This window comes from Pipra filicauda, unplaced genomic scaffold (assembly GCF_003945595.2).
Source record: "Pipra filicauda isolate LSUMZ 115617 unplaced genomic scaffold, ASM394559v2 scaffold44_size3831614_pilon, whole genome shotgun sequence".
Taxonomy (NCBI): domain Eukaryota; kingdom Metazoa; phylum Chordata; class Aves; order Passeriformes; family Pipridae; genus Pipra; species Pipra filicauda.
In genome coordinates, this window is record NW_024104587.1 from 1,250,279 (window position 1) to 1,394,457 (window position 144,179).

Genomic DNA, 144,179 nt, shown 5'->3' on the forward strand with positions numbered 1-144,179 from the left:
CTTTGTGAAAACAGAGCCTTAGTCAGATGAGCTCAGAATTTCGGAGGAAAATATAAGATGCATTGAGATGTTTGCCCCCCTTTCTCCTTGCTTCAGTAATTCATTTCTCCTGGTACTGGTAATGTGGGTGGCAAGGCTCATGCTGCAGGCGTTACAGCACCCAGCAAAGGTCTTCTGCTCCTGAGCAACACTGAACAGCATGGTCCATCCAGTAGGTATATGTGTTTATGTATATATCCACATATCCCATCCAAACTGTGGGCAAGGAATGCTTTCACAGACCCAACCCCTGACTTCAGCAGTGTATTCATATAAAGCCATTTTTTCTCATATTTAGGCTGTCCATTTCCCCAGACCAGAGAGCAGCCCTGTCCCTTTCCGGTGGGAGGGAATGCAGCATTGCTTGCCTCTCCCCCTTTGCCGGGTGCTCTCTCCTCCTGATTTGTTTGTGGGTCTTGGCAGTGCTACCCCTTTACAGTGCAGCATGGAGGACAGTTATTTTATTGATATCCAGATTGATTCCATATGCATTATACTCTGTCTACCAACAAGCAGGCAGCAATACCAATGATTAGACTTAATGCCTGTATAGCTCTTTGCATTGTATTCATTATCTGCACTACTAATCCTGCTTATCAGGTGTAATAGCAGGTGCCATAAAATGTTGCCTATGATTCTCCCTTCTATTAAGGTCTGATTCTGGCTTTTGTAAACTAAGTTTCATTGGTAGAACTGGTGGAGGGAGGGGAGGTAAGTGCTGTCTCTGGCTGTACGGCTGTCACCAGTGGAGAGCAGCAGCCACCAGCCTGCTATCACTGCACACCTCGGAGAGGTGGCAATGCCCAGCTCCTGCTGCCACCACCTTGCAGCCCCCAGCCTCAAAGCCTGTCAGCTCAGGGATTTTCCATGACATCCCTTGGACTTGTTTAACCCCTGCTCGACATCTAAGCTGGTTTCTCCTGGCTCCTGTTTGGACAAGGATGCCTCCAAGGCCAGGTCTGCTGAGGCTACTCATGCAGACTATGCAAGAGGGCTCAGGGCAGGACAGAGGGACACTCTCTGTGCATGTGAGTGTGCGCCCCCCTGCACATGTGTGAGTGCCTGTGTGTGGAGGGGACATGAAAACCAGCCAAAAACCTCTGCTCTGCCCTCCGTTCAGCACCCTGTGATACTGAGTGCCTGTCACAGCGAGCGCCCTGGTGAGTAAGCAATGGCTCTGGCAGAGCCATGAAATATGCATTGTTTGTGTGGTTTTAGAGTCATACATTTCTCTGATTATCTTCCTTTCACTTGACAGCCTGTGAGCCACTGGAGAAGCTGCTCCATCACCACTTAACTTCTTTTGTTTCAGTTTCCCTTGTACACCCTCCCCACAGCATGTGAGCACTCCTGAAGGAGGGAACCCTGGTGTGCCCAGATCTGCACCTCGGTGCAAGAGTCCCTGGTGTCTTGTTCATGCAAGGAGGCAAAAAAAATCCCCCTGATGCTGTAGGTGAGACAAAAAAAAGGAAAATGTTTTGATTGTGGCTGTGGGGCTCTGCTCCACCCATGTGGACTGGCCAGATCTCCCGTCCGACCCTGCTCCCCAGGAGGTCTGGGGCTGCTCAGTGAGTTACAGGATTAGATGAAGCCCTCTTTGCCTGTGGAACCACGTTGATAACGACACCTGCAGCCTTTACACAGACACCTATTTCCCTGGGATATAAGAGCTTACATAATTTTATTCATCTCCATGACAGTTCCTTATTCATTGCAGCTCTGCTTTGTTTTCCATTTACTTCTTGCAGCTCTGAAACAGTTGGATTGCTGCAGATTTCATTAATGTGCTCTTAGGAACAGAAAGATGTTATGCCTCCCCATCCTAGTGCCTTGGATGTCAGGCAGCCCGTGAGGCTCAGGTTCCCTGCCGGCACCATATGGCACTACGGAAAATGGCTCTCCCTGGCTGAGGTACCTGGATACGGGCAGCAGTGATTAACAGAGAGAAGCACAGTAGGGCACAGAGGTAATTAGAAACACTGATAAACACAATGCAGTGGTAAGGAATGCCTCCCAGATTTATTGCCTCCCTCTCTGTTCATGATGTTTAGTACAAATTTAACTGGACTAGATCTATCCTGCATGGGAAGCAGTAAGCAAAGGGGATGCAGGGATTTTTCTGGGAATTGGGAAAAGCCCAGCAGGGACACTGGGGCGCTCATTTGGCCAGCCTGCCACATCTTTCCTCACTGCCAATTTCTTCTGCCAGCAGAAGGTGACATGAGGCAGAGCAGCCTTTTTCCAACAGCAACTGGGATGAAACTGGGAGAGCATCTCCAGGAGTGCCCCAAGCCCTCTCCAGGGGAGCACAGTATGAACAGTGCTGTGCTTCCTGAGTATGACCCACACACAGATCTGAAACCTGCAAATAGAGCTCCCACGTTTAGAAGAATGTGAAGTATTAATGAGCTGGAGGACTCAGAGGAATGGTGACAGGCAAGCAAAAAGTGCTCAGTGCCACGGTGATAGACTGGCTCTTTTTAGCTTTGCCAAGGCCTTGATACTTGGCCTGTAGCATACAGGAGTGCTGGTAATAATTTGACTTCTGAAGTGCTCCCACATCAAAGCAATCACTGCATTGTACCAAACACAAAATGCAATTAAGCTAATGTATTATGTGAGGAAGAATAAAGCTGAACTTTAGATTTAAGTTCTAATTTTTAAATGAGTGGGTGTTTAAAAAAAAAAAAGAATTAATCACCTACTGCATTTTCCCTGTGGAAATGATGCCACCAGTGCAGTCACAGGAACTGTATCAGCAAGCCATCAGATAAAGAGAAAATTTACAGGCCCAATTTGGAATATTGTCAATAATTACAAGCACAAGCACACTTGAGCTGGAGATTCAGTAATTTTTATTACGTGTCAAACTGCAGCAATATGATCCATAACACCAAGATTCCATTAAAAATAATTGGTAAGAACTGGCTCCACAAGGATATTACTTGTCAGGGATGACCTCGTCTCAGGAAAAAATGGAAAAGAGTAACAAGGAGTAAGAGGGGAAACTTAGGCACTGAGTGGGAAAGTTTTTCTAGGGGTTACCTGCTGACAGACCCAGGATGGGTGTCTGGGCTTTCAGTTCCACTTCTTTGCTCAAGTACAAGGGATTCACACTGCCTTGTAAATCCATCCCCATTTACTTTCTCAGAAACCTGTGGATCCATGCTCCTCCTCAGTTTTAGGTTAGGAGAAGCAGCAGTGGAAAGCTGTCAGTGAAAATATTTATTGCTCTCATTATGGGGACTAATTTGGGCATCTCTGCATGGAGAGATGTTGCAGGGTGTGGACATGCCCCCCATATACACTGACAAGGCTTTCTTGGTTAGGAGCTGCATGTGTTGTTCTTCAGTAAGACACCTCCTCATGTTACTGGTTATCTCTTTTAATAACACAAAATTATGTGGATGGATTTCCATGGCAGACTATGTTCCATGCTGCTGTGTCCACATGGTCTCTTTCAAGCACGAAATTGCATGGACAGTAGGATATTTCCTGCTACTCTTCTGGCAAAGGACTCCCAAATTATAAACACAAGGGGATTTTAAACAGAACAGGCTTATCCCACAGTAGGATTATCCCTGAAACATGCCCCGTCCTTAGCAATCCTGGGGAGAAGGGTCTCAAATGTAGCAGTGGTCTAATATATAAAGTGGAGAGACGAAGGATGCCCAGTCATGCTGGGATTCTCCTCTGCTTAAAGCTAGAAACATTCCTGTATGTCAGCAATTAGAAAAAGAAATAAAAATACCCTCATGTAATAAAGAACTCTGCTAGAGAGTTGCAACATTTAGACCCTGGGTTGGATTTCATTACCGTGATGAAATTACACAAGCATTGCCTCTCTCTCTGCCTGCTGTGCAGCTCCTCGCTCTCTCCCCTTCCCTTCGGCAGCCTCCGCACGCTCCCTCCGCGTTCGCTCCGCAGCCGGGCTGGGGGCGGCGTGGATTTAGGTAGGACGCGGAGCCCTGGGCTCCCTCCCAGCGCTGGGGTTCCTGGGCAGGGATCCCCTGGGCCGCATCATTGGCATGCGGCTCCTGGTAGGACTGCATCACTGCTAGAGGAGATGCGCGCAGAGCCGCGCTGCGCCGCTCGCCGCGCTGCGCCGCCCCGGCAGCCGCTCCGCCGACAACTTGGGGTGCCCGAGGTAAGAGCCCGTCGCTCCCCTCTGCTTTGCGGAAAAAGGGGTGAGAGCTGGCAGCCCGTGGGGGCTCGGTGCCTGGGAGGCAGCTCGGGGGGAGGGGGGGGGGGGGGGGGGGGGGGCAGGGGAAAGCTCTCTGCAGAAAACTAAAACAAAAGGTGCCACCGAAAGCAAAGATGCTTAAGGGCGCAGAGTCGGTGTCGGAGTTGGGATGGATCGGTGGGAACTGTAGGGACTCCCCTTAACTTAATGAGGTTGGAGGGGTCAGAGCAGTCGAGGGCGAGTAATTTAAACCAGCCCCGTTACGCTGCCCTCGCTTTCTGCCAGGAGCTGCTGCGCTGTAGAGTTTTAACTTGGGCTGAAGCAATCTTTAGGAGTGCTCCCGGTGTGTGCTCAGTTTGCGGTGGACTCGGGGGGAGGAGGAGAAGGTGTTTGCTTGGGGGCCGGGACTGTCGTGTCCGGATGGAGCCGTGTGGGACTGTGTGGGTGGTGGCACCCCAGGGCTGTGTGTGGGTGTGCCGGTGCCGCACCCACTGTAATTGTCCTCCCTTCGTCATCCTCCCCAGACTCCAGGAGAGCTTATCTGCAGCTAAAGCTAAAAACTGCAGTTCGTTTTCTCCGACTTCCTCTGTTAGGAAGGGTTAAATGAAGCCACAGAGAGAAAGCAGCGATTTGGGAGCTGTCGCGGGATGCGGGTTCTGTGGCGAGAAGTTCCCGTGCATGTGTGTGTATGCTCACTGCACATCCTGTAACACATCCAGGCACACATCTCTGCAGGACTATTTTTCTTGTAGAGGGCAAGTGTTGTTCAAGGGAAATTTTTATTACATGTGTCAAACTGCAGCAATATGATCCATAACACCAAGATTCCATTAAAAATAATTGGTAAGAACTGGCTCCACAAGGATATTACTTGTCAGGGATGACCTCGTCTCAGGAAAAAATGGAAAAGAGTAACAGTCTGATGATAATAATGTGTAGGTGAGGAGCGTGCAGTGCTTTGTGTGTGCCAAGGGGATCCCTCACTGTGTTTAGGTCAGGCACTTCTAAGCACATACTAGAGCTTAAAGGGGTCTCCTGCCATTGGGAGTCAGAGTAGAAATTCCTGATAGGATGAGATTAAATCTTGTGTCTGACATGACATGAAAATTGCTGTTTCGTGTCTCCTGTGTATCCCTGGTGTTATCATTTGGGGAAAGGGAGAGGAAAAGGGTTAATTCTGTGTCTTACTTAACCAGATATTGAATGTACAGTAGTGCCGCACTGATCGTCCCAGGCATCCAGCCGGATGTTCTGCTGTGCATTTGGAAATACACCTTGGTGCCTCTGCTTTAAATAACATGGGACCCAAGCACTTTCATGCAGTGGGATGTCCATGGTCAGGATAACCTGGAGGAAGGAGTGGGAACAGAGGCAGCATCCAAGTCTTTTTCTAGTTCTTCACGATGGTAAAGCTCTCGTCCACCCTCCAGCAGAAAGAGAAGGGGAACATCTCCCTTCACTGCAAAAGAGCTACCACAGGTAGCAGCACCTACAGGGAGACCCTGGGTCTCAAGAGATCCATGAGGCCCTTATTACCTCCCAGTGTTTCCCCTCTTCATGGCTTTGTTGTGAAAGGCATGTCCACCATGATTAGATGGACTCAGCTGGAGATCAGGTCTGCAATGATACCTTAGGTTTTCCTAACCCAGTTTTGCAAATGCATGATGTGAGTGCTGGGGGAACCCTTCTGGAGCATTAAAGATAGACACAGAACACAGCAAACAGGAGACATCTTTCCGCTTCAGCTTGCCCAGTTCTGAGAGGTCTGTCCCATGAAGTAGCTATTTGAACCCATTTGTGTTCTGTAACATCTTTAAATGAAAGTCTCTGGTACCTGACAGGTTCTGATTGAACGAGCTGAGCTGGATGTGAAAGCCCACTCCGGTTCTGATGCAGCCCTGAAGCTGCAAGTGCACAGCTGGGTGCTTCCCAAAAGTCAGCCTTGCACCTGCAGATGATTTCTGAAAATCTGACTGCATGTCTGCAGGAAGGGTGTGGGCCCCAGCTTCTGACAGCACAGTCAAAAACGGTGCGAAAAATCCCACAAGGAGAAGAGCACAGAGGCTGGTGCTTGGTACAGAGGGTGCAGGAGTTTTGTTTCAAAACAGGAATTGATCAGCTTGTACCTGCAGGGAAAAGGCAGAATGATGAAAACACATCCCTTTCTTGCTCTGAGCTGGGAGCATTACTTTTGGTAAAATGAAGTGTGAGAGATGAAAAAGGCAGGAAAATCCACCATGATTCATGGTGATGTTGTCCCACCTGTACAGCACACATTTGGGCAAAACTTGGTGAGGTAGGTCTGGGGTTTGAGGCTCATCCTGGAATTGGTGCAGCATGAGTCCAGTTCTTTTCCTTGCCTGAGCCAAATGAGAGCCTTCGGGTCCTCCCTCCTCCCCTCAGAGCTGTTGTGGGTGGCCCCTTCCTGGCCACCAAGTCCCAGAGATGATAACAGTCCTTCTGAGGAAGCCAAAGCCAGCCTTGAAAATCCTCTTCCTGCATTGCCAAACCAGCAAATTGATTTTCCAGATCATGAGCTGAACCTCTGAAATTGTTCTCTTCTGAAGAGATTATGGAATTACTCCTGTGCTAATGAATGCTTTAATGTTACGGTGACTAAAGTCCCATAAGGACTTTAACAGCCAAAAAAAAGAAAGACACTCTAGGAAAGATGAACCTGTGGTGGCTGTGTCAGACCTCACTTCACCATCTGGGGCAGAGAGGAGAAGAAAAATGAGAGGAGGGTGAAGATGGACTCATGGTCTCCCAGGAAGCTGCTGAATTCATCAGGAATATCTTCTGCAGCTCCCAGCTTTATCCCTCTGTCTTTGAGTGCAAGCAAGGAAACTATCCTAATGTTAACTATTGCTTTCCCTGTTCACCAGCTCTCTGGTAAATACCTGTCCCCTCCCTCAGTGGGAATAATCCAGCTCCTGGTGACCTGCTGGGAGAGCCCCAGGGTGGGCAGCAGAGCCAGGTCCTGTGCCAGGCTGCTGTAACCTGCCACGGGATTATCTGAGTTTAGCATTTCCCTTCTATCCTCCCAATACTTTACTGTCAGGCTCTGTAGTTTGGGATCATGGCACTGGTTTCCAAATATACAGTAAGACAATATATTCCCTGACACCCCCCCAAAGGAGTTTGGCATTTATCAGGGAGAAAATATGCTTGTGGGGATGAGTCTGCATTGATCCTGCTGGTGTTCAAAGAGCACTGCTTTACTAACCCTGGTTTTATGGCACTGTAACTCCACAGGTTAGAAGCAGGTCGTCCCAGTTTTGAGCAAGAGCAAAGTTAACCCCTAAGCAGTGCAGGGAAAACGTCTCCATGCCACAGGAGCTGCAATGCAAGGGGAAGGCTGGTCTATATTTAGGTTACGGTCTCTGCACAGAATGGGTAATCCTCTTTCCATGAATTATCCAGGGGATTAGACAGCTTTAAACTCCCCAGGCCTCCCTGGCTGCAGCCAGGCTCGGTGGGAGCCAGGGGAGCAATGGCCAGAGGGAGGTAGGTGCAGGCAGGTTGCTGATGACTCATTTGGCTGCTGCCAGCCTTGCCAAGCACTTCAAGAGGTCACCAGAGGCCCAGGCGCAGAGTGACACAGGAGTGACGTGCAAGGCAAAAGGGAACATCCCGATTAGGAAAGAACACAGAGCTCTATAAATAATTGCAGAGACGAGGGAGTTGGCAGCAGGTAGGAGGAGGGACAGAAGACCCGAAGCAGCAGCTTTCCGAAGTGTAATATCCTCGCTAGACTTTTCCAAGCTGTTTCTCAAACCAGAAAAAGGGATGCTTTTGGAACTGCAGCCGATACATCCGAGGAGATGCTCCAAACCCACCTGCTTGGGCTGGCTCTGCAAACGCAGTTCCGGGGATGCAAGTCAGGTTCATCTGTTTGGAGTGCGAATGGATCACTGTCAATACTCCATTAAAATGTTGAAGGGAGGCCAACAACACAGCTCAGGGACGGTGAGGGGTTGGGGAGGAATGGGATACAGGGAGGGAGGCAGGCTGGATTGCGCCAAAACCCAAATATTCCACTCAGTTATGGGGCAAGTGCCCACAACAGATTTCTGCCCTTTACTTATGCACAACTGCTAGAAAAAAAAGGAGTCCTGTCACTGGGGGCCTGTACATGCCATAGAAGAGACATTCTTGTCACCCCTGCATGTGGGTCTTGGGACAAAGCTTTGTTGGGGAGATGAATGAGAAAGGCTCAGCTGTGCAGGCTGGGCTGTAGTTGACAACCACTTGTGGTGTAGGATGCCAAGGGGGCTCTTTCTCTGGTGCCTTTGGCAGTGGAAAAACCAGGGAAGAGACCATGCCTGTGAAGCAGGAAGAGAGTCCTTGTGTGGGAGACTGAGCTAGCTGCCACTTCTGGTTTTCTATCTATGGGCTTGTGGTGCAGCCACTCTTTTCCTCCATTAGTCTCTAGAAGCTGGGATCTAGCTCAAAGCTCAAAACTTCACTCAGTTTTCCAGGCTGTAACTAAAATCGGTGCAGGGGTTTGATTTCCCCGATTCCCTTTGCCTTTTGTTGCTGCCTGGACATCTTGCCACCTTGTCCTGAAGTTACATTCCCCTGGATACTAACCCTGTGGACCCCCATAATACAACTGCCATCCCCCAGCCTCACTCTTTTTCTGGACTGCAGGAAAGTCAGGTTTATTCATGGGGAAGTTAAGTGCACCAAGGCACTTTATTATCCCTGCATTTAAATCAATTTATTCTACTTTCTGCCGCTTATGCTACATACTCTAAGTCAGGATTTTGACCCTATTTTATTTTCCCCTGCCCAGAACTGGGACAAATTGAAAGCCTCACCCTGCTGTTCATCATTCCCTCTTTTACTCACATCATCTGGAGGATGCCATTTAAGTAATGTCAGGGGAGCTTGAGTTGAAGAGGGAATAAATGAGCAGTCTCCCAGCTCACTGCTAGGATGGGAAATTCTGTGGCTGGCCCTGCAGCTCCTGCCTTGCCCAGGCACTCGAGCAGAGTCAGTGTCAACCCTGGCTTGTTTCTGCCTGTGAGGGTAGGGCTAGAAATTACCAGAGAAAGCCTGGAGGGAAGAAGGAAAGCAAAGAAGGGAAAGACCAGGGAAAGTCTTTGCCTTTAACGTGAGCTAATGTCTTTCCTCCCTGCGTCGAACATCCTCAATTTCCTGTTTAACTTAAAGTCAACACATCTGTCACGTTCGCCCGCTGCCTGGTTCCCCCAAGCCACCCCCCTCCCATCTGCTCTCCCTGCTGCCTCCAGCCTCCCTCCACTCCTATTGCTTTGTGGCTGGGGGTGTGTGCCTGCGATTGTGTTTTCTGCTGGCTGATGGACTTTTCCATTGCTCATGATTCAGTACCTGGATGTGGTCGCAGTGGGATGATCTGCTTGGCTTGCAGAGCATTTACTTCTAATCTCCGGCTTGTGACATCCTAGCAAAAAGGGGTGACCCTTCCAGGAGCAGCTCCACAGGCTAGAAAGAGGGGAAATGGCTGGTGAATGGCTGTGATGAAATATTTCCTAGTTCTGGTAAGCGATGATGCTTTTCTCTTTGGTCTCTTTCTGGACTATCAGTCCTGCTGCAATAGTAATATGGCTTAATGGGTTAAAAGCAAAGGGAGGGGAGCAGAAAAAGAGACAGAAAAAACAGTGAAGCTCATTTGGTTTGTATTGAAGCTTTTCCAGGGGTCAGTGCTCATCAAAGCAGTTTAATTACTGTTGGTGAGAGTCTGGGAACCAAGCGGATCAATGTGTGTGCTTGGGCAGTCGGACCAGCTCTCGCTCACATGCAGTTCCATTGCTCAGCCTGCATATTTTTTTCCTACTGGATTTCCAGCTTGGTCTGATGCTTTCCATGGGGTAGTCCTAGGTGAGCTGCTACCTGAGTGCTGCTTTTTCTACCCTGCACTTGTTACTGCAGGAGTTATGGGAAGTCATTCATAAATTCCTGCCCCTAAAACCTCTCAACCTTTCTAGCTAATAGACTGTCTCTGTCATTAAGTCTAAGCGAATTTTTCACTGAAACCAGTCCCCTAGGTTCTGCCAGTATGTGTTATATAGAGAGGTGCAGATAAAGATGTTTGGGAGGAAGAGGGTCTCACTGGACTACACTCTGCTGGGACCATGAGCTATCTGGTGTCCTGGGCACTGGCTTACTCTAAGTGAGAGGTTTGCCAGTCAATATATCTCACAGGACTCTCAAAATGGGCGTCCTGCTTCTTAGTCCAGTGACAGCAGAGCTCTTACACTAGGGATGAATTTAGGGCCCTTGTTTAAAGAGGATCAGGGAAATAATAAACCTAAGAGCAGCCTTTGCAATCTGGCTGTACTGAATCTGCAAAGGTCTGTACATAACAAAAAACCCAAACAAACAAAAAAAAAACCCCACACACAAAAAAACCACAAAAAAAACCACAAACAAAGGAAAAATACAGCGGTGAAGCTTTGGCAGTTTTTCTGACAGGTACAAAGCCATGACCTTCCTGGCAGACCTGTGTTTCACCCAAAAACTGACACAAAATATGGTTTGGGGATACCAAAACAATTTTTTTTTCCTGGATTTCTTTATGACAGGCAGAGTTAAAAACTACTCCTGGAGAACATTGTTGATATAACTTGTTTATAAAAATATTCCTCTCACGATGTATTCATACAGAAACCTCCACTTGCTAAAAACTCACACATTTCCTACCCTTTGTTGTTTAGATATTGTGACACTGAGAGTGAGGCACTCTGGGTTTTGTGCTTACTCTAAAGAAACTTCGAAGTTTCAAGCACCAGTTACATTAAATATAAAGATTCTCCTCTCTTGAGCAGCAAGTTTTGACTTGGGATTTTGTTTCACATGTGTTTCAGGGTGACAATCTTTTGTGCCAAATCTGTGTCTGGCAAACAGTGGGTGAAGAGGGAAGTGGAAGGGGCTTTGCGTGATTGAATCCCAGCACTGTGCAAGAAGGAGAGAGTGCAGGAGTTGCCCAATTTGTTGTCTTTGGGGGGTTGATGATTGTATCTGTGAGGAAATCCTCTTAGGACAGCTTTTGTGTCCTTTAACCAAAACACCATGGCTTTTTTCAAAAGGCTGAAAATCCTTCATTCCCTGTTTCCTGGAATATTATTTCTGAGTGCCAGAAATTTTTATAAATTGTTTTTCTTGTTAGATTATCTTCTAAAACCTACAGTAATGTTGATGCCAGAGTATCTTTGCTGTCAATTTGGTGTTTGTGCACTTGACTTTTCTCCCACATTCAGTCTGGGATGTTGGCCAGCGGTGACTGTGCTTTCCTGATCCCTGCTGCAGTGCTGCCTGGAAGGGTTAATTTCCTACATTTAATTAATGACTCTGTAATATTTATAAAGAGAAAATCATCATACCCATCTGTGATAATTTTGGTACTTCTGCCAAGATGAAATCCTAGGGCCAAATAAGTATTACAATATGCTGGATGTAGAGACTTCTATAATGTCCTGCAGTTATTTCCTGAGAGAGCCTGATTTAATGTTGGGGAAGTGAAGGACAGATACTGAAGTCTTTGTCTCTGGGTAGAAACAGAATTGAATGTGTTACAGGATTAATGAATGTTATTCCTTTTAACTTAACTTTAGTCTTTTCTCAGGGACATTTGGGTTATAAAGGATGGATTTCCCTTGTGAAAAAAATCCATTTGGTGAGGGCAGGGAGTCATAGGGGATCCTAAGTGAAGAATACTCCAGATCATTCCTGTGATGGCGCTTGGCATCAGTGTCATCATCTCTTCAGGGCAAGGTAATCAAGGAGATGGAAGATGAAACCTTTCCTTGCCAGGGAGACTTCCACATTATTTGATTGAAATTGGAATCCAGTCACCTCATGCTTGTCTCTCCAGATTTTTCTTACCACATCTGCTAAATTACCACCAGCTATTTGCGTTTTAAATGAGGGCTTCCTCCCGCACAACCCATCTGCTCAGCCTGTTTGTTCTTCCCGTGCAGTCACGACTTAGTGATGACGTTTATGTCAGAGGAAACACACTGGTGTTGGGGGTAGAAGAAAGAGGGGATCAGGGTGGCCCTGAAGATTCCCTTGGCTATGTTGAGTTTGAAAGAGGAGCTGGGTTAAAATTGGGGGAAGAACCTCTTATGAAAGAGAATTAAGCCAGATCAAGGGAGCTGGGAAGCTTAGGCCACTTTGAGGACAATTCTTGTTTTCTAGTACTATCCCAGGGAATCTTTACAATTGGACATCATAGACTCTCCCACATCTAAGGTGACATAGCTCACCTGGTTATGTTCTTGACTGCCCTAATGCCAGAGAGGTAGGAGAAGTTAAGGCCTTTTTTGCTTGGAGGTGGTTGAAATGTGTAAGTGTTTTAAGGTATTCTCATCTGCCTTATTAAAATGGAGGGACTACAGGTCTTCAGAGATGCTTTCTGCTCACCTTGATGTGACAAACCTGAAGATATGACTACAGATATAGAGGGATGTGATAGAGATCTACAAAGCTGTGAGTGACATGGAGAGAGTCAGTAGGGCTGTTGACTATCTCTTCCAGTCCAAGACCCAGGCAACATCAGAACAGATTAAGAGAAGCCTGGTACAGTTCCAGGATACCTCATTGTGTGGGGACTGGAGCAAGCCTGATGCTGGGCAGGTTCCTACAGGAGATGCTGCAGGACTGTGCGGCAGCTGGTTCTCCATGATTCAGTGTTTCCAGTTAAACTTGGTGTTTTGCTGTGATTCACAACAGCTCTTGTGGAAGATAGGTTTGCAGGAAGCTGGAATTCATCCGCTCCTGACTAGGTGATGGATGGATTTGTTCAAGCTCTGGTTCTCTCCGTGCTGCCAGCACAGTGGATGCCTCCTTGGCCCCCTATACTCCCAGGCTGGCAGTGAGTGAGAAGAGTGGTGTCCTCTGAGCACTACTGAAACACAGAGACTTTCCCAGTCCTGGCCTGAGGATAATGCCTGTGGCATGTTCTGTAAAATGTGAGAGGGTGAGTAAAATCCCTGCAGAAGATTTTTGACCACGGGGAAAGTACAATGGGAGCCAGTCTACTCCTGGATGTGATATGCTTTACACCCATCCTACTCTCAAGGACTGAGATCTGGTACTGCAGTGGTAAACTGAGGACAGGTCCTCTGTCAGGACACAAGTGGTCACAGCCTGTCTCAGGGATTGGCACTCATACTAATGGACAAAAGTTCTTTTAGATTTACAAGCTATCCTGAATGGCTGGATCCTGATATTAGTCTCAGGGCTGTAAATCTAGTAAAATAAATAAAATTGCTCTGGGATTTTGCTCCTCATAATGTCATAAACACAGAAAGTGATCATTCTGCTCTGTACACAAAGTCCAAGGGTCTCTCTGCCCTGATAGAGGGGAGGGAGCAGAAGCAGGGGTGATTTGGGCTGATGGCTGCTTGGGGCCACAAGAGGTGTGGGCTTTTCGCAAGTGGCAACTGGTTCTGAAATGCTTTCAGCCCACTTCAAAGGAGGAAATCTGACCTAAATTCCTTTCATCTGCTTCTACTGAAGCTGAGAGTGGGCACCAGTGAGATCAGCCATTTCTTGGTATGGGGGGGGGTGTACATTTGTCCTTCTGCATTCCCACATCACATGCACTTGCTGCCCAAATTCACAGATGTTTTATCAGGACTGTCTCATTTCAGGGATCTAGTGTGCATTAATTATGAGCATGTGTAAATGAGGTGTTAAATGATTTATACGCAGACCCAGATTGAGAAATCCCAGTGGTTTCTTCTCTGGATGTGTAGCCACAGTTGAAAAAGTCAGACTTCCTCACGTTCAGGAGGAGCTGAGGAGCCTTTTCACTTGTGATACAGACCCAAAACTGCTAGTCTTGGTGGAGGTTGAGCCTCCCTGGTGAGCCAAGGCTCACCAGTGGGGCCGGCACATGCATGAGGAATCCTGCCATCACCAGTGCAATTCACTGGCCCTCTGGGGACTGTGGCGTTGCTCTGATGTCAGGCCACCCTTGGGAAGATGGGGAATGCCTTTTGCATTCTCGGAGCCAGAGGATGGGAATTCAGAGCAGCAAAATTTTAATTAATCTTGTATTTATTTTTTATCACTAATTGAATATGCTTTTGGTGCTTTTTTTCTTCTTTTAGATAAGGGGGTTTAGGGTTGTTTATTAGTATCTATTTTATAATTGTAGCAAGAGAGGATCATTTGTTCTTAGTAGCTCAGACACTGCAAACCATCAGAGATGCTGCCTGTGCTGTGGCCATGCCTGGATTGGTGCCCAGGGGTGCTGGGCAGGATTGGTGCCCAGGGGTGCTGGGCAGCACAGGCACCTCCAGCCCAGGGTGCCCAGCAGCAGGAGGGCGAGAAGCCAGAGCCTTGTTGGGCTGCTGGGGACTGCTGGGGACTGGGAAGTTTGCAGGGCTGGGGGTCTCTGGCAGGGAACACTCATAGACCATTTCTGACCAGAAGGCATTTGGTGTTTTGACATGTTTTTGAAAAGCCAAGTGTGACCACTGACTAAAGTGAGTCACTGGGTACTCCTTCTCAGGGTTTTATTTTCAAGCAACTCTGCTTAAGCATGGTGGCCACCAACAGAGTCTGCCCTGAATGCTGCAGAGCCAGCCCACAGAAGACTGATGTCCTTTCAGCTCCTGTAATCCCCCTGACACACGAAGGACAGGCATGAAGGGAATGAGGAAAGATTAGGAAAAGCTAATTTTCCACGTACACACACCCCCCTGCAAGTTCTTCAAAGCCTTGTCTGTACCCAAGGCTTACACCCTGACTGCTTTAAAACCAGAAAGAAGTGGGAGAAAGCTCAAGTCCTGCTGACTCACAGTTACAGGGCGCTGAGCACAGCAACTTCCCAGCCATCAGCAGGAAAGAAAGATTTACACCTGAAAAGCAGCTGAGAATTTGGAAAAGAGGAATGAAAAATAAGGTGCTTCAAAGCCATGCTGTTTGAAAGCTGTTGGAGCTAAAGCAGCAGGCTGAAACAGGGCTCCTGCTTGGCTTTCTCCACAGCAAATTTGTAAAGGAGGCAAGTTCTCAGGATGGAGAGATGCTTGGTGAGGGTGGGAGCACTCACCCCCACTCGCCTGCTCTGCACCAGGCAGCTGCTGCTGGTCTCTGCTTTTCCAGGCCATGCAGATGATTAAATATTGAAAGGGTTTGGTTGCTGTTGCTTGAAAAGCTTCTGTCTGGATGAAAATGAAGTTATGTGAGGACAAGTTTGTGCTGGTGCAATTAGTCTCTGTTTAAATACATCTGATCATAAACAGACCAAAAATAGCTTTGTGGGTTTAAACGTAAAGGCACCCTCGGGACGTGGGTTTGGGTTACTCCTTCTTGGAGCTATGTGGGAGAGCTCAGGGAGGGGGGTATTGCAGATGGAGGTCAGGCTGAGTTATCAGCAACCCTGTGGCGTTCAGAGGTTGTTGCAGATGCTGAAAGGCTGGTTGTGATGGGAACCAGCACCTGAGGTTTGCGTGTTCACACAAACCCTACTCCAGGCTCGCCTCCCACACACCCCCCAACACCCTGGGAGAGGGGGGGTGATGGATTGTGATGCAGGCAGAGGGAGGGGAGGGAGAAGGGATTTGTGATGAGTTATAGGATTAGGCAGAGGCAGGAGGGAAACTGGGGTTAAGGTAGAGGCCAAAATGTGCAGAGGATGAGATTGAGAGAGTTGACAATTCTGGGAGGCTGTTCTTAAACTTCCACAGAGTTCTTCAGGAGCACTCTGTGGAAAATCACCCACCTAAGCAGTGGGAACAGGAAGCCAAGTGTGGAGGAAGAAGGTCCTGTACTGACTAGTGGCCCAGCCAAATCTTAAATATAGACAAGGAAAAGTTATGTTCAGGTGGAAGTAGAAAAAGCAACCATTTTTCTGCTCTCCATCCAGGCCCCTGTTGCACTTTAATTTCCTGAGAGGACATCGAGGGCATTTTCCAGCTTCTTAGCTGTGCACAGGTAGGAGCCTCCTAAACTATATGTCTTGGTACCTTCCTGATAGAGCACCAAAGGGACAGGCCTTCACAGTCCTCATCGGCGGTGGGTCCTAAAGATTTCCAGTCACCCCTGCTGAGCTTTTGGATAATCTGGGTATTGGATTCACCCATGGAGGTCCCAAAATCACTGGTAACACCCATGTGTGCTTTCATGGGTTTATATGAAGTTGTTTCTTTCCTGTGTGCAGCCTCAGTGAGGATGCAGGGGATCTCTGCAGGCTGTGACCACAGGGAATGGCACAGTGGGCACAGGAGCAAGGCTTGGCCTGAGACATTTAATCACTTTCAGCTGTCAAGAAAACACATTTGAGCTGGAAAAGAAAGCTCCCTTCATTGTCTGGGTGTCCAAAACAGATGTGCAAGTCTGTTCTGTGACCAAGGGAAACTTTGAGAAAATGTTTATCTCGTTAGGATAAATATAAACAGAGAAAAGGTACCAACTTGATTTAAATGCTGCTATAATCTGCAGAGATTCTGAATAATCTATCCTAAAAGCACCTGGCCACCCAGCAGGCAGAGAGGCCATCCAGCCTGGGGGAACGGGACAGACTGGTTAAAGAGCTGCTGGTCCCTCTGGGTCATGTAGGGGTTCAGAGAGAGGAAGGAGAGACAGGATTTCCATCCTTCCTGCAAGGGGAATTTAGTTCTTGCATTGAACTGCATAGGTTTCAATAGACAATAATCACTGAAAATTGGTTTCTAATTGTTCTTATCTATAAGTTAAATCAAATTTGCAATAATTTTAATAAATATTTCTTGAGTTTGATGGTAGCATCCAATGGGAGAGAAGTCTGTAGAAACACCTGTGACTAAACAGACAAGCAAAGCTTTGCTTTCTTGGAGTCTGAGTGAACTGGACAGTATTTGCTAAACCAAACAGGAAATTTAGCAGCTTATTTTTTTTTAAAATGGTAAGGAAAAAGGGATCATATTTATCTTTTTTTTTGCTCAGAATAAGATGGTATGTCTGGAGCAGAATTTGCAGTTCACATTTTCATTATTCTTTAGACCTAATTGAAACTTGATTTCAAAAATTACATGAATCAGCTCAGTTTATGGTAGTCATTGATCAGTTCCTAAGCATTTTTTAATGGTGTTTCATGATAATTGTTAATTGCACTTCATTAGAAGTACATAGTCACAGTAGGGCTGATGGATGGATTCTCAGCTGAGCAAATCTGGATTAATTTACAGTCCTGAGGTTGTGATCCATAACATGTTTGAAATCAAATTAAAAATCCAGACTGTTATGAGACTAGGATGTGTGTTCATGGTGAAAGTCATTTAATATAATTTTGGCATCTTTTTCATTCTTTCAGAGCATCTAGTTTAGCTGTTCAGTTTCAATTATTTTTTCTAATTGTTATAAAAAAGTTTTTGCCCTGGGAAATATTCCATCTGGAAGATTTCCAAAAGAAAATATTTCCTTTGGTATTTAAAAATCAAATCTGAAATGGATTTTTATTCCTACTAGATTTAGATAAGCAATTTGATTAAAAAAATCCAGAATTTCTGTCTCCCATAAGTGTACTGAAAAATGTAAGACCTGATTGTAATTATTTAATTAACCATTGCTGTTTTTTTTTCCCCTCATACGTACTATGAAATAATACTGTGATTTTGGCAGGCTGACAACATCTGAGCCCCTGTGGCTCAGCAGAAATGTACGGCAAGTAAGGAAGAAATGCAGCCTGTTACCTCTGTGCTACACAGGTTTTCCCTCCAGTTGGAAATAATGCCAGGTCTGACAACCCTAAAGTTGCAATTAAGCTCCCCAGGTAAACAGGTCAGCCCCTTTCAGAACAGTCCCTTCCCAAGGGTCTTGATCTCCTGTGCATCTTCCTGGCCAAGGACTAGCTGAATGAGAGGATTTTCCCCTTTTGATGCTTTGGGAAGGCAGCAGCCTGAGGGATGTGGGGTGGGGGCTCGGGGCCCTGTCAGAGGCTGAATTATAAGAGACAACCTTTGTCTTCTTCCAATTAATAAGTCTCGCTCTTGTTCAGCTTCTTCCTTTAATGCCTCCTTTCTGTCAGTGTAAGGTGCGTGGGAGGGATTCACTGTGCAGGGATCCCTCCTGGATGGAAAGGCTCTCCGGCTGCAGGAGCGGTGGTGCAGGGCTTGGGGCAAATCCACCCACAGACATCCATCTCCCTGCCGGGAAGCTGGTGGGAGCTTCAGGGGCCTTTCAACGGCAGCCAAACAAGCAGCTCCTTACCCTGCCTTTACAGCAGGTGGGAGGTGGCAGCTGGCGGATCCCTGCCCTGTGGGGGTACAGGGGATAATGGAGCTGCTTCCCTGATTAACTCTGGCAGCGGCTGCTGAGTTAATTAGTGGACAGATATAGGATACTAGGCATTACTAATTTGTTCGCAAATGCAGCTTGGAGCTGAGTGGGTTTGGGGTGAATTTCATTCTCGTTGTTTGCAAAAATAATTTTCAGGATCTGCTTCAAAATGAGCGTTTGAGCAGGAGATGCTTCAACTGTTTCCCTTGTGAGATTCCATTATGAGGTTTAATCTGTGTGAGATGTCAGTGCAGAGTCTCCTTACATGGCTTCATTTTGCATCCATCTGGTCCTGTTTGCTCATGTTTGGACTGCTTTGTTCTTGCCAGGAGTGGTCATTCTGGTTTCATCTTCCCACTAGGAAGGGGAATCTTGCTTGCTCCAAGTGAGGGGCATCCAGTTAAGCATGAGAGGCTCCTGAGAGGTGTCTAGAAATAATTTATATACTGTAGTTGCAGAAGCAGAGGCTTGTTCTGACCAGCCATGCATGGCTAAAGCACGTAAAGGCAGAGATCTCTCAGAATCCAGCTGCTAAAAAAAAGGACAGCAGGACTGACAAAACCTTTAGTAATTTCTCAGGGAGCAACCACTCAGGTTTGCATGAACTCAGAGCATCCCAGTGAGAATTCCTGTCCTTGCAGCTGGAAAAGAGTCGTTAACAAATGTTCATTACAATAGTAACCACTTAGCCATTGGCTTGTGGCCATGCCAAGATCTGTGCATCAGCAACTCTGTTTCCTGCTGGTTCAAGGTAGACAGATGTTTTCTTTGGGGGCATTACGGAGACTGTAAATGGCTTGGATCAGGATATTGAGTCTGTGCTGCGTTTGTTTTCATCAGATGCTCTTCCTATAGGACGTTGGAGATAACACACTGAGTGGGTGACAGAAAATAGGTGGAGTAAAAAGGGAGAAAGGTTGAAAATGGAGTTGCTTGTAGTTACTACTTAGTTACTCAGCACAGGAGGAGGGTTTTTCTTTCTTTTTTTTCTCAGTGATTGTTGAGTCAAGTGTGCAGATCAGACTTTACCAAACGAACCTGTTCTGCATCCTTATGCAAAGCATTTCTTGCTTGAAGATGGAGTCAATTACCGTGCATGTATTTACCCTGCTTGAGGAGCCTGTCTAGTTTCCATCTATATTTCATGAGTCTCAACACTCCCTGAGGCTTGCAGCACTCTGCTGTGCCTGCAGTGAAGGGCTCCTCCACTGCAAAAGCAACAATGACTCAAAAGAAGCACAGAAACAGATGAAGTTCCCTGGATTTACATCCCCTGGCAGCCTTGGCCTTATGCCCTTAATGCTGGGTGGCATTTGGATGCTCTTTCAGAGCCTGCCAGGAGTCAGGTACCAGCTGATGCTCAACCTACCTGCCACAGGGCTGATGTAGAGAACAAGCTGCTTCTCACACCCTGTGCAAGTTGGAAGTCAATAACAGCACTAACCCCCTCTGACAAGCTCTGGTGTCTTTTCCATCTTTAATTAATTAATTAATAATAAATTAATTAATAGAAGAGTTAAAGCAAGGTCTCTTAAATCTGCTGGCTCAGCTGTGCAGTCAGTGCAGGTTCACACAGGTAACTGCCATCAGTTTGTCTTTGATTTTCAGCAACCCCACTGGTGAGGTTTCTGTCTTTCCCCTTGAGATCCTCTCCTACAGCCCCAGAAATGTTGCTGTCAGGAAGCTCTGCCTAAACTTCAGTATCAGTTTGAATTTCAGGCTTTCACGTCTGCTGCAAATGCCCCAGCACAGCTGTATCCAGCTTTAAACTATCCAATGAAGCCAGTGGATTAATGGAGAAGAGAAGCTCACTATCCCTCTTTGGAGAACATGTTTCTTCCCTCTGGTCAAAGAATGTTCATCCAAACATTTTATTCTCAAAAGAAAAGAAATCTGTTCTGGACAAATTAGAAATGTTTGAGAAGCCAGTGTTTTCTTTTGTCCATTTTCACTCAATATGATTGAACCCACTGCAGAATTCTGAATCCTCAGAGAAAACCTGCCAAAATTTCAAGGAAAAATATTACTTATATGAAGAGAAAGTTTATTTGCATCTCTTTTTTGTATAAAGCCAGTCTATTTTTTTACTCTTTCTCCTTGCTTTGTCTGTCTGATGAAACAAACAGACAAGCAAGGAGCAGGAAACACTTCAGATTGATTTTTTTAACCTTCAAAGTTTCTAGTCAATTCCTCATTTGCTGGGCTCTTAGTCAGAATCATGTGGAAGAAACAATGTCTGTTCCTCTCAGCAGGGCTGTATTTTTAGAAGGGATGCAGAAAATAGAGGTAAGTTGGTTTTTCTTCAACTGATATATGGGCTTTCCAGTGGTGATCCCCTTTTTTATTTTTTTGATTTTACTTTAGGATTGAAATACTGTGGGTCTTGGTGGTATTTTGAACCCAATTATGCCAATGTGATTTCTTTATATTTCTTTATATTGCTTTTAGTGTGGAAAGAATAAATGACACATTAGAGTTAAATCTTCAGTTGCTGATCGTGCAGCTTGCTTTTCTTGCAGTTGGGATCAAGCCAAAGGAATAATCATGTTTGTCTAGTCAATGCATATCTCTGAAATCTCCAGCTCACATTGCCCTGGGATCCAAATGCAGGTGATTTTATGACAGCTAATAATCACTGTAATTAGGAACTTAATTAAATATACTCTGATCTTACCTTTCTCAGAGCTGATCAGCTCAGGGGCTGATTTGGATTCTCCATCTCTTTTCACACAGTCTCCTACAGCAAGTAAAGCATGGGTGATTTTTAGCATTCTTTGAAGTATAGACACTGCTCATCAGCATCCCAGAGCTTGAGGACAAATAGACCAGCAGTGTGAGCCAATGTCTCTAGTAAGTTCCTAAAAAGTGTACCAAATGTGTTAAAAAAAGAAATCACACAGCGTGACTGAGCTAGAAAGGAGCCAGGGAGGGCAGGACAGCTGGAAAGCTTTGCCACCTTTGAGTAGAGAAAGTCAGCAGTGCCTCAGCAATCTGTGGCAGCGCAGCAGGCGATTTGTCAGGTTAGTGTTGAAAGAGTGAGAAGGAGCTGATCTGTGCCTGGGAGCAGGTGCTGAGGGTGCTATACAGAAGGATCAGCAGTTTTGCCTTTACTTGGCAGCCAGGGTTACTCTACCAGAAGAAATCAGCCCTGTCCACGAGCCAAGGGAGCTCTCTGCATGATGTCATGCCGCAGGGGAACCCCTTGCTGCTGAGACCACAGGCAACGCTTCCTTTCTGCAAAGCACCGGAGATGGGAGAAATAGAAAAGTTAGGCAAAAATTCCCTGCCTATACTGGGGGCTGTGTTGGCTCAAACTGGCTGTCAGGGAGAAGTGGGTACCCTGAATAAGCAGGACAGAAGTGGCTGTCAGGCTGTAGGAACAACACTGAGGCAGCCCTGGGTTTATAGCAGGCAAATATCAGGGATGAATTTGGGTTCACAAAGCTCTCCTGTTTGCAATCCACGGTACTGAGTGGCAAATCTGTGCTGGCCACCCAAGTATGACCACAGTGGAGTTCCCCCAGAATTTGCAACAGTCAGATACAGCAGCAGATTTGGAACCCACAGGGAGAGACATTTTCTCAGTTCCCAACAAGTGATGACAGTAATTTCTAATGAATTAGGGGGAGTTATTTCCCAGAGAAAATCCTGCTCATCTCACAGTAAAATTCCAAGGTATATTGCCTGCAAACAAGAAATCTGTGCAATCTTCTCAATTCTGCATCAAACTCTGGTACCCCAAATTCAGTCACCGTGCGGCTGGTTTTGAACAGAGACCTCCTGCAGAGCCTGGATCTCCACCAGGAAGACTCTTCTGCTTTGGAAGGAGAGTCTAGATGAGGACACGTGACTAGATGGGAAGTGAGTAAAGCTGTCACCTGCATTCTATAGAGGAGGGACACAGCTTTTAGACACAAACTTTTATGAGATAAGGTCTTACTAAATACAAAAAAAAGAAAACATGATGGACCAAATGCGTCACCTGGAGGATGTTATACCTGGTTAGTTGGGAGGTGTAGTGTGGGCTTGGCCCTTTTATTGCTCTCTAATCCTGTGGAAAAAATGCTTTACCTGAATCCTACATGCTGCTGAGCAGCCTTGCAGAGCAGCATGTGGCCATGGAAAGCAGTGAGCAGTGAATATCCATGTGTCACATCCAGAGAGCTGTGGCAGGTGGCCCATGAGTGCCTCCACTGAGGGCCAGGGGAGTACACCAGCATCACAAAGGATGGACATCTGGGCAGGACCCAGCCCTGGTCATATCTAATTAGTAACTATGGAAGCTGCCACTATCCAAGGCACGTCTGACCCTCTGCCTCTCTATAGGGAATAGAGAAACATGTTTAATTTGGAAATAAAAGATCCTTTTCACAGACCAGTTTTAAACCCACCTCATCCCAATCACAGCAGCAAACCCATTTACTGTGGAATAGAGGCGGGTGGTGCTTGGCCCTCTTCCAGCACTGAGCTTAAATCATAACAGGCACGTCAATGCCTTTAGCTCTCAGCTTTGTGCCCATCACTAGATCAGTTGGTGATTTTCTGTGGTTTGTGGAACTATAGAGACTTGGAGCTGTCCTCGTTCCATATTCATTGCCTGGATTCCTCATATCTGTGCCTCACTGGAGAAAGCTGATGAGTGTATTTAGCGTTCAGGCAAAGCACCAACTCTACAGCCTTGAAAACCAACCTCCTCTACAGCACAAACACACCAGTTTTCCCAAGCAACAGCATTTTGGCTCCCCTTATCCAGCTGAAATACAACATTGTCTACCCCTGTTCCCAAGCATCTCACAGCACATCTGGAAAGTAGAAAGCATTCAATCCCATTCTCAAAATGGGAAATAGAGGCACAGACAGCAGTCACACAGAACCTTATGAAAATTCTGTTGCAGAGAAAGAACTTCCTATACAAAATGTCCAAAATTGATATGCTAATCAGAGGTCCATATTCCTCTCCTATCATCACTTGCTCCAGGGATCTCATGCAAACGAGGGGAAATGGTCATCTCTTCCCCCTTCTGCCTGGCTTGCAGTGACAGGATCTGTTCCTCCAGGCCTGGCACCATGGGCTTCAGTGGTCTGGCTGCTTATTCCTTGGTAACCAGAAAGATTTTGCAGCCACCAGCACATTTTACTTCATCATTAAAATGCCATCAGAAAGCAGCTTTTTGGCTATCCAGTCTGGGTTAGCTGAAAGGCTTGATATCCACCTGCTATCTGCTGGCCATTCCCTGGCTCCCTGTCGAGGAAGCGTGATGTTACACTTTGATAAATAACTTTTGATCATCACCTCCTTCTTGCCACTTTCTTCACCTGGGATATTTTATCCTCTTTCCCCTGAAGAGGCACTAGCATGATCTGCCTTGAAGTATTTGTTATCCCCTTGAAATTTGCCAGCTAATCCCCCCAGGCTCATCATCTAGAGGACACCTGCTCTCACACTCCATTTCTTCCTGCCTTCTCCTATATATCATGCAGGATTCCTGCTTCCAGCAAAAGTCTTGAATTTATTTTATCCTAAATTTACTCCGTGTCCAATAGGCTGTGCTTGTCCCTTCCCCCTGGGGATCAGAAGCCATTTGCTGTGATATCACTAACTTCTGGTGTCATTTCTGTGTCAGTAGTCCCAGTGTAGCTGGTTAAGGGAAAGCCATTCTATAGCCCAGGGAATCCTCTAGTTAGGGATCCCCTCTCTAACAGTTGGCACCAGCAAATGCATCCAAGAAAACATCTTGGTGGATGGTTACAGAACAGCCTACACCAGAGTGAAGCTCTCGTGATGTCTTGAAGAAGAACTTATTTCTCCCAATAGAAATAAAAGGTTGTAGAAACTCAAGTGAAACTCATGTTCTCCTCTCCCTTAAATACATCCAATCCCTGCTTTTAATGATATTAAGGCCTTGCCTTTTGTTACCAGGAGCCCCACAGGTTAGTGTGTAGGTAGAGATTTCCTTGTGCAAGATTTCTATCTCTTCCCTTTCAAATTCCCTTAATGTCCCTTTGTCTCCTATATACGGAACTGCACGCCCATCTCATTTACATTTTTAGGACAGAGACTGATTTGTTTTTCTTTTCGTCCCCATATCAAGAGATAGTTTCCATGTCCCAAAACATGCTTAGGAACAGAGCCCACACAGAGGGTGAGGAAGGCAGATACTTAGTGGAGACCCCTTCGAAGCCTGCTGCCTCATCGTGCATTCCCTTCCACCCAACATGGGGCTGAGGTGCTGATCTGGCACCCACTTGGCCACCAGAGCGATCTGCCAGTGGGTGACTTCACCCAGTCCTGACAAGGCATCTCGCAGAGAGTTGCCAGCTGACTTGGGGTTGCAGGGAGGAATGAAAACAGAGCCCTGTGCCAGCGCGCAGGACGTGATCTCTGCAGCTCGGTGGGGAGGAACAGCATCAACAGTAGGAGTTACGTGTGAACAACACATTTCAGGCTGCACTGGGCTGCAGACACTGCCAAGTTCCCCTGTGAGTCCTGGGGAAAGCAGGAGCTAGAGGAAAGCCCACGCTTTCTGATCCCACACATCTGCTCATCGGAAGCCAGGTGGAGGGACACTGCTGTGGGCAGAGTCAGCAATAGGGGGGGCACTTGAAGCCTGAATCCTGGCAGCCAGTCCTTAGCATGCATTTCAAGGATAGATTTCCATGCTCTTTGAGGCCCGTTCTGCCTGGCACTGCAGCTCTCCTGAAGTTCAAGGCTATCAAAATGACAGTCAAAATGTCCCTGAAGGAGCTTGGCGAGGTCTGATCTCAGCGTGTGGACTGGAAGCTGGGTAATAACATGCTGACAGATGAAATCCTCAGAAGGGGCCACGTGCAGCTGCCCACCAATATCCCTCAATAGTCCTGCTGACAAGAAGAGCTGTGTTCCAGCTGAGGTGTGGAGAGGCATGAGAGGGAGAGGGTGCCCCAGTACCAAATAACATTTTGCAAGCAGGCTCAGGAGAAGTGGAGGCCAGTCAACATGTAGATGAGGCAGGTCCGAGACTCTTGGCAGGAAGGAAGATGATGAAGTTCCTTACTGCTTAAATTTTACTAAAAGCCGTATTCCTCTATCAAACTCACTTCCAGGGAGATGACAGCTGGAATTTCTGCTGTACAGTCCGTTTGGCAGGCTTGAGCTGGGTCAAAGAGACTGGGCTTTGGGAGCAGGTAGAAGGATTCCCCTCATTTCAGTATCTCTGCAGGAAGGAGGACACTTAGACCAGGGACAACGAGGACAGGTCAAAATACACCTGTCCTCCCCTTCTAAATGCCAGAGCATCTCCTTTGCATAGGGATCCTAGAATTTCAGAATCTCTCTCTGTTGCCTTCTCAGTTTTAGGAAGTCTGGCGACTATTAGTGTCCTTAACACATCTTCTTTGGCTAGAGCTGAAATATGAGGAACAGAAGGAGAACTATGAAACAAGATGGAAGTATTATTGATTTCGATTAGAAACATCACATTGGAGGTCATTTACAGGAGACTCTGTCCTTGCCAGGATAATTTCAAGATCACAGTGGTCTTGGCAAGGACAATCTGATGTCCAGAAAGGTGAAATTCTGAGCTCTCCATCAGTGGTTACAAGATTCCCTTTTCAGTTAGGCATGTATTTTCCCTACACAGTCTCTGACAGGTAGAGAAAACAAGTTATTACAGGTATTTTGCAGACAACTCCTCCTAAGAGTAACTAAATGTCTTGTCTAGGGTTAATCAAGCCATTTGTGGCATTACAGAAATCTGCACAGAGTTCTTGATGTTGCCCAAGACGCTAAACCATCTTTCCTCTAACCGAACCTGTCCGAGTCCTAACTCATGTCTGCACAGGCATGTAATTTTCAGTGTGTTTTTTTTTTTTTTTTTTACCCTTTTCATATTTTACAGAAGAATTCCAGGTAAAACATAAGCAGAAGTTGCCTGAATTCAACTCTCCTGGCATAAATTACCCTGACGGCAATCTGACTTTAACTCCCATCTGTACTGTCGCGCCCCTGCCCACAAGCATGAGTCACACTGAGCAATAAATAACAGCTAAATCCTTCTTCTGCCTCGACAGGTGATTCTGAGGATTTTCTCTCTCCGTATACACGAGCTATAGTGCCATAGCCTGATGATGTATTATGGCTATTAATTTGGGGAGATGAAGCTTTTTCATCATTAATGTCCAGCCTGAACACACTAATTTATTATGCTGTTTGGGAAGGAAATTCAGAGCCTTCTCAGTACTATGAAGTGGAAAGCCTAATTGTTGGGGGTTTTTTTCCCCCTTCCTTTTACTGGCTCAAGGCAACATTAGTTTCCAAGACTGGGTACTCCAGCTACTGCTATACCTTTTCCTCTCCCTTCTTTTCTGACCTTCACTATCCCTGCCTTGTCCTGCCTCCTTTCCCGTATCTCATGCTCTGCTGTTGCTTTCTCTCATTCTTTGGCTTCTGCAGCATCTGCTCCTTGTTTCAGTGGTTTCCTCCTTTCTTTCTCTATCCAGCAGAGGTATGAGCATCATTTCAAGAGATGGTGAGGCAGTAGTTGACCCGTGGCACAGCTGAAAACCACATGACTTTGGATTGTCAAGATACTGCCCAAGCTTAAGGCTCTGTGTAAATGAGGTGCTCTTGCAAAGAGCTATCCTAAAGACTCTAGCAGGAACAAGAAAGGAATGTGGGATGCTTAGGAAAAGCCACTGCCATGTAATCCAACTTCCCATAATATTAGGGGGTCCATTACATGTGCTCAAATTAGCCACACTCCTCTTTGCAAGTGCGAAAAAACCTGCCAAGGGCTCTTTTGAGTCAAAATCCTTCATGAGTATAAAACACAAGTATAAATGTAGACTTGCTATATGCAAGGTCTTATGTTGCTGTTAAGTCTGTGCCAATATATTCCAGGCCTTATGGCAATTTTAGTTTGTGCATTTAGTCAATGAAAAAAAGGAAATTTATTTTTATGATTTTCTTCAAGATGCTGGTTTCAAAAGCAGGTTCTTCAAAGATCTGAGAATCTGAGACACTCAACATACAGCCTCCCAGCTAAGACAGACTTTGCAAATTGCCTTCTTACAGAATAAGACATCACTTTGTGGGTATGTTTTTTTTGTACTGCAGTGATATATGTGGGGCACATAGTGAATTTGATAACTAAGTAATGCAATCTGTTGAATGATCATGGTTGCTACAAGGTTCAGGTCTCCTCAGTAGTGTTTCACATTTAAAAAAAAGAGGTCAAACTAATCAAAAGGCTATGAACATGAATGAAGCAAAAGCAATTGCCAGTACTTTCCCTGCTACTTAACCTTGAAAGATGTCTCAGAGTGAACGTCTCTTTAAATTTGCTTCTGCTTTCACCTGTATTTCTCCACAGGCAAGGTGCATAATGAAGAGCACATTTGCAATTTTGCAAGCTCTTGAGGCCACAAAACAATTGTGTTGGAGGGCTTATGCAGAAAAGAAAGTGGCTGGATTTAGCTTGAGAACCACCCCTCTTATTTGATCTCAATCTCAGCACAATAATAACTGTCTTCCTCAGGCATGATGTTTGGGCAGACCCAAAGGGAAACACAGGGATCAAACCTATTAAAGAGCATGATGGAAGCATAAGGTTGGCTGTGTCCATGACAGGCTAGGGGGGATTTCTTGTAATGAGCAAGAATTCTGGCATGACCAGTGCATTCGTACACTTCACTGGAGCTGGCAAGCAACTGTCTCAAGAGACTGATCATCCTGGGCTGGGAAAGAGCTGTTCCTGATAGCAGGAGCGGTTTCCAGCATGGAGATCTCTCAGCCTATGGAAACGTCTCTGCTAGAGCTCTCTGTTAACACACTCTGATATCATGCTGGAAAACGGGAGACAAACCCTGCCAGGACTGCTGTGAGGTGCAGCAAATGATTTGTCCTTCTGTCCCAAGCAATGGGAGGGTGATCATGGACAATAACTGATGATGCTTTTCAGTACCTGAAGCACTACAGTCACTTCCCGTCTGAGATCAGAAATGATGAGATATCCTGTCCACAGCACTGTGGTAACGCTGGGCATAGGGTCATTTTGTGGCACAGCACACTGAAGACACTTTGGCTGCATGGATCCAAAGGAAAGGGGGAACTTCAGGCTTCAGCAAGGCAGAAAGGAGAGAAGGACAAGAGCAGGGAGTGAGGGGGGAAAACAGGCCCCAATGCTGTTCTGTTAGGTAGAGACAGGAGGAGGACTTAGGTATTTAATTAAGATACTTGCACAGATAAAATCCCTTCTGAAAGAAAGCAGTACTTAGAAATCACTCAGGGCTGTGTCTACTTTCATGACTCCATCACTGGAGCAAATCTATTCATCACAGGCATGTATTAATGAATTAGTTAATTAAGTGGCTCATTATTGAATAACTCAGGTTGCAAGTGTGATGAAATAAAAGTCCCGTTTGTAGCCAGAGGCACATCTTTGCCAACAAGCTAAGCAGTTTACAGTTAATAAGGGATGTTTACTGTCTGACACAGGCAGAATCTGCTGAATTGCAGGCAGTTTATTTCCAAGGTTATTGCTTACAGTCTTCTCTGGGAGCTTGTCAGGTCTTCCAAGCCCAGTAAGGTTAAACCTAATAAGCTGTCCAAGGGCAAAGACATGTAGAAATGCTTAAATTCATTAAAGGCACCAGGGCACCATCGTTTCTGAATCAACACCAAATTACCTATTGGTTTATGCTGCCAGGTGCAATCCTCATAGAGAGGTTGATTTATTAATAAACAGTAAAGTCTCAAAGATTCTGGCTTGCTGTGATATTTAAAAAGACAAGGACATAACAGAAACATGTGCTGGATATTTGGCACTGATATTGCTCCCCCAGGTGATCTTGGGAAAACTCCTTGATTTATATCTGCGCTGGGATACCTCCGAGTATTACTTGGTATCCAGGTTGGGGTTTGTGCCTCATCTCCACATAAAGGAAAAGATTTGTGAGGCAGCAAAGCTCCCATTTATTTTGGTCATCATGTCAAGGATAGCTGGGTGTGAAGGTTGAAGCAAAGCCTTCGCTTGCTGGTCCACAGTTGCCCTTGGAGAATGGGGCACAACACACAGCATTTCCTTTTCAGTTCTCAGATTAAATTATAGCCTCTCTCTGCCTCAAGTCATGATGTGCAAACCTGAGAACTTTTCCCAGCCTTTCATGGGAGCTGTGAGCACTGTAGGCTGCTTAAGTACCATGATAATGAGAGAGGAGGAGAAGAGGAAATAGATATTTAAAAGAACTTTAGAGACTATGAGTATTTTCTCAGCTAGAAGACTGTTAATCTCAATAGGATGGGCAAATTCTGGTTCAGGCATGTGCATTTCTAGTTTTCATTGGGTAAATTATCAGCTCCACAAAACTCTAGCACTTAAAACTAGACATTGCTTTCCCACCAGTCCTCCTGCTGTGATTCTCCCCCATCCTCTGTGGTTTTATTCTTTTCCCCTTCACCACCTCCCTTCTGACTAAGATCTCAGCTGTGATTTCTCCCTTCATTTGCTCCTTGAAGCAAGTTGGTTCATTATTTATTAGCTACCATACTCTTACACCATCTGTCTCAACTCATTATCCATATTCATCTTGTCAAATTGACCTTTTATGGCCTTTCTCTGGAATCCAATGTGTAGTCTGTCCCTCCATATATAGCTTTGTGTTGCTAAGCCATTGCTTTCCAACTCCTACCATTAAACATTCCTCTCTGTATCTTTCTCACAACACCCCAGCTTGCTAGTCTGCGTCCCTAACTTCAGAAAAGCTGTGTACTCTGCTTCAGTGATGCTTGTTCCTTGTTTCATCTGCTATCTGAGGCAGCTTGCTGCAGCACATACTTAGATACGACCTTTAAAGCATCTGCATCAACAGAGTATCACACTTAAAGATATAATCTCCCTCTAACAGTCTGGAGGACTTTCTGTCCCTTAGTTCATATCATAATATAGTGGATTACAAGTTGAATTCAGTCCACAGCCACTTGGCTGTGACAGTCACCACCACATAAGGCAATGGCATTTCAGTGTCCAATGTGCTGGAAAGCAGAAATCTCCCCCAGTGGGATGGGTTAGTATGAAAAAATGTAATGGCCTTGGAGCAGTGCAGCCAGATTCTTACTCAACATAAATCAGGACAGTTCAATCAAACAACTGAATTATTCCTGTTCATACCTCATCTGTCTCTGCTGCCAAATTCAGGAGCTATTGTAAATGCTTCATCTTCAAACGTGATAGTTTTTCTTCACAGAAGAATGTGTTGTGTAGCAAAGTAATGCAGGACTCTGGGGCCAAATTACACAGTGGGTATTTCGTCCTGGTGGAACAAACATACACAGAGTGCACCTGCCCAGAAATGTGTAAAACCAACCACAGATCAATAGAGGTTATCCAGGAACTGTAAGACAACTTCAGTTCAATAGATTCTGTAGCACAGAATTTTGAACTAAAATGCTTTCTCTGATAAATAATTGATCAGATCAGCTGGTAACACACTAAATTGCTCCAGCTCTGGTTTCCCTGCATCTCTCAACATACCAGGGCTGCATCAGCACCAATCTTCTTCCAATCTACAGCATGGGAAAAGTGAATAAAGGAGTCCTGTCCTAGAGACCCTGGCAGCATCTCGGAGAAAATCAATGCTTTTTACACTGAACAGAGGACTTTTTACCCTGTGTGTCCTACCTGTGCTGCAGGAGAGCAACCAGTAGGTGCCATCTGTACTGCTGAAAGTCAGTTCTTTAAACCAGATGATTTCAAGTCAATGACTTTCAAATATCTTGCTCTTCTTTACAGAATCTGTGGCACAGATAGCTTGCTTAATAAGCTCCATGGAGAGTTTTTGAACCTGTGTTACATATCTATCAAATAATTTCTTAATAATAGAATAAGTCTCAGGAGAAACTAGTTTTTATCCTCAGTCTTCACTTAATATAGTGCTCCCCTCTGAAGCTACAACAAAAGACAGCTCTTTATCCAGAGTTCAAAGCAAGCTCTTTTTAAGGTAGGCTCTGCTACAGACTTTGATTTTTAAATCTCTTGTTGCCCAGACCCAGTTACCCTCCTGTAAGTGTTTGCAGATACAGTTGATTGTTGTAGCCATTAACACAACTTTATACCTGAAAAACATATATTGACATGCCCTCACATGTAATCTTGATGTCTTTGATGGCAAAGTAGCTCCTTTTTGCTTCCAGCTATCATGTCACTGATTAAGAGAACTAGAAAACTCAGATATCTGCCTTGATTTTTTGAACAAGAGCAGAAAAGAGTCCTCAGAAATTATATCTGGGGCTGATATTCCTCCAGCTGCTAGGGGTTTTCAACCTGCAACTGTGATATAGTCCTCTCTCAAGACTGCTTGATGACCATTTTTGCTTTTGGACATTAATTGCAAGGATAAATTTTACTTCCAGTCTTATGAGATGGGAGAGAAGTCAGATGGCAACTTTTTCCTAGTGATGTATATAGTGCTCCCTTACCTGTCTAAGATCATGTATAAACTTGCATCCCAAGGGCTGACCTGTATTTCAAAAAAAAAAAAGACCAAGTTTTCAGCTGATTAAATCACTCTGATTCACTGGCCAGCGTTCAGATCTGAGAACATCCTACTGGAAATTCCCCAGGGACTCACTGCTCATCACCACCATCTGATTAGGATATCTGATGGAAAGGCAAAGTAAGGAAAGTGACTGCTGAGAACCTGCAAGAGATGTGACCTATTTTGATACAATCACCCCCTCAAATAACAGTTAATAATTGTTTGGGGTTTGGTTTAGTTTTTTGTTGGCTTGGGGGTTTTGAGGTTTTTTTTTTGAATGAGTGATGTCCTCCACAGCCAACTTCTTCTAAAAGTGTCTTGAAGTCCTGTGTTCTGAAACTTTTCTCCCTGTTATTTTGGCAGTGAAAGAGAGATGCAAAAATTCAAGCAAGAATTAATAAGGCCTAGGGCTGAGCTCTAACAGAGATGGCACAGGATGCTTTTATAATCCTTGCATATGAAGGCAAGAGCTACTGTCATTACAAAGTGGTAACTGTCATCTTTTTTCCACAGTTTTTGGAACAATAATATGTCAGAGCTTCCATCTTCCCCTGGCTATCTCTTCATTTATTCAGAGCACAGTTCGGACCATTAATCCCTGTTCTTGCTCCTTGACTTCTGATTTTACTTGGTTACTACCTCTCTGCATTTGAAGCCCCCTCATTTCCTTTTTCTAATTTTCCTCACGTATAAATTCTCTTCAGAGCCTGCTGCTTTTCCCTCTGCAGGATTCTTGCCAAGAACCCAGCGTTGCCATCTGTCCAGGAAAATGATGATACTGCTCAGCTCTCTTCTGGATGTTGAATTGTGTGGCTGCAGCAGCAATTTTAATGTTAGAAAAGAAAAAAAAAAGAAATCAGAACCCAGTGGAAGAAAAGCCCTTTTCTGCCTTACAGAGGTCAGATACTTTTAGTCCTATGCATATAAATAGCAGGATTACTTTTCCTATATTATACTTCTCTATATTGCCTTCTTAAAGATGCACCTCATAATTTTACATCCATGAGAGCAAAATCAGAGTTCCTTGTACAATTTTTGTTGATAAGAAAATGCTGTTTTTTAAAACCTGAATTATGTAGGGGAAAATATCAGTTTCAGCTAAGGTTTCTAATAAAAAATGGATCAAGCAGCTGACACTATGGCATTTCTTAAGTGAAATATTTGGTTTCAGTTTGAAACAACTCTCCATGCACCTGCTTTTCTTTTTTTTGTGCCAATGAAAAGGGCAACCTTGTACAGTTTAAGATTAAACATTTCTAATGGATCTTATCTGAAGTATTATTTTTTGTGAATTGTGGGATTGCAGACTAATTTTTTAGATTTTTAAAACATTATTATTATTTATACTCGTTGGAAAGAGGGAAAGTTTCAAAATTCTCCTGAGGGAAAATAGCAGTTTTCTTAGGGGTGAGGCTCAAGGGGGGAAAGCTCGACTGCAAGAGTTCAGTGAAAACCTGACAAAGACTCTAGACCACTTTTCCCCAATTTCTGGTTTATTTAAGGTTTTGGGGGCACAAATGCCATCTATCGATATAGCCACAGCTGCAAGGGATTTCAGCAACAGACCTGCAATTTCCAGCAGGGTATAGCTGTGCTGTCCTGATGTACAGTCCTGAGGGACACAGAGATGCCAAGAACACAAGGGACAGAGCTGAGGATGCTCAGCCTGCAACACAGTCATCAGTCACTGCTACAGTTCTCAGCCTGATAATATTGGTGTAATTGCTGGGTGCCCAAAATCCGGGATGATCTCCCCTGGGAGCTGTGATTTGTTAGGCACCTCAAAAATCTGGCACTTTGTATGTACGAATGAATCCATTAATTACATTCTCGATAAGAATCTGAGATTGGAACTTCACAGAAACCCATCTACACCATTTTCTTTCTCTTTTTAGTGAGGGACATTTCTTCTCAGGACTTTTTTTACAGTTAGCTTTGTGACTGCAGTGTCCTTATGGTCACTGCAGGATCTGGGCATCTTCACATTGCTGTCAGCAGAAAGCAGCTCTGGGGGTGAGGATGTTTTGCAAGAGGAGTCGTCCTTCAGGCAGAATATTAAACTGCTCTGCCATCTGTTTTACAGGGATTATTCTGGTGAATGCTAAAGATCCCTTGAAAGCATTTTTATAGTGTGTCCCTGTACTGCTCCTTCTCCACAGTGTTCAAATAACCTCTCCCTTCAGCTGTTGATATTGAGAGTGTTCCCTTTCTGAGCACGCAAAGGCAAAGAGAAAGGACCTGGACAGCAGCTCCCAGCCTTGGCTCTCTCCCCCCTGCACACGTATCTTGTGTGTGCAGCCACTGTTCCTTTCAGATCATGTTCCCACAAAGCAACGATCTCACTCTTTACTTTTCCAGAAACTTCACCGTGCCCCAAGGTTCAATATTTCACAAGAAATCCCCACTCTATATCTGCCCTGCTCACTGATTTGCCAGGATGTCTATTCTCTGCTAGAGCTCACCTCTCTGACAAGCCCTGGGCTCTCTTCATTTAGTGCCAGGTACCAGACACTCACCCTTCTCTGCGTCCCCTCCAAGCTCTGCTGCCCTCCAGCCCCCAGTTTATCACCTCAGCACGCCAGACCTATCTTATGTGCTCTCTCACAGAGGCAAATACAGGTGTTAATCTGCTTTTCTTAAAACATCCCTTTTCCTAGAGTAGATACTGTTTCTATTATGCGGATATCTAAGACTTTAGGTTACTATTTTAAGTCGCACATCTCAAATGACTGAATTCCTGGCTGAGTATGCAACATCTGAGCTGACTAAAGAGAGGAGTGCAAGAAAACTGCACGGTGGATAGTGTGTTTTAAAGAGCTACTGTTAAATAAATTAGAGTGTGCAAGATGCAGGGCTAAGTGAAGGATGCTTGTAGCATCATGATAACTGATGCAATGGACTGTTCAGTGGGGAAATAAGGTTGAGGTAAATGTGAAGCACAATATAGAGAAAAAGCTGCAGTGCAAAATAAGGGGAAGAAAAAGCAGGGTAATGTATTGACAAATAAATACTGTGCTATGGAGAATTACAAATGAGGAAAGAAACTAAATTCCCATGTATTCCAGGGTTTTGTGTCCAATGCTCAGTTTTATGGCCCGCTTCGGGGACACCCAGAATGAGGCTTTCCTGCCTCTGCCTTCCCTCCCCTGCAGACTCTGCCTTATGGAGCCTGACATTTGTTGTGTGTTAAAACCTCATTTACATGTCTCAGAAACTGTCAGTTTAAAATTGCCCAAGGTTGTAATAGAATCATTTAGGTTGGAAAAGACCTCTAAGGTAGTCGAGTCCAACCATTAAGCCAGCACTGCCAAGCCCACAACTAAACCACATCCCAAAGCACCACATCTACACATCTAAGTCCCTTAGGGCTGGTGACTCCACCAGTGCCCTGGGTAGCCTGTTCTTGACAACCCTTTTGGTAAAGAATTTTTTCCTAATATCCAGTCTGAACCTTCCCTGGCACAACATGGGCCATTTCCTCTTGTCCTATCGCTTGTTATCTGGGAGAAGAGACTGACACCCACCCTGCTACAATATGCTTGGTGTGGTGTGTATATTTGTCTCAAGCTCTCTCATGCATCACTGTGAAGGGTAATTATAGCAATCCAAGCCTGCCATCTCTAAGACACATCATGATTTTGCATCTAAATGCTAAATGGGGCTGTTAGTGTGAGTGAGCGAAGCTCAGCTTGAGTGAAAGGGTGTTAAAGAATCAGGTCTAGAGTGAATCAGCCTGTGCATATGTGGCAACGAAAGGAAACAAGTGGTGTGAAGTATGAAAGTGTAGTGTTCGAAAGTCTGAAGTTCCAGCCTGCCTTGGGCAATGCCCCTTCTCCTGGGGTGATCCTAGAAAATATCCATCCTACAAACTGAATGGGAACCCAGTGATTATTATTTACCACAGTCTTTTCTCTGAATTACATGTTCTTACCCACACAGGTGGCTGTCACTGGTCTATAAGGTTCATCAGCTTATGTCATTATTTCTTAGGCTACCCAAGATGTAAGTGATTCCATTCGGAAAATACCAATCTTTGTGTGTCAGTGAAAGAGCACAGATGCTTCAGTAGGTTTTTTCTAAGTTTGTGATCTTTGGTCCTGCTGTTGTGGGAAGCAAATAGCTCAACTTCCAGCCTCAGCAGCTTTTGAATAGAATAAAAAAAAAGATTTCTAGTGCTTGGTCCTTAAGAACATATTTTTACCTTCTGGGAAAGCAGGTGTAAGGTGAGGGGTAGGGTTTGTGAAGACTGAATCTGATCAGTTCTGTTATTGGTGTTATTATTGCTTCATCTCCTAAGATGAGTTTTCAATCTAGTTCTGTAGCAACCAGAAAGGGACAGATACAATGAGGTCACATGCTCCAACACTGGAGGTCACTTTGAAGCATAACTGCCAGCAGATGATATTTAAAGGCTTCCAAACTAAGGCCTAATGTTCCTTAGCACATATTGTTCTTTTATTTTTTTTTTTTTTTTTCAAATAAAAGGCTCCTTCCCCTACTTTTCAAAAGAAAATATGTCTCTGTGGAACTACATTTGACTGTCTTGGAGAACATGATGTTCAGTCATGACACAAGTCTTTGCGTAATCAAGAAAGTTGAACTTCAAGACTTGGAGGTTCTGAGACTCAAAAGTACTTTTGGATTATTTAACCATTTGAGGTGACAGTTCAGCATTGAAACAAGAGCTGTAGAACTCACTTAAGTGTTTCTGATGGCTCTCAGATGTATTAGCTCCCCTGCGCATTAATACCTCCATTGCCAATGCAAATACTTCTCTTTACTGCTGCTTGCACTGTAGACTCCTGATCTTTATAACATAATCATAATGCCTTTGGGATCTTTTTGAGCCCTGGAAGAATGCCCCACTGCCTTTCTCACTTCATGCAAAATGTATGGTGTGATTCAGCATAAAGAAAGGGAAGAGGAAACAAATTGAATGCAGTAACAAATAGCAGAGGGGCAGAGAAAAGGAAGATGCTCTGGCAGGGTCTGCAGAGGCCATGTTGTAATTAAGTGCCATAAATATATAGGCAGATAAACAGAAATGCAGAGGAAGCTTTTATGAAGTTTCTTGGAGCATCTCCCATGAACAGCACAGGCAAGGCATGGCCATTAATCCACGCAGAGAAGTCAAACCTCTGCTCCTTTCTTACTCTGAGCACTTGAGCTGCCAGAAAATCACAGCATTTGCAGCAGGAGCGATGCCCTTCTTAGCATTTTGTGAAAGTGCTACTGAATTTCTCTTCTGAAGTCATTTTAGCTGCATATAGCACTGTTATTTACAGTGTGTGCGTTTGTGTGCGCTTCTATAGGTCAACTGACTGTGTAGGTAACACCACCCACATATGGTGCCTGCCCATGTCAATCCATAGCTCATTTACACTTTATTTAGGCAAGCAGCTCAAAGCTTAAAGCAGAGTCCACGTTCTGTGCATGCCTACGCTGTGCTGGTTCCTCTAGCATGACTCCACTCTGTTTCCCACATGCGTCTCCTTTCAAACTCCATGTCTACAGCTGTGTGTGGCAACAAATGCAGGGGAACACTGGAGAGCCAGCTGGCTGGAAAACACTTGAAAAATAATGGAAATCAGGTGTCCAGAATGAGTATGTGTTTAGATGTGTCTTGGCTTCCCTTGCTTCTCCCTGCAGAGAGCAGTGATTCAGTATTAGCTTTGTTTTTTGCTCTCTGTGAAAATCATCCCCTGTTGATGGTTAGATATGGGAAGAACAGAGCTTGGTGTCACTTTTGGTGACTTTATCTTGGCAGACACTGCGTGCTAGTTCTACATCTGTCATACAGATGGAGAGACACTAGGGGAAAAAAGAAGCCAATAAATGAAATTAATTTTGGGATCTGGATGAAGAAGAAAACCGAGGTCATATTTTGTCTCATTATGATGTTAGGTAGTTGTAGGGAGCAGGGATGACTGTACTCTGAGTAGATGGATAGAAACATATTTAGCAACCTGAGAGGTCTGTTCCAGCAATTTAGCCCAGTGCTGTTCTGCTTTCTGTGGAAATCAGGACCACATGTGGGAGACAGGACTTCTAGGAACAACAGAAATTGGGACCACATTGTACTTTATATTCTACTTTATGTTCCCATTGAACTTGGTACATTTTATTGATAATTTTTTGCTGAGGCTTTGGGTTTTGATGATGCAAAAACATTTCTCTGTTGCCATATTGTTTCAATGGAAAAGCATGCATTCAAAATGTTGGGTGTTAAACTCAGTGAATGTGTGCTTGCAAGCTTACTGCTGTCTCATTGCTATTGTTTCCTCTTTCTTAGGACATGACCTTCACCACCACAATGAATCAGGAAAAACCTGTCAAGTCCTCCTAATTCCCTGGCTGTGCAATTGCTGTTCCCTTGCTGTTCCCCAGACAGCAGCTCTTGTCACCCGAAACAGAAAAGCCAGCAAGTCACAAATGACAGCTGAAAAGTGAAGCATTATCAAAAGCTGTGTGAGACTCTGTCAAAGAGAACCTTTATATAGTAATTCTCCTTCTGAGGCTGGAAAGCTGTGTATCCCATCAGTGCAAAGAACAGAGAAAAGATATGTTCGAGTAACCAACACCAGAAATTGCACAAACCTGTACATATTTTAGAGTCTCTACACACTGTCATCTACAGCATTTAGAAATCTCCATTCAGAATGGATGATGGATACAGAAACACAAACCAAGTCTCAGATGACTACAGGTACCAGGATGGTAACTATGATACTCCCAATGATGGCTACTACCGTGGCGGGGATGAGCCCGCTCAAGAAGAAGATGCCCAGAGTGATGTTACAGAAGGCCATGATGAGGATGATGAGGTCTATGAAGGGGAGTACCAAGGGATCCCACACCCTGATGACATTAAAGAGAAGCAGAAGCGAGCTCCTGCCGTGGCTGATGAGTACAGAGACCGTGCTGACCTTATGGCTGAGAGGATGGAGGACGAGGAGCAACTTGCCCACCAGTACGAGAACATCATTGAGGAGTGCGGCCACGGACGCTTCCAGTGGACCCTCTTCTTTGTTTTAGGGTTGGCACTGATGGCAGATGGGGTGGAGGTGTTTGTGGTTGGATTTGTTCTTCCCAGTGCTGAGAAGGATATGTGCTTGTCCAGTTCGAACAAAGGGATGTTAGGTAAGTGCCGCTGGCAAACAGCTCTTCTAATGCAGTAAACAGCAGCTGGAACAGCTTTTCCTAGGGATCAGCTGATTTCAGGATCTTCTGATGATTCTCCTCTTGTGTTGTATGTCATGCATAGTCATGCCTGGGTGGATCTGACTCAAGAGGGGTTTGTGCTACTGAGAAGGCAGCTACCCAAGAGCAATGCAATTGTACTGAATGTGCTGTGGGCCCAGTGCTGGTCACTGTGGGCTGGATCTGAGCAAGGCAGCTCGCAGTCTGCAGGTTCACAGGGCAAAGCTCAGAGGGGTGTTCAAGGACAAATAAGAACAGTTAAAGGTGGATCTAGTGACTCAGAATTCAAAACTTTTAGAAAGTACAGGTCTCCCTTTTCTTCAGCTCAAAGTCCCAGCTGGCAAATCATCTGTGCAGTCAGTTCCTTCTGCCTGCTAACTTCCCAGTCAGAGCAGTTTGTTCATATGTCCTGAATCAGATGTAGCCAATGGAGGTTTCTTTTTAGGTCTGTGGAATTCAATTAAAGTGCTGCATGTGGATCAAAGGCTGAGACTACTGGCAACATCCCTTTTGCATCACTATTGACATCTCCCTGTGGTCAAAATACAAAGGCTTAGTTATTGGGAGTGAGACTGGGTGGAAAGGTTTGGATGAACAATATTTTCCTTGAACAATAGGCAAGCCAAATTCCATAAGCCAAAGACAGCAAAGCCTCCCACATTTCCAAGAATCAGGAAAGTATCCAGCATGGCCTGTAGTGAGAGCCAGTCACGCAATAGTACAGTCCATCTGGAAGGAAAATAAAGTAGAAATAACTGCTTTAGGAGGAATAGAGTGTGTTTTAATGGACATCTACTGGGATTACAGGGAATCATCAGGGCCTGTTGCTCATACATTCTGGGCCAGAAGCCCTGCCTGATGTGAGGTAAATGCAGATTTGGGACCAGACCCCAGCCCTTGACTCAATTCTATTTGCATTATTTTATGTGACAAAGGCAATAGGTAATTTTCCCTATATAGACCTCTCCTCTTGGTGTTCTGAGGTTATAGACACATTTCTGTTTCTTCCTTTTACTTTGAACTTGAGGATCAGGATGTTTCTTGCTATAGTTAGCTAGGTTTGTTCTTAGTTTTAGTCTTTAAGGGTTTAATAACTATTTTTGCTTCACAAACCACTTAAAAATTCTAGCTCGAAATATCTCAGGTCAGATATCTAAAAGCAAACCACTCACAATTGGATCCTGATTTCAAAGGGACTTTGGAATTCACCAGCTCCCTGTGGGACACCAGGCTTGGTGTCTTTTCAGTGATGAGACCTTTTTTGAGAAGCAGGTCATTTATTTTGGTGACTCTATGAAAGCTGAGATCTTCTGAAACTCTGACCCCATAAATATCTATCTCTGTGGAGCTCAAGCTCTGGCAGGCACCTGAATGAGAAAACTTCAAATGTCACAAGAAAATCTATCTTTGAAGTATTTCTGGCCCAGCCACAGGTAAAAAATGAACACTAAACCTCCCCAGAGAGCTCGTTCTGCTTTTTCCAGCTCAGTATTTGCAAGGCTGAAAGTTCAGGGTGTTCTGATAAGCTCTGAATAAATAAGGAGACATTTGGGTCTGTATCCAATCCCAGCTCCAGCCTCCCGCGCACCAACCGAGCTAATCTGGGACTGCTAATGAGGGGAAGAGAACTCTTCTTGCTGCCTTTCCTGCCCACCTTTGAAGACAACTTGAGAGAACCTGATTTTGCAGAACAATTTTTCCTGTTCTCAGCTTGTTTGTTTGGGGGATCTGCTGTCAAAACTTGTATTCACATTATTTGATGGCTTCAATATGAGGGGGGGGAAAAGAATTTTCCTAAAAACAATAGGAGTTGTTTCATCTTAGATTGAGTCAGGGAGGAAAGTGGATATTTATGGTAGCACTCAGTTGTTATTGACTGGTGGTGTACACGGGGCAGATCGCTGATTCACTCCATCTTATTTGTTAAACACACTTTCTTGCCTGCTGGATATTTCTCTGCTGCTGGGTCTGAGGTTTGTGAGATGACTCTTTGTGAAAATGAATTAAGTGGTGCTTAGAAAGCCTTAGACTGCACAGAGGTGCACTGATACGCGTAATGAATGCCCAGGGCATCAAGAAGTGAGGGTGAGAGCAGGCTGGAGTGGGTGCAGGGCTGCTGGAGGGCATAAGAGGAGAACAGTAAAGATCTCTGGATGTGGGCTTTCTGCCAAACAAAGGGTGACAGCAGCAGGGGACAGAGGGTGTTGGAGGTTTGACAGGCTGCAGGACAGTGCAGGGACATGAAGTGTGAGTGCAGACCTGCCTCCAGCACAGCCTGGCATCCCAAGTACTGCCCCTGAAAGAAGGTTTTGTCCCTTTTCTGAGCAGCTGTGCCATGATAAATATCAGCTCTTGAAGGAAAAGGCTAGGGAAGCACTGTTGCTGGAGACGAGAACATAATCTTCCTCAAAATCTTTCCTGGGTTAGCATCAGCACCCATCCTCCTGCAACTAGGAAAAAGGTATCTCCCACAAAGCCCAGAGCCTTCAACACATGCTCATCTCCCTCTGTGATTCCATTCCCTCGATGGTCTGTGGCACTGCAAGTTGATCTCACTGAAACTCAGGGTCCAGTGACACTTAGGGGTTGACTTGGCAGCAAGTCAAAGAGCTCTTCACCTCAGTGTCTGCCTAATGTGCGGTGACAGTCCTGCAAGAGTGTGTCTGCACAGAATGAACAGGCGGGTGATTAGCGAAGGCACAGCTTTCCCTCAAATTATCACAGGGTTTTAGGGCATCAGGGATATTTACACATGAGCTACTGCCCCTTGCCTTATCCCCACGTACCAATAAAAGCCTACAGATAAGCTTGTGTTTATTCCCAAGCAACCATGTTTATCTCACCACGTTTTTGCTAAGGAAACATAACCAGGTTTTCCCAGGTGCAGTTAAGAGGCTTCCAGGCAGCTGCTAACATTTAAACACACGAGAAGGTCTCAGCCATAACAAGAGAGGCCAGGAGGGAAAAAATGGGAAATAAGTCAGGTGAGTAATCAAACTCCAGCAGAAACAGGAAGGGACAAATAAGAGAGATAAAGTAGATACCTCCTAAAGACCAATTTAGTGAAGTTCAGCTTCTGTTAAAAGGACATTTTGAATTAAACACTCTGCATATTGCATATTTTTCCTCCCTTGGAAAGCAACCATGGGAAAATATCAAGCAAACTATGGCCAAATTATGCAAAAATTACAAATAAACAGATGCCCACGGTGTTTCATGAAATGTGTGAAGTGGATATGACACATCTTAGAAAACGTTTACATTTTATTCTGAAAATAAACATCTCACCATCAGATGCAAATTAACAGCGATTTTCACCCTAAATATCCCTAGTGGGACAAAACATATATTTGGAATTTTTCTGTTATGAAAAACACTATTTTAAAGATGATTTCAAGGGCATTACAAAAAAAAACAAAACAAAGAAAAAAAGAAGAAACGACACTATATATATTTTAGCAGTTTGATTTAATCAACTTTTAACACTAGTTGTTAAGAATAAGTTTGGTAACATATAACAACACTATTTTTACATATTCATTTGATAAATCTGTTTTGCTTGAGCTTTACCAGCAATAGTCAGAACAATAATTAAATTCTTATTTATACTGAAAGAGAATATTCCTTGTCAGTATGATACAGCCTATCAGAAACATAATTTTTTTATTTGCTAAGGATAATCAGAAGAGTCATGAAATTTGTATTTACTTATTTGCTGAAAGGCACACTATCATTATTTGGAGGAACTTCTTATAAATATATATCTCGAAGTGCTATAAATCACCTCTCAGAGGACTAAATATTATATTTGCAAGCACAGAGCAGTAAGTACACAGCAAGTATAAAAGATGGTGAAATAGTAATGTTTTAAACTTCTTCACGTCCTGCATATAAAAAACTTGAGGCAGAGTTAAATCATCAGCCCTCCCAGATCCCAGAGCTGCAGTTGTGTCATTGTCATTTCACAGCTCAGTAAACTGAGGAAATTTTTAAGGGCCTTGCCCATAACTGTAAAACAACCACACCAAGGCTGAGAATAAAATTGCTTTTCCAGGCACACAGCTCCCTATTCCTTTTTATGATTTAATAATATTTTTTTAGGAGAATATCATCTTACAGACTCTTAACCTCACAATGTTGGATTAAAAAAAAACTAGGAAAGAAGATCCTATTAGTAATTATGCAGTTACGTAGCAATTCAAGCTTGTCTGTGTGAGTCAGGTTAAATAGGATGTGTAACAACATCCCTGCTTTTAGTTGTGTGAAGAGGATGTTTTAGTATCAGCTGAGATAAAATCTGGTCTCAGCTTCTCATTGACCTGAATTCACCTGATATGACAGTAAATCCTAATCCCCTCTGCAGAGCTCAATGGCTTTTCTCTACTTCTTCTTTTTTTTTTTTTCTTTGGCTAAGCACAGACAAGCCCAGCCCTGGCTGCCTTGCTCTGCCATGGCTAGTTGCTGCCTTTTTTGTTCCTCCACAGCCATTAACCCCAACACAGCAGCCAGCTAAAGACCCCGATGAGACCAGCCCATGTCCACATCCTGAGAATCGGGCACAGATTTCTGGCTGCAAATTCGCTTTTGGGCAGAAATACTCCTGCAGACAAGGAGCATCATCACCTATAGTGGCAGGGACATATTAGGGGAAAAAAAAAGTTGTTTTTATGATTTGGGAACACCCCACACCTTGCACAGGTCTGATGTGGGGATGGCTGTGTCGCCGTTTTCATCTGGTGAGTTCCAGGTTTTTGTTGAACAGCAAAGGATTTGTTTGGCTTCCTCAGCTGAAAACTTAGCTTCAGCAGAGGGGTTGGATGGGGAGAACCAGATGGTCCCAAGAGTATTGTGGTGATGGGCAAGTTCTGTGGGGAGACTGTGAAGCCGCTTGAGCGTAAACAGCCGCCCACGTCCTGCTGGCAGCGCGGAGCGCTGGGCCTGCATCGCCCCGCCTGTGCTGCGTCACGGAACTCGTGGGCTCACCCATCCACCTTTGGCTCCAACGTGCAGGATCCCATTCACCCGAGCAGCCAATATCCACACGCAGATCTCCGGGAATGGAAAGCTGCCTTTCCCATGGGTGATTCACTTCTCACTGTCAGAGCCATCAGCTGTAGAAGTCCCACTACTTGTACTAATCTACAAGGCAAGCGTAACGAGACAAGCCTTTCATTTGACTTCCATTTACAGGGTTAAGTTTATTCGTGGGGAAAGCACTAATAAGCCTACAAGGAAGAGCACATTAGAAATTTCAGGAAGAAAGGGAAAAAAGGTCACTCAGCCCTCATCTTGTCCTCTGTTGAGACCACCCCCTGTTCTGGCACATGCTGGCCATCATTATGGCACAAGAGAATTAGGACTATGACTTCTTTATTCCTTTCTTTCAGTTACTTACAACAATTGGATCTTGTGCCTTGTGACAGCCATGTCCCAAATTGTCCAGACCTGAGTCACAAAATTCTGTTTGTGTCCATAAGGTTCATCACTAACAGATTCTACACCACTAATACAGTGTTTGGATTTTGGTTTTATTACAGTTTGAACTGCAAGATATACAAGATCCTAATCGTTTTCTTCCCTCTTCAACAGCCTCTTTTTTCCCATAGGGCTGTACTGGTGGTGGTCTGGGATTTGTCAGCAGGTAGGAGCTTTCACTTTCCTGTGGTTACTGGCTCCCTGCAGACCAGAAATAACCCTGCACTTGGACCCAGGCAGCCTCCTCACCTTCCTGGCAGCCCCAAGGACTCTGGGACTAATTCTTCTCATTGAGCTTTTTGTTTTTTTCTGCTAAAATTTTCTATTTATTCCCCAAGTCTTTGTCCTGTCTTAAAAGGGATTATTTTCAGATGTTCCTCTTCTTTAAGAACTTTAATCCCATTAACTAACAATGAGAGAAATTCATGCTTGTTATGGAGATTTAGGTAAACCTTGAATTTTTTGTTTTCTTTCTGAAACCCTTACAAGTCTACTTTTAATTATATTGAAATAGCAAAAATACAGTTTAGCAGACACATAACTGTCTACCATATCTGCATTATATTCTTTTACATATCCCTAGAACTTCAGATCTTAAATCCACAATTCCTGTCTAACATGGAGCTCACAACTTCAGTAAAGGCTAATAAATTTCTTAGTGTGAAAATGCTGAATATGTTACTTCTTTTCTAGTGGGAATAAGCCCAGTCAGTGGTCACATATTTTCCTTATAACTTCAGCATTGGGTGAGTCATAACCCAAAATTTATTCTTAGAATTTCATCTCTTTGGTTTTCCACCACTTTTATGGGAGGGAGGCTGTTGCAGACCTTCCCGCAGGCATTCATTATACTCCAGCACTCGTGGAATAGTCTGCAAATAATGAATTATTCAGAGCTGCCTTTACCATTTCCTCTAAGCACTGTATGTGTCAGTCTGGAAGTTGAGCCCTCCTAGCACAGTGTAGGTCTGCATGGTTTGAAGCTGAGGTTAGAAGTCAAGATTCTGGTGCAGACCATTGTATTGTTGTGCCATAGAATATTTGATGGACAGAAGTAACCCAGCAGAGGAAATACAATTTCATGATCACTTTTCTTGGATTACTTCTCCTTAAAACTTGACTTTCCTTGATATGAGCTGGGTCTCTCTCAGAGGTAGCAACCATCACTGTGTTCTCCAGAAGACTGTCTCTCCTGCAAGGAGACTGTATGAGTAACTGTTCTGCTCCTCTTTGGGTCCCTGCCACCTTCTTGTTACTCCAGGACACAGCAATCTGCAAAGCAGACATTGTTCTGCACTTTGAGTCCTGAGATCCATCAGCTGACAGACTGTTTTATAGCAGCTGCCCCAAAAATTTTAATTATTTTGGCCAGAACATGCAATCTTCCCCTCCAAAAAAGACTTCTCCATTATAATGAAGTGTCCTTCTGATTTTGTTTCAACCCTGAAATACACATTCCCATAACAAGGATCCCTCCCCTCAGAACCTGGCCAAGCAGACAGTCCCTGATTGTCCCTGAGGTTTCCTTTACTACAGATTTTCATGGTTTTAAATTTCTTGGCGATCATGCATTAGTTGGTTTATCATATATGATAACTAATTAAAGCAACATCCTCTGAATGAGTTTATGACATTAACAGCTCTGCTGTGTTTTATGCTGCTCACTGTTTGATGGATGCTGTGTTGCAGAGGTGTAAACTTCCCTTCCATCACAAGTTTGGGCTCACAGTCAGAGTCTGCAGGGGTTTACCTAGAAAAGCAGCTTCACTTCACTTCTTGATGTCGAGTTTCAAGCACTGCCACATCCTATGCTAAGCCCACTCTTACCCTGGCCTGTGCCGGTCACAGCATCCAGCTGCAACAAACCACCAGCTAGAAGAGAGTAACAATCTCCTCCACCTCCTCCTGACCTGGGATGTTTTCTCTTACTAAGAGGATTTGGATGAACATCTGCCATCCAGGGATTTTCTCCGGAAAAAAAATAAAAATTAAAAAAATTAAGTTTGGCAGATCATTTTTTCTTCCTCATCAGGGTCTGGCAGTGCTGGCAGGACTCGCTGTCAGATGGGTGCCAGCGATGCACCAGAGAGGAGACACAGGGCTCATCATCACCTCTATCTGCTGGCTGCCATCAGAGCTGCTCCATTAAATGCAGCTCAGGGGCTGTGGTAAAAGCATTAAGCCATACAGCATTGCATTAAGATTCTTCTTCAGAAAGGTTTTGGACTAAAAGAGTTTTTGCTTTGGCTCACCATTGTAATTTGCACTTCAGTGAGCGAGGTGAAGGTCAAAGTTAATAGAAATAGAGATCCCAGACTTTCAGATGTGTGTGTATCTTCGCTTCAGATCAGTATCTGAAACCTTTACAGACCTTCAGATCACCTCACAAGGACAGCTCTGGTCAGGAGGGTAGGGCAGGGAGAGCGAGCATTGGTTTCACAGAGCCACGTGCTCATGGTGAAGGTACAATTGGGATGGCAAAATCCTGTGCCATGGTTCTGGTACAAAGGCTTCTAATAGGCAAGAACAGATTTTTTGCCTTTGACACACAAAATCCTGACTGCCTGACAGGCATTGTGTGGATAGAAAAGAAAGAACCACTCAGAGAGGTGACCCTACTATGGAACAGGGAGATTTCAGAATCTGAACTTTTCCACTTCTGATCAGTGTGAGACAAGTGTCCTTCAAATGCTGCAATGGATCTCTGCTGCCTAGCTTTTAATTTAGTAATGCATTTTTAAATCAAGTGCAGGCATTTGCAATCAAAAGAAAGAATCAGCTGCCAAGTAACTCTCTGCATTAGCCCTTTTGTTGGGTGGCATAGAGCAGACTTTAGCCACCAGACTGATTGTTTTGTTTAAACAATGAGTTGCAAAAATTTCATTGTCACCTTGTTTCCCAAGTGATGTGTTTGACAAAACAGGTCCTCCTGCAGACGTTGGCCTCCAGAGAAGGTAAACTTGGTTCAAGGTGAGAAATGACCCTCCAAAGGGTCAATCATGCCTGAAAAATGTTTCTTTCAGTTGTATTTGTTCAGTCAGTGAATAGGAATGTTTCCTATTAAGGCAGTGTATTTACTTGCTCAGCATCCATTGCCTTCACTAGGGCCCAGGGATGCAGGAGCACTGCTGCTTTGCTTCAGCCCCTGCTCAGCTGGGTCTTGAACCTGACATGCCCCCAGACTCCAAACATCCTCAAGCATCATTTTTTTTTTCCTTCAAGAACTCTCTGCACTGCAAGTTCTGCTTTCCAGCAAGCAGATGTTCTCCATCCTGAAATAGCTAAGTTCATCTGGATCACATCCAGCCGTGATCAGGCTCCATCAGGATCTCCACAGCAGGACTCTGCATCCTATAGGCAAAGACTATAATCCTGGGGTCTGAGATGATACAGGAGGTATTCTTGGGAGCAGACTCTTGAACCTCTGTTTTTCCCAGGAAACACAGTCGTCACCACTTTCTGCTGGACAACATCTGGAAAGTAGATAAAATAAATGAAAAAAAATTCCTTAACCTTTGAACATTACTAATTAGTGCTATTTACACTGCTGCCCTCATAAAGGAAAAGGCAATATAACCTCTGGCCTTTTTGGCAGCAGTGGCAGTAGAAGAGCCAAGGACAACTGCTACAATCTCCAGGCTAGAGTAGCAAGCACACAGTGGGATGGGTACAGAGAGACTGTTTGGAGAAGGAACCCATTCTCTCCTATTCAGCCAGGAACTAAATGAGTCATTGAGACTGTCTTTTGAGGACTGCATAGTAGAAGATCTAAGAAGTCAAGTTAAAAAGAAGAATCCATTTTTCCTAACAGTGGCAGACTGATAAATCTGTAGAGCAAACTGTCAAGACAAGTTCTACCTTCTCCTGAAATTTTCAGGTCAAGACTGCAGTCTTGAGCAAGGTGTCCTATAGTTAGATGCCAGGTCTTGGCTCAGTAACTAAGGAAGTAACTGTGCTGCACAAGGTGAGTCTGGGTAACAGACTGATCCTTTCAGATACAGCTGTGAAAGGCAGAGAGTGAAAGAGATGAAATAATGCAAAGAGATTTAGCTGTGCTTCACCAGTCCCTCTACTCTCACAGCTTTTTGAACATAAACAGCAGCCTGACAGAGCCTCTCCCTACATATCCTCCATCCTGCTGGGCTCAGGGGGGTCAGAGGAGTTAAGACATTAGACTTCTGTTGTATTGTTGGTGGCACATAGCTGGGACACGTGCATCCTAAGCTGCTTATGCCTGGCCATTGCTTACGTGCAGGGGATATGTGAGCAGTGAGGTTGGGGAGGAAAGATGTGAGTCCGGTCAAATGAGGGTATGTCCATATTGCATGTTGAGGTGCAGCAGGGAGTGATGCAAGATCATGGGCATGAGATGGGAAAATTAGGATTCACCAATGGACAGAGTTTCTGGCACCTGAGATCTGGGGAGATGGGGGTATCCTTATTGCACAGTTTGCTGGGACAACATCACCTGCTGTATGGGCATTTTAAAATCTGCTTCTACGTTTCATACTATTTCCACCCGGTTACCAAACTCACTGTCTTCTCTCCCTCTCTCACTTGCAGGCTTGATAGTCTACTTAGGAATGATGGTGGGGGCTGTCTTGCTGGGTGGCCTCGCTGATAAACTGGGAAGAAAGCAATGCCTCATCATATCACTTGCAATCAATGCTGCCTTTGCTTTCCTCTCCTCCTTCGTCCAGGGATACGGATTCTTCCTCTTCTGCCGCCTTATCTCAGGCCTCGGGTGGGTAACTGGTGAATCCATCCCATGTCCTGGAGGAGTCTCACCACAGCTGGGCAGTTTGGGAGTGTGGGGTGGGAGAAAGAAGGTTGCTCAGGAGAAACATCCCTGGTCCTGAGCCGGGATGGCACTCCTGTTTAGCACGTGTGGTTGTGTTACCACACTCTTGAACCTTATAGCACTAGTGGCAGCAAAGTTTGGTCATTGACATTCTTCTGGTACTGCCCAAATTGCACAGGAAGGTGAGTGAGACTGATAAATGCCCACCTCAATTTACAGTCCTGATTACCAAGGCCTCCAGTGAGACCCTCAGCAGTTCCAATTGCCTGCCTGTATTTTGCCTCCCTAAAATGAGTGATCACAGAATTACAAGAGAAGATGTCTAGGTGAAGAGCAGGGTATTACACTGGCTTTGTACAAACTGTACAGGAAATTCAGCTTTTAGAGCATGAGAACCCTGTTTATCTTTGATGTCTAAAGCTAGTCCAGCCAAAGAGAGATTTGCATTTTCCTTCCAAGTCTCACTTTTGAGCAGCATATCTGTGGTTGTGACCTCCCCTCTTGATATGTTCAATCCTAACTACAAAGCCATTGAAGAAGACTCTCATTCTCCCCATGTGCTGTTTTTTCTCCTCAGTATTGGGGGTACCCTCCCCATCGTGTTTGCCTATTTCTCTGAATTCCTGTCTCGTGAGAAGAGGGGGGAACACCTGAGCTGGCTTTGCATGTTCTGGATGATTGGTGGCATTTATGCTTCAGCAATGGCTTGGAGCATCATCCCACATTACGGTAATTGCTTTGAGCTTTTGACTTTCTACAACCACATTCCTGCATCTCTACACTACCCCAAGCCCCTGCACAGGTAGAGATAGTCAGTCCTTACACATCCCAGCATAAACACCACTGAAAATAACAGATATCTGAAGTGCAGGGAAAGGTCTGACAAATTGACTGCATGACTGACTGATTGATACTAGGGCTGTAAATAGGACTGATGAGGGCTATTTTCCATCAAAAGCTTCAAACACACCCCTTGAATCACATTGCCAGAGCCTGAGCTCTTAATCTATATGGGAAAAATGGACTGAGATTATATTGCAAAAATTGATCCAGTTATCAAAAATAAATTACTTTAATCAGGGAATTACTGGATACTATGAATGACAGCAATGAGGTGAGCACATATGCTTTCCCTTAGCTAAGTGTCAAACTCTCAGGGCTGTGTACCTGGTGACACATCTGCCCTGCATGGGATGGACTGAAGTCACATCTGACTTCACCTAAATGTGTTCAGGAATGGAAGAGGTTCCCTGCCCAGACCTGAAAGTGCAAATGAAAAAGTAGATGTTTGTAAACTTAAACATATTTGTGCACTGAGGGGCGAAAGTCTGCATGTCACATGGAATGCCTTGTAATTTGTAAATAACCAGGAAAATATCAGAAGCAAATATCTACTGGAAAAGATTAATTTCCTCAGTATTCAGTGACACCAGCTGTTTGTAAAATCCTTTTTGAGGAAAGTAGGACAGTCCACAAAAACCATGAAGAGAACCACTAACATTTACCTATCTATCAATCCATTTTTAGCATGCTTAAAGCACATTCAGTATAAAGAATTGTCCATGCTTTTGATTGATATGACAGAGTCTTTTGGAACAAATAGGCAAACTTAGTGCAGCAGTGTCAGGTTAGAAATAATTCTATTATCTGCAACTACGTTTGCTTTAGTAAGCCCTTATGTATTTACATTACAATTATTTTTCAGATGACTTTTTGATGTTATATTTTTATAGCTTCTCTTTTTTTTACTTCCAGTGTTCCACCTACTATTTTGGAACTTTGTAAAATTGTTAGAACACCATGACTGGCTCAGATGAGACCTCTGCACAAACCATTGCTTGATGATTTTCTTTTTATGTGACTAGAAACGTTTATAGAAAAAAAGAGTGAATTAAACATTACTTCTGAGATTTGAGCCTAGGGAAAGTAATTGGAGCAATGTAAGAATGACGCTGTACTTTCCAGTCCTTAGCAAGGGAATACCCAGCCTGGTCAGACACCAGGAAAAAAGCAGGAGAGGAGGAATCTCCAATGCAGGATTAGGATTTGGATTCTTCTAAATTTGAATCCCATCTCAAGTTTGTAGGTCAAGAAAAAAATAAACTTGCCTTCCTAGCTCATTTCCATGAAATGTTTAATACATATGTGATGCAGGAGATGGAAAGGAGCCGTATCTAACGTGCCTCTCAGATCAGACATTTAACCTCTGTAAACTTTCGGTAACATCACTGAGCAGCAATAAATTATGGCCCTGATTTCCTGTACCATTTCCCACCCTTATTTGCCTACAGCTGCACAGAGCTTTTCTAATCATTAGGTGATTTCTAAACTCAAAGATAAAAGAAGGTTTTTAAAAGGGCGGAGCCTGAGCAAGCATGTTCCAATTTTTGTAATGAACATGAACTCGCTGCTATCTCCTGAGCATGTTATTGAGCCTCCAAGAGCCATCAGCACTAAGAATAGAAAACTTTCAACCTGTCCTCATGTCATACAGAGCTGTAAAGTTCAGAGCTGCTTTAGGAGAGAAAAACTCAGAATGCCTGGTCAGTATTTTTACTTGTTGGCTCTTGCTGTTTCCAGGCTGGGGGTTCAGTATGGGAACCAAGTACCACTTCCACAGCTGGAGAGTCTTCGTACTCGTGTGCGCTCTGCCCTGTATCGCCTCCCTGGTGGCACTGAAATTCATGCCTGAAAGCCCACGTTTTTTGCTGGAGGTAAGATGATTCATCTGAACGTTGCAGTCGGACATCAGCAGAGGACAGGAGGTCCCTAATGTGTCACTGTCTGTCCTTCTTTGTCCTATCAAACACACAGAGCACAAGCTCAGAGGCAGAGCCACTCCTACATGTCTGCACTAGCTCCACAGACTGCTTAAACCCCAAAGATTATAGACTATGGGGTCAATCACTGATGGTTAGTGTGTCACTGATGGATGGAGTTCAGAAAGAAGGTGGTGAGGACTGGGAATTTTATAAGTCCAGCAAAGGCACTTTGAAAACATCTCACAGAATTTGGGCATGGAACTACAGAATCCTGGTGGAAGAGCAAAGGAAGGAGTACATTTTACTGAGTAAAATACATAAACCTCAGAAATCTTAAGCAAGTTATTCTGTATTCCCAATTCACAGATGTGAAATGTAGCAATATCTAATTCAACTTAACCCTGCAAGCCTTTAGCAGAGTTGGGGTAAGAGTCCAAGTCTCCTCATCCACCTCCTCTTTCATCTGGTTTTAAAGCTCTATTTTTGACCCCTTTTCTGCCTCAGACAGTTTTAGGACAACTCCTTTCTCCAGCACAGAGATGCTGCACTCTGTGAACACCAGCCATGCTTTCAGCACTTCACATTTAATGCAGCCAGTGCTGTCTGTGTGCTTCTCCACTGTGCTGGACCTCTAGAATTGGTTTCTCTCTGTGCTTTGATATATTAAAGAGCTGGTATCTCCAACATTTGTTTTCCTTTTCTTTGGTGTTTTCAGATTGGTAAACATGATGAAGCCTGGATGATCCTCAAGCAAGTTCACGACACCAACATGAGGGCCAAGGGCGAGCCAGAGAGGGTGTTTACGGTGAGTTTAACAAAGCCATCAGTGTGTGAAAAGAAAAGATGGACATAACCTTCTTTGGTGCAGCACAGCACCACTTTATTCCTCCTTGGGGCTCTTTCAGTGTAATCTCCTCCAGCAATCAGAAAAGGGACTCTGAGATACATTATGTATATTTAAACTTAGGTGCCAGTCTGTTTTTTCAAGAATTAATCAAGTCTGGGAATTGCACTGAGTACTTACTGTTCCTGGTGTTACTCTACATCATACAGACCAGTGATTTTCCAGTTGCACACATGTTAATTGGTCTGCTCTAAGAGACTAAAACAAAATAAGAGAGATATTAGTCACATGGGAGACCTGAGTCACTCCTTTCTCCATTCTGGCTTCTAATCAAACTCTGATTAAACTTCATGTACTTTCTAATGAGCTTTCCAAACTCCACCTGCCTCACACCCAGTCTTTAATCTCTCCAAGGGAAAGTGGGATGAGTGGCTATTACTCATTAGTCTGCTCCTTGTTGTGAAAAAGGCCACACCAGTGGATTCATTAATAGTAGAATCAGGGAACAGGTTTATGCTGGGGTTAGGTGCAAATTACTATAATTCAGTTGTAAACTCCTGGTGAGCCAGCCAGGGAAGAGCTCTTGATTTGTACTTTTAAAGGATGGAGAAAAGAAGATACAGTTGTATGTAAAACATATATTTTTGATCAAGAAGGAGAGCAAAGCTTCATGTTCAGCAGGGTTGTCAGGAAACTGGGCCCCTTGGGAATGATCCTTCAAGGAAATCAAAGTTTCATATCTGAGCATGACAATTGTGTGCAGCTTCAGGTAGGAACTTAATGAGCATGTGTTATTTTTGGCTACCAACCATTTGACTAATGCCAACTCTAATAGCAAAGGTGAGAGAGACCTTCTCTTTAAATCCATAGCTGGCTTTACTGTAATGCTGAGATGGGGGTTGAAGCTCAAATATATATAGATATATAGAATCACAAAGTAGGGCACTAGGAGACTGAGCTCAGTGGGAGAATGAAGAAGCAGCTGTACAGCACCCATTAGTGCTTGTTACTCCATCCAGCAATGTCATGAGTGCTGCAGCAAGAGCTGATCTCAGTATCACACCTCGAGGTGCAGCGCGCCGGCTGAATTGAGATGTACTGACATGCGTTGACACAGGCAGATGATCAGTGTGGCTGGTGTAGCACAAACTGTCAGATCTTGTGTTTTTCTGATAGGCCAGAAGTTGGCAGTTTGTGGTGAGTCATCTGGTACCAGGACACTTCCCAGATCTGACATTTAAACAGTGCCAGGAAGAGGAACGCAGAGACTCCACAGCTGAGCCAAGGCGCTCATTCACACCCAGAAATTTATTCAGCAAATTTTCACCTCCTTCATGTGTTTACAAACAGATTTGTTTTCCTTGAATGTATCCTTCACTTAAAGTTACTGAACAAATATCTGAGACCCATTTCTAAGGTTTCGTGACCAGTCCAGTTCAGATGTTCAGCTTTGAAAATTAAGAGTGTTTTGGTGAAGCAAACTGATTGCGTGGTGTGGGCTCACTTGATGGCAGGATGCATTTTCAGCTGCAAAGATTCCCATCTACACATTCATTTGTCATAGAAGTTCTGCCAGTGGTATTTAAAAGATGTTGATTGAGAAATATTTCACTAACCGTCTTAGAAGAGAGAGATCCTGAGGGCACAGTTTAGATAGAAGTGGCTGATCTTGGGAATCATTTTTACTATAATTGCCTACTCCTAATTTCTAGTGGGAATCTAAAGATAAGAAATAAGGTAATATACAGGCACATTAGCTAATAAATGAAAGAGTGGACATGATGCACTTAAAATATTTCATGAAAGGAGAGAGAGAAAGGATGAAAGGATGGATGAAAGGAAGAAAGGCAGGCTTATTTCTATAATAGTTTCTTACTGTAATTAAATCAATTAACTCAGTTGTTAATGCTAACTTTTAAGGAAAAGATAGTAAGGGATATCAGGTGGAAACACTGCCCAGAAGATGGTAGAATTTTAAATCCACCCAAGATCAATTCTAGAAACTTCAGTCCAATTTTTTTTTTCTTTCTTTTTTTCTTTCTTTTTTTTCTCCAGGTTTCCTATATCAAAACTCCAAAGCAAGTAGATGAATTTATTGAAATCCAGAGCTCAACAGGGACCTGGTACCAGAGGTGGCTGGTCAGAATCACGACTACTTTAAAACAGGTAAAGAGAAGAAAAAACATCACACGGGATTTTGAGCTTTGGGCTCCAGTGCCTCATTGCTTCAGGTCACTGTGCCTTAAAACACTGACTGTCACCCAAAAAAATCTGCAGGTTTTTTGCAAAGGGCTATAATCTGACTGTTCTTTCTGTGCAGATGTGTTCATCTGCAAGCTGCCACGCTGTCAGCCAGGCCCCAAAATGCCCCTCAGAGCATCATCATAGTCCAGCAGTGCAGAGCTTCCAGGACCAGCCACTGCCCCAAGCCCTTGGCTCTCCTCCTGAGCTGATAAATATTAATTCTCTCTCCCCACGCCTGGAGAAGTAAAATTACCACCTGCAGTGGATTCAGAACGTGTTTGCTCTTTGTTCCTGCTGAGACTGAGTTTCAAACAATGTCTCCTTCCCTAATTTAACCTTTCACACATGCTATGCTGCTCACCTAATACCCACGCAGGACTTTCGTTAGAACTTCTAGTCTCAAAGGACGAGCTGAATGTAAAGGAGAGTCATTATTGATTAAAGTGCTGTACTATTACTATATTTATGTGGCAAGTAAAGAGCATGAGGAGTTACATCCCCTCATGTTCCTGGCAGTATATTCTGCAATGGGCCAAGAGGAGCAGGTCTTGGTTTGCCTCTTGCTTTGCTTGGCTTCTTCCCTACCTGAATCCATCTTATCCCTCCTAAAGTGCCAGCTGTGTTTGGGTTTTTGCTCTTCAGTTAGCTTTGGAGCTTGGTCTGAAAACACTTCTGGGTCTATACATATACTTGAAAAGATCAAGTTGTCAGAAGGTCTGGGAAGGGTCTCATAACCACATTTACTGATATAACCAGAGAGAGACACAGCATCAAACCAGCCCAGACCTAGTCATACACTCCAGCACATTACAGAGGGCTCAGATCAAGAACCCTGGCATATAGCTGAACAAGTGACCTTTCTGTAAGCCATTTATCTCAATAAATATAATTTTGAACAAACACTGAATGTAAGACTATATAACATCTGACCTTCCCCCAATGAACCCATTTTTCTCACATTAGATTTATGATGCACTCAGAGATTAATCTGTTGAGTGTCTGCAAGGGCGTCCTGACAGATAATTTCTTCTTGTGGATTTGTAGGTCTGGGACAATGTGCTATATTGTTTAACAGCCCAGTACAGGATGAACACACTGATGCTGGCTGTGGTTTGGTTTACAATGGCCTTAAGGTAAGGTACTTTAACTTCTTCAGGAAACTAAAGGACCCTCAGAGTTTGAATAATTATTTACACATTTAAATAAACTATTACAAAAATAATCTTGGTCATATTTTAAAGAGTCTTTGCTTACTAAGCTTTGCTCTCCTATACTGATCCATCTAATTGCTTATATGAGATACAAGGTGCTTTGAACAAATCAGGGCTTGAGAAGTGGTCAGTAGTGCAGTAATATATTGACTTTCTCACCTCTACATCTTTCATTTGATCTTGTCCAAACAAACAAAAAAGATACAATCCTGCCTGATTCTCAGCTGTTCCTTAGTCTAGATCAAAACTATTCAGGTGAGCCTAAATCTATACTACAGGTAAATTTTGTCTAATTCTCACTTAAACCTCACACTTGCAGAAATCTGCAGTTTCTTAGTGCTCTGCTAGTCTCTTGGGCAGCAAGGATAGCACACTACTTTATTCCCCAACCAAGGGGAACTTAAATGAATTGCCCTGCTTTAAGTGAATGGGAATGGACAAACATGCTTCTGAGATTAGGGGAGTGTTTAGGGTGAAGAAACACTTTGCTCCATCCTGTGTCAGAGCTGAGCAAGAATTTGTGTCAGAAATGCATTTGCATTAGAAGTTTAACAAGTTTGCAAGTTATGAAGTAGATCATTGGAAGTATCTTGTATTCCTGATGTATTTCTCCTGTCCTGCTTTAGTTACTATGGCCTTATTGTCTGGTTCCCTGATATGATTCGTTATCTCCAAGACGAGGCATATGATTCGCGAGTGAAGATCTTCAATGAGGAAGAAGTGTCCCACTTTACCTTTAATTTCACCCTGGAAAACCAGATCCATAGAAATGGGGAATACAGGAATGACAAGTAAGTGAACAGAATTTGGTTCAATGTATTCAAACAGAAATAAATGTCTAGGAAGCTCTTTCTTTCTTTCTCATTTTCCATCGACTTGAACCTCTCTATTACTCTTCTGGACACACTGTCTAAATCTCTCAAATCCCAAACGCAGTTTTCCACAAGCCAGATATCCTTTTTAGCCTGTTTTTCCACATACTCTGCCTCAGTCACTGGCACCTCCAGACCCCAGGGGGATGCCTGTTAAGAGTCCTGTTTCCAGCAGCCCGTTGTTGGGATCAGGGCAGTGGGTGCCCACCTGGCTGGGCTGGGCAGCTCTGGATGGAGAGATGATTTCTCTTTCCTTAGCCCACACTGACATCTACTGGGCTTGGGCAGCAGAGACCATCACTGGTAATAAAACTGCTCTGCTGCTATATTTCCAAAATAGAAAGCTAGTTTCTCTTGAAGTCCTCAATATGAATTACTCCAGGCTCTATCCTGCAGCCCATTAGTGTGAGGTGTGCCATGGCCACACTGCTGTGCTTCTCCCATTCCAGCCAGTATCTCCCCACAGCTGTGTGTGTCACCTTCTCTTTTAATGCTTTGAAGTCAGTGAAGTTGCTCCAGCAGAACATCATTGCTTTCCTTCCTTTTTTCTCCTATTTGCACTGAGCTTGGTGGGTTTTCTTCTGTATCCAGCCTGGACTCCAATCACTCTGTGTCCCACAGCAATAGAAATCCTAACCATTCCATTACTACTTTTCAAAATCCCAATAAAAAGGGTGGGAAAATACCCCTGTGTAATTTCTGTGGAGATCCCATTGCCTCAGACAGACTTAAGAGGATGTTGCTCCAGCTGCCTTGCACCATGTGGGGAGTTCCCACTGTATGTTCAGTGTTACACAAAGCACTCATTGTTTTAATCGTCACAGCTGAAACCACATCTCACTGCCTAGCCAGATTGTTCCTCTTCCCTCAGAAACTATTTGTCTCCATTCCCTTGGTATATATTTGATAGACATTGGTGGGGGACCCCAATATGTGTCCTCCTGTCCTTCCAGAGACCTTCCCTGCAGTAAGGAGCTGTGCTTGGTGGTGAAAACCTAGCCCTGCAATTCCTATTCCCCAAAAGAAAGTGGTGATAAGTGGATGTTAGTCAAATGTAGGGACTGGGGACCTTTTTCTTATGCCCAGAGGAAATACTGAGCTGTCACTGACTTCATTGAGAATTAGGGATGCTCAGCACCTTACTGGACAAAGACATAAACTGTGGTGTACATCACTGTGCTCCTGCCTTGTCCCTCTCCAATTCAAAAACTCAGAACCTGATCAGGCTGCATTCCAGAAATGCCCAGAGAGTATCTCAATGTGGTTTACAGCTGTGTTTTTCCTCCAGCCCTTGGCTGTGAGCTAAAAATCCACAGATTACCAGGCCATTGCTATCTGACTCTTTTAAAGATGGATGTTAATAAAGCAAACTGCAGGAAAAACAGGCTTCTAACAGCCTTTGGGAGCAAATACATGACAGGCTATTACTGAGCAAATGCAGAACAGTTTTAAGTTTTGCTATAACCTATGAGACCTTCTACATGGAGCAAAAGACTTGAATAGTCTTCTTGTGGTATTTTGTGCATTAATAATTTCTTTTAGTAGGTTCAGTTAAGAAGCCCTGCAGTGCTCATTTAAAGGTGTAAATAGCCATCACACTACACTGTGTTGTAAGTGCTCAATTCAATTAAGCTTCTGAATATATGTTAGAAGGTTTTTGTTATTTGGTGACAGTCATGGCCTCTTTAACTAGAGCAATAATGCATGTTCTTAATAGCTCCTTACATCGTCCAAACATGCCTGTGCATTACCTAATACATCTTCTCAGTGTTCCTGCAAAATCTCACAGGTAAATCAATATTGTGTCATCCTTCAGGCAGTCAGGTCAGACATGTCAAGCTTCCCATCAGAGGAGAAATCAATCACCTGACACAGTTTATTATTTTTAGTGAAATCTGTTTTCATTACACGATAAGCAATAGACCTCGAACAGAAATGCTTGCAAGCAGAACTCAGATATCTCCCCACTCTTTCCAGAAACCCTACTGCATTTTCACTTAAAAAATCACTTTGAGTTTAAACAACTGTCAGAAACCTTTCACCAAATGGCTCAATAGGCTCCTGATAATGTCTGGTTTTATTTATGCTGGGGGAAGGGTGAGAATAAGGAAAGCAGTAGTGTCAGCTCACGAAGGAAATGCCCTGCATTGAATGAAAGTCTATTTCTTCAGATGGCCCAGAACTGAACATGAGAGGATTTTTGTCCCTTTGTCCTTAGAAGCACATTTTGTTAGATGTGATTATTTTGAGGAATAAACTGCCAAAGATCCTAAAAGGTCCGTATCTCTTAAAAAAAAACCTGTCTTCAAATCCTTCTGTCCTACTAAAACACAAAATATGTAAGCACAGAGTTGGAAGAACAGTTGTGCAGCCAAGCAACACCTCTTCTGTCAATGACCCTAGAAATTACCATTAGTGTCTGTCTCTTGAGACAGCCACTGCACACTACACAGTGTAGAAAATACCTTAAAGCACAGAGTGAAGTTCTGTTTTCTGCCCCACAGGTTTATTGGTATGAAATTCAAGGAAGTAAAATTTGAGGATTCGTTGTTTGAGGATTGCTACTTTGAAGATGTGACATCCAGTGAGACCTTCTTTGAAAACTGCACCATCATCTCTACTGTCTTTTATAATACCGGTAATGGGATTCCTGCTATGGTGTCATCTCTGTTACTAGGAACTATTTTATCAGAAAACTATTTTATCAGATAACTATTTTATCCATTTTCTGGGAAAAAGGATGATAGGGATCTGTGAGTTTGAGTGTGTGCTGGGTAATGAGAGTGATGATGGAAAAAGAAGAGGGTGATACTCCTTCAGGTTGTTCCATTAGTTGATTTTAACCACATGGCTTCCAGTGTCACTGGCTGCTGTGTGGCAAATGCAAAATTCAGCACTCAGACCTTGACAGCTTAAAGTAATGGCAAAATTCTCAGCTCTATTCAGTAAATTTGGCTTAAACTATAATTTTAACCAATTGGTGGTTGATGATTGTAAGTAGTAAAATAGTCATTAATTTATCCTAAAGAAGCTTTTCGTTTCTACTCTAATAAAGAACAAACTAAAATACCATGAAATCAAAGCCTGCATTGCCCTGTCCTTGTGTCATGGGAATACTGGTCCAGGTGACTCCAAAAATAAAAGGAGTGTGTGATCCTGCACGCACCAGGAGTCAAGGACACAGCTAGAGTTTGCCACTGAAATAGAAACTCCCTGGCCATTTGCATTTGATGAGGAGCTTTTCTTGGGTCTTTGATTTGGTTAGATCCTGGCTCCCATTGCTGCTATATGAAGGGAGTTCAGCCAAGCAGGGTCAAGACTTTGCCTCTTTCACTCACAGATCTCTACGAACACAAATTCATCAACTGCAGGCTCATAAACAGCACATTCATGAAGGAGAAGGAAGGCTGCCACATCGACTTTGAGGAGGACAATGATTTCCTGATCTACCTGGTCAGCTTTCTTGGCAGTCTGTCTGTCCTGCCAGGCAACATCATCTCTGCATTGCTCATGGACAAAATTGGGAGGATAAAGATGATTGGTGAGTGGGGACAATGGGTGATGGCACAGGCCATGGGTGGGAACACGGCCCTGTAAAAAAAGAGCTCACTGCATCTGCACACCAAGAGGGCTCTGCTGGGAATGAGTCATCCCCATATCAAAAGGAGCTGAAGCAAGTGATCTACCCCATCATGGTGTGCAAGTAACCTCCTCCCCACCTCCTCCCTCTGATTTTCTCTGTGTCTATGACATCCTACTTTTTATTTTATTTTGGCTTTTGTGTCAAATCCTTCATGTTTATCCACAGGTCAGAGCTGAAGCAGGACCTCTTAGTGCTGTTGAGTTGATGCTGAAGTCCAAAGCCTCTGTTTAAATAAATGAACACTTTGCTTGTAGCAATGAATATTCACAAATTTTATTTGATGTGGCAGCTTGACGGCCCAAGAGTTCCCTCTTTTATTTTTTCTGATTTTCAAATGATTGTACAAACAGCTTCAGGGACCATATGGTAAATTAACTGACCATGTCACAGCCAAGCAAGGTGCCACCCTTTAGCACTGTGGAATAAGTTACCGAGTTATCACCTTATCAGCTCTGTGAATACTTTGAGAATTTCTGCTGTTGATTCCTCCAGAGTTCAGACCTTTTTCTCCAGATACCATAGGAATCATGCCCAAAGGGACAGCTAAGGGATATATCTCAGGGGTAAGGGATGAATCACTCTCTTGAGCTCACCTCTCTCTCCTCTGAGAACAGAGGGAAGGTAAGTTGGTTTTTCTTCACCATCAGACAGGTTAAAGTAGAGCAAGATGACCCCATTGGTGTGTCAGGAATGTACCTTGGGGGAAATGAGCATTCATGTGGTGAATTTGGAAAAGACCCAAACAAACTAGAGGGTATGTGGGAAATAAAGGAAGCTGAATGACAATGAGATTGTCCATCCTACAAACATGTCAGCATTTTAGCATTCTCATCTGGAATTGAGATGACAGCTGGAACCCTAAATGCTTATTTCTTCTGCAAAATGAAGAGCACAGGACAAAAATTGGTAATGACACACTGAAACGTTTCACTATGGAATTTTCAATGGAAACAGCCTTCTGGCATCCCACCTGGATCACTCTGTTGAACATATTATTTTTGGTCAGCTTAACAGGAAAACTGTATTTTGCTTTTGTGTTATTTGCCTTTCTGGGACTTCAGTTCAGTTTTATTACGTCCGTCCAAACCTTCTCTTGTACAAAACAGCGGATCTGGTGCCCTCACGATGACCCTAATGCTGGTCTGTGCATTTTCAGCAGGGAGAAATATCCCACTGCACTATGGGGATGTGGTTTGGCCATGTACCATGGAGGAGAAGTGGACATGGGGTCCTGCCTGACAGCTTTTCATAAGCAGGGCACTGCAGTGGGAAGATGCAATGTAATGTCCAAAATGAAGCATTTTAGTTCCAGTTCAGCACCTGAATTATTTCAGATGGTGCCAAATTGGTTAAAAAAAAAACCAAAAAAACCAAAGAAAATTGTTTGGTTTTCAGGTAGTAAATGGAGCTATTTCAGTGATAACAGAACTTTCCAGTGAAAACAGTGTGATATTGCAAAAATTGCATCTTTCAGGTGAAAATTCTCAATGGGGTAGAAGGCAGTGATGTAGCTATTAATATTTCTAAATCTGAACTGTGCCTAACTGAGCATGAATGCTCTCACTTTCTCCCTTGGTGGTGTTCATAAAATTATGGCTCCTGTGCAAATGTGCCATGAAATCTAATGATGTTCTTATAATTAAAAGAGACCTCAAGTGCTTCATTCAAGTGACTGTAAATTATCCTAATTGGGACTAGAAATACGTCAAGTAACTTCAATATGATATGAAATGCACTAGCTTATCACTTGAAACTCAAGTTGAAAAGCCTTCACAATGATGCTTCCTCTTCATTGACTTTCATGTTTACTTACCTCTGCTCTTCCTGGGTCCCTCTGGAAGTCTGAGATGCTGGAAACCTGCCTGGAAAAGCCTGTCTTCGGAATCTTTGTAGAGTAGGACTATCAGCAAGATCATTGAGAACAGTTTCAAGCTGGTTTCCAGCATCAGAGAATGAGAGATAGGAAGGATCAAGGTATTTTTGGATTCTTACAGATTTAATTCCTATTGGGATGAAATGCCATTGCTTGAAAGCCATCTTTATCAGCAAATGTGTTTGCTCAATTGTGGACAGGGGATGCTGGTGCCAACATTTTTCTCTTGTTTTCTCCCCTGTAGGTGGCTCAATGTTGATCTCAGCAGTGTGCTGCTTCTTCCTCTTTTTTGGCAACAGTGAGTCAGCGATGATTGGCTGGCAGTGCCTCTTCTGTGGGGCCAGCATTGCTGCCTGGAACGCCCTGGATGTCATCACCGTGGAGCTCTACCCCACAGACAAAAGGTGCTCAGAATATTTCCCCTTTGAGTCTCCACATTCTGACTTTGTCCTCTTGGTTTCTGATGCAAAAAGCCACTCTAGAGACACGTAGATGGGGGAAGTGGTTATTTTATTTTATTCTATTTTGTTTATTTTATTTTCACCAGTCCTTCAGGGCTGTGTAGTCCTGGAGCTACATGGAATCAGCACAGACATCTGCAAACATAATTCTGCATGCATGGTGGGTTGTACACAGGGATCATGTGGGCCTGTGGAAATTATGGCCAGATAAATCATAGGGTCATGGAATCACAGAATGGTTTGGGTTGGAAGGGATCTTGAAATCATCTAGTTCGAAACCCCATGAAGGGACACCAAATGAAAAAAGTCCTCTGTCATTTCCATGGATGTATATGCAGGTCTGAGCTTTCAGACTGCATCCCCCAGACTCTAGTCATGGCTCATCGCTGGCAGCCTTTCCCTCCAAAACCCAGAGACAACCCTGGGCACAGAAAGATTTGGGACATGGGGCAACACAGGAAACTTCAGAAGAGTGTGCTGCAGATGAAAGCTTTCCTTACAACGTCATTATAAGTGCCTTTTTGCCCTTTTCAGGCTGTTGGGGAAGCCAGAAGGGAAGGAGAAGGACTGTGCATTGAAAGTAGTGTGCTTTTAGCTGCTGGGTGAAACAGGATTTGGAAGAGAGCTGTGGTTGCTTCTGTGGTGACTACCTACTCCAGGCAGCCCTTGGAAGAGGTTTGACAAGTTCTAGAGCAAGGCTGTGTCCTGCTGCCTTTAGGGAAGGCAAAGGCTGACATAGTGGGCCACTCTAGGGCTAGGAAGAATCTGAGATGGAAAGGAAAAAAGAGTGCACAGACATTCTTCTCATTCACACAGATGTGCAAAACAACAGCATCTATTTATCTATCTATTTATTCTGCTAAGTTTTATTTCCAACATAAGAGCATTCACAAAATTACCCATCCAGACCTTCTGTAGTTATGCCAGAACCTCTCTCCTCACCATTGCTTTCTGCATTTCCTCCCCACAGGGCAACGGCCTTTGGCATCCTCAACGGGCTTTGCAAGTTTGGTGCCATCCTGGGGAACTCCATCTTTTCCTCCTTCGTAGGGATAACCAAGGTGGTTCCCATCCTTCTGGCCTCCTCCGCTCTGGTTGGAGGTGGCCTGCTCGCTTTGCGCCTGCCAGAGACTCGAGAACAGGTCCTGATGTGAGCAACAGAGGCTCAAGGGTTCAGGGGGGGCAGACATAGAAGAAGAACAAAAAAGAGCCACGTTTGGAAAACCCAAAATGTTCATTTCTATACTGTTCTGTCAATACCTCAAAGCGAGGTGGCAGAGGAATTGAAGAGCCCGAAGGGATATAAACAAAACCCCATAGTTTCTGACCTTTTCACAGCCACGACTGGTGCATGCAGCTCCCACACACCCCTTGCAGAGCTTGGGTTCAACCTTGCCTACGCTGGGAGCCCACCCTGTCCCTCCCCATCCCACTGTAAGGACACCAGACGTAGCAGCGGCTCCGTGCATGTGTGACCCTGTGCGGGCGCCAGCGTGTCCGACAGGAGAGCAGATCCTCACCCCCTCCTGCCTTTGCCGAGCTGTGAGATACTGCCCGCCCTGCCCAGCCCTCCTTGGCAATCCATATCAGCTGTGCTCAGACACGAAGGGCATCCGAGGGGAGGCAGGTAACAAACTGCTGTAGGTGAGCTCCAGCAATAGGGGCAAGAGCTACAAATGTGGCCAGTGACCCAGTGTCTTGATTTTGGGGTTACCACCCCAACCGCCTGGAATAGTGTGAGAGTCCTGATTTCCAGAGGATTCAAGGATGGGTGCTTGGCTCTCTCAGAAGACTCAAGAGTTTCAAAGCCCTTTACTGTCTTCACTTGGGCACAGAGAATCACTAGGCACCTTCTTGGTCTGAGAGAGAAATATCTACATAATTTTATATATATATATATATGTATTTACACATACTTGCAAACATACATATACACATTGAAGTGGTCAGCTATTAAAATTTAGAATTTTTAATTTCTGTGCCCTTAAGAGGATTTTAAGAGAGACACTAAAAACTAATCCCAATAATTCAAGATTATCTGGAGTCATGACCAACTTAGTGCCACTTCATTCTTTATATCCAGACACCAAATATTTCAATGTATTGATGGCTGGGAATATATATTTCTATAATGATTAATTAGTTGTAGTTTTTTTCCTACAACTTTCACAGAGGAGAAATTGATATGCTGTTGGAGCATTCCACAAACCAAATGTGTACATATTATCCAGTGTAAATAAGGGATTTTTGCCTAATACCTAGAGTATGGTAACTGTGAATTTACCAGCATTTTAGCCATATTATTTAAAGAATATGATGCTTGACTTTCTAATATACTTGGGTCTCATTGAAACACTGTAAGCACAGTTACTTAAAGCCATTTAACTTGTTACACAGGGAATGCACACAGCAAGCTTTCACTGTACAGAACATTAAATTCTCCATTTAGTGGCACAGTTTAGTTTGATATCCTGTGAAGAACATTCTTGAAATTTGTGTGCCCTTTTTATCATACAAGTCCTGTTGCACCTAGGAGCAGAGTGAGTTGTGTATTTTAGAGTATGTTCACTTGGGAAGTCAGAATAAAATGCTTCCTGTTCAAAAACACACTAATGCTCACAATAGAGGAGATAACACTAATTAGATTCTTTCAACAAGCTCAGCAATAGACCAGAATTGATAAGAAACCATCACATAGCGCAGGGAATTTGTCCCACCAGGATATTTTGTGACATAAAAAGTTCTTTTGTACTTTTGTTCATGATCTTCCTATTTACCTTCCTTTGGATCCTCTTTGTTGCTTTTTTCCCCCTTGTTTGTTTGTTTGGGATTTTTTAAGAAAACCAAGGAAGGCTAGGCTGAAATCCTGCCTAGGACTGATGTCTCACACCTCTGCCTTTGGCTGCACAGGGACAGTCACTTGTACTCACACTGGCACCAGCCCAGCCCACGCTGCAGCTGTGGGAGTCAGTGAGGTGCTGCTGCAGAGGGCAGCTGAAGGACACACAGCAGGGTTAGATCACAAGCAGCAAATCCTTGCTGATAAGGCAAAAGCCTCTAATGAGCATCACTTTCATCATTGTGTCAATCAGGGCTAAACACTTCTGGAGTAGCGAGGCTACAATGGGCTGTTTGGGATTTTTGACATTTATTCTGAGGTTTATGAAATTGATAAAGTCACAAGCTGCTGTAATAGCAGAACTTATTATGCAGAATTTCTTCATTTTATGGGTAGCTTAGGGCCTTTTTTTTTTTATTTATCTTCAAAACAGCAAGGTTCCTTCTCTAAGGTAGGAGTGAATGTAATAATGTCCTTTGGCAGCAGTTCACAGCTTCTGTTCAGAATCCCAGCCCAGAACATGTTTTTTTTCTCTGAGAGTATCTGGTCCTTTTGCATGATAAGAAGCAGCTAAATATGTATTTTAACACAAAAGATCACCATGACTTTTAGGTTTCATCCATTTTGTTCGGCTGTGCTTGCCAATTACCATATTACAATTGGGGGACAGGAGGGGGAAATTTTGTTTCATTTGCTGGACTGTTCGTTTGTGCTGCTCTGTGGAGCAAGAACCTATTTATTTAAATATTTATTTTACATAGCACTCTCAGTTACTTATTACCCAATGCTCACAGAAAATCTATTTTTGTTCTCCATTGCCATTGTGCAGTGACCTTAATGACATAATTTATTTTGCAAAACTTCTCTATTAATTTTCAGAGAAGGAAGAAATTGAGGTCTTGAGGAGATATAAATGGCAAGATAGTATTAGGAAATATATCCAATCTTAGAAACCTTTCCTCTTTACAGAATGGCTTCCAGGCTGCTAAACTTCACTTCACAGACTAGCTGGGACAAAGTAAATAGCAATAGGATCTTGTTATCAATGTTACCTGGGCTACCCATGTGACTATAGAAACTTAGCATCCCTAAAATCCATGGGTCAGTCACTTGAGGCTAAGGGATGTTGCACGTGTGTTGGCACAAGGCTCCTATCCCTGGCTTGACCAGGGAGTTTGTGCCTAATAGTAGGAGAGAGCAAACACACACTGCAGCTGGTACAGGAGAGCCTGGGAAAAGACAACACTGAGCATAGAAGGAAGAAATGAAAAGAACTCGTATCACCTCTCTGAGACACCTACAAGTCAGGGGTCTGTGGCTGAACTCATCACTCTGGGTCCCATTATTCTCAGCTGAAAGGCAGAGGCAACACATATCACCATGCTCAGGCACCGTGCTGAGCTGAAGATGCCCTGGATAACCCTGCTTCTTCAGGAACAGAGAAATCCAGGGCAACAGCTCCAGCTCAGGCATTTGCCTTTGTGACACCCGAGCTGACACCTCCCATCCAACTTCAGTGCGAACAGGCGTAGTCAATACTCCCAAAGTGTTTATTGTCCTTGTCCTGGTGTAAATCAGCGTAGGCCTCACACTGCTGCTTTCCAGAGCGAAATGGTTGGTGGGTGCAGACCCCTCAACATTGGCTCTGGTTTGATTTGGGCTCAGTTTCAAGCCATGGGCTACCTGATAGGCTGAGCCTGAGTCCCAGAGTCCCAGAGCCCTGTTCAGGGGCAGATTTCTCATCAGGCACCTCCGCTGATGGCTCAGCTTTATTTCTTCTGTAAAATCAGCATTACACCTGCTGTGCAAGGGCCAGCATGCCTCTTCTATTGGTTCCCCTGCCCACGTTTGCCACAGTGAACAGTCTCTGTCTTGGATACACTGGACCATCCACAGAGAAAACTGCTGACCACGGGTCCCCTGGAGATCTCTGCAGAACGCTATTTCCACAGATTCATGAACTTTACTGCAACAGGGACACAGAGGACCAAGACAGAGGACTTGCCTTAAATCCCAAAGATCTCTGTTCTAGAGGACAGCTGGACCTCCTCATGGGTGCGTGGCACACCAGTACAGCCACTTATCCAGAGACATTGTGGCATAGGAAAGGTGAGTCTAGGGAACCCAAATGGACCTGCTGTGACTCAGTGTCTTCAGCTGTTCAGCCATGTAACGGGGGTCACAGGAGGAGACCTTTGCTGAGTTTCTGAGCATGCAGACACAGACATTTAGAGGGACACCAAGCATTGTTGATACTATTATAAAAGACCAGTGGTATTATAATGAGTTCTGCCTCCTTATACTCCTGTTGATTTAACAGGTTGTCGTATATTAATTTATTTACTTCAGTTGTGCAGGACAGCTCCTGTTACTGCCTTTGGCTATGCTATGTCCTAGTGATGGTGGCTGCTGCTTCTGCTGGGTGGGGTGATCCCCTTCTTGCCCATATGAACATCATTCTTTGAAATTCCTTGAAATGCTACATTGTTTATAAACAGTGGTGTATGGATCTTTTGGACTAAGAAAAGGATCATTCTTGGAGAACCCATACCCAGAGCCAGGTGTTCTGCACACTGGGAAGTGCTCAGGCATCCTGATGTCCTTCAGTGATATTGAAGAGGGGCACTGAGGGATGTTTCCCAAGCCTGGGAGTGGTCCAGCCCCAAGGTTGGATTCACAAAGGGACACAAAGTGAGGCTGCATGGAGCTGAGCTTTCTGCAGATGTGCAGGTCGGTCTCCTCCAGGTCCTGCTTTGAGACCTCCAACAGCAGAGTATACTCTGATGCTCTTAAGGAGGCCTTGGGTCCATTTATATTTACTGCTTAAAGTCCTTTGACTTTCCAAAGGGCACACAAAACCCAAGAGGATATTTTTAGGTTATGTAGATTTGAGCCCTATACATTTTATTTTCCATTAAGTTTCTCCCCGTTTCTCACCCTTGTATTAGCAAATGCTGCTTTTAGGAAGAATCACGCCTGGGAACTGTGAAGGAAACAAAATGAAATAAATTTCTTTGCTGTATGTGATGCTAGTGCTGTATAAATGTACACACACTGCAAGTCCCATTGTAAATAACACCCGGTGTCGTGCTTTAATGCAAAGTTTCATTTAGATGTTCTGTCAACTCTGTGTGTGAAATAGCCAATTCCAGTCCCTTGGTTCCTTTTCTTCATTTAAAACCTTCTTTTATTTTTTTTATTTGATCTGTGTCTGGTTGTCACTGGAAATTGCAGCTGTTCCAATGGACTTTGTTTTTGTTCTCTCTGTCACATTAAAAAGCTGGAAGAAAAAGAATGGCTCTTGTAGTGTTGGTGTTTAATGTGCACTTTGAGGATTTTTACAAGGGCTGTCATGAGTGACTTTGTATCCTGACAATGTGGGGGCTTCCTCTGATGTTTGCTACTTGTACATCCTTCCTCTCTCAAACAATCCCACCTCAATTAAGTCTCCCTTCTATCACGGTCCTTTCACACCGTGGACTTCCAAACACAATACATGAGAAAATCTTTACCCTGAAAAGTTTTCTGGTAGGAGGAAGCATGAAATATCTTTAAAGGCCGTGCAAGACCAAAAAGCTAAACTCTGCTTTGTAACAAGAATACATCCAAAAAAAACCCCACTGCTTCTTGAGGCTTGGCACACCATTTGACCACAGCATACTCCCTTATTGGATGTGTTTCTAAGGATGTGAGCTCTTGCTTTTTATTTGCAGCTCTTTGTATAAATCTAACTATCCAGCCCATGCTTTCAGAGCAATGATAGAGACAACATCAGCTGTGTGGGAAAAGAGCTCATGGCATAAGCAGTGGAGGCTGGCAGCCAGACTATGGGTTTATGTATTAATTTCCTTATGTATTCCATAAAATGCAGTGATGTCTCTTCTCCAAGACCCATTGAAGATCGGCAGGGTTTTGATTCTGAGTTAAATCTGGCTTGTTGTTAAGAAATCTAAGTGCTGAAATGTTGTCAGGTCAATCAGTGATTAGTTCTCTCTTCACGTACATTGCCCATGCAACATGCTAAAGGCAATATTCAAGTGAGAGATAAAGAGCCAGAGAGATTGAAAATTTAATAAAGGAACCATGGAGGTACCTCCATCATCAGGAGACTAAATCACCATTTTTCCTCAGCTCAGGTTCAGCTGGGTCCCACAGGATCCATCTGAACCGGGGTCCCACTGGGTGAACCAAAGCCAGCAGCAGTCTGGGGGGACTGGTAAGGACTGTTCTAGGTGGGAGCTGCCAGCTGTGAATTTTGCAGTGCTCACGTCTGACTGTGGAGTACAGAGCTATGGAGACAACATTCTGTAAGCCCCTTATGTGTGTTCTGCCTGTAGGAAAATGTGCATCAGCAAACACCATCAAAAAGCATTTTGTACGACCTGAGTTTTTAGATAAAGGTCAGAGATTTGCACTGAAAGCCTTGGAGGTGCTTTCGAGTTGTCCTTTCTCCAGGCTACTTGACATTCTGCATAGGACTGAAGTCTCAGCAAGCAGGAAAATCCCATATTTGAAGGTTCAGAGAGGGTTGCTGATAAAAACAGTGCATAAAAAACCCTGACTAATTTTAAAGTAGGGAACAGGGAATTTAAAAGCAGGATTATGTGACACAGCTGCCTGAGATCACATAGGATGGACTGGATGATAAGAAAACCTTTTCAAACCTGTGTTCTTACTTTTCCATATTGATGTTTCTACCCCAACCAGCTCATGTTCCTCACTATGTGGAGTTACTGGCACAGATTCTCAGAGTTACTAATAAATGACCCGGATTCCCTGGAAATGCAGGTTCATCCAAGCTGTCACAGAGGGTTACCTGCTGGAGGAAGAAGGCTGGAATTGACGGCATTCCCAGCAGCCACTAAATCCGGCTACAGGTCTCAGTGATGCTTCTGAATTGTGAAGTGACTTCGTACTGGGAATATGATTTGAGTTCGATTATGGTGAAAAGGCAAATCATTTTACCACTGCACCTATATTTCAGATCCTCCTATTTCTCAGACCAGGTTCCTGCAAGCAGACAAGTATAAAACAGAAAGAGGTAGCCAAAGAAGTTCCCACAGATTTTTTTTTTTTTTGCTGTTCTCAGTGGGCAAGGAGAATTAACTGCAGAACTTTCAGCCACCTTGCACCATGATAATGCAAACAGTTAGGGGTTATATATAATTTTTAACATTCTAAGTGTACATAGTTATTACTGAACTAACCCATAAAGTAGTTTGAAAAAAACTAAAAGTTATATTTAAATGTATTGCTCAGCACTTGTTTCACCTATAAAAACAAGTGTGTATATAAACATACATACGCATCTATGCATGCACATGTGTTTATATTTAAAACTAAATGATTACACCTGACCTTACTGATCCTGCCTCAGGTTTTTTGGGAGCGAAATTAGCCCCAGTAAGACCAGGAGATGGCAGCAGTTGCCCACAACATAGACCGGTTCCTGCTTATCAGTAACTGCTGGAGTCTGGGCTCAGGACCCACACCATGCACAGAAGAGGTGCTGCAGCAGTGCCATCGGGTACAGCTCATAGGGGTCTGACCCCCAGGGAAATGAGGGAAAAGTGTGTAAAAAATAATAATAATTTTTAAAAAGCAGTGATTAGAAGGTTTAGGGAAAAAACAGCCCTGGCTAGTTCCAAAGCTTTTGAAATGGGAGTTGTGCAAACCTGAAGCAAAGCAAATGTAATTATGGGGAAGAAAATAAGAATTTCTGCTTCAGTAGGCTAGTGCAATGGTTTTCAAGCTCTCTCAGCCTGCAGCTCCTGAGTGTTTTCCAGAGGAGATATAGATTCCCTGTAAAAATGTGGTGAGTTAGAAGAGAAAAGCTCTGATCTGGCCAGTGCCTTACCTGCAGAGCTGGGAACAGGCTGGCACCAGTGGTGCCTTCTGGGGCAGCCTGCTGAGGTGCTGCAGGGAATGGGGTTTGTAGACAAGGTCTACAGCCCAGATAATCATGGAGGAACGTCACCAGCATTGCCTCATGGGTTCCTTCTTCTACAGCCTCAAGCACAGGCAGAACCTTCTGCTGTTAAAATCTGAGCCATTAAAATGAGAATTCTCACCACAGAGTGGTTTCATGAACTCCTCCTACATCTCTGTATGAGGAAGGTAAGTCAAGGGACAACTCTCATGTTTCTAAGTGTTTTGCTTCTCACCTCGAAGCAACCTGGGGCCACAAACCCTCAATGCTTTCCCTACATGGGTGATTCAGATCAGAGTTCTGAGCCTGCTGAGAATTACCCAAATAACACCAGCAAGCTTTGTAGCTGTCCTGCTTACAGCTTCTAGAAACCACGGAGCCCAGCTGAGACTTGTGATCCTGCTAAGCAGGGCTTTACCCCAGCCTTTTGAACTCTCTCCCATCACAGCTGGGTACAGCTGCTGTCTGCCATGGGTTTTGTGTTGATGGTTTCTGAGAACCAGGAGTTTAGAATTCCCTGGAAAGCTTTTGCTTCACCATAGAAAATAAACAAAGGAGCTATTCAGTAAATACAAACAGAGTTAATTGCGAGGAGACCAAAGCCAGCTCTCAAGTGGCTTCATTCCTTGATTTTGTTGCCCTGGCAAAGTAAAGAGACTGACTCCAGGGAGGATGTATCTTCCCAGGGTTGTAGCCTGTCTCACAGTGGAGTGCCATGGGCAGGACAGCAGCTGGAGCGGGATCCACTCTGGCTTTCAGAAGAAGTTTGTAGGATTTCTCCAGAGGGAGCCCTTTCTCAGCCTTGAAATCTTCTGCTTCAGACTGGGAAAAGAATATTGTACCCAGCTCTTCAAAATACATATTTGAATTATAAATTCAGCTCTTTTATCCTTTCTTATTTAAGTATAAGAGCTTTGAAAACTTCCCAGCAACCCTATTCCTTCCCTTAGACCCCTGAACAACAAACTGCTCTGCAGAAACCAGCCCCATACTGAGCCCTTAGGCCTATAAATATTTCAGAACAACTATTTACAGTCCTCTTTTGACCCTATCCAAAGAGACCACAAAGAGTTCACAGCCCTGGTTCAGCCCAGCTGTGGGACCCCACTAAGTTACTTTGTCCCCTTTCACATCCCACCTGGAAGAGGACAGGAATAGTGTCACCTTTGTGTTGGTCTCTGTGGCAGATCTCTTGCTCTGTGTGGAGTCATCCCTACCTTAGGGACCCGAGAGACCTTCTTGGGCAGATTTTCCAAGGGTTTGGGGTGCCAGTTACTATTCAGTGTCCTGAAGCTCTGATATGTTGTTGACATGTACCTCTGGTATTGCAGAATGTCCCTCCTTGGTCAGTTAAAGGAGCTTCTTCTTTTAAGTGCTACATATTTAACTCCAAGTAGCCAGTTTGCCTGTTTCCTCAGGTCAAGGTTCAGTATAAAGCTTATGTGGGAGAAATGCTGGCTAAAGAGAAAAAAAAGAACTGACCCTGGATGACTGCCACATCCACCACAGAGGAGTTCAAGCCTGAAGTTAAGTGTATCCCTAAATCATGACCATGGTTACTGCAACCTTCCCATGTCTGCTGGAGATGAAATACTGCCTTAGATAGGCTTTAGAGATAGGGTTTCACAAGAAAGAGGAACTCCAAATAGAAAAATGATGCAAAGAAATGTTAGAAAGCAAACAAATAAAAAAACCCAAATTCAAACCCAAACCCTTTTCTAACCTTTCATGGTCTTAAAACAGTGTTTTACCAATTGCAGCTCTTCAGAGTCACTCCACTTTTGGCTCCAGGAGAAATTCCTGTCTGGAAATGCTGACAGCTCAACCTTCTCCTCTGCAGTGCACAGATAGCTTGAGCAGCCTAGAGATACTTGTCTCAGACTGCTCAACCAAAAGCAATGAGAAGATAAACCCCTTATACCCTCTAAGAGAGACAAGACCAAAGCTTAAATCCACTTTTGCAGGAGTAAATTATGCCACATACAAGTTGAAAGAATTTCCCAACTCACACCCTGTGTTTATAGGGGAGAATTTCTGGCTTTTTGCTGGAAATATTGTTCACGTGGCAATGGTGTTTTGAATTATAGAATCATAGAATAGTTTGGGTTGGAAGGGATCTTAAAGATCATCCACTTCCAAACCCCTGCTATGGGCAGGAACACCTTTCATTAGACCAGGTTGCTCAGAGACCCACTCAACCTTTTCCCAGTACGGGTCACAGTGCAAAGCAAAAGCAGAGGCCTCAGCCTGGATCTCTGCTGTGTGTGCAAGCCCCAGGCTAGCAGAGGTGTGGGTGGCAGGTTCTCTGAATGAAAATTAGGGTGGTGGTGTGGCTCACTGGAAAGCTGACAGTTCCTTTCTCACTTCAGAAGAAGACTTTCTGAACTAGATCTCTGAGGTGCCTCACAGCACAGCAAAATCTGGGAAAATCACCTTCTGTCTCCTTTTCTTTCTGTTTTTTCTCTTCATCTTTAGGTATGACTTCCCTAAGTATCCACCCTTGCTTGATGCAGTTGGAATCTGGTGACATGATGCAAATGAAATGCTGATTTTTAAGCAAGATTATGTAAGTCCAATGTGTTCAGTCACAGTGGTACTGGGAATCATTGAGAATGAATTCTTCCAACCTGTGAGATAGTGGCAGGGAAGGAATGAGGGCAGAGCTAATCACCAGGCATAACAGCCAGGACTTCCTCATAGATGTCGAGGAGCGAGCACGAGGTGAAATGTTTGTACCACAGAGATTTCCACTGCAGTCACCCTGCTCTCAACAGGCATCTTGTATAATAATGCACAAAGCATTAAAGCCAAAGTGGAGGACAATCTAGATCTTTGTGTTTGACACAAAGGGATCCTGATCTAGTTTGGTGTCTGCCCTTGAGCTGATTTAGGGATAAAGCACTAAAATTTTCTGTCCTGAGCTGCTTGGTGGTTGCAGCCCTGAGCTATTAGTTCTTGCGTTCCTCTTTTACTCCACAACAAGAACCTGTTGCCTGACATTACAGTTATGAATAAAGTCCTTGGGTGGTGGCCTGATTAATCTGGTTTCAAAATGAGACATGGGGAATAATGCTGCCTACTCATATTATGTCCTTACTACCTTCTTACTACCAATCTTTGCAACCACAACTCACAAGTGACTACTTTGTTTTCCTCTGGGCATGATTTAGCTTTATTTATTGACATTGTTGTTATTACTATTCATAAAAGAAATTATCAAGGTAACCTGGCTGATGGACTTTGAAGCATTGGGTAATGACTTTTGCAAATCACAAAGAAAAATGTACCCTCCAAACTGAAGGCATAAGCAAAAACAAGGCAAGGGGAGGATAAGCTTTAAAGAATAGGTGTCCTTTCAAGTCAAAGATTAATTCCAGATTGAAATTATCAGGCAGTAAATAACACACCTGAGTCTTTGTCAATAGGAAGCAAATTTACCCTGCTGCAAATATACTAATCACTAGTATAGCCACTCACATTATTAGCTGAGAATAATTATTTTCTCCAAGGAAAGTATAGACCTTCAAAGGAGATAACATCTTAAATCACAGCAAATTTTAATTTAAATTCAAACTGTAGGAATACACACAATACTACATCTCTTTCTTATCCATCCAGGATGGTGCCATTACAGTGTTTTAAAGACAGCCCCAATCATTGAACTAAATACCTGCAGCCTAACACTTTGCAATTTCATTTTCTCCTTGTCAGACTGTGTAATTGATATTTGTACTGGAGGAAACAAAACAGAAAATGCGACGGTGTTGGTAACTGTGCCATTACTGTCTCTTAAACTGCCTGAGAGATGGGGAGGACTGGGTGACAGTGAGGAACTGGTGCCTTTGTAATTGGATACAAAACCTACATGGCCTAAGACTGTAGTCAATGCCTGCTTGGATTGGGACAGGTGTGAGATCTGACACTGGATTGTCACTGGTCTTGTGTGACCACTTCTACTACCTGAAAGCCAAGTCCTGCAAAGAACCAAGCCCACTGATTTCAGCAAGATCTCATCTTACTGCAGAATATGACTGAGTACGTGGAGATTCAGCCTCTGGCACGTGGCAGAAGTTGGGGCTCTCCAATGTATCTGCAGGGACAGATGGAAGAAGCTGAAATGTTCCCTGTTGACTTTGCTGTCTATCTTCCACATTTGCACTGTCCTGAGGACTGACAGTTCCCATCTACAGTCATACCCGGGGAAGTGACCAGTTCTGTTCCCCTTGTTCCCAGCTCAAGGACAGGGTAATGGGATCTATTTCATAAGCTTTTGGCTGAGAGTGAATTCACCAGGTGAGTTACAGCGATCTTTCTGCCTCTGTGGGAGTTTGTTTTCTCCACCAAATGCCTTGGGTTCAGTAAGAGCACTTCTACAGAAAATTGCTTGGAAGTGTCAAACTATGGTGAGGGCCAAGTAACTGCAAAACTTTTCTCTGAATAAGGCTCACAGACTCCTGCCTTTCCAGGTACCACAGCAAGCTTTGCCTTGGCCATCATTGCTCTGAAGCTACGTAAAATGCCCAAAGATTTAATCTTCTCCATTGTTTTCTGATACTTTTCATGTTTTGCTTTCAAATTTCTGCAATCACAAAGTGCAATAGGGCTGATGGGTTAGAGAGACATAAATGCCCTGAAGAGGTGACCCTGAGCCTGAACCCAGAAAAAACAGGACTTTCATGTTGAAATTATCACCAAAAAAAAGAAAACACCACCCCAACACCCTTCAAATGTGAATCATTTGTTGACAGCATCTTCCGGAGTGATAGGTAATTGTATCTGTTCCACCTCCAAAGCAGCTCAAATCAGCCCAGTGACATTTGTCACAAGTGGAGGCAGTTATTAATAGGCTGCATACTTATAAAACTTCTTTACAATGCAAATTGCTTCTTTCTGCCTTTAACCCAGCTTTTAGGATGTTTTATCCATGTATTCCTGACATCTCACTCCTCAATGGTGTCTGAATATCCTTAGAGGAAAGAGGAGTGAAAGCCCAGTTGACCCTGTAGCTTGGGGCAGCTACAGGAACTCTGGAGATATTCCAGTAGGGATGTAGGACAGTGGTCCAGCAGGATTTGAGGGCACTGATGCCTCCCTTATTGTTAAAAATTTACCAGAATAAATTCCAAAATATGGCCAATCTACTTGCTCACTACTGGAGATGCTTGTACCCATTCACTTGGCAACACTGATTGAATAAGAAGTTTAATTTATTTGGATTTCAGAGATGCTTTGGCAAATGTAGAGTGGGAATCACCTTGTTTTCTTTTCAGCTTTACATAAAATGTATATTTTTTAGCACTTGAGTTCAGAACTACTTTTTCAGGAATTTCCCAGCTTAAGCCTCTTGATTGGAAAAATAATCAGGGAAACATTAAGAAAGGCTGAAGAAGTTAACAGGGCTGTGAGCTCTTACCAATGTCCCATGTTGATTACTGTTTTCATCCTCAGTGTTGGGAAAAAAAACAGGAGAAAGCAAATACAATGCAGCCTCCAAAGAGGATATGTAAATGTAAATCAGTATGTAACAGTAGCAGTGACCCAGGGGTAAGCACTTGCTGGAGAGTAGAGGCTTTCAGACTCTCAGATGAGATTTAAAATCAAAGTCCTGAGCTCTTTTTGTCAATAATGGTTTAATGAAATGAAGAGACACACTGTGCATTCTATGGGAAGATGTCAGAAAATTAAGTACTGAAATCCTGGCTGTATTTATGTGTGCAGCACAGTAAACTGAGTTGCTCTAAGAACTGAACTTTTGTTTCTCTGAAAACATGCCCCCACACTGAAAAAAATGCCCCTATACTGCATATGTACATTATATAAGCAGACTCTGGTTGCTCTTGGGGTCAGACGTGATTTAGAAATGCAGATTACTGTTATTATTAATTAATAATTATCATTAACTATGGTCATGACCAGCAGGGGTTTATAATTTAGGATATACTAGTCCTGGCAGTCTCTTACTAATGTATGTGTCCTGATCATTATCTTATAAAACAGCCAACCAAAGTGCTATACTGTGTGTAGGAAATCATTCCCTCTGCACTTCTAAGTGAGCTAAACACATAGGTACCATTAGTACTCCATTATATACTCTTCCAAGTACAGTTAAGTGCAGACAGGGTCTAAAACTGGGGCCTGTTGTTTTTCCCCTGTGCATGATGTAGGTGGAGTTGGTTTATTATGCCCATTTCAGTTCTTGTTTTTTTTTAAAAAGAAATGTTAAATGGTCTCATTAAAACCTCATAGAGGAAATGTATTCATCTTGCTGAAATATTTTTGGGCTCTTCCAAAACCAGTAATCAGCATCTGAAGACAGTCATCTGCCTTGCTAATGGACCACAGTTATATGTGTAATTGATTAATTAAGGAACGAAAATCACTGCTGAGACTAAGGGAGGAATCCACAACTTCAGCAGGCATTGAAGTGAAATAGCAGTTCCTCCTGGGCAAAGCAGCTGAGTTTGTTTCAGTTATTTTCATCCATTTTCAACTGCTCTATCTTTTCTCTACAGGTTCTTGTTTGGAATCCCAGCGCTTGCTGTGGGGTAAAAAAATAGGGAAAACGAGAAACATCCAGCCTTCCTTTTTCCAGCTGGCAGAAGGAACATAGCTTGGTAGGGTTTGAGCATGTGTGTGTTTATTCCCATGCATTTACTGGCTTTGTGTGTGTGAGCAATTGTGTACGTGTAAAAAGGCAACGGAGGGAACTCAAACAAATGAGCTTTTTGGCAGCTTTAGCTGAGCATGGTGGCACCTGCTCTTCCTTGCAAGCTTTGTTACATGATTTACCATCCTGTGGAGGTTGTGCCTCCTGCCTCACCACTGGTTTCACCAATCTGGAGCTTCACTGGTGCCTTGTAGCAATGCTTTTTTACAGAGTCCTGGCTGAGGAGAGGTTTCATACATAGGCAGAGCCAAATATAAATTCCTCAGCAGATATTTTGAACAGGGAAAGTGGTGCAGAGTCACCTCTGGTGAGCTTATGGTGATGAACTGTGCTCTACTGGGGCTCTTTCAAGGCATAAGACTTCTTCAAGAGCAGAAAGAGGTGGGACAGCAAGAGATGCTGCCTGCAGATAGCATGGCTAGTGCTGAGGTCTTGCTGCTTCTACATAATACCTGACATGAGAGATTCCTTGCACTTCGGAAGAACTTTTGGATGCTTTCAGTTATATCAGCACTAGTGGCTGCATCTAAGAAAAAATAAAAGATAGGCTTAAGTGTTTCCCATCACTAAATCTATTGTTTTTCTATGGCTCTCATTGCCTTAGCTTGATCTTGCACAAAGCTCCAGGCAGATCCAAAGATCAGAAAGATTTTTATAGCAGGTTAGAAAGAACCAGAGAGTGTTGAAAATTGATGAAAAGCCCTAAACCTATCTATAGATAAACATCTTGAGCCTTCTAATAGCTGAAGCATTGGCAGTTTAGCCAGGCAGCCCAACCAAAGCCAGTCAGAGATTGAGCTGTTCAGCTTGGTCTGTTCACCTGCTCATTAGACACCTCCCATTAGGCATTGCCACTCCAGTTGTGCACTGGTCAACTAACTTTTGGAGAACAGATGGCTCAGAAAAATTTTCTGCAGACCAGAAGCAGGCAGTTTTAGTTCTTTCATGTTCTTGGGGATATGGATACTGCAGGTACAGCTTTGGACTCCTCACTCCCAGGACTCTGGCATAGACCCTCTCATAGCCAGACCACTGCACGTCCTCCAGGAGGTTATTTCTGCTGCTGTTGATGTGCACATGAACCGTTTGTGTTAGTGATGAGTTATTTCAGTTGGCCACGATGAGTCAGGAGCATAAGTGAGATACTGAATGGTTTCCACTCAAATCATTTCATTAGATGATGATTTTCAAGTGTTGGAAATTGTAGGTAGGCAGCTACAAACCAGAATCTCTAAGTTACCTTCAGGTTTTGTAACATGTAAATTTAGCTTTTAGGCAGCTAAAATGAAATTATATGGAAGTTGTCTGGATTTTATGGCAGCTGTGAGTGATGGCTATCCTCAAAGCTTTAAAAGCAGCATTTTTGTGCATTTATTCCTCAGAGCTTATGTGAATTTTTGAGAGTAAATTGAGCCTTCTCCTCTCAGCTCCCTTGAATTTTTGCTTGTGACTGGCAAAGATCTGAAGTTTGGTACATTTCCTTAAATGCACCTTAAGGTATTTGCCCCTACCTGCTATGAACAACTGTAATAAGCAGCTTTTTGGAGGTCATTTAGGCCTGCATTGCTATCCAGTGCCACATAGAGATTTGACAAAGCACTACTCAACTGGGCTGAATTTTAAGCATGACATTAACTGTGTTTAACTCTGCTTGGTATCAGTGGGGCTTACAATGAGTTTTAAATGTTTCGCTGAATAAGGATGGATTCAAGCAGGTGCTTATTGTTCAGCATGCACAAAAGTACCTGACTGATTCAAGTCCTAAGAGAGATAAATGGAGAGAGTTACAGAGCAGCTGCTATCCCTTCCTTCCTAGCAGTGCAATTTCCATTCAGGGAGCAGGTGAAAAGGGGAAGGAATTGGAAAAGAGACAAACTAGGTTAAATTAAAGAAGGAAGGGAGAAAAACAGGTGTTGGCTGAGTTGTGGGTATGTTCAGAGTGACACACTGGCTCTGTCTGACAGATCCCTGTGTAGGGATGTGTCCTTTGTGGTTACGAATGATGGCTGAATAGAAGGATCATCAGGATAAATGCAATCTTATTCATAGTCCATAAACTAGCAGAAGAGAAGCTCCTGGTCTCCTGATTTCTGTCAGTTTTGAGACTAAGCCAGAAAACCTCTTATTATGGAACGACTTTGTATGCAAGTGCATGCACATGTGTGTCTGTGTATGCAAAATCTGTCACTGTCAGACACAATAATGGCATTTTATTGGAAAGAAATTAAACTTCTGTTTTCTTTTTGGGTTTTGATTTTGAGAGGCAAAACTGAGAGACCTGCTGCCCCCTCAGCTTCACTGGCTTATGATTGAAGCTTATTTTATTGTAGATTTTGTTTTCTTACACATTCAGATGTAACATGGTTGAAAAGGGAGAGGGCAAGAGTGACATCCAGAATTCCTGTTTTCTTAAGGATTATGTAGTCTGTCTGTTGTTTTATGTCTCTCAAACAATTTCACTTCCATCATAGATTTCTATTTTATCTATAAAATAAACACTACCTACGAGGCCCCATATAGTCACAGACTGGTTTGGGTCGGAAGGGACATTCAAAGATCAGGTAGTCCAAACCCCCTGCCGTGGGCAGGGACATCTTTCACCAGATCACTCAAAGCCCCATCCAGCCTGACTTTGAACAATTCCAATGATGGGGCAGCCACAGCTTCTCTGAGCAACCTGTTCCCATGTCATACATAAATGCAATTTTGTGGTTTTCCTGTCTCTCCAGGATTATACCAGTAGCTCTGTATTGAACTGCCATTTCCACCTTATCTGGATGGAAATCTATTTTGTGCATGCACACACAGGCAGACACACACCACTCCATGTTTTCATCTCTTGGGGATATTTAGTCTTCTCATGATACCCAACCCAATTCAAGGAAATCAATTAATTGTGACTTGTGAAGACAATACTGCAGAAGGAAAATAGATGAGTAGCGGATGTTTAGTCTAATGGATGATGAAAAGTTGAAGTGTTTTAAACACTAATTTATTACCTCTGAGACTAACTGTGGGATTTAGAGGGAGGAAGAACTGAAGCTCATGAATTAGAGGCCAAGGTTTGTACCAGCTGGTTAACATGGACAGTGTCAGTGAGGCACAGCAGATAGACTGTAGGGCAGGATGGCTACTTAAAACCAGGGGCCACATTCTACCACAATCCAAAGAGAGGACAAAGGTGTCATGAAAGTGCTTATGACAAGACTAAATCAACAGAAAATAGAATGGAGGATAAAAAAACAATGAAGTGACAGCAGCGAACATGTCAGGCAGGGACATCTGCAGAGCAACTTCAGTCGTGGTTTGCAGAGGGTATTCATGGTAAACTCCTAGTTCATCCTCATGTAATTAAGATCTGCTACCACAGATGCAGTCTATGGTTTCCCTGAAGCTGTTACAATGGTCAGAGACCACCTGGTAGCATCTCACAGGTGTTTGATCCAGCATGGGATTGTCTGAGTTTCAGGAAAAAGAGAGCATGAATCCCAGGCTGAATCTGAGAGACGAACACTTTGCTAACACAGATACAGCTGCTGCAGCTTCCCCTGGTAAACTGCACTTCCAGGAGCATGTCTCCTTCCACCTCCTCTGCAGACGTAAATGCAGAGGATCTCTGGCATCACTCTGGCTCCTGTAGAAGATTATAAAAGTGCAGTTAAGAGCAGAACCATTTTACAGCTGCAATGAAAAAGATCAGCAATGATTCTTGTGCATCCCTTCCAACCCAGGACATTCTATGATTCTATTTATTTTGTTTTATTCTTCATTTAACTCCTAAGAGAACACAGAACAGTCTACTTTGTGCCCCTGACTCTTTTTAGTGGATCTAGGGGAGAGATCCATGCAAACTCGATCTCCACAAAGGAATTTGGCAAAACAAGCAGGGACACAGATGACAAAGTTGATGACTACAATCATCATTTGATTTTTTTATTTGCTGCTGCTTAAGAAATTATGCTGTTGCAAAGGATTTGTATATTGATGATAGCCATCAAAATCAGAGAGTGTATGAAATACTTAAATTTGTAATTACTTACTGCAGTAAAATGCAGTTTAAGTGCTCATTTCCCTCTAAGCTCCTCCTCCCTTTCATATGCCTTCCTCACCATCCTGCAAAGCACAGCAAATTAGCAGCTGAAAGGGTTAGATCACAACAATATCCCAGTGAAGAAAACCCTAAAGCAGTTGGTCACATAAATGTAGATACCTGGGCTTGAGCATGGGATCTTTCCTACTGCAGATGCAATGGTCTTATACTTCCTTAACACGTGCATAATGAAGCACTAGATGACATGGTCAGCTTCACTAACTGGATTTCCTTGAATGATATCAACTTTTCCCCCTCCTCCCTTTCATTAGGTCCCTCCTGAAGTCATTATCTATAGAGAGGAATTATTATTTTTCAAGTAGGAGCCAAAGAAAAAGCCTTTTGAAGACGTCCTTGTCAAATTCATTTAACTGAGTTTTGCTTTTGTATAGAGGAGTTTGGGCTGGGAACTCCCAGTGAGGGTATGCATTTGTGTGTTCCCCTCTCCTGTGAAACGTGCAGGAGCCAATGCTGAGGGGCAGATTGGGAAAGATGGTTCCACTGAGCTGTACCACAGGCAGGGGGGCTGTTCCCCTCTGGGCTCACTCCTGCTTCTTTGAGGTGAGTGGCTTGGTTACTATGCCAAAAACCAGTCCTCAGTGATGGCTCAGGACTAAAATGCTCACATGTCATGAAATGCATTCTTCAATTTCACTTGTCAGCTTTAGGCTGGATGTCAGTGTTACTGCTGTAAAATGTGCTCTTTCTTCATACCTTTGTTTAATTGTTCTACAGTCAACTGGTCTGGAACAGCACTAGGACCATCAGGGACCACAATCACTGCTGCTACACCAAAACCAATTAAACTCTGCTGGTTTACCCCACTGGAGGCTTGGGTTGTCTTTTCCATTTGTCCCAAACCTGGCAAGTTTCTGGGTTTCTATATCAGTCCTGAATCAACATCTGACATCTGAAGTGCAGAGCTCTCAGCACCTGCAAACTGAGCCCCCAAAGAGGTATATTCATCTGACAAATATAATATTTAGTGTCTGCTAAGACAGAGACTCACTAGAACAGACCATCCACTTAGGCACAGGAAATATAAGAGATTGTGTTCAATGTACTGTATACGGGAGTCCCTTTTTCAGCATATATCCTATTAAATTAACTGGAAATGAGTTTTTATCAGTCTCTAAGGGAAAGAGCCTGAAGCCTTTTCTTTTCTCTTAACATCAGACATTCATCAGGCCTTTGATCTTACTGCTCATGACTACATTTGCTTACGGGAAAGGTCAGAAAACAGCTTTGCAAATACAAGTTGGATTTCCAAGGGCCAAATACCTTAGTCCTTAGGTGGGATTTTTTCAATAAAATAATGGTCAAATTCAATAGGTCAGTCTTGTTCTTTTTATTCGGTCAGTGCTGTTGGGGTTATATGGAGACTTCAAATTCCCCATTGCTTCTCTTCAAAAGGAGGGTGAATTCAGAATCAAGGTAAAGTTATCTCATTTTTTGCGTGCTCAAAACCTTCAGGTCTTTCTACCTATTCCTTCCCTCTTCAAGAAAATTCACACTGATGACTGCCAGATATCCTTCCAGTTTTTGGCAAAGAGCTAAGGATTTAATTTAGGGAAAATGGCTGCCCTCAGCAATTCTTTTGAATGCCTCTTCTTACTTGTGGTGGAGATTGAATATCTCCTCTGCTTTGGTGAGAAGGTTAGAGATACACCTAAAGCCATTTGCTTATAGACATGAAAATAAAGTCCAGGCTTTGTTTTGTTTTATTTAAGTGTCTCATTTTAGTGCCTCTTGTTATATAATATTCTACATAACTTCTTGGAACAAAACAGTCATAGAATTCTGCTCTGAGGAAGGTGAATCAGACGAGTGCATCTTACTTATGGTCTTCATTGTTGAATTGGGTGGCAGAGTCTCTCTGCAGAAAGCAGCCCAACTCTCCCACTTCTTCAGCTTTTATTTCTAGAATAGATTAAAAGCAAACTCCTGAACTCAGGCTCTGGAGAGAAGTTTAAAGCCTCACTTGCAATCTGCATGTCCCCACTCTGGGGAGGGAGAGCCATCAGGCAGGCTCCATGGCAGATGACATCTCCTGCAGTTATGACTCCATAAAGGGGCCCTTCCTGTGCATTGTGAAGCTTTTCCAAGTGATAAATGGTGCTTTCCTGTCTCTCCATATCCATCAAAACCCCTTAATGAATTTGATTGCACTCTGAAAGTGCACCCTTGCCATAGAAGTGAATTAATATCGAGGGGAAAAGTCAGTTTTCTGCTAATTCACATCATTTTTTCATTTGTCACATTATCTCCTCAGCTTTAAAATCCCTAATGCTCTGGGTATAAGCTACTGATTAATGACACAAACTTTCACCGCTCATCTAAGCACTTGTATAAAGCATGAAAAATGCAAGGAAAAATCAGAGCATCTACAGAGCTTCTCTGCCCTGCCCTTGATTCTCTGCGGTGACCTGCACCAGCAGATGTGTTTTGGGGGATGTCACGGGTAAGTTAACAAGTCTGAGCGATTTCAAGTGAAAATCTGTCATGAAGCTGAAGGAGGAGCACTGTACTGTCAACTCCTGCCTTCAGAGCCAGGACGATCTAGCCCAGTTTCCTTTAGCAAGCGCAGTCCTGGTGTTACAGCACAAGGAAGGTTTGCTCTAAAGACCACAGAGCCTTCAGGGCAACCTTGAAATGCTTCCAGAGCAAATCCTCTGGCAGAAGCACATTTGCATTTACTTTTGCAATGGCTTTTTCCTCTTGCTAACTTCTTGCATGCAGAAATCTGTCTAAATGTTTGTAGAAATCAATTCTAGGGGAATGCAAGCACAAAAATGAACACTTTTTCTTCCAAGGGAAGGGAGCAGAGTGTCTCAGACTCCAGCCAGGAGCAATATGTAAAAGCATCCGTAACAGCCCAGGTTTTTGCCTACCTCCTTCACGGTTAATGCACTCAGAATAACATCCAGATTTTGAGCTGCTGCAGGCCACCTTATTTCTGGGCTATACAGCTTTTATGGGAAAACTTAAAGACAGAAATACTTTGTCCCCTTATCAGATGTCTCATCACTAAACAGTTCTGTCTTGCTTAACTGCTCTAAATGATACTTCTGTTCTGTCACACTGACTAATGGGCACTGTGGCCGCTATTTTCATTTTTAAACTAGAGCCAAACTCAAGTCTCCATGGATGAATAAATGAATTAATTTATTTTATTGCAGTATTCAGTCCTCAATAAAATGTCAGAGGTAAAGTGGGGTTATTTTTTTTTATGTTCTTGGGTAGGAATATTCTGAGCACATGCTGTACACCAGCTTCCTGAGGAAATTAATTATTGTTATTTTATTATTATTACCGTTTAACACTTGTATGGAGTTTTACATCTTCAAAGCACTTTGCAAACATTTAGCTAATTAATTAAAGTGCATTTCATGCAAATCCATTTCCATCTGGATTTACAATCAGCCCTCCTTTATGGGGAAATTATGTCACATATAAACTAAACTGAAACTAAAAAGGCTGTTGTAGCTTGGAGCAGTAGCGGTGGGAGGTAGGCACTAATGATGCCTCCACAGCTGTCACTCTCAGCCAAGGTCCTGGCAGCTGTGGTACCACTCAGACCCAGAGACCCACAGCTCACAGCTCCACACACACCCAGCACAAGGTTTAGAGACAACCCAGTGGCCTTATTTCAGAGGAGAGTTTTGGAAGCGCTGACGGCTGCCTGTTGTGAGCAGCGCTCCTCCACCCTGTTCTCATCATGGGATTGACAGCAGTTATTTCAGCCTTACCCCGAGTCAGAGTGATGGCAATGACATCCTCTAAACATCCCTGTCCTGGAGATGAAGATCACATTTGTTGTAAAGACTTTTTTACCCCTGTTGGAGTTCAATGAGGCTTGAAAGACAGTGAGTGCGAGTGACTAAATGGGAACATTGCTTTTGACAATGTGGCATCAGGGAACCTGTGGCTTGTTGGTCAGCCTTCTCCAGCACCCTGTGACAGGTCTGGCTCTGCCTGCCTGTCTGTCTGCCTCCCACATCAAGCTGTTAAAAGCAAAGATGTGCTCAGCCATTTGGATGAGGAGGAAAGACGGTCCTTGTTGCACCTGGAGATGCCTTTGCTGGCTCACAAGGCATCAGTCCTGGTACCTCCAGAAGGTATTCTGCCAATGACTTTGAAATTCTCTACAGCATTTACTCAACAATCATCACAACTTCCAGAAGTACCAGATACAATTCAGTAGATGCACAATTCAGTAGGTTTAAATAGGGCCCTAAAATTGATAAGCTCCTGATGTCTCAGATAAGGCTGGAGTCACCATCCAACAGCCTCAGCTAAGGACATCTTGACTTAAATGGCAGCCAGCTGCAAGAAACTAAGCATATATAACATATATTTGTACATTATATATACACACAAAGAGGTCTGGTCAACTATTCCATTAAGAACTGTGGAGAACTGATGTGAGAATGGAAAGACAGCAGAAAAAAATTCCACAGCTGGCAGAACTCAGAAATTTTACAATATACTAGGTCCAAAAGGAGTTTTAATAATGCAAATGACGACCAGATTTGTGGGTGGTTCTGGAGAAAATACTCAAAAGAATAAATGTCAAGTTGCTAAAAAAATTCAATCCAAACACAAGATCCAAACATTTAAACAGAAAGATAAATTAAGTAGCAAAATAATTTAGTGTCACAGTTGTCCCATCTTCCATGTTCTTGAAAACAGGACTGGATGCTCTGTTGGAAGTTTGACATCAGTTGAAGAGTTTGTACACCCAGTTCAACTGCATGAAGCGTTGAGATCTCTGAAACAAGACGTTTGCTGAGAATATTAAATCTTTTGTCCTTGAACTCTGCAAATAGCAGAGTGCAGGACACCTTCACTTAGAAACTGATGTAAAAGAAAGAGTTCAGCAGGGAGGATTCTCAGGTGACAGCACAACAGATCAGCAGCATCTGGGGCTTTTCCAGGCTTGTGTTTATCTAGGGACTCTGGAACTAAACTTGCGAGGGTAAATATTTCCAGGGAAAGAGCAGAATTGGAAAGAGATGTGCTGGAGCAGTCAAGGAAGAGGAGAAAAGGAGTATAGCTTGTACCAGTGACCTGGTAAAGATAATGAAGAGGAAGAGATGAAGACTTCATCAAACATTTTAATTTTTTTTTTTTCCTCTTCTGTATGAAGCTCAAATTTTGGTACTTTGTCCAGTGTTTTCCAGCTGAAAGCTAAAAATCCATTTTTAGGACTCCAATTATTTTTTGGAACATGACAAGACTTTGAAGGAAAAAAGATACATCTTTAGAAATTTTTCCTCCAGTGAAAATGAATGTTCTCTTAAAAAAGAGGTTTTAATGAAAAACCTTGATTGCTGTAAGAATCTGTACAGTCATGGTAACATAAGAAGCATGGTAAATTGTGTCTATAATACTTTAAAGCTATTCTGCTTCTTTCCTATGTCACTGCTATTGGACTATGTGGTCATATGCACAGCTATGGCCCAAGTCCATGAAAATCCTGATCTTTCATTTAAGCAAGAGCAGAAAATATTTTTGACCACTGGTGCAGTCAAGAGAGCTGTGTTTTCCTTTACAACCTGTTAAAGACCTAAGAGGAGAGAACTAGAACTAACGAGATCTCAAAATAAGCAGAAGCTCATGGATGTGTTTGGTTTTTAATTCTAACACAGAAATTGCAACATTAAATTCTAATGCACATTTTCCTCAAAGGAAAGGGGGATCAGGTGAAAGTTAGCTCTGAATAAGCATTTTTTGCATCATGGCTGCATTCCAAAGGGAAACCTCCCCCTCCTTCTAATGATACCCTTTGGCTCTTTATTTTATATCTATCTTGGTTTTCCACTTTGATGATAATTTCTAAATTGCTTATTATTGTAATAAGTTCTTTGCAGAACGCTTCAAGCAAAATGTTTTAAAATACAATGCATAAGTACTGTTGTAACTACTACTGATTATCTCTACCATGCCTGCAAGAGCTTTCCCAGGCTGGGAAGTGAGGAAATCCCAAAGGTCCTGCAGAAGGATAAATTATCTTTTTTGAATACTTGTGAGTGCAGAAAACTCATGACCAAACTTTTATGTATTCATAGGACAAAGCAGAACTCATCATACTGGGTCCTGACCTGGCTCCAAGGACAACACAGAGCCACGGTCTTGGCTCCTGGAGAACCACAACAGCTCCAAGGTAGGTGACAGCCCTGGAAATTAAAAGCACCCTGTAGAGATGTCCAGTTTGGCTGGGGTCTCCGTGCAACATGTGGGGTGGGGGAACTATTTATCTTCCATCCATTCCCTCTTCAACCCTAGTGATAACTGAGCACCTACTCCTGGTAGGTGAAAATCTCAGTGGTTTCAAACTACCATGCACTGGCCATTGCCCTCAAGATCCCTGATGTGTGCAAATCATGCCCCAGACTGAGCTTTGTTCCCCCAAGGAGGGAAGGGCTCCGGCTCCTAGAAAAACAGCCAGCAGGACTAGTCATGAAACAAATTCCTCAGCCATAGAGTTCATACTGGGCTGCTGGGTGCTGGGCTTGCAAAGTCTGGCCTCCAGTGGCTCACTTTCCTGAGCACAGGAGGCAAAGCTATGCATGGATTATCTCTTGGCAAACACTGCCTTTAGCTAGAGGAATCAAAAGGGAAGATATTTAAGAAATTATTTTCTTTTCCCTTTATGCCTTGCTGCTTTCTTGCCTTCCTGAGACTCAATTTCTACAGCTGAGCTTCAATTTTCAGCTCTGTGTCACATCTCTGAACTAAAGATTGAATTTAATGCAATCGAATCACTAAAGAGATTGACCCGTCACATTCAGATCTTGGTCTACTTTCATGCTTCATACTGCTCCTGTGTTTTGGTTTAGCTTGATATTCGAAATGCCTGGTGAATTTTCAGATTGTCAGTGCAGTTCAAGACGCTTCTTGCTCCTTCGATCTCTTTTTCCCACTTCTCAGGTCAGAGTCCAGCTAAAGAATTTCTTCTGGGTGCTGGTTCTAATGAAGAGGCCTTCTTTCCCCAACAACATCATGTCTTCTCAATCTGATGAAATCAGCTTGCTCACCTGGAAGGATCTACTCTGGAGGCTTGAGGTTGCAGCAGGTTTGGAGGGACAGATCTGAGTAGGGCATCAACATAGTCTACTTTGTCTCCATCCCCTTGCTCCACCTGGTCTTTGCTTTATTCTTGAATGCTGAATTGAACAGTACATGTACCTTGTTCACACTGTTCTCTCTCTAAACATCTGGGGGAGGCAGTAAATGAAGATTTCAGTGGCCTACACTCTGCTTTTATGTAATGAACAGACATCACAAGGGAACAGTCTTCAGAGACTGATGCCATGTCTGGCTGGGATCAGCTGTACAGATGTACCTATCAAGGCATCCTTTGAAGAAGGGACTTCGTAAATCATTCAGTCGTCACCATCTTGATGGTGTTCACCCCTCCTGGCCACAGGCAGGAACAGAGCAGCTCAGGGGATGCAGAATGTCTTTATTCAGGGGGTTATTTTCATTTCTCTAGGCTGCCAATATCCTGTAACATTTCAACAGCCAAAGAACTATTTGTTCTTGGGCACCATTTGCTGAACAGGGAATCTGTCAAGTACATTTGCATGGTTTAATTTCAGTGACTCTTTGTTTGTTTAAGTCCTGATCCCCTCCAGGTTTTGAAAAGTCACTTTTTCTCTGCATTTGGTAAAGGCTGATTTCTTCCATCCCTCAAAAAATCCTATGAAGCTTAAAATGAACCTTCCTTTTCAGTCCAAAACAAACAAACAAAGTTTGTGTCCTTCCATACTCAGCTGCCTACCACATTCTTGGAAGTAGGTCTGTTGCTTACCTCACACTCCCAGACTGTCTGCTTTTCCTCCTACAGCACACACTGAGTGCAGGCACAGGATCTTCAGGGCTGGCACGAACAGGCTTCCTGGCAGGGCTTCTTGGTGATAGATGAGGGGAAAACAACCCACATAAATTTATGAAACCTCTTTCCTGCCATTTTGCATCTGGTATTTGGATTATCTTGGGTTTAATCGGCTGGGTTGTAACTAAATGTGAGCTGGCAGCGTGCCCAGGTGGCCAAAAAGGCCAACAGCATCCTGGCTTGTGTCAGCAACAGTGTGGCCAGTAGGACAAGAGCAGTGATTGTCTCGCTGTGCTGGGCCCTAGTGAGGCTGCACCTTGAATTCTGTGTTTGGTTTTGGGCCCCTTGCTACAAGAAGGACATTGAGGTGTTGGAGCGAGTCCAGAGCAAATGGAGCTGATGAAAGGTCTGGAGTGTAAAGAACAGCTGAGGAAACCATGAGGGGTTCAGCCTGGAGAGAAGAAAGCTCGGGGAAGACCTCCTTGCTCTCTACAACTATTTGAATGAAGGTTGTAGCCAGGTGGTGGTTGGCCTCTTACAAGCAACAGGACAAGAGGAAATAACTTCATGTTGTGCCAGGAGAGGTTTAGACTGGATATAAGGGAAAGTTTCTGCACCAAAGATTTTCAAGCACCAAAGATTTTCAAGCGGTGGAGTCATCAATCCTGGAGATATTTAAAAGATGTGGCACTTGTGGACATGGGTTAGTGATGGGCTTGACAGTGCTGCGTTAATGGTTGGACCTAATGATCTTAAAGGTCTTTTCCCAAATGATTCTATGATTTTTCTGTTGCTGGGATATTAATAACAGCTCTGGCTTATGTTGATGCTCTAGTGTCTAATAAGGAACGTGTGTTCAGCCCTAGTATTAGCCTAAACATAGGTACAGATGCTTTTCTACTTGCTGGCCTATTTCCTTCTGGGAACTTAATATCTTTCAGAGTATTCACATATCTGGTTCAAATCAGCCAGTGGACATCATGATTTTTGCAGAGGCAGAGACAGACAGTCACACAGCATGGATCACATAAACCTCATTTTCTCAGGTACACTGTCTACAGAATAATCCGTCACTGCCTTTTTCCACCACAGCTGTGGCAAGGAAGGACCTCACTTCTATTCATCTGAATCTAGATCTACCAACCCATTTTTGTCTTAAAAAGAAAAGAGTGAGAACCCCTGGCTCCCTTTTCCTTTGGTCTGTGTTTCTAATTCATTCTTAAAGCAGCAGCAAATCTCACCCTCCTCAGCCCATGGGCTCCAGAGGAGCAGAACACTGTTAATTAATTCTAATGAACATCAGACAGCCAGCTCCTCTCTCTCTGCATTGGGACAGGGGTTACTTTTATCTCCATCATTTGCCTTCCTTGATCTGATTTCCCCCCAGCTAAATTAAATCTCCATCCTCTGTTTCAATTGATTTTTCTTTTCTTGCTCTCTTTTTAACTGAAATAAGTTTACATAAATGTAAAAGCAACAAGACAAGGTCTTGGAACAGACACATCAACTGTTTAGTGTGGTCCAGGCTGTTGTAAATCAATAGTAGTGTAGTTTAATTTGTATTTTCATATCTCATTCAGTTTCCCCTCCCTTCTCCCCCACTAACCCTGAAAGCTAAATTTTATTTAAATGTCACAGGGTCCTGGGAGATTGGCTGAAGCTGCCTGACCCATTGGACCATTCATTTGATGCAAGAACCATGAAAGACTCAGAGTTATGTTGCAGAGGCAATATTTCTTGCATTAGCTATTTATGGATTTACACATCTTTTCATTTCTCAACAATAAATAAAATAAATAACAGGCACCAAAAGCCTGGCAGCTTGACAGAGACCTTTATAGGATGCAGAACAAGGACAAAATTAAGAGGGGAAAGTGTAAATAAATTTGTGGACGTGGTTTCTGACACGTGCATGGGTAATTACTGCACTCTGTGCTTTACAGTCATTATTACATCTGTATATGGTCAGAGAAGTTGGTATTCTCCAGAGAGAATGAGGCATTTGCTGTAAGAGACGAGCCTTGCATGGGATTCTGGCATGGGCAACAACCTGGGGATAAGATAGGAAATAGCTGGAGAGCTAATGGCATCTTTGGTTATGAAAGCTATTTCTTATGTTCACCTAATACACTTGGAAAGACTTGGCCAAATGTGATGGCTGCCAACAGAAAACTGGCTCAATTATCTGAAGGAAAAAAAAACAACAACATAAAATTTGGGGGGTTATGAATAATGAAGGGCAATATTTGTATCTATTTGGACAAAAACATAACTCAACAAGCTTTTTGGATTGTGGATAAAATTCAAAAGTATTTACACTGTCTGTTGGGTATAACTTGGAGATGGCCAAGGAAAACCCCACTGACCTGGGAGATTCCTTGGAGGGCACAGTGGCTCAAAGGCTGCAGGATTTGGCCCTGTTTGCCTACAGTACCAGCCATGCCTGGGAAGCTGCGATGGAGTGTGACAATTTCCACTCATTTGCCCTAGATGATCTGACTGCTCCTGGCTTTCTGACTGTCCTTGAGCTCCCAGTTTCACTAGGATAACAAGGTTCCTGTCAAGAAGCAAGTTTAAGCACGTGTTTAACTTTCACCACATTCAGCTTAACTCTGTGGCTTTAAGTTTCTGGAACTTCTGGCATTGAATTATTGGATTTAGGCCCAAACCCTGAACAGATGTGTGCACACAAACAAACATGTGTATAAAAACTATCTAACATTTGCTCTCATGGTAGCAACAGGATGTCTGTGTGCTGCTGATGCCTTGGTAACAGCATCTGTGTATGTCTCTTTGTGTATCCTGAGTTGTCATGGGATGGGGTATGGAATATAGTGAAAGAGAATAAGTTAAAAAAAAAAAGCATAGGAATAAGAAAACCTAACAAAACATCCATCTGCCAAATCATTATCCCTTTTACACATCTCCTTACAGCCTCTGCATGCAGTTCTGCTCTTTGTTATGACTAAGGAAGACTGAAGACTCTCCAGAGCATCCCTTTTTTTCTGTGCTTGTCCCCAAAGCCCCACACATAGTAGACAAAGGATTAATAAAATTTAGGGGAAAATAATTGCATTACAACAAAATGAAATGTGTACAGGAGTGAAAACTGTTTTCTTCGGTGAATCCTCTTTCCCCCTGAAGAATCAGTGTAACAGAACACCAGTAATAACACACCAGGGAGAAAAAAAGCAGTGCAAAGTCAAACATATCTACCTTGGTAAAATCGTGGTCTAGTCCAAATGTTAAGAAATACCTTTTCTCTACAGCAGCTATTAACAATTAGAAATAGTTCTGAATTCCCAATTTGCTAATATAATAGTTAACAACACAGAGCGCTGAAACAAGCATTGATACCTAACCACTGCAGTAATATTAATAAATTGTGTGCCTCCTGAACAGAAATAACTCAGGCTTCTCACACTGATATCCAGAATTCAAGGCTACATTGGTCGTTTTCTGAAAGCCATCTTGAATCAGTAGGTTCAGATGTATCCATAAGTTATCTTGAAATTAAGTAGTTCTGCAGATTTCAGAAGAAAAATCCCAAATACTGGAAAATAAATATCAAACCATTATAAAGAAGGACTACAGGACAACTGCCACTGTGTGAGGGTCATGAGAACACTGCTCATATCTTATGAAATCAAAGCTATTATTTCCATCCTATGCTATCATACCTACAAACTCAGGGATCCTTGAAATTCCCCTCCCGCATTTTTCTTGCACTGATTTAACAGATCATTCTCACTGGTTTTATTAAACTGGAAGAGTAAACGTGGCCTGACTGCCATTGCACCTCAGTCAGTAGGAAATTATATTCATCGGTGATGAAATTAATGCTTGAAAGGATACAATAAACCACAAAGGAAGAGGAAGAGAAAGACAAAATATCAGGGAAGGAAAATACTAACAAAAAACCCCCAAGAGGCAGAGTTGCATTAGGCTGTGTTTGATTGCAAATACCACTCTGATGGCAGCACTCAGCTTATTCTTCTTCTAAGTATTCATGCAATCAAAATGTGGGAAGTCTGCCTTTGGAACAGGGACAAACTCTTCTACAGGGCTGTCTTCAGCTGCAGATGAAATGGACTTTTTTTCTGTTTCAGAAAGTTTGATTAATGGTGCCTGTCTTTATATCCCTGCCTGTACCAGTGACAGTGTTTTACACTGTCAAACAGACTCATTTGCTGGTGAATTTGGCCAAGAGGTGCTGTAGACTCATGACACATGAACTGGTGAATACCCAGTGCCCAACATATCATTTCATTTACCATTCTAATTCTTGTCAAATACCAGATTCTATAGAGATGTGTGATACCAGCTCCTGGAAGCCTTTTCTAGCAGCACACAGGGCTGGGTTTAACCAAATCCTGTTAACAAAGGGCTCTGTAATGTATCCATTGAGCCTCAGAAGGCCCCATCTCTAATGTGATTGGGTATTTAAAAGAAATCTAATTTTAAAAGCAATGAACAATTATATGAGCATGAGGAAAATCTTTTAAGAATGGCTGATTTCTGCAAACTTCTTCAGCTCTTATGGAAAAATTCTACAGAAATCCATAGGAAAAAAAATAAACTTCTCTGAAGAAGTTTGGGGTGAGGAGGTTAATAGAAAAATCATATCTCTGGTGTGGAATTTATTTTTTTTCAGTGCACCTCAGTATAGCATTCTGTAGACAGCTAAAAAGGAAAAAAAAATCTATCAGAAAGTAACATTTTCTAATCTAGTTGACTACAGTTCAGCCCCGCAAAGAAATAAAGACTCTCTCATCCCAGGAATCCAGCAAGTGTGAAAAGCAGATAGGAAATAATTTGTCAATAGATTTGCAGATATCAAATGGATGCGAGAGGTTAGAGCAGGCACAAACCTCTGCACAGAGCTACAGCTTGTCTAACATTTTCTTCAGCAGCTCAGGGAAAGCAAATAGTTTTCCATGAACCTTTTCAGTGGAGGGCAATAAAGAAGCAGGCTCTCAGCAGCTGTTGCCTTTAATTGCTTTTCGGGCCTTCTCAACACTGGCACCTCTCACCTGCTGCACAGACCAAAGGCCAAAGGCAGATTTTAAGTAAGACCCCAAGGAAAAAACAGTCCCTCTAGTTCAGAAGTCTGTTGAAAACAGGATGTACTTTTTCAAAATTTGCATTTGTAAGGTAAACATTTGCATTTGTAAGGTAAACATAGGCATCAGAATGGCCAAAATAAGTCAGTGTGGGCATCTAATTCCTTTGGTCCCCTGCAAGTTCACCCCCTGGGATCAGTGATCCAACAACAAAGGGAATGCTGGGAGTTGGTCCAAGCATAGCTTTGATTTAAGCTACTATACACCAAATTACAATAAACACTCCAGTGATTTCATCTGCCATGAAAAGAAAGTCCCACACACCCTAAATGCAACAAGCATTAGCCTTCCCTGGCAGAAAGGTTTTGTGGGTTTATTTATAGCCTATTGTTGCTCATGGAAGGCAAGGAACAATAATCTAAGCCAGAGTCAGCAGCTCTGCTGCTAGTTAGAAAATATGCCATTTTAACAATCCAGCTTGCTCCTGGAGCAAATCCCCCTTTTCCTTGTCCTGCTCTCCTGCCTTCTCATCCTCATGCACTTCACACTCTCCAGCTGGACTATGGGGTCCAAGCTCAGGAGAAGGTCCAGAAGGTGATTGTTCTCTCTCAGAAATACTCTGGTACAAGTAACATTTTTTTTCCTTTCTCTTTTGGATCCAACTTTGCCTTGCAAAACCCTCAATATTTTAGGAGAAAATATTCTGTTTCTATGAGAAGGTCTAGTCTATCAAAAAAGCCTGTTGAGAGAGAACAGACAGGCTCCAAGAGATAGTCTCAGATACTATGGGTAGTACACAGTGCTGTCAAAACCCCACACCCCAGTCCCTACCTAAATAATTCCCTTTACCATGGGATGAAAGATGAGTGCAGTTGTTCTTAGTTACTAATTGAATAACTGATTTACAGGGGCACTAGAAGCCCCGGGGCTGGGTCAAATGATGCCCAGTCTGCTGTGGAGGAGCTCTTCCCTCTCTCCTCACCTTCAGAAAAGGAAGGACCCCAATTCCCATCAGTTGCTGTCCATGAGCATTAGGCAGTAAGAGTCAAGGGAGAAAGAAGTTCATTTTTGAAGTCAAGGCTCCGAGAGAGATGCCACTGTGTATTTAGAGTCGACTGCTCTGGACAGACATTTTCGCTCCTGCAGCAGAGGTTGGATGCAGTCTGTAAACCATACTAGGCTTGGCCATGAACTCCTGTCAGTGCACCAAGGGATGTTCCTAGGGATGACAGTGAAGATGACTCCAGACTGGACTGAAACCTGCTGGAGAGCTTCAAGGACAGTGGAGCAGCAGGGAAAAGCTGAGCAGCTTATACACCTGTTCAATTAAGGTTCAGAGAAATGCTATGTATATCTTTACTCATGATTTTCCAGGGATACTTAAAGGTTAAATAATATTAATGATTGTAATAGTGAAGACTTTCCTATTTCTATATCCACCTGTCCTATGTTGTATTGGATCTGAATTACCACCCTTGGCTGGCCCAGACCTGCATTACAACAGGTTGGTTAGGGCAGCAGCAGAAAAAGGAGCAAGAAGATGTGTTCCCTGTCTCCATGGACTGGAGTAAAGCTGAATGCCTGGAGCCTGTGTGCTTTTGGCTGAGAAAGGGGGACAGAGCAGCTGTACAAGGCAGATTGTGAAGGGCTGTTTGGAGAAGCTGTTGGATGAGAGCAGTGTCAAGGGCTGCAGGGTAAGTGAAAAGAGGAGTCCACTGGTGGAAGATGGGGTTTAGGATCTCATTCATGAGTGTGGCAGAAAAGGATTGACAGGAAAGGGGTGACCTGTAAGGACAATTCAGTTTAAACAAGAGTAGTCAACGTAGAGTTATTCTTTCCTAACACCCCACTTTAGCAAACTATGAGTGGAAAAACTCTTCCAAGATATAAAAGCTGTTTTAAATTCCTGCCACGCAAACCTGCTTTGAGCACATGAAGCTCCAGGCTCCTGAGACAAGGGCTTATACAAATTACCTGCTATACAGCAATGAAAGCTGCTGTAGTCATCCTGTGTTGCCAAAAGTGTTGTAGAACCGTATTCCCAGAAAAGAGTGGAGAAGTAGATATGCACTGTGCATATGCAGACCCATCACAGCAGATGGATTCATGGGACAGGGAGAGATGAGGAGCATGTGTTGGGAGGAGGGAGGAGGCCTGCAGGAAAGTAGACTTGATTGAGTATTTAAAAGGGATCATAGGCCCTGAAGTATAAACCACTGTCAACTTCAACCTCTATAAAATCTATCCCGTGCATACCTGGGCTCCAGTACAATCCCCAATAAGCAATGTCTCACTCCATGAATTACAGCAGAGGCAGAAGGACACATCACGTCCCACTTAGACTGAGCTACAGCCCAGAGGCTCAGCTGTGTGCCAGAAGACATCTATACCACATGCCAAGTCCTCTGAATTCTTGTTCTTAACCTCAAACTAACCTCTTCCCTCTCCCACTAGTGGGAATAATGTTGGGTAGTTTCTTTTCTGTACACCTGATTTTTCTTTGCTAGAAATCTCAGATTTAAATTGACCTGGAACTCAGAGATGTCTGGCAGGTTTAATCGTGAGCTATGCCACATGTGAGATGTTGAGATTGTGGAGGAATAATTCTGGAAAGGGCAGCTGGGACCCAAATTCTGGTGATCAATGTATTATCTGTGTGGCCCACAGAAGAAAATGCTTTGGATGTTCTCATTTAAGCTGCGGTGAGCAGCAGAGCATAAGGAAAGGAAATGTAAGATCTTAAATGAATCCAATTACTCATACCATTAATTTAGATTTACTTGAGTAGTTAGAGCATGCTAAATAAACAACAATTGATTAGCTAGATCATGTTCATTTGAAATTTTACCATGAGTGGATGGATATTTATTTTACGGTCCAGTGGTAAAGGTTTGCCAATATGTTTCTGTGGTATTTAAAAGAAGGTCACTCAGACTTTATCTTCTTGATTTTGCAATTATTCCAAAGACCATTTTCATCTGCAAGCCTTTTTTACTGAAGAAGTGAAAATGCTGTAGCGATGACAGGTGTAGGTGATGCTGGTTTTGCATGTTTCAATCAAACTAGACACACCTACAAAAGAGTGTGTGTGGAATGAACCCTAAGTTTTGCCTCTAGCTCATGTGACAATCAGCTATTGCCCACAGGAGCCAGCACTGATTTTTACTCTGGAGGGAAAACAGCAAAATATTACTTGAAACCTGCATCAGTTGCAGAGAGAGAATAGAGTCTGCATGGGCTTTGCAATGAAATCAAGCCAAGAAAGAGCTGGTGGAGCAAACATGCACGCTGAAGTGGCTGAAGAACAGTATTTCATATTGTCTGCATCACCTGCATTAGGAGGTGGGGGAAAAAAATGGATGTTTTTATTTGGAGACAAGAAATATTTCCCTAGCTCCCATTTCCTCTTGATAAAATCACTGTCAGCCCTGTAACTCAAACACGTCCGGAGGTGGGGCCTTTCTCTCTTCCCTCACACACAAAAAAATGGATGCAGCTTCGCCCAACGCTCCCCTGTGACGTGTTCTACCACAACCCTTTCCATATGTAAAACACAGCAAGTAGTACCTCCCCTCTGAATTTTTCTAGGTACTCAATCTCTGACAAGAAAAGAGTAAGAAATCACTTCTTCTGTGACTTAAAAATCTCAATCTGAACCCAGGTAACATGATTATAAAGTAATGTGCTTCTTAACCACATTACTATCAGCCAACATTTCCTGTCAATTAATAAGTTTCTGAGGTTGCCACACGGATGAAAATGGAATTTAAAAATAATGTATTATTTCCTTGAGTGAAAACAGAGTTTAGAAGTAGGTATATGTAAAAATAGGATAACCTCTTATGACTGGGGGAGGGTGGCTACATAATCTCGTCTCCAGAAGGTACATCTTGATTTTCATCAGACATTGGTGAATCTTTGTGGTTTTTTTTTTTTTCTCACTATCAATTCTGTATTCAGTTCCAGTCAGCCTGGTCTTTTAAGAAGGAAACACCTTGACAATATTGAGATAAAGCCCACTTCTCCCAAACTTGGAATATATGTGTAGAGAGATGAGAATATTAAAAGATTAAAATAAATAAATAAATGTATTGTGGATTGCAGTAGCATTCTGTCCATGGCTTATAGAAAAGTAAGAAAGGTTTAGATGGCAAACTAGGCTGTTCCTTTGCAGATTTTATTTGCTTATTTCTGTTTTTCAACTCAGATTTTTTTATCTTTTTTATTTTCTATGTCTTGGAGTGCTTGAGTCAGTCTTCCTCAAAGAATGTCCTTGTAAATGAAATATTATCCTCTCCAATATACTTTTAAAGAAATTAAAGTACTCTTAAGTTCATACTTCAGAAAAAAAAAATCAGATCTGTCAGCTTTGGAATATTTCAGTTGTGTCAGGTTGTATTTCAAGTAGACAGCTCTATGTGCAGTCTTCTAATTAAAATGAAAAGATATTATCAACTTATTCAATTAGCTTCCCATCTGGCAATTTTAATGTTTAAAATAAAATCTTTTCTGCTTAGAAAAAAATCTGAAACCAACATAACAAGTGCTAAACTGATCTTGATACTGTCACTGCAACAAAAGTCTTCAAAAGATGAGGGTGACATTGAGGGAATAGAAGAGTTGATAATCCTCATACAAAATCTAAAATAGAAGGTGAGGGCTTCTTGGTGGGGAAGGGAGTGACAATGATCCTGAATGTTTTACTGACTCCAGATCAGGTTTTATTGTATGAGTTTTCCCTGAAAGTCCCAGAATCCCCCTTCCATCACACTCTGCATCTCACATGAATGACTCCTGCCCCTATTCTAAATAACATGAGTATATTTAGAAATAGATTCATCTCATTAATGTATATCACATATCCGATATGCCAAAAAGGGGGGGAAGTTCAGCTCAGTAGTCTATTTATTTCACGCAAAGCCATTGTCACATCCCTCAGTTTGCTCTTGGTACCCTCTAGCACTGGCAACAGTGGCCATTTGGAAGGGGAGGTGTGGGTTCAGGCTTTCAGACCTTGGCTCAGCTCATCACCACGTGTCCCCTCCAGACAGGGAAGTCAGGAGTGTTGCTTCCTTGCAAGCTGTGGCACTATGAGCTGCCAGTACTCAGCCTGTGCTCATCCTTGCCCCTTCCAGGGCCAGCAGCAATAACACACACTCTAGACCAACCCATGTAATTCTTCTCTCCTTTATCCCAGCACGGAGGGATGTTCTGAGAGCCACATCCTGAGACCTGAGATGTCTTCAGCTGCTGAGAAACAGGCACCCTGCTAGAGTCCTGCTCCCCAGGGAGGACAGCAAGAGGAATTTCTTCTCAGCTCTTATTCCAGAGTGTCCTGACCTTCTTAAATGAAGGATAGTCTAACTTTGGAAAAACAAATGCGAAGAAAAAATTCCAAGGACACTCCAGTGCAATGTAGCTACGTGAGTTATCACTTATAAAAGCCTAAAACAAGGTTTAACTTTGAATGCTCTTTAGTTGAATTCATTCTTCTCCGTTTTGTTTGTTTGCATTCATGGGAATTTGTGCGTGCAGCTCAAAATAGCTTTTCCCTTAATTTCTTCCTACTTCTCATCTGGAAAATCAGTTCCTGATGCCTTGAAGACTCCACGGGACTGGAGGTTCATGGATTGTCAAACACTGCTCTGGCCAAACAACTTATTAAAGACCAGCTCCATAGTCATTCATACACATTCCCACTGCCAAAAGCTACACAGCAGGGAAGAAAGAGTGGATCAAATAGGGGTCTACAATCCTGAATGTTTTATGAATCAGAATTTCTGGGAAAGTAAAATCTAATAGACAGCATCTGCTGTACCTGGCAGCAGTTGCCTAGAATTGATTCAAGTTCTTGCAAGCTTATTGCCTATGACTCAAAGCCACACTCCTGAAGGTGCAGAGGCTGTAGGGTCTTGGGGAGGAGAGGACTGGAACCCAGTGCACCAGTTCTGGGAAGCAGGGTGACAGGATGCCAGCCAGGTGATGAAGACAGATCCATCATGTCAATGTTTTCCCTTTTCTTGGCTTTCCATTGCCTGGAGTCAGTAAATAAGGAAAAAAATTACAAAGGAACATCTACAGACAACCATCTGCTGGAAGAGAAGGGAATATAACAGGAAGAATTACTCAGCTTGCTCCAAGAATCACTTTTGGCCAAAGGTCCTCCCAAGCAGTCATGTTCACTTCTGAGAATGGAGATGCCTCAGCTGAGACCAGGCAGAGTGAGACGGGCAAGAGCAATCCCACCTGGATCCCATCCAGCCCTGGCACAGCCAAGGACCACTGCATTGTTCCCTGTAGTTATTCTCCTGTACTAAACTGTCAGCAAGGGCCAACAGCTCAAGCTGCACCCTCACTTGTCAACAGATTCAGGAAGATTTCTGGTTACACTGATCCTTGAGGTAACAGCTAAAACCAATGTAGTTTGCATCAGTGATAATTTATTCCATGAGGACAACCCACTGACATTTCTATGGCAGCTTAGTGGCCCTTACCTTGTCTGAGTGGCCCTTAGCAAAGCCTTCACTTTGTCAGAAGAGCTGTTGTGTTGAGGGAGGGATGACTTTACTTCAGCTTTCTGTTTCACTTACAACACACTTTTTTCCCTTTCAGTGAGTGCCTCCATCCAGTCATAAAGTGAGTGCAGACTCAGAAGAATGTGCCTCCTTCCAGTAATGGGTCTGGGATAAAGATCTCATCAGTTTGATATCCAGTTGGGATCCTGGCCTAGTAATGATGAGGTAGTAACGTTAATGTTGGATAATAAAGCAAGAAAGATTTTTAGCCCTTAAATTACTGTGTTTCGCTCCCTCCCCAACAACCCTGCCTCCACAGGAATGGAAAAAAATAAAATCAGAGAGAAGAATTCTGTTCGCAGACAAGGCAAGACATTCAATAGAGATGACATTTGCTTTGCAAAGCAATAAAATAAGCTCAATCTGTTTAACCGTTAGGTACTTTCAGGTAGGATTTAGCAGAGAACATTTTCAAAATATAGCAACGTTAAACACTCAGCCTTAGGACAGATGTGGGGTGGAGATGAGGAATCAGAGGCAGAAAAGTTGAAAGAGACACCTCGAAGATGATTTGTTGCAGAATTGCAATTAGGACTCTTGGCTTTTGGGGAGTCCCAGGAGCAGAATATGTCTGATCCTGCTTTCCTGGGTGAGGTAACCGGCATGGCAAAGAATAATCAGCATTTCAGCAGCGACTTGGGCATCTTTTAATCTGTGTTCTCCAACACAAGAGGAGTGGGATCTCAGGGGGGTGGTCCTACGTGAACCATGATGGCTCACACCTACCCAGCTGTCAGGATTCCTTGGGCCCCAGGGCCATGGAGCATCTCATGCTCCTGTCTCAGCACTACTGTGTTAATGGCTGCCAGTGTTTGCAGCCCCAACAAAGACACTCCTGCAGGTGACACCGCTGTTCCTGTCTCTTCTGCTCATTCTCCCAAGACAGAAACACCAGAAATCTGCTTTAAACAGGGAGCTCTTTTCTTACTGCAAAGGAGTGTACTGGTGTTTAGCATATCAGGGCGAGTCATCCCCACAAAAGTGCACACCTCCTTTCTCTAGAGATAAACTGAGATCACCAATTCAGGCTTGTGTCAGGAAATAATTCAAGAAATTATAATCAAAGGGCAGCAGCTCCCACTTCCCTGCATAGGCCAGTGAGATTCTCTGAAGGGCTACCAAGGAACCAGAGCAATTAGCACACGAGCACCTGATCAGTTACTGCAAAATGGCCTGAAATACAAAGGAGAATAAAGCCTTGGCACATGATATTTCTGACACAAACAAAAGATTCAATTAATATTAGAGCAGTATGCAAAATACCTATCACAGTTTCACAGATATTCAGAAACAGCAGCTGGTCTTTTCATGGATGCTTGTGGTTGAGACCTAGCAGAGGTTAAAAGTTCACTGTTCCCATTATCCTCTATCTATATGTATATATACATAGCAATTCATGGAAGTATGGTGAGGCTGAGTACCTCTATTGGCATTCTCCTCCTAGGAGGGGGGCCTGCCTGTGTTTATCTGCATGATGGAAAGATCTTGTTCATTAGCTCAGGATGCTCATATTATGTATATTCTATTAAGCACATATTGAATATGCATCTCATTTTCATTTCAATTAGGATCTGAGGGCTGAATTCATTCATGACTATTGATTCCTTCCAGGCCATTTGCATTTTATTCTGTTCATTATTATTTATAAGCTCTGTGCTCTCTGAGTAATTTAAATATCCCTCTCGTGATTGCCCCCAAGTGATGAATTATATACCGTCCTTCAAAAAACAACACAACAAGCCCTACGTTAATCCTCTGCTCTTTCTCTGTGTATTTATGGGGCTTCCAGTACTTGGGCTCTAGTGCTTTCTGTTGGGTTAGGAGCAGGTGATGCACTGCACAGTGAATTCGATTTACTGCATGACAAGCTTTTGTACCGCCTGTAGTTTTCCAGTAGAAAGGCATATTTCGCCCCCAGCTCTGGTGGGTAGTATTTCCCTGCCCTGTCAGGGCACTGGGTCTACAGGAACAGTTGACAATGTGACAGCTGAATCACAGATACCTCCTCTCTTCAGAAAATCACTCCAGACTTCTGCCCTTGATTCGTGAACCAGGACAGCCAACACTTCACTCCCAAATCCTCTCCCTCTCCAAGGACACCCTCTTGCCTGACATTTCATAGTGTCATAGGATTAATTAAATCTTCTCCCCCTGTTTTTTGTAGGAAGGCTTTGTCCTTTCAGGCAAGATACTGTGTTTTAAATTTTGTGGAGAGAGGTTTTAGTTCAGTGGTTTGCGTACACAGATATGTGTGACTGAATTTGCTGGTCCCTGAACTCCACGGGGGTGAGTGAAGAATTGGAGATTCTTCCTGACACGTGGAAGCTCCCCAATGCCTTTTGATGATTTGACAGGTACTGCCTGAGATCAAATTTGCACAATCCCTAGCTCGGAATGAACAGACAGGAAACTTCAAAAGAGCTGGAATTACAGTTTAAATTGCAAAGAAGTTGTCTTTTCGTTAGAAGAGCTATGCCACAATTAATTGCTTACTTAAATGTAGATTTACATCTGAAAAGGCTTTTGGGAGATTTAAGAAGGTCTACACATTGAATCTGATAGGAACATATGCTCCTAGATTGTTTTGATCTACCCTAACAGAGCTGGAAAGACACGAAATGCAATAGAAATAAAGTACAAATTTTTCTACATGTAAAAGAAAGTTGTTTGCTTGATTGAGTTTTGATGAAAATGGATAAAGAGAGAAGAGAAAAAAAGGAAAAGGCTATACATTTTTCTTTTAACAAATTAACCCCTCTGTCCAAAATTCAGGCTTTTATCCACCTGTCAACTAAAGCAATGGCAGTACACCATGTGTGCAGTCAGATAGGAGAAAATGAAACCCTGGTTATCAGCTCTGACACTGTTTTCCTCCACTCCCTTGGGGAACCCTGTGATATCAAGGTGTAACAGAAGACATGAAGTCCCAAGACACTTCTCCAGCACTCGTGTTAAGGAGAGATTTAAGTTGGATGGATGTTATCTAGAGATTACATTTCTGAGTCTCCAGTGACCAAGTTAACTGATTAATAATTACCATCCTGCCTGCTCCTAAGGGGGATCAACATGGAAGGAAAGAACTCACAGTGCAAGTGCAACTGAAGTGCTGAGGATTCCCATATACATCAGCTTCTCAGCCCATCAGGCATGCAGGGTAGATGGATGGGACACATAACAAACAGAGAGGAACAGTAAAGCTTTGAAAACTGTACCAGGCATGCTTAAACAGAACAGAGAGAATGAGATGTTGGCCAAACTTTTAATTTCTTGGAGCGAAAGGTACATAAAAATACATATACTTGCATTTTTCCCAATAAAATTATTTCAAGGAAGAACAGTAATACCTTTAGCAACATAATATTAAGGTTGATGACCAAAGCAAACCATTTCACACTGTTCTGTGTGTACCTAGATGGAGTTTCAGCTATTTATTTTTATCTGTAAAACCTCACCTGCCTTGTGATTTAGACACACAACTAATGTTGGATGCCCTTTCTCACCAAGCTGCTGAAATCAGCAGAACCCTCTTAGCTGAGCTTTGTTTATCTTTCTTCCTTAGAGAAGAAAGTTTAAAATCTACCCTGTATCTCACTCAAAAGGTGGCACAACCTGCACCAACTGGCCCTGCCCTGGAGTTATTTGCAACTATTGACTCTACTTCATCTGTATTTCAGAAGACTAATCTGAAGTATTCTGTCTGAAAACACAGGCAGAAAGTGAAGATTTTGGCTTTAACCAGTAGATGACAACATGAATTCAACTGCCAGAGAGGGACAGACCTGTAAAACTTCTATCCCTTAAGGGAAAATATGTCAGAAGCTGAAGGACACCCTTTGGTAAAGGTTATTTTCATGGCCAAAGATCTGTTCCATGGGTGGTTGTGGACATGCAGGTCTTGCACCAATGAGGACTCCTGATGTAAATCAGAATTGGATCCCAGCCTCTATCTCTATTCTGAGATGGAGTTCCATCCCAAACACCTGGCTATAGGGTTGTCTATAAATTAGCAATGGCATTGCCAGAGCTACTCACTTGATTTCTGTACTGCAACAGGAGTGTGTGCGATGCAGGACACACAGTGGAATAAATCCCACCCTCATGTCTCATTACCTGCTACCTGCACACCTCAAATCAATGGGAGTCAGTGCACTGAGGTGGCCAAAAACCTGTCACGAACTCAGAGCAACTCTAATTGAGGAAAAGGAGGGAGCAAGGGCTGGATAAGATGCCTTTGGAGTTTGCTCTTGCTGCATCAAGTCAAGGAGAGTTAGTTACTAGAATTCTTGTTGCCAGTTGTCAGATACATCCAGCTCTAAAACCCAAGCCAGTTTCTGGGTCATATTTTTGAAGAAATCCATCATATTATTTGGATTTTCAAGATCTTGCAAGCTGGAGCAACCAGCCTTAATTACAACCTCCTACTATAAAACTTGCTTATTCCCAAAACCTTGGGAGGGGAGGATTTATTTCCAAAGAAATTACCAACTTTGCCTGTACAAAGCTGTAGCTGAGGAGCTCACCTCTTTACTGCCAGCTTCTGGGATAGGCCCAAGGAGTCCCTGGGTAGATGCACTTCCCTATTTTATTGTAAAAGTAAAACCCCATTTATGTTAACATAGAAAAGGCCCCATTGACACCAGAGACTACTCTTGGTGGAAGTCAATTATGTTGTACATACCCTCTAAAAAAAAAAAAAAAGTTTCATGATTCTCTCTTATGTAAACTGGGTATTCCCTAATTTGTCTTGAAATAAATGCTATTAAGCAGCCTGTAATGCAGCAGGGCAGATCAAAGGGCTCTCGTCCTTGCCTCTCCACAGCAGCCACTCAAGATGCCAGAGTGGTTCACACTTCGCAAAAACCACACTGTTCAGTTATTTTACTCCTTGAGTCTAAGTTACCAGCACCCTCTACAAAGGCTGTGGGCTGTACGATGGAGATAAGACCCAGAATGAAGCACTTGCAGATGGCAGTCGCCACCGAACAGCACAAAGGATTCTTTAATTAAGTCTTCCCTTCCCCTTATTAAAATTCAGGAAAGATTACCAAGGAATTTGTACTGTATCTGGAAAACAAATCATAACAATTACAGCAGGCTGCCCCAGGCTGGCTAGATTGTAGCTTATTATTCCACAAAGGCTTGATAAATGTGTAAATTTATATAGAAGCCTTCTACATGGCATCACTGCTGTGCAAAGACTCCCTGCTTTCTGTATCCAGTTTTAGAAGGAAGACCAGCTGGCTAGAGTCCCTTGAATTATTTGCTGTTGTTGCTGAATTTTTAAAATACATATAAATTATGTCTCACATCTACAGTTTATCTACAAGCTGTCAAACGGGGACTCATTCCTGCTCTTTTTGATGCCGACTGAAAAGCCATCTAACTCAGTTAACCCTCTGGTCCCACATTCCTTAAACATCACCAAAAACAACAGCTTTCGAATTCTAAATTGCATTTTTAAATGCCACAGGCTTTCCTTTAAGCATAAAGCAAGCTTTAAAGCATAATTGTTCATACCTATGAGCTTAATTGCCTTAGAGGCATAAACCAGGATGGTTTGCATATGTGCACATCTGTAAGGACAGTCTGTGTTTCCCCCCTAAATGATTAAATGGTGGGTCAAGGAGAAGGGGGCTGGGTGAATCACTCATTCTATGCATTTCCTTTTAAAAGGGGAGCTTTGAACAAAGGTCATGGCTAGATTTGATCCTCTTCATCACATCGTTTGCATACGTGAATCCATGGTGAACACTGGAGCAACGGCCTGATTTATTGGCAAGGATTATGGGTTACAGTGCCAGAAGGGACTGTCAAGATGATCTTAACCAACTGCCCTGTACAAAACAGACCAACAAATTTCTCTGAATTAGCATCTGGATGAAGATCAGAGGCTGGAAAACATGTCCAGTCTTAATTAAAATATATCCATCACTGGATAATCCACTAACAACCCTGGGAAAATGAAGCAGGAACATCATTCTGGGACATGCACCCACCCAAGCCAACGTCCTTGCCTGATACTGTCTCTCTACTGTTACTATTCTCCTGCTTTCATACCTGAGACTTCAGGCTCCAGTGTTCTATGGGGGACTCCCTCGCTATGCTCCTGCACATATGACTGTTTTTGCAAGTTTAAAGTAATTTATATGAAACTGGTTCAGTGTGGAAGTGTGTTTGTTCTAGAAAAGAGAAAAATGTAGATTTTTGAAAGATAGTGCTTACGTGTTCTGTTTCTCAAATAAAGTGAAACAAATGTAAGGTTCTCTGTCTCCTGCCTGGCTGTGGTGACTTCACCTTTTCCTGAAAGATTTTAAATGTTCAAATACATGCAAATCCCATTTGCAAAGAAAATACCAGGCACTTCCACGGTGCCTGAGAGCTCACAGCACCATGTGAGCACTTTGCAAATATTTTAAATTCTGCTCATTTTACCAATGACACCTTGAAGCCAGAACTCCAGGGTCTCAACGCACCGAGCTGGCAGACAAGCTTAGCTAAATCAAACAAATCTGAGGTACAGCACTCCACAATCTGCAGGTAAAGGCATAGGCTGGAATGTGATGTGAACAAGGCCATAATGAGAGGTTTAGCAGAGAAAATGAGAGCCCTTCAAACTTCCCATAGACAGGAAAAGGACACAAGGGATTCTGGTTCTGTAGTGTTTTGTTGTGGGTTTTTGTTTGTTTGTTTTGTTTTGTTTTAAACTACATTTGTCATTTCATCTCTGTGTAAATAACCAAAAGGAGATATTCATCAACCTTCTCCAGGGCTAGTCCTTATTCTTGCTTTTATTCAAAAATGCTCTGGCTGGGTTTGTCCAATAAATCAAAGTCTTCAGCTGATCATTAAATTAATAAATAAGGTGACACATTTGCTCTCCGCTGCAGATGAGATTTCCCATTTCATGCTTCAGTTGCCTGAAGTAAGAATACAAGAGAGGGAGATTTTTTCCCTGCAGTGGTAAAGGAAGCTGATGAAAGATTACCTTAAAATCCCCCATAAGAGACAAACAAGTAAGAGGCATTTTTTTTCTCCCCTTAAAAAAGATAAAAGCAAAGCAATAAATAAAATAGAAGGGGGCATACTTTGTATTGATTTTCCTGATCTGCCTGCATTAAGGCATCGTTCCCACAGGGACTGCAGGGAAACACAAGCTCAAATGAGGAGATGAGCAGATGCCACTGGGGCATGGGCTGGATACCAACACCCAGGGTGGGCGCTGTGACGTTCACTGTGCTGCCCACCCACACCTCCCAGGGCTCCTGCCTGCAAGTCCTGTCCAGGCAAGCGAGCACTCACAACCCCATTCCTAAAGATGTGTTAATTTTTTAAAGAAGGGAGTAAAAAGGGAGGCTTCCAGTATTAAAATAAGGAAAAAAAAACAAACCAAAAAGATTATTGCCGGTTTGGCCAGTTTGGAGGGTTTTCTGTACACTTTTGCAACATGTGAAGGGCTAGAAGCATGTTTTGAATTTCAGCTGGAGAAAGGAGCCTCCAGTTCCTGGGCTAAAATCATTCTGTGGAGTTGTAGGGTAGCATTAAGAGACTGATACGCTTCAACAGTTCGAAAAAGAAATTCCAATCCTGACACACGTTCATGAATATACAAACACGTGACCCAGCCCTGTATTCTTTACTAAAATTATCTCATTGATAAACAGTAAGTTGAGTAAATAAATAAATAAATAAATAAATATCTCATCAAAGCAGCTATGGCTTTTTAAAAATTTTCTTTTAAGAAAAGGAGGCAGGAAGAGGTCTGCGAGTTCTGAAATATATTCTTTGCAGGGATGAAAGCAGCTGAGAAAATACAAGAGATCATTACTGTTACTTAGAAGTTGGCTTAATTATATTTTTGACTGAATGTTTGAAGTTGGATGGCGTGGTACACTCTTCAGCAGCTCATAAAAGATTGCAGCTTCTCCTTCAGCTTCATAGGTTTAGAATGTCTGTCCTATTAGTGGAAGGAGGGAAATACTTGATTATTCTGTAAAGTGTTCTTAAGGCAACAGAGAACTTCAAAAAAGAAAAGATCTCTTCCACCTCCAGGGCAAAAAAAATTACACATGGTCAGTGTTTTCTTGTTCAGAATACCAAACTGTTCATTGACACACAAATCTGTATCTCTCTGATATAATAAAAAATATTTTTTATTAAGAAATAGCATTTCCCTTTCAAAATAAATGGAAGAGGTGGATAAGATCACAGAGACCAGTAAAGTCATCTTTAAAAGAATAGATTTACATTTTCTTTGAAAAATAAGACAGGGCAGAGAGGTGTGATTTTACAGGATTTTGGTCACTAGTGGTCAAACAGTCAGAAATGGTGCTGCTGAGAGGCTGCTTCTCTGGGGATGTTATTTTTTCCTTTCTCTATGCAAAGCAAGTTAATTCTGACACACAAGCCCCCTCCCCCCATTTTTATTTGTGATTTGTATAAAAGACCTTGAATGCTTCTAAATATTAATTTGTAGATTTAAATGTACACTGAGTGCAAAAATTTTGGTAAGTCATTTCTGAAACTGAGACAACCAAAATGATTTTGAAAAATATTTCTAAGATCACTGTGATATAAATCATTATAAGAATTAAGAAAAGATGTTATTACAAATGAATTAACTAAGTTGCAAAATAAGATATCCAAAAGTATGGTGAAATAATGGCAAATGAATATGTAAATTCAATTACTCTTTTCCTAGAAGAAATAGATTTGGAAGATATTCCCAAGATTTTGTTGCTTTGTTCTGCCAGTCCAAAGAGACTGTGAGTATGAAAGGTTTAACAAAATGTTGGAAAAGATTTTATTAGTACTAGTTCTTCTTTGATTAAAAGTAATAAAGTACATCAGGTCCACATTTTGGTTTCTGTTTGAAACACTTTTACCTTTCAAATTTAATATGGTTCATTATAGATACAGTTAGTAAAAATGACAAGGGTTACCTTATTTTTTCCATTCTCAGTCTAACCTTAATATCAGAAAGAGTCTGGATTTCTAGACTCTCCTTCACCAGGACCTGCATCCTACAGCAAAAGGCTCATTATCACTCACTGTGGTGATAAATTCGTGAGCTGAACAGAAATTTCTCAGCTGTTGAGGAATGTATTAAATGCTCCCAGTATACATTCTAGCAAGTTAATGAATATATATATATGCATGTGTGTGTATAAAAATGTTATAAATTAATTTTTCTCCCTTCCATGAATCTTTATGGCATAGTATGTTAACCCCATAAGCTCTGGTTTATATTTTATGGAGTATGGAGGGGTTTTCTGTTTATGTCAAAGGAACTTCAGGCTGGTTGACACAACCCTCAAATTGTACCACCACCTGGACTGGGTGAAATCAGGGATTATTGAGTCTGCTGTTCATGGGAGGTTCAGAATTCAGAAGCTGAATTTAAAAGACAAAACTGAGGTTAACAACAAGCTGCAGGATAAAAAGAGACAGGAATCTCCAGCCGTGGAAAATCCCCAAGCTAGCCTTGGCCACCTTGATTTGCAGCCCGTCACTCATATTAATTCAGCTCCTCTGCATAAAAACATCAGGCTGCCCATGTGACACTCCCTGTTCCCTTGGATGTCCAAACTGTACCAACAGCTACAGCAGGATTCTTCCATCTGCAGCCAGGCAGGAGATCAAGAGCTCTCAGCTTTAGATAGATCTGATACCACCCTTTCTATCTGTATCTGGCATTTCAATACTACTGACAGAGTATTAGTGACTGTATCATCTTTTTAGTCTACTTACACAGCAAGAAATCAACAGCACATTTAGGCTATGCCCAAATAGTGAAACCCAGAGGTGGTCCCTGCATCCTGCTCTTACTCCTGGCTCCATCTGAACATTTGTTTTAGGACAAGGCCATCTCTACACAGTTGATGCACTCTTATTCCAGATTTCAGCTACTCAGCTGATCATAGTAAAAATAAGCCAGTCTGTTCTTTAGAAGTAAATCTCTTTCTTCAGACTTAACTCTGTCTTGGAGCTTGATGTGACTCTCTGAGACACCTGAAGTCAGGTCTATCCTCTCTAATAACAGATAATGTAGAACAGATCCTTTCCCTGGATCTATTGAAACCCCAGTTTTTCAGAAAGTGGAGTGTAAATCAATGATCCTTTTCCCTATAATTATCATCAGTAGCTGCACACTACAATTTCCAGAGCAGAAAGCAGACTCTGTCTTTCCTGTGGTTTGATCCCCTCTCCCCTGCACGCTGCTGCCTGCAGGAGATTCAGAGAGCTGCAAGGCTGTGAAAACTGCGTGGGATGAAACCCCAAACAGGAAAGAATCTGTTGTGCAAAAAGCCTTTTGTCAGCTGAAAATTGCACTTGTAAAAAAACACATAAACCCCAAAGCTTGTAGTTAAAAGAGCAACATCTTTAGCTCTAATTTATATTGACAGCGCAATAGAGCTATTGCTCAGGCTCTGTCTCCTCTCGCCCCATCACAGCAAGGGTGTTATTAAGTGATAAATCAATTTCTACAAGGCAAACTGAAGATTAAGTCCTTACACAATGTTCATTTGCAATTGAAAGGAAATAGAAATACCCTGGGACAGGGGCTTGGTGACCCTTTTCAAGGGCCAAGCTTGAATAAACACCCCACATGCCAGCACAAGGCTGTGATCAGTATTTGAAGTCCTGAGTGAATGCTATTTCTCAGAATCTGATCCAATAACGATTTCTTTTTAAAATTAATAAAGCCCCTGAATAAATAATTTGGGTTTAAATGGTCACTGCAGGGAGAAATGTCATTCTTTGGTTCTGATGGCAGCTCTCAGCTGTTGCAAACCAGTGCCCAAATAGCCAGATCGCCTTAGACCAGGACCTGCCTCATCTCAGATCCTTTGCCAGGTGAGGGGCAGGGGTTAATTCTGATAATCCAGAAGAAGACACAGGGAAGCCTGGCAAGGAGCAGATCCATAAGTGATGGATTTGGTCTCCAGGTACAGCATAAATTCTTTGTCATGTGAGATGAGAGCATCTCTCTTCGAGCTGTGGCTGCAGTGGTTGTATCCTCTCCTGCACCCAGGGAAAGCTGGAGTGGAAAACTCACTACAGCTGTTTACAGTGCCATTAACAAAAACCAAATGGGAAGAGTCCCCCATCCCAGCTTCTTCTCAGCAATTTAACTAACAGTGTCATACATAGAATGGAAGCAGGGGGAAGAAGTGGAAAAAACAAGAATTTTTCCATTCAGCCTGGCAAGAGTTCTATGAAAGGGCCTCCACAACTGCCCCCTTTGAGGTGGCATTGAGTGCTCAGGCAGCAAACACAGCTGGGGACGACAGGAAGTGATGCTTAATGGAAATGCAGTTACTCAGAAGATCAAGGTGAGCTTCTGAGATGATGCCTGCTTTCTTCTCCCTGCCAATACCCCCTCAGCAGTGCTGGAGGAACTGGTGACAGCCTAATACCTCTTTTACCCTTGGCATGAAGCCAACTGCTTGAAAGATGTGATCACCCTTCTCCTTTGGCTCTTCTTTGCTCTGAGGAAGAATTTTGGTACGGTTTGTCACCTTACCAGTTGTGCTTTCCCCTGGTTCAGTGACCTCTGTAACATCTCACCCAGCTCAGAAGTGAATGACGCACATATTCAGCCATTGCAGAGTTCAGCTGACCTTTGGGTCAGCTTTAGCTGCAGGTTTACTCTTAGGATCTTTCACTAAGCCAGGTGAGTTTTTAATTTTATTTAGGGTGGTTTGTTTCCTTTTTTTTTTTTTTTTTGCAAGGCAGCCTTTAACTCATCCATTCTTGACTGTGGTAGCTGTAGGACAGTGAGAAAGCAAGAGGAAAAACTGTCACAGTATGGGAGAATGAAACTGTTTAGTAGCAGAGGGATTAGTGGTTTGCAGGCAAAGTCATTTCAGAAGCCATCATAGGAGAGAGGAAATCCTGCCTTTCCACCTCTCCCTCAGTGTGCCCTTTGCAGAAGGACCAGGCTTTCAGTAATCCCAGTCTTTTCACACTGGAATGGGTTAGGGAGGGCTCCCATGAGCTCTTCAGCTGGGAGGTGTGAGGGGGTGGCAATCCCTGCATGTCAGGGGCTGAGTGGAAACTTCTACAGCTGGCACAGAGGATGTGAGCCAAGGGTCTCTGAAAGCCGCGGGTGCTCAGCTCCCTGCAGGCTCTTCCCTGTCATTAATGGGCTCTGTGTGTTTCTGTGGTCTCATTATCAATGCAGCAGCCATACACAGTATCACAGGGCCATTGCTGCAAATGGCACTACTTCAGATCATTACTATAGATTGCTGTAGCATTATTTCTCTCCCAGCAACAGTTTCATTTGAGTTTAACCAGATTCCATCAAATATTCAAATGCAAAAAGACATTCAGCTGCAGTGGAAGGTGGTTTGCTGGCATCGAGTCAAGGCTTTCAAAGGTTTTCATGTTTTTTCAGTCATTCCCTCCACTCATGAGATGTTTATTGCTGACTACCAGGAGAGAAGACATAACTTAGCAATGAATGGGGAAAGAAAAAGGGAGCAAACCTCTAAACCACAGCTGAGCAATAGGCAATGTACTTTTTCCCCAGAAAGCTGTTTTCAGTGTTTCTGTTTTCTTTAGAGCTGGTTATATTATGATTTGAAGAATAAAAATGCCATAACCTAGAGTCTTGTGTCTGGTGCCTTTATCTCTTTTCATCTCACCTACTACAGGTTAACACTAGTTTAAAAAAAAGTTTTTACTGTTCTTCAGCACTTCATGAAAGCACACAAACCTTGAGAAAAATCTCTTGCATTTCTCCAAACCTTGTTTGTTTGCATGTTTTCCCACTCATCTGGGAGCTGCCCTTGCTGGACTTATCACCAGAACAATCAGGACTTATTCTCAGGGATGAAAAAGAGTAACAAAGCTCTAAAAGAGAACAAAATCCCTATGAAATGCAAAGCACACATATATTTTCAGGGCTCACTGTCAGTACAAATGCCAGGTTACTACAAATCTGGATAATTTAGCACACAGGAGACGGTGACAGCCTGGGAGGAGGCAGCGGGGAGGACTTGTCCTGGGAGCCAGCGGAGGTCAGGTGCCCCCTGAGGAGCCGAGAGATGGGGCTGCTGCTGCCCTAGAAGCCCACGGCCCTGCTGGGCAGTGAGGACTGCCAGAAAGAGCAGCAGCATCTCCACTGCTCGCCAAGGAACAGCAGCAGAACAAAACCAAGGGCCAGATTCAGGCCAACAGTCACACTGCACACAAAATGTGTCCAACTCAGACTCCACAGCTTCTTCGCCACCCGAACAGGGGTGGGCGGCCTTGGAAAGTAGGTGACCTGAAACCACTGAGCTCCCACTCCTGCATTCGGGGCATAGTTCTTCACACCTCCAATTCAGCAGCTAAACCAAGGTGAGAAGCTGTACCACAGCTGCCTGTTCCTGGTCTCACCCCACCATCCACCACCCGCTCCACTGTGCCAGCAGGGCAGGGTGGTGACATCCTCTTAAATTGCCTTCATCTGCAAACCTCATCTCACACAGCCACTCACTACCCTGGGCACCGTGCACAGCAATATCCAAGACAAAAAAGGCTGTCCTCCGGGAGCTATACCTGTTGTGGCACAAATCTTCTAGGAAGCACCTTGTAGAACAAGCCACCAGCATTATCTGTGCTCATCAAAGTCCTTTATCAGAGATCCAGTCTTCCCCATTCATGTAACACAGTAATTTGTTAACTAACAGGTAGAAGACCATCAATAAAAAGCACACAAAGAGGGGAAGGGAGATATGGAGAACAAAGGCACAGCTGCTGCTGCTGGAAATAGCCATGTGATAGCATTCCAGCATGCAGGATTCTGAAGTTTTGCATCTTTGCGTTGGACAATTTGTTGCACAAAACACAACAAAAAGAATTCAAAGCAGTTTTGCCCCCATTCTCTCTATGATAGAAATCTGCTCCTTTTGCAAATAAACCGTGTTTTCCCCAGCTCATCCCTCTCTGAATGGGGGAGCGGGTAGAAACAAATTAATCATGCTTACACTGCCTATTTGGTTTTTGCTCATTGCTCTAAGCTCCTTTGTGATCTCTCTTGAAATATTTTCATCTGCTTGTTTAGGGAGAAACTTTCCTCCAGGCAGTAATGCATAATATAGTAATGCATAATATAGTAATACAGGACATTGCAGCAAATTTCTTCTTGTTGAAAAAAAAAATCCAAGGTAGATTTGGTCTCCCATTTGAATTCCCATTGGCTTACCTAAACAATAATGTTCTTATCCCCACTGTGAAAGGAAAGTCAATACATTGCACTTAATGATGTTTTTCTGTGGTCTGCCTATTCTCTGCATTCTAATTTTCAGCATTAACTTCCAGACACATCTAATGTTTCATAAAAGGCAATGATCCATCTCAAATTCTTTGGGACATGTCTCATTTTCTGAAAGATGTGTGGTGTTTACTGCTGGCTGAGGGGAAAAAAAAAAATCTTATTTCTCTCTGTTGGCCTTTATATCCCAGATTTTATGTCTTTTTAAATCCTGATGGAGAAAATAGAAAAGGTGTTGACCCCCATTTTATGGAATTTCTACCCAATCAGTTTTTCTCTCGCTGATTTCCTAGGGTTAATTGTACATCCTGCAAGTGACGTTTTCAAATTGTTAAGGGCAATATTTTCGTAATTGTAGCATTTAGATTGATGCTTGGGGTCCTGGCTGTGTTTAGTGACTGTGTTTATCTGGTTTGCCATCTCTATCTCAGCCCTGCAGAAGGGCCGGCTGTCTTTCGTCTGTTCCCCTGCTGCACCACAACTGCTCTGCTCGGCTGATTTAATGAAAGGTATCGTTTCTCCCTCTGCATCTTCCCTTACTCCTGTTCTGGGAAACATTTCCAATTCCTGATAATTACAGGAGGGATGCCTTGGGCTTTCTGGGTATCTTTTCTCAGTTAAAGCCTTGCCTGGATATAAAAGGATCCGTTTGCCCAGGGACAGACCTTGGCCTTCTCTGAAGGAAGTGGAAGTGGTGTTTACAGCTAATATCTTCCCTGTGTTTTGGTGTAAATGTCTTGACCCACCTCACTTGTCCCAGTTGAGCCTGCACAGCCTTTTCCACTTATTTCCAGCCCCTAGGGAATACATGCTGGATCTGCTCAAACAATATGGTACAAAGCCCTGATAATATTCTGGGGAATGCTGATTCCAGGATCAGTTCTGTTTTATTCAATGCAGTAATCAGAGTAGTATAGAGGAGCAGGAAGGGCAGATGAAGAATATCCATGCGGGATTCCCATCACAAATGCTGCTCAGCACACCTCCACAACCCATGACCCCGATGAAGCTGCATGGCTTGTGCTAACACAAGGATACATGTAGAAAACCATAAATCCAAGGCAGCACACCAGCTTCACTGCTCCATTACACAGCACAGAGACAACTCTTTACACCCACAGTAATGCTCAGGAATCAAAGTCAGATAAGTAACAGCTTTGTGGAGGATTTCATGTATTGATTTGTAAATAGACAAACCAATTTTGCCTGACTCCCTTAAGACATTATTGATATTTCCTGCTATAAAATCTTCCCTTCTTTTGTATGTATTTATCAAGGACAAAGCAAATAAATGACAGGACTTCTGTTTCATAAGGGTATCTATGGAATAAACTGTCAAGGATTTAGTTTCCTATTTTCCTTGCTCCAGTTAAGTCTTAAACTGATACTATATAGCAATGAGTAGAATTCTTTTATCCATTCTTTATTGCTTTGGCTAAATTTGGGACTGATACAGAGCTCTGATAGGTACTCAGCCTCTTATATGACTCTCTCCCATTTGCAGATTCTTAATTATTCACACAGAATGTGTGACCTCGCATAAGGAAACAGAAATCAGATTTAGGGTATATCTTTGGATCTTTAACCACCACTTTCAATAACAGATGGACAATCACTCGGTGAGGAGGTACCTTCTGGTGCAGGAGACCCAAGATCCAATGGTCCAGTGCTCAGCACCTCTGTGTGATTCCTCTGTAAGCAGGAACCAAAGTTAAATAAATACAATAGCACTGAGCACTGAGAGAACTCATTTGCTCAAAAAGAAATTTTTAAAAAAATAATGACCTATAATATATTAACAAAATGTATTTAAATCTGTTGTGCATTCTACAGGAACTGATTAATCGGGTTTAAAGGAAAGTAAATCCCATTGTGCTGCGTATGTGCAGGGCTGTGGAAGTATCCAAACATGCCAAAGCAATGCCTTGCTGGATATTGAAATACAGCAGGGAGCATAATTCCCACTGCTGCTGTGTATTAGATTAAACCCTAGCCTTTTGTGATCCTGGCAGAGAAGATGTTCTAGCTGAGAATATCCCAAGTGTTTTTACTAATTAACCATTTCCAGAATTTACCATCCCAAAAGCATGAGTCAGATTCCAAGAAAGTGTGATATTTTAACTTTTTTTTTAATGCACCTTCTGCTTCCTAAACCCTAGCATTGAATTCAGGCTTTTCTCTGCAATCCTGTAGCTGAGATTTCTATCTAATCATGCATCTGCAGGAGTTTCAGTGCTGAGAAAAACACGACATATTATGAGAGTCAGTGAGTTTCACTCTGTTTGGCAGTGAAGAAAAATGTATTTCCATCAGTTTCCTTCAGGATGCGGGTTTTGCATTACTATTCCAGGGTGTTTCAAAGCATAAAAAAATGGGAAAGACCTTTACTGAAAGGGATTCACACAGGTTATTCCAAGTGGGTTGAAATGATGCAATAGAAATCATCCTCCTGACTGAGCAGGACAGCATCAAGCCTTATGTGGGCAGGGTCCACATGAAAAGCTCTGTGCAGGGTCCCAGCCTGTTTGTTTGGTTCCCAATTACCTGAAACAATAAGGTGAGTTCTTTTCTCTTTTGGACCAAAAGCAAACACATTTACAAGAACCCCAAGTAACCAAACTCCTCACATCAGAGAAAACATCAAAGTTTGTAAGATACAGGCTCTGCTTGATACCAGCAGCTCACAGACATATTTTTTTATTTCCATTTAGACAATTAACTAAAACAGGACTCTAAGGGGATGGAGAATTAAAACCAAAAGGCAGATGTTCTGCATGGTGTGGGCTGTGCTTTCCTGTGTCATTATCAGCTGCTTTCTGGTGGAGACAAAATGTTTCTTCATCTCTTAAAGAGCTCCAGCCCTTTGCACACCACCTCTTTACCTAGGAAGGAATTAATGACTAATGTGGATGTTTTGGCAGTGATGAAAGCTTCAGTATTCACCATGCCAGCTCTCGTATTCATGGAGCAGCCAATCCATGCTGCTGGAAAACTCCACCAGCTCTACCTCTGTCAGGTGATGGTGAAGTGTGTGTGAACAAAGTCACTCTGGGTTCATCTCCCTGCCCTGCCCTGATTGCATGAGCCAATTCTACTGAAATCAAAAGCGAATGCAAAAGCTAGGAAATCAAATTAATTCCTGGGAGAGATCCATAAACTGAAAAACTTTAAATGAGACATTTTTCATCCACAAAGGAGAGCACTCAGGGTCACCCTGTGCCATCTCTCCACATTAAACATTTTATTGGTTTTATCTTTGCCAAGCTTGAAGGGTCTTTTAGATGATTAAAATTTCTGGTGAACACGATCTGAGCGAGGGGAAGGTGTGATGAAGCCAAACTTTCTTCCACAGGGCAGGAACATCAAAATCTCTACATAATTGACATTTGGAAATGGTTTCTTTGGAATCCTCGAAGCAGCTTAAAAAATAATGATGACCCTCTGTCCTTCTGCTCCATTACCCTCAACATACTTTTTCTTTCACATGGATGTGTGCCATAACATGGACAAATACCAGGGAAAGTTAGTCTGAGGAAGAAGTGCTGTTTAAATCCAGGGCTAAGCCATTTCCACATGAACAGGCTAAGCGGTACAGAGGAATCTGAGATGAGGAGGATGTTAGTTATCCTGAAACATTCATCAGCACTGCCAGCATAACTGTTTGACTAGGAAGGAATCCGTGGGGCCATCGCTGTCGCTCTTGGCTGCCAGTTTGGAGTTCATCAGGTGGAGACAAAAGTAAAGGCATTGTGTGCAAAACAGCAGATGCACAGTGACTCCCTCAAACACTGCCAGGTCAGGATTAAGGGTGTTCTGCTTCACTGCTCTGATCCAATCTCACGCAGGAAGGGGTGACTGTGGGACTGTAATTCTCCCGACAGCTGCTGCAGGTTGGCTCATGCTGCTGTGCTGCCCCGGGTCAGGGCTCCACACCAGGATGGTCACAATGTTTTTGTTGAGGAGGAAATTGTCTCTTTGGGGTTCCAGTGGCTTTACTGCGAATGCAGCATCTTGAGACAAACTTTTATTTATGAGAACAAACTTTTTACGGGACCTGTTGCGACAGGACAATGGTTTTACACTGAACAGGGGGGTGATTTAGATTAGATATATGGAAGAAGCTTTTTGAAACACTGGCACAGGCTGCCCAGAGAGGTGATGGATGCCCCATTCCTGGAAACATTCAAGGTCAGGTCGGACAGGGCTCTGAGCAACTTGATAGAGCTGAAGATGTTCCTGCTCACTGCAGGGGATTAGATGGGCTTTAAGGGTCCCTTCCCTCTCCCTGTTGATGTTCACAGAGAGACAGAGCAGGTTTAGAGTTTAAGCATTTTTTTTATTTCCCTGAAAGATGTGGGTGTCCTGCTAATTGCTGGGATCTGCTTCCAGGGGGAAATGGAAACTAAGATGGATAGCTGCTGTTAGCAATGTCTGCTTCATTTTCAAAGACAGCTTTTTGTTTTCTTTTGGTCGCCTGTCTAATAAGTGCAGAGCAACTACCAAAGTCATTACACACAACAGGAAATGGCTTTGGGCCATGGCAAGCTGGGTTGTTTTTGAGCTGGCAACTGAAAATGAAATTTCTGTGTGCTGTTTACCAGCCCTCTGTGCCTCTCATTCCCCCCTCTCCTTCCTCCCTGCCTGCCCTTTATCTCACGGTGGTTTGAATCTGTCGTTGATGGATGATATCCAAAGTCAGGTCCTGTCCCCACTGCCAGATGTGAGTGTCAGGCAGACCGTGACTGCTGCGCAGAAAGTGGCCTCAATTTTAAAATGTTGAACAAAGGAAAATTCTCATCCTAGGAAATAATGATCAAAAAGAGAAGAAAAATAATGGTTTATTGCTGTGGTTTTGGCTCCTTCCTGCTTTCATGGCTCCTGATTCTGGCACCACCACCGTCCTGCCCTGATGGTTACTGAGCCTGGGGGAGCCTGGGGTTAATGGTACAATCACCCTTTCCACACACTCCTCCATTGGGCTCTCCATTTTCTCCATACAGATCATTTCATCAGTCAGCATGAAGGGAAGAAATGATCTTCCCTTGGAAGGAACGGAATGTAAAGGGTCTCCTCTGCAGCCAGAGGCTTTCCCAGCCCCAGCCTGGGATGTGGCTGAGTGGTAACAGGGTTCCAGGAGCTCAGTGCAACAGGGTACATGTCCATGTTCCTGGGTTGTAAGGGGGGACTAGATTTTTGATGTTCAAGATCAGGTCGTGGAGGAGGAGAGGATCGAAAATTGGTAGGATGCAGATGAGGAGGGAGCAGTGTCTGGAGACAGCAGAAAGAAGTAATAGGATAGTAATGGCTGGAGGGAGAACAGTGACATAATGGTGGCAGGGAATGGGGGGACAGTGCCCAGAGCCAAACAGGAAGCAAATGGACTGTTCAGAGCACACTTGCTCCTTTTGGCTCATAATGCAGTCGATAATCTTTTTTTAATTGGATTTTCTTCTTTTTTCATCATCTGCCCATACTAACAGCCCTGCTTCTAATCCTCAGAAAGGTAACATTTGGGAATAGTTTGCTAGCCAAAATACTAGGGGTGAGAAATTTAACAGGTTTCAGGATGGAGCTTGCTAAATTTATCAAAGATATTAAGCAGTGGATGTGCCTATGAGATTCAGTACCCTTGGAGTCCCCTTTGGGCCTGTTTCCTAGGTTCCTATCTAAAAGCACTCTGCAAACATTTAGCCTGTAAGCCTCAACAACTGGCAAGCTGATATTATCACTTCTATTTTTTATCTAGGGAACATTAGACACAGAAAAGAGTTGGTCAAAAATATTGTTGCCAATGAATTTAGTGGAATTACTAACTGCTTAAAGAGAAGTATGTGCTTCAGTGCTCAGTGTCAGAGCCTCCCTTGTGCTCACTTAGACCCATTTGTCCCTTACAAATGACACCCTCTTTAGGACGCCAGCTGGCCCCTCAGCTTCCTAGTTGCCTAATGTGTCCTGTCTTTCCACCACTGCCTTTCACATTCTCAGTCAGATGGCACTGGGCATTTTAATACCTTTGACAGCTAGAGGGGTACAGGAATGCATCACACATTGTTCTAGATAGTTAATGGAGAACTAATGAGACAACAGCTGCCAAACACCACCGTGTCCTGCTCGGCACACCCACAGTCCTTCTTGCTCCTTTCCCCTTTCCATGTCAGCAGCAAGAGTAGGTCAGTGATGGAGATTGTGGTGATGGTGGTTTGGGTCTGGCTGCAAAGTGGGAGCAGAACAGACCTTTGCCCAAATGGTTCTGCTCTACAGCCATATTACCTCATACAAATGGATTTTTCCAGCTGCCTTGCAGGGATTGTGCGGCACTTACCAGGCAGAGTATGAGCTAAAGTAGAGAGGGAAAGGGAGAAACTCATACAGCTTACTGCCAGTTTTAGTCAGGAGCAGACAGACATTTCTATAGCCAGAAGAAGCAAAGAGTCCTTAGTGAAACCCCCAAAATTATTTTTTTTCCTTTCCTGCTTCCTCAATTTTTTTTTTTTGATTGTCATTCCTAGTATCCAGTTTTGAAAATAGAGTCTGCAGCTCCATAAACGTTCAAAGCTCTTTACCTCCAAATATTGTTACCGCATGCTTTTGGGGAATGAGCAGACACAGCCCTCCACTTCCACCTTGTAGAGCAAGAATGTCTGATCAATAAATTTTACTGCTGTAGCAGTAACTGTGGTAGTAACTAAACTAAACTACAGGAGCTGACAGAATGGCTGGATTGATATTCTGTCAGGGTGAGAAAGAATTGCTACATAGGAAACTTTAAATGTTCATGAACAATCAACCATAAAATATTTTTTCCATAAGATACTTTTTAAGGACAATAAATTAGCTGCATGGAAATATCTGTTGCTCAGAGAACCTGACCCAAATGATACTGTGTGGATGTGTTTCAGCTTCTCAAAACTCCTTCATTTCTTTTTTAAAGTGACACTATGCAAACCCAGAGTCAGCTTTGCACAGGAGTGGACCATCTGCCTACTCTCCATGATTGTATGTTTAGGTCTACTGCTAAAACCATCAAGGAGATGGTGGAGAATTATTTCTACCAAATTAAAAAGACAGCTTAGCTCAGAAAGCCTGAAGGTAAAGATCTATGTAATCAGCCCATTCCTTTGCTTGTTCCCCCCTCACACCACTTTGCTGGACCCTTCGGTGTTTCCCAGTTATAGATCAGAGTCTGACCATCAGCATCCTTGCCATGGTTATTCTGGCTGCACCAATAAAAGATGGCCAGGGGACATCTACCCTTAGGTGGCTCCCATGGGTCACAAGCAGAGGAGATGTCTAGAAGGCACATGAGTCAGGGAGATTCCAAGGGAACAGTGAGCCAGGGAAGTCCAGGGTAACCCCAAGGGAGTAAACCGAGAAGAAGAAGGTCCATCACTAAATATCTGAGTGTACTTTTGTCAGCAGCAGAAAAGCCATCAGGTAGATCAAGCTATGATGATAAGATTAAGGGCATCCTGCTCTGGAATCTTATTTTGATCTCCTCCCTTGGCACACAGGTTATGGGAACTTTGAGCACATGCCAGGAGGAAAAACACTCTGACTGGGGACACAAATCCTGCATTTCCAAGACGTCTAACCCCAATCCTTTATCTGGACAAAGCAGCTTGAAACATCACTGTATTCAACAGCCCTACAGAAATTCAGCCAAAAGATAAACTGCTCTGCTGTAATATAAAAGCACATGCAGCAATGAGCTGTGCTGGGAAAGCTTGAGAACAGACTCACAGCTCAGTGGATGGGATTAAGGGCTGGAATTGCTTTTACAGCCTGGCTTCTGGTTAACCCTGTAGTGTGTGTGTGGGTCTGCAGCTCCTCGGTATGAGCAGCACAAGGCTAGAGACAGCTTTGGAGGCAGTGAACTAGCCTGTGAAAACTTACTGCTCATCAGCTGCAGTTTTCTCAAGGTAAAGTATCTGTCCAGCCGTCTGGTCACAATCTTCTTTCTTATCCAAACAAGGTCGTGAAGTCTCTTCCACTAAATGCTGCCTAAAGAACTACATAAGGAATGGACCTTTTTTGCACACACACAGATTTGGCCAATAAACACTTTTTCAGAGACAATAAAACCCGTAAAGATTTATTTAACATGTTTCCTTTCACCATACAAGCTGGGTGTGACATTTCAGAGTTCCTCTGAGTGAAACCCTCTACAATAGTTATTAAAAATAATGCATTAGTTTCATACTGTTATAATGTCTAGGTCTTCAGCATTCTCTGCAATTGCTCCCCACCTGTTGGGAAGAATACTGGGACAACTGTGTTCTCATATGCATTGTGCCAGTTCCCAAAAAATCTCACTGCATCCACATGAGGAGATAAGAACTGATTCAATGAGGGTTCTGGGTTACACACTAATGGGATAATATGTTCTTCTGACAGTGAGCAGCTTGCAATAGCCACAGACTGCGAGGTAGGACTTAGCAAATATTTTAACCTTCATAAATGAGAGGAGTCCCATTAAAATCAGAGTAAACGTGGGTAGAAGATCATTTCTTTTATTGTTATATTTCATGTGACCATTTCTAAGAGAAAGACAAACTTCTAAGACAAAACATAGAAATCATTGGATTCAGCTGTCACTGGACACAAATTTTTCCAGTGGTGCCCAAGATTTCCTGTACACATGTAAGGTCTAGCTTGTACTGATAGAATTTGCTGTGGCACAAACATGTCTGAGATTTCCACATGATCTGGTCATATATTGGACAGATATTTCAGCTCTGTGTCTCCAGCTCATTAATTTCCAGGAAGCAAAATTTTTAGTTGAATTAAAAAGAAAAAAAAAAAAAAAGAAACATATCCAGAAATTGAATTCTCACAATATTTCAGGGGATTATACAGAAGAAAATAACTTCTTTGCTATCCTCAAGGATATCACCCACAACACTCTCCTGGAAAACACACACTCCTAATTGGCTTGATTTGATTGTCTAGTGAAGGTATCTGCTCTGAGAAGCAGTTACAGACTGGTCTCAGGTGATGCCCCAGCCTTCTTCAATTAAGGAGGGAGGAAATCGGCTCACACCACAGGGCTTTTAAGGGTAACTAAGGGCACCTGTAATCACCTGGGGGCCGTGATCCAGGAAGCACCAGCAGGCAAGGAGGGTGCCAGGGCAGGAGCAGAGAGGGCTACTGTATTTCATCTCTGGTGAGTAGTTCCTGTTTATTTTAGGAAGCTTTTCCAACAAGTGGTGCTGACTTAGTACAGTAATTTTCTTCCTCTTGGTCTCAGCTGGTGAACTACTTGCTGCCTTTCTTGATCTGTGCCTTATGTCTTCACTGAGAAAAGTCTAAAAGAGTGAAAGAAGGATTATTCTCAGCTCAGGGCAGTGCCTATTATGGGGTACTCTGGGGAGGGCAGTACTCACCATGTAGCTGAGCATTTATGTGCTGTTACTGAGTGAGCATTAGTGCTGCTGGAGGGTCCTGCCCTGTGGCCCTGCCTCACTGGGCTGTGTGTGTGCTCTGGAGTGACAGAGTTTATAGGCAGAGTATTAACAGCGACTGAAATGAGAAGTGAGGGGTTTTTGGTCAATGTGCTGAGGTGTAAAGTGCAGCAGCTCCAGACAGTCAGTCAGGTGGCTGCTCCACCCTTCCCAGCTGTATCTGACTCCAATCATCCCTCAGTGGAATCAGTAGTGAGGACTTTATTGTGTTGAGGGCTCAAATAGCACCTTCTGCTCAGCCCTAGAGTGCTCTATAGGTCTGATATAGTAGGTTGCTATGTAGGTTGTTGCTGTGGGGGATGCTGACATACGAGTGACTTAAACTAAAAGACCCTGGGGTATCAAAGGGTGAAAAACTTCATAGCTGTGCCTCCAGTCTAATGCAAGTACAGGTCTGGCTAAAAACCCCTGCCCTCCTCTGAAGTTGCAAAGTTAGAAGGTTTGGCAGTTTATTTTTTTCTCCCTATATGGGCTTTAAAGGAGGTAGGGAAGCGAGAGATGGATGGTATCAATCCTACAGAGTGTTCTAGCAGTGCCAGTTAGGATCCTTATCCCTATTTCCAGGCTATTTTATTTCTTAAACTCATTCTGCTGTGTTTTGACATTTTCATTGGAAAGCACCCCTCCTGCAGAGAGCAAAATCGGTGTTTAATGTGTTCCATGAAATTGTTCAACTCTGGACATTCCTTCTCTGTAACCCGTTGGTCACGGCTGGGGTGAAAGCCATGCTTTCCCTCTACTTCTGTTGTCCCCAGTAATAAACCATAGAAGATGTATTACCAGATCAAAGATGACCTGCTGTGAAACTTCAGACCCTGGCTATTGATTTGTATGTGCTGCCTGCCAGTGTTAACAAGCCCAGGACAGATGCAGTGGTGAGCTCAGTCTCCCCCGGTGCTGCTGGGTGCCATTTCTGGCAAATTAGAACAAAGTAGCTCCAGAGAATGGATATTTTTAGATGGGAGAGCCAGGGATAAGGAAGAGTATTTCTGTGCCCCCTGGGCTGTCATGCTATCAGGGCAGATGTTTGGTGAAGCCATTCTGACTGTTGCTGCCTTCTTGTCCTTGCTGTGGGTAGGAATGAGCCATGACCTGGTGTCAGGGCCATGTTTTTCCTATCTCCCCATGTATCATGATGCTCTAAGATCTGATCCTAGTTCTTCATGTCCGTGATGTGTGCCTAGGGCTACAAGACATGCAGAAATGCTTCTTTCCACTCCCGTTTTGTTTCCCTCCTTCCCTAGCACCAAAGCCTCCAGGCCTGCTGAACTTTAAAGAGCTTTCTCCCACTGAAGAATTCAGGTTTAGATTGCTTTATGGAAGCCCTCGTAGCTCTTATAACTTGTCAGAAATAATTAAGAAAAATGAGAATGTGAGACTTGGGAAAAGGTAATGGAAGTACCTAATTTGAGGGAAAAGCAGAGACCTTTGCTCAAGTTATTTATATACTGTAGCTCTTGAGCGTCAATATTTGTTTTCTCTTAAGAGGCTGTGCTTTCCTGAGGACACAGACAGGAAGGTGTGGTCCTCCTGGGGCTGGTTGGTAACTGGTGTCTGTTTCCCCAGTGGCTCTGGGCACTTGAAATGGAGGAGATAGAAAAATATACTTTCTATGTTAAATCTAGGCTTGACCAACTCCTCTATGGGGTGCTTCCTTCATGTTATCCCCTTGGAGATTTGCTTGTTTCCCCAAGACTCAGTCTTCAGCCCTTAAAGAGGTGATCCTGACAAAGCAGAGATAAGATCCTGTGCTTTGCTTGCCCTACATATGGAGTTGACACATAACAGTGCCAAAATAATCAGCTGTGTTTCACATCACAAAGAGCGACCCCTTTTTTTCTATCCTGAGTAATGAAGTCCAGAGGAAGAAGGGTGCAACACAGGCTTACTCTTTCGCCAGCCTCTGTGCTCAGACTCCTTCTGAGCCCCTTCTGAGTGATGCTTTAGGATTTGGACTGACAGTCTGGTTTAAGTCCAGCCCACATTTCGGATACCTGTAACTAGGTGTTGGGAAGCTCCCCTCTGTTGCTACCACACATGGACCTGGTAGGAGGGAGTGACTGGAGTTAAACCTAGTTGTCCTGTTAGCTCCTTCCCAGACAGCTTTTGCCACCAACTGTTAAAAATATGCTTCCTGCAGTCGGGGAGCTGAACATTGCATTACAGCCTGCACAGCTCTGCTCAGCCAACTATTTCTAATGAGGCCAGAGCAGTAAGTAGCTCCTGCTCTGCAGAGCACCCTGTTACCCTGCTGTACAATGACCCTGCTGCCCCTAGACCTGGAAAATCCTGGATCTGTTCCTCTGAAGACATGCTGCCCTCAGCAGTTATCTCCTGGGGTGGTTGGTCTCCTGACATGAGCCAAGAGTTCTGCTCTGTGTATGCAAGCTCTCTGCTGGCCTGGAGGGGTCTTCAGAGGGCATCAAGGAGGTGTAAGGCATCAGCTTTTCTCTTTGCTTAATTTTTTCCTCTCCCTGAGAGAATTAGTTTTTTGCAGTGTAAATTTCAGTAGGCTCTTTCAAAGCATATGTTGCTCTATCCATTCTCCATGTATAATAGAAAAGGGAAAGATAGGGCAGTGAGAGAGGATTTATTTGTGCATGGAAGATGGATCTGACAATAGAGAGTATTGACAAAGATTTTATCTGAGCAATTATCCGAGTCTCATACAAACAGATCTATCCATCTCTGCAGCACCAGGCAGCTCACTTTGTGTTGTCTGGGGAGGGGTTTAAATCAAACACACAACAAAACGAGACTGAGGCAGAGTCTTGGGTTACACATCTCTGAACAGGCTTTTGCTTTTTGCTGCTCAGATTTTTAGAGAATGTGTTTGAAGAGAGTGTACACCTTGAGCACATAAGGGTGTGCAGAAGGTAGGACTGCTGCTTCTGGGGAAACAAACCACGTTATTTCAAGGCTTTCTGGGGGAGCATCTCCACGTGGTGAATAGCTGCAAAGTGAGAAAAAGGCAACATGAATTTAGACACAAGCTCAGACAGACCTTGATGCTGGATGGACTGGAGAAGTTCCCAGTTGCCTGTAGCATTACTGAGTGGGGTGGCTCTCCTGGAGCTCTGGCCACTGGCAGGGCACTGGTCCAGAGGTCCCCTTAAGTGCAAAGAAGACTAGAGAACAAAAACCTGCTGCCTTGAATTATGCTACAACAGAATTTCCTGGTGTCAGGAAATCCACATCACCTTTTTAACCATCAGCACAAAGTTGTTCTGCTCTCTCCCCCCTTTTTTTGGCAAAGGTTTGGTATTTTTCAGAGGGATCTGGGTATTAATTTCTTGTTCCACTGATTGCTGGTGGCTAAATTCTCTACCTCATCCTTAGTGCCTAAATCCAATATAGTTGTCTTTATGCCTTAGCTCTGCCTACATCCCTTTCCTGGATTGGCTTCACTGCATATTTTGTTCTCCTTCCTTTAACAATTGCCCACCCAGCTGAGCTGTAATCTTTTGTCTTACTGCAAAGGTGCAGAGAGAGATAAAACAAAAGCACTCTAGTGAGATGTGGAAAAACCTGGCCTTGAGCAAGGGTCTGTTCTGTGTTTGCAGTGTATATATCAGCCATGCTTGGCAGACCAAGAAAATCAGTCTCTGGACTGTATAAATATGAATGATGCGAAGGAGGATTATATGCAGTAAAATAGCCTGGTTGTTTCTCCTGCTTTGCTTACCTCCTTTCATTGATATTAATAAGTATCCTGTGGAGAGGACTGAGGTGTTGCTGTTGCTCTGCTAAAGTATGTAAACAGATTTAAATAAAAATCAAGGCTATTTATCCTAAATTCCAGTTTACTGTGACCTTTGGCTAAAGGTGCATATTTATGATGCGGTGTCAGAGTGGGTATGCATTGGTTATGACACCTAGACAGTAAACCAGATGTGGGCAGAGGTTTAGGATGTGACTTGCTGTTGCACCTAACCAGGACCCTGCTATCAAAAAGTGCAGCCATCACCTTTCCCTACTGGCTCTTGGCATCACCCTCCCCCTGCTTCCTTTTCACCCACTCAGGGCAAATTAGATCAAGAAACTGACCTCCTGGGAGACATTTTTCTTTAATCTTCCCCCTCCTGTCAGATCAGCTCACTGAACAGACTCAGGCTCCGTGGCTCCAACCCTGAAACACTTAAGAGCCCTTGCAGGAACAGCTCTGCCTTACACAGCCTACTGCTGTGCTGCAGGGTGAATGCTGTGCTGAGAACCATGGAAATGTCCTGAGTTGGTGCAGGTTGCTCACAAGTAAGCAGTAGCCAAGGAAGGAGCAGGTTGGCTTCTCTGGGGCTAACAGGAGCAGTGTGGTGAGACTTGGATCAGAAGCACAGGTTGCCCTTGTGCCCAGGGCACTCCCCTGTCCCAAACACAGGGTTTATTCATCTGTAACTCCTTGTTGGCATTGATGCATCTCCCTGGGAGTCTCATTTTGCAGCGGGGTGTGGAACACGTGAAGGAACTCAAAGAACATGGGTTCAGTAACCCCGTGCTGGGGAGTGGGAGCTGTCAGTGCGATGGAGTGGGAAAAGCAGGACAAAGTGGCTGCAAAACTATCCCTGGCCACAAGAGGGTGGCCTAAGGTGGCACTTATTCTGGAAAGTATCATATTTTGAGGTTAGAAAAAGCTGTTTATGTGCATTTCTGAATTCTATCAGAAGCACAAGTGCTGGAATATAAGAAACTGATTTTGCTGTGATTTTCCTGCTGTGATTTGCAGATCAAAGGAGTTTAGATAGTTTATTTGGACAAGTTTTGCACAAGCGTTCAAACTTCCTTGGTGCTTATCAGCATGATGTTAACTCCAGCAAGAATGAAGGATGCTGGAAGTCCTAAACAGTTTGTGAATTGTTCAGAAACTGCAGCAGAGTTACAGTGCCCGAGAGGCTCTATTTGCAACCTGTAGAACTGCTGAAAGTGGGATGCTTTTCTACTTCTATATCTGGAAAAAAGGAAGCATAATAGACTAGTTCCCCTTCTTTCTCTACAATGAATTCAACTTCTTCAAAAGACGTCTATTTTCTTCTCTGCCTGTATTTGGCTATTATCTTTGCCTTATTTTTCAGACCTCATGAGATAAATCATCTTCACATGGCAAAGCCATGGGATTTTATACACTTTTCCTACCTGGTACAGGCATAACTGCAATTAGAGAGAACTTGTTTTTGCATTGAACCAAGAGCTGAAAAAATCCCTTTTGATGAGTCTTCTCTCCAAGATAACTGATGTCAATCACATCATTACCATGGGCTTTGTAACCTGTTCCACAGCATCCAGCAGCAAAGAACATCCTATTGTCCCAAGGGTTTTTTTTTTTAAAAAAGTAGAAGTGAGGATAGGGGGTGCTGCATTTTGTATTAAACCGCTACTTACTAGTTTATATTTATCCTAGATTCCTTTCCTAGGAAGAACAGTTATTATAGCTGATGGGGAGAATCTGCAGAGATCCAGCTTAGCAGCAGGCAGCCTGGAGGCAAGGTGTGTTTGCAGGAAAGGGGCTCTAGGTGCCTGGAATTCTTGCTTCAAAGGGGCTACAACAGGGAGCCAAGATGTGGTGAGTGATGACTAAGGGTGCCTCAGGTGGGAGCCAACAGTCCTGGGGGGAAATGGAGTCAGGTCACCATGAATTGAGCCCTCAGTAAAAGACTAATGCTGATTAGGAAGCAAGATGTGAAGAGAGAGTAGAGAATTCAAAAAGGGTTCAAATGTGAGCTGTGAGAGGTCCATGGGGGATCCAAGCAAAGCATCTTCACCCCACAAAGCTTCTGAGGCTGATTATGCTCATAGTAGCACTTGGCTGTTTCATAAAGCAGCCAAGGGAGATGTTCAGTCCCAGGAACACAGATTTTCTGCAGGGGGTTAATTTACCTTCTTATTGCTTTATTCTTCCCTTTGCTAGAAAGGTGTTTTGATTTGCAAAGCAGAGAAGCCATCACATGCTTCTGAATGGGGTAGTCCTAGAGAGCAGTGGCCTTGAGACACTGCTCCCCATGGTTTCACAAGCAGCTGCAGCCTGCCTGGGATTTCTATGCCTGCCTGGAGATTAGTGGAGTACTGATGAAAGGAAGCTAAAGGGAACCTGGGTAGCCACTGTACCAGGGAATTTAGCAAAGATAACTAAAGCAGAATGGGTTCTGTTTTAATTTCCCCCTTTAGTGCTTAATGATTACTAATGGAGAGGTATTCCCTTGGAGCATCTTCCCTGCAGCTTGCTGGGCCTTTTCTGTTTGAGTTGAGCTTTGTGTTACTTCAGCTGCATCATGAATCAAGCTTTGCATGGTAAACACTAATTAGTATGGGTAATGTTGATGAGAAAGATGCTTCCACCTTTCTTTGCTGATGGCTTTAGTCTCTGGATAACCGAAAGAGAGATGTTACTGAGCTCACATCCACATCTTGCCAGCCCTGTCTCACACCTTGGGGTGGGATGACAGCAAGTGAAAGGCTGAGTGATGTAAGTTGGGGGAATGCTGCAGCCTCCCAAAACCACAGTAAGGGAGATGTTGTCAGTGCCTTGGGTCTCCTTAGTGAGGAAGGATACTTGAACCAAGAATCACATCTGAATTCCCTGGCCCAGGAAAAGTGACTGCAGCTGTGTGCAAGGAAGAGAGGAGCAGGAAGGTCAGAAATTGCAGATTGTCCTTTTGATGCCTGTTTGGGTTTGTACTGCAGCTACCATGTGAAGGGGGTTCATCCTATCCCTCCTTAAGGCACACTGAGGATCAGACCTCGTGGTAGTGCTGTGCAAGCAGAGCAGGGAGGTCAGAAGAGGGGCGAGGAGGTAACCTTTCTCCTGCAAATGGATATGTAAAACTCTTGTCCTCCATTGCAGAGAAAACTACACACAGGTGAATGGAATCTTGAGACTCTTAGAATGATGTTTTGGGTTCACTTTTATAGGCTCTTTGTGGTGTCTGTTATAAGGACAGGTTCCACTTTACTCCTAAAAGTGAGACAAGGTCACAAGGAAGAACAAAAAAAAAAGGAGCAAAGTATTATGTTCCCAGAGCTACCAAAATAAAATAACTTGCCCATTTTGCTTCTTTGTCTGGGTGTTATCTGTCACTGCTGCTGTTCTTAAATTCAAATGTATGTTCACTCCCTATACTTCTATTTTGAAGAAACAAAGTCAAATCATATATATGTGGTGATTGCTCTGAATTTCATTGATTTCCATGTGCTTGCGTGAACATGAATTCATGCTACAAGAAGTAGAGCTATTACTCAACAATCATTAAATACCTCTGTGCTGCAAATGCTGGTTTTTCAGGCATCTTTTTAAGCCAACATTGTCACTCATTAATTTTATTCAAATTTCACATAATTAGCTTTTTCTGTCCTATTAGTGAATATATAGCAGCAAGAAAAATCATGATATGAGAGAAATATGCCAGTGCCCAGCTGTCTCTGCTTCTCCAGCACAAAAGATCCTGCCTCTTTTAAGTAAAGCTCCAGTTTGTCTGTAAGTGAACCTGCTACAGGATTACAATAATGGACCCTTTCAGGGGAAAACAATCAACACAGTATCGGCTGACAGATGCTGTCCTTCCTGACTGCAGTGTTATATCCATTATTCAATAAGATGGACATGATGTTCAGGAGAGCGGGAGCGATGAGGTGTAACTGTATCTTTCTGCACCACGGAGGAACCTCCAAAGAGATTAATGGAGGAGGAAGGAGGGGAAGATTTTCCTTTGGGCTTCTGGTGTCTTATGACTGCAGCTTTTGGTGTGCAGACAGGACTCTGGAGGAGTCCTGCTAGATGAAGACTGAGATGCACAAAGCTTCTAGTAAGTTTTCCCACCAGTCCTGCAGCAAACGTGTTTTCTTTCTTAGTATTACTTTTCAAAATTTATCTACAAAAGTGAGGTCATGCCCAGCTCAGATATTCTTGATACTATTAATTAGCAAGAAAAACACAGGGATAAATGTGTTGTAACTTTAGAGTTGAAGAAATAACCACAGTGCAGCTGTGCTGGAGGTTTGGACTGAAGATATGGGTCAGCAAGTGTGGCTCACATGAACATCAGCTGTTCTGATACGGTAGAGTTTTTTAAGTACTACCTGGAAAGTCTTGGAGAAAATGAATTTTGAAAACCAGCATGCAATATAAAATGAGACTCTGTGTGTTTTGAAGTTAGCCTTAATAGTTAATGAGCAATGCAGGGACAATTAGGACAACAAGCAGGGCCTTTTCACTAAAGAATTTGAATTTCTTGGCTGTGCTGTTTTCATCTAGCTAAAATTTGGGAGGTTCTTAGGTTCTGGGAAAGAGATCTAAGTCATCTCTAGGAATTGATCTGATACCAGCAGTTTGTTCTAAGTAGTCTTTCAAAGTAGCTGCTAATAAATTCTGTGAACAGGTGTGAAGTAGCTCTTAGATCTGAAAGATGATGATGCTCACATAGGAGATCAAACATAGCAGGTAGTCCATATGTCTAGACTGGAATAAGAAATATATATGCCAAACCCCTTGGTTCATGAAGGTCAGATCTATTTCAGAAGCAGGCTTTGTGCCTGGCTACTGGGATATAAAGCTGATTTGGCTCCCTGCCAGCAGAAAACAATCCACAACCACCCCTGGCTTTGTTATCACAAGACCACTACTCCAGGCATGCTGACATCCTCTGATCTGGCCGTAGGTGCTCAACTGCCAGCAATTAGTCTGCCTGAATCTCATTTCTTGGGTATTACAGTTCTAAGGAAAGGGCCAATGCCTGACTCTTAAGAGGGCAAGGGGTTAACGTGCTTAATAAAAATATTCTGACACTATAAAAAGCTGTATCCTTATCTCTGAAAGCAACATATTCTATTACCCTGGAAATGACTGATTGGCCCTAATGAAGCTCCATGGGGAGAACATGCAGCAATATGGCTGGCTCTGGTTACCTTAGCAACTCTCTCCTTGAGAATTCAGAGGCTAAATTTATATAAAATTAGAGCTCTAAAAACACCTGACAGTATTCCAACAGAGAAAAATGTTACACACCAAAATTAACCTTGATTAAGAAGGATGATGTTGCTGTAATTGACTCAGTGTGTTCCTCCAACAGAAGAGCTTTGAATGCTTATTGTTGTTCTGAGTCATGGAAAGCAACAGGCAACTCCGAAGGGGCCCAAAGAAGCATCCAGTGGAAATCAGTGGGGAAGTTATGGAGTGAAAATTGAAAAGGTGGGGAGTAACTAGCTCCAAGTTATGTGGAGGTTTCCAGCTGTGTGTGGTTTTTAGCTCTTGCAATCCTATCACTGTATACAATCACTTAGGTTGGAAAAGACCCTTAAGATCAAGTCCAACTGTTAACTTTCTATGACTTCTAGTATCCTTCTTTAGGTTAGAAACTCTTCAGCTATCAGGCAAGGTCTACTGCATTGCTTTGTGAAGCACCTACTTTCTGCTTCTGCAGTAGAATTGGAGTTTGTTGGTAAAGAATGCAAATAACAGACCAGGCACCCTGGTAATAGAAATGGTCAAATGTGTGTTGACTTATCTGGTATATAGTAATGTATTTCCCTGCAAGGGCAGATAAAACCTCTTACAGCTGCTGTGCAACATCAGCCCTAATAATGCTGTATAACTTCAAGAGAAATTTCAGAGAACACTGCTTTTAATTCTTCCATCTTTAGCTTTTAAGCACTTGGAGTTTGTAATTGTCTTTAATAATTTTAAAGATGATCTGGGCTGGACTTAGCCTTTGAGGACTGAAATGGAGACAGTCTGTGGACTCAGTGGGGAAAGGTAAAGTGGCAGGATAAACCCTGAGCTCCCACAGATGAGGCTCAAAGAGATGCTGCTGGCTGGGATCAGAGACTGAACCACTCTGGGCTGTGGGAGCTGTGGTTAATTTTACTCGTGGAATTTGTTGCTGGGGGAGGTCAGCAGGCCAAATACTCTGGTTGGGTTTTAAATAGGGCTGGATAATTTCGTGATGTCTGACAACATTTGCAGCTCTGCAAGGCAAGCTAACGAGGTTAATCAAATCTTATGCTTCAGGGAACTGCCTTGCCATGCAGGCCTGCTTCTGTGTAAACACTGCAAGATGGTGCATCATGGGTGTTTGACCAAAAATATCAAGAGTCTGCATCAGTGAGCCAGTTTTGTTCTAAGCTAGAATGATCAAGGATTTGATCTGAGATGGAAAAATGGAATAACTCTCATTACTTCTCAGTTTATTGCTCTCTGAAATGCAGCTGTGCTGGCCTCTATTATAAGAAATCAGAGCACATGTGCAGCCACAAAATCCTGAGGAATTAGTAGTTACACTCCATTGCTAATGAATGAGGATCTTTGTGACTGTAGTCCCTGATGCACTTAATGTTTGTGCTCTTAGGGCAGTGCTTTCCCACTGAGGTGCAGCTTCTGCTGCGTCAGGAGCTCAATAACAGGTTAGGAGATGGTGCTAAAAACTGGAAGGCTGCACAGATAAGGCAGAGCATGGCTGCACTAAGAGTATGTCCCTTTTTTCCCTCCCTCACTTAAATGAAATTATTCTGGTTTCACCAAATGGTTTCCCTGTGAGTCTTGCCAGTGACCCTGGCAGGCTCAACTCAGCACAGGCAGTGAGGATTTTGGTGATGCCACAGAGCTTGAAACCATGAAAATAGAGTAGATCCTCTGCTGTGTTAATGTGGAGCATCACTTTGATGAGTGCCCAACTTGTTTCTGATTTAGTGATGAAATGGGTAGAAGATCTCAGCCTTTTATTCCTATTCTGATCATTCACAAAGGGAATAGTGGTATAAATCTATTTAATAAAAAAACTGCATGATGACCACGAAAGACAAATTTTTTTGATATTTAATTATAGGGAAGGATTAATAAGAATTCCCCTCTGCATATTTATGCCATGCTTGTGAGCTTCCAGAAACAGCATGTGATGCTGACCTCTGGCTAACTCAAACCAACAGAGAAATGCAATAATCCCCATAAAATTACACTTTCATTGTGTGTATATATATAAATGCACATACTTTTAAAAATTATGCATAATTGCTGTGCAGGATTGGACTGTATGGTCCATTCAAATGAATACTTTCTCCTGTGCTGGGTCTCAAGTGGTTCTGTCCTGGGGTCATACTTGCTGGATAAGTGTCTCAGCAGAGTATTGTCTGACAGTCAAGACTTTCTAATACTCTGTTCTGCCACTTCAGAAAACTCCTGAGAATTCTTCTCTTGAAAGGAATGTCACAAAGGTCTCTGATATACTGAGGGGAGGAAAAAAACCCTGTCTCTAGCAAGAGGTTAACTGACGGTTAACCCACCTGATAAGGGAACTTGTTGCTAGTCAGGACTGACAGAGGAAGGTGATGGCAGGTATCCATGTGACATCTTGTGGCATTGCAATGGATGATGGTGATCTGCCAACATTTTGGCTCAGAGCCAGAAATCTCACAGGAATTTAGAAGGAAATTTTCTGGTTTTCTTTGAGTCAAACACGGTATCCTCACGCTTGCCCTGCCTGGCTAATAATGAGTTTAAGGATAGGTATTAAGTTGTTGTGGTTGTTTTCCTTTTATAAAAATTGTAATACTGCTTCCTGTGGTAAGGAGCAACCTGGTCTCTGCTGGGAAGGGAGTGCTGCATCCTCCTGTTGTGAAGCTCTGAAGTGTCTTAGCCAGGCTGCAACTGGAGCTAAGATAACATACTTTGGGATAATGTATACTCTGCAAAGATGGTAGCTTGAAAAGGAGAATCCTCTGGAGAGGCAGATATCCAAGGACTGTGTCCCAATGACATACTTCCCTTGCCATTTCCTATCTAGCCAGGTGATGGAAGTGGGGGGGGTTATAAAATCCCATAAAGACTGTCATCAACAAAACCACCAGATTTGTGTTCTGCTTAATAAAAACTGGTTACAGCGTATTGATAACCCCTCTCCTGACCTCTTGGTACCCTTTGTGCTTTTGATTGATATTTTTAATCATATTTGACAGTGAGATGTCCAGCTGTATGGCTCAGAAAACTTGAACCGTATCAGACAATCCAGAAACTCATCAAGATTTTCCTGTTTGCAAAGCAGGTTTTGAGATGTTTCATTCTGTTGCTGGCCACACACGTGGTGTCTGTCTGTCACCTTCCAGCACACACTTGTCAGTCAGTAAAGGATGTGGAGGAGCAGCCTGAACATAATGAAAAACCCTGGATAAAAGGAAATTGAAAATGAAAGTCCCTGGCCTTTGGAATTAAAGGATGAAGCAATCACTGGTTAGCTCATTCCCCCTAGGGAAGTCCTCAAGCCTCTTGCAGCCTGCACTGTAAAGAAGCTTACAGTAAAATATGCATTTCATTTTATTTTGTTGAGAGGCAGAAGGGCAAATGAAATGACCAGAGGAGAGGAGGACGGGGAGTGGAGCAGAGTCGGCACTTTCCATTATGTTTCATTTGTCAAGCCAGTTAGTCTTGCTGCAGGAATAATCTCTGGTTCTCTGGCCTTTTTTCCTCCAGACACCTGCTGCCCTTTTGCAGTGATTTATCTCCTTACCTTATTCTTCCTTTCTGGGGAGGAGAGAAGGTGGTTTGGGCTTGCCACTTTTGCTCAGAGGCAAGCTTGATGGTTCCTCTGGTCTTGCCTCAGATCAGAGGCAAGTCCTGTCCCTGTTTTGATTGTGGTTTGAGGTCCTTGCTGCTTCTGTGGGGAACCTACAGATTTTTCTTTTAGGAGGCTCTTGGCCAGCATCTAAGAAATATCTACTCAGATGTGCTTTGAATTGGGTTTGTCAAAACACATCTTCAAGGTACTTGGTACATCTCCACCAGAACCCAGTTTAACGTGCTCAGGCTTTCTTAAATCACCATGTGCTCTTTCTATAAAATGGAGCCTGTGACATTATTGAGCTAAAACTCTTCCCTTCTCACTGCTAATGGCATTTTCCCCGTGTGTGCTGCCCTCCAGGCCTGCTCATGGTATGTACAATGTGGTTGGATTTTCTACCTGTGAATACCAATATATCCAATCTAAGCTGTAGGCACTGCAATCCATTCCCTAACTGGAACTTAATGCAGGTTTAATACTCAGCAGTGCTGAACTGCTGTGCTGCTGGGAGAGGTTAGAAGCTGTTGCTTACACAAAAGCTGGCAATTAGCAAATTTTGGTAGGGACATGAAGTAGTACTTGTACCTGTGCTCAACTCCCTGCAGGGGCCGGTTTACAGTCCAATTAAACAATTACAAATCATTAAACTGAATCTTCAGAATCCTCTGGGCTCTCTAAATTGCTATTTACATAATTCTACAACTAAAAATAATGAAGATAAGGCAATCAGGTGGCAGCGGAACATCCTTTTCAAGTATATGAAAAGTTAATTGCCTTCACTTTATTCCCAAGTGTGCAAACACTGTCTCATTTGATAGTGACAAATATAATTCAGGGGGTATTTTACCCACCTGGCATTTTGAAGAGGATATGGGCTGTACTTAGTTGCAGAGTTATCGTGGAGAAAACATCATTACTGCATAGAGGTCCATCACCCTGTGGTGTGTTTACTAAGAAAATGAGGTTGCTGAGAGATGTAACTTCTGAAATAGACTCTGCTACACTTGATAGCACAGAATAAGGAAAGACTGGAGTGAACTTTTCAAGTTTAAAGTCTGGTAAAGGGAGTTTTGCATTTCCTTTTCCTTTCCTGTTTTGAGGCTGTCCTGTGCAGGGCCAGGAGTTGTTCTTTGATCCTTGTGGATCCCTTCCAACTCAGGATGTTTTATAATTCTAGGTTTGTGTCACTATTCATATCGTAAAAAGCCCTTTGTGGTTACATGGGTAGCCCACTTTCTACAGCTTAATTTGGAACTCTTGCTGATGTTCTTCTTTGCACTCAAACTTTGGAATAGAAAACCTTCACTAAGCTTACCATGCTTTCACTCCTCCACTTCACTAAAGTGGAGATACAAGGCTGGAAATAAAAAGATGAAATTTTATCTTAAAGGTCACACTGGATTTCAGCATGAGCTTCCCAAGTGCTCAGTGCTTTGGAAGATACATTCTTCAACTGACAACTTGATAGCTTATCCCATATAGGACATTTTGAATGCTTTATGAGTCAGAATGGCATCTCATTAAATGCCTTGCTGAATACAGAGCTAAATAGTGATTATTTTGCATGACTCAGTTTCTCTATCCACCCAGAAGGAAGAATAAGTTTTTGAGCCCTCTCCACAGCATTACAAGGAAATATAATGTTATCATACGAGTGAACTATTGTACAGATACAGAATTCTACAACCAGTGTTAGCTTTGCCTAGCTGTGGAAAGCTCAGGTCTTGGCCATCACTGTCCATGTTTACTTAGCATGACACCAATACAACTACAAACCAGGAGTGTTTGAGGTGGCAAAAAAATTCTGTGAACTGGGGGGGAAAAAAAAAACAAAACACCTTTTTCCCAAATACTTTTTGTCCAAAGCTCTAGGTGCCTTTTGTCAAATTTTATAAGAATGAAGCCAAGTTAGTTCTAAATAAGAGGGCTGAGAACTGGCACCTCAGCTCTGAGAACAGTATGTTTGTTCTCTTTTGCAATGTGTTTCTGGGGGGGGGGGGAAAGCATTAGAAAATTGATGTGAAAAGGACAAATCCCACTTCCCTGCTCTTCCCAGTTTGCTTGTTCAATACCTCAGCAATGTCAAGACAACTTATCTTTGTACCAAAGCTTTTTGAACTTTTCCAAACTTGGAGTTGTTTTGGGAGCCCCTGAGATGCTCTGGCTATATGCTTCTGTTCCACAGCAAGGAGAAGGGATCCACTGCGGGGAACAAAGGCAAAAGCCCCAGTTTTCAGGAAGAAGTAACCTTCTCATGATATAGAGCTAGGGAAGGACTGACAGATGCATTGCTGTAGTATCTCCATCTTTCCCTGATTTCCCTACAGTCTACAGGATATGTAGACTATATCCTTGATACTACAAATAAATTTGAGTCAATTGCAGCCTTGGTCTTAAAGCTGTTTTTGTTCCTTTAGTCTGTGTGCTGACTGATTATTCACAGCATCCAAGCTCTCCAGGGCAGCATGGACCAAAGATCCTGGCTAAGCTGGTATTCTTAAAATTGGCAGCAAGGCTGGGATGTGCGGGAAAGGCATGTGGTGCTGGACTAGAACTGACTCTTAATTTCCAAGTCTGTTTCTACCAAGGGACACAAAAAGAGGCAGAGATGTTACGTCAAAGAAAAGTGAGAGTGGCGCAGGGAGCCTCTGGAGATTTAGCACTGCACAACGTCTGTTCCAATCAGTCTTCAAAGTGAATCCCTGTGTACATGCCCCTGGGACACTGAGCATCCCAGAAGCTGCATGGCAATGCAGATACCTGTGGGCATCCATCAAGTGCCCACACCTTGATGCTGGTGGAAGGGGGATGCCTGCAAGGTAAATGCACTGGCTGCACACAGCTCTGCTGACAGACAGATGGCACCTTCAAGAGGCACAAACACCTGAATTTGGTGACACTTCACTATCCTGAGCTAACCTGTGCTCCTCCTCAACAAGTGACAAACAGCTGCAATTAGAAGCATGTTACCACTCCAAAGTGACCTTGCCCTGTCACAGCCTGTGAGATGCCTTGTAAATCAAAAGACATAGTAATTACCAGCATTAGGCAAGGGATTTGGGATTCTTTGGGGCAATAACATCACTGCAGATTCTCCTAGTGACTCCTCAAATTCAGAAAAGCAAGACTCAAGGTTCCCTCTGATGTCCTTTGCTAAGCCTTTTATTTGATCTTTTGGGCATATTTTATGATGATCCAGCTTTCCTCAGAGCTTGCAATGACCATTGCTGGCTGGTAATGGCATCAAGAGGCTTTTTTAACTTGAGCAATGTGATGTTTTGTTTATAGCATCCTTATGCTTGGCTACAGCCTTGAGTAGAGGGACATATAACCTAGCAAGCTGGAGTAAGAGCTATGGCTTGAACAATGTCAGGTTCTCCTGATATCTGTACCTTTTCGGGAAGGTTTTTGTATCTGGCTTTACAGGGTAAGTCCAGCTGGCAGAATCTAGTGTTTGTAAGCATAGAATAATTAAAGAACAGGGCCTGTTGCCATTTGGTGGAGTTGAGAAGCCATCAAGAACAGAGAAAATGAGAAAAGGACCAGTATTATCTGGCAAAATAGAAAATGGCACTTTCTATTTTACTGGTGTAATTCTGCTTGGTCTCATGCTTCCAGGTGAATTAGAGCCCTTGAGACAGTATAATACTTTTTTTAACTTATGGAGAATTTAACCTGCCTGTGGAAATTAACATTTCTCAGCCTCAGATGTAAAGGCTGGGGATTCCCTGTGTGGAAATGTGAGTCAGCTGCTGTCCCCAGCTGCCAGCTCCTCCAGAGCAGCTCCAGCTCCCCTGTGACTTGCCTTCTGGCCCAGCTAGGAGGATGAATTGGCACCAGAAGTAATAGAGAAAAATGTTAGTTGTCTGAAAGAGGAGTGGGAAACCCTTGTAACCTCCGAAATCCTGCATGCTTGCTGAAATGCTATCCTTATCTTATCTTTATCTGAGCTCCAAGACACCGTTTAAGGGATTCCAACATTCCTCCCTCACCAAAATCTAGGTTTTCAGTACAAAAATGTCATCCTTTATAATGGAAGACCTTTTAGTAATGATTCAGAAATGGCTTAAATAAGCTTTCTGCCAAAAAAAGTCCTCACCCCAAAACAGGTCCCTTGAACTGGTGCAACCTCAAAATCTCAAATTCCGTTTCAAAATCCTGCTCTTGGTTTCTCCTTCAGTGGATCTGTCTGAAGCTGTTTATATACCCTGAGGAGGATGTTAACCTCCAGCTGTGAATGTCAGCATTGTGGGGCTCCTGCCCTCTCTCACTTCAGATGGAGCTTGGCTGTGCTGCTGCTGGGCAGCCACACTCAGCAAGGCTCAGGCTGCCCTGTCTGCCAGCCCAAACGATGCTGGTTGTGTGTTTGACATGAGTCATGTCAAAGGAAGATACACTGCCTGTGCTGGATTTTATGTCTAAACTTAGCTCCTGTGCCAGAACATCTTCTTACAGAGTCCCTGTCTCTTGCTTAAAAGGCCAGGGTAAATCTCACATCCTGCTTTCTTGGATGAAATGGCATCCCAGAGCAACAAAATCCTGTACTTTGTACCTGACCCTGCCTGACTCAGGATGTCTGTTGTAGAGACCATGGGCTTTTTGGTGGGGTTTTCTGAACAATAGGAGAACTTCAAATAAAGCCCTTGCTCAGAGATGTGTTGCTGAAATTTCTCCAAACTGTTCAAGGAAGGAAGTTGGGCCTTAAGAGGAAAAGTCTGTCTTTGAGTCATGTTTCTTCTACTTCCTATGGCTATTTTGGAAGTATACAGAAAGAAAAAAAAAAAAAAGGCAAGTCTTAGGTTTTTGGTTTTGGGGGGGGTTTTTTGTTTGTTTTTTTTTTTGTTTGTTTGTTTTTTTGTTTTGTTTTGTTTTTTTTCCAGTATCCCTGATGTCACCAGGAACTTTGCCATTCTTTTCTGTGGGAGCCCTTTTTGCTGCCTTTCATTTCTTCAATTTGCCTCCAGTACTGTAAAGCAAACTGCAGTGTATTTTGGCTTTACTGGGAGGTTGTGTTGAACCCCACATTGTCTCGCTGTTTCTCCCTAGGAACTGAACAGGGACTTTCCATTTATGAGTTAGTTATAAGTTGGCTTCATACTTCATCTGTGAGCAGGGCAATTCTGCGCAGTCCCTGGGCTGTAGCAGCCTCTGTATCCCCAACCTCAGTCACAGGAATTCACATAGGGACAAAATATGACTGTCTAAGTGTAAAGGGTTCTCTGCATGGATGTAAAGGACCTCAAAATACAACGTGCTATAGAGTCATTCTTGTGGTGTTGTGACTGTTTTGCAGTAGTAATCCAAAATCTGTAGGAGTGTTACTAGTATAGGAAATCTGCAGTGGGATGTACAAGGTCTGTGTTTGAAAGGAAGAAAATTCGCTGTTGTAAATCTCAAGGTGGTTATTCTTTCATGCCAAATGCCTCCTTCGTACCTCCAAAACCAAGCCCTGTCTGCTCTGCTGTGCCCAGGCAGCACCCTGATCCCATCTGTTCAAGGGTGGCAAAGACAATTTTCCCATTTTATCTGTGGAAAACTTCTTCCTCCTG

At 43.2% G+C, this 144,179-nt stretch overlaps 1 protein-coding gene across 3 annotated transcripts; it reads left to right on the plus strand.

Annotated features, from left to right (window-relative positions):
• Window positions 1-1,032: 1,032 nt before the first annotated feature.
• On the plus strand, window positions 1,033-69,507 carry SV2B (synaptic vesicle glycoprotein 2B). 3 transcript variants are annotated; one of them, XM_027719887.2, is made up of 14 exons: window positions 3,942-4,186; window positions 16,086-16,153; window positions 38,280-39,127; window positions 49,226-49,406; window positions 50,041-50,192; window positions 52,044-52,177; window positions 52,941-53,030; window positions 55,125-55,235; window positions 56,358-56,446; window positions 57,151-57,315; window positions 59,901-60,034; window positions 60,737-60,937; window positions 63,157-63,316; window positions 64,344-69,507. In XM_027719887.2, exons 3-14 carry the CDS (start codon window positions 38,647-38,649, stop codon window positions 64,525-64,527), a joined length of 2,082 nt encoding a protein of 693 aa, XP_027575688.2. In that variant the 5' UTR covers window positions 3,942-4,186; window positions 16,086-16,153; window positions 38,280-38,646; the 3' UTR covers window positions 64,528-69,507. The 3 variants fall into 3 exon arrangements, with proteins under 3 accessions (XP_039241859.1, XP_027575688.2, XP_027575686.2); XM_039385925.1 differs by lacking the exons at window positions 3,942-4,186; window positions 16,086-16,153 and adding an exon at window positions 1,033-1,199; XM_027719885.2 differs by lacking the exon at window positions 16,086-16,153.
• Window positions 69,508-144,179: the final 74,672 nt, after the last annotated feature.

Coding starts and splice junctions, on each gene's coding strand:
- SV2B (XM_039385925.1), top strand. CDS start 38,647: ATGGATGATGGATACAGAAACACAAACCAAGTCTCAGATGACTACAGG. Junction 52,178..52,940: donor GCCCACGTTTTTTGCTGGAG/GTAAGATGATTC, acceptor TGGTGTTTTCAG/ATTGGTAAACATGATGAAGC. Junction 57,316..59,900: donor GGGGAATACAGGAATGACAA/GTAAGTGAACAG, acceptor TCTGCCCCACAG/GTTTATTGGTATGAAATTCA.